At 45.0% G+C, this 120,020-nt stretch overlaps 2 protein-coding genes across 2 annotated transcripts; one reads left to right on the forward strand and one right to left on the reverse strand.

Annotated features, from left to right (window-relative positions):
* Positions 1-420: 420 nt before the first annotated feature.
* On the reverse strand, positions 421-119,694 carry PSMD1 (proteasome 26S subunit, non-ATPase 1). Its single transcript, XM_066619004.1, has 25 exons — positions 119,602-119,694; positions 116,254-116,297; positions 115,055-115,128; positions 113,593-113,762; positions 112,117-112,322; positions 110,031-110,174; positions 107,436-107,662; positions 102,992-103,055; positions 100,243-100,371; positions 98,092-98,180; positions 96,779-96,857; positions 95,996-96,169; positions 95,041-95,152; positions 93,145-93,341; positions 91,647-91,742; positions 90,901-90,965; positions 49,601-49,715; positions 44,741-44,857; positions 25,963-26,065; positions 18,037-18,206; positions 9,460-9,552; positions 7,672-7,764; positions 3,820-3,966; positions 2,708-2,863; positions 421-625 (listed from the first exon to the last, which is right to left on the reverse strand). Exons 1-24 carry the CDS (start codon positions 119,615-119,617, stop codon positions 2,717-2,719), a joined length of 2,871 nt encoding a protein of 956 aa, XP_066475101.1. The 5' UTR covers positions 119,618-119,694; the 3' UTR covers positions 421-625; positions 2,708-2,716.
* Positions 57,159-72,980, forward strand: HTR2B (5-hydroxytryptamine receptor 2B). The gene is made up of 3 exons (XM_066621720.1): positions 57,159-57,459; positions 68,416-68,616; positions 71,943-72,980. The coding sequence occupies exons 1-3, from the start codon at positions 57,159-57,161 to the stop codon at positions 72,833-72,835; spliced, it is 1,395 nt and encodes a 464-aa protein (XP_066477817.1). The 3' UTR covers positions 72,836-72,980.
* Positions 119,695-120,020: the final 326 nt, after the last annotated feature.

The raw sequence follows: 120,020 nt of genomic DNA on the forward strand, positions 1-120,020 counted from the left end.
GGCATAGTTTCTCCTTTCTGTCCAATGCTTAGAATTTGCTTTTGGTAGCCACCCCCTGTCTTCTGGCAGTGCTCTTGTGGCTTTAATGGTCACACAAGGGGCAAATATTCAGTAGGGGCACTCCCCATAAACTCTCCACCCCTGAATCAGCTTGCAACATTTGAGAGCTGCTTGTGAAAGGAAGTACCCAGCATGGAAAGCAGTGCACTTCAAACAACGGCAAGCTGCTTTTGGGCCAAATGGCTTCCTCAGACCAACAGTTCTCAGGTGTGAAAATGGAACCTCCGAGCACTCCTTCCCTAAGCTCTCCTGCAGGTGCACGCAAGTGTCCTTGAGCAACTTGCTTCTGCTGGACGGAGACCAAAGCATTTCTACTGGACAATGGGGGGGGGGGGGGAAGAAACAGCACCAAAGTTGCCATTGAAGTTTTAAAATGTGTTTATTTCCAAATCTGGCTTTCTGTGAAAGGGTACACGGAAGAGCATATATTTCCTTGGTCAACCATAAAACGTGGACTGCCTGTTGGCCAGTACGGAGGTGACATGGCATGCACTGCACTGCAGGCTGCAGCAGGAGCTTCCTTCTGGCCTGTTTCCACCATCAGACCTAAAGCCGAGCTGTGGCCCTGGGAGGAGAGAAGGACACAGGAGGTGAGAGAGGCAGAGAGCTTGTGACATTGATACCTGCTGCTCTCCTCCACAGAGTGCTGAGGGGCAGCTTCTCAGGCTCAGCCTCAGAGACCAGATGACAGCTGGCACCCGCAGGCCCTTCTCCAGAGTGCACTGGTGGTCAGAGGAACTAGCCTGCTCATCAGAAAGGGGGCCGAGACCAACACATCTCCACCTTCAGCTGGCCACTCCTGTGAATCACTTCCAGCTCTCTCTCCTTGCTTCTCAACTCTTCCAAATGCACAGGTTTCCTTTTGAAAGCCAAACCCTCCAACTTCTCAGTCATGAGCTTCCATTTTATTCCCAGCTCCACAATGTCATGGATTCAAGGGAAGTGAAACCAGGTCACTGAAAAGGGGAGGGGGGAATAGAAAGAGATACAGCTTGCGGGCCCCCTGCCCCTCCTGCGCCAAAGATTGATGACTAGCTGGCATGAGCACAAGTGCTGAATTACCAGCTTTGCAGGGAGCCTGCAGCTTCAGTTTTAGTAGCTTCAACAGATATGAAAGTCGACCCCCCACTCCAAGCAATTTCAGTCCAGTGGCAGCTTGGACACCAGAGGGCTCAGCAGCAGCCCAGTCATCCAGAGCCTGCCTCCTGTTCCACACCCCCACGGAACAAAAGTCTGAATGCTGATAACGCTGTATGCCAAATGTCCTCCCAAATGACTAATGAGTGGATGCATTCTAGAAAGTGGGAGCAGGTTGCGACAGACCTCCTGTAGGCCAACCCACAGGCAAGTGGTATGTGGATGGCTAAAGCTAGGGCTTGGGCTTGGGCTGTGCTCAACCTGTGCTAAAAACATAGTATGTTCTGTGCTCAAGCAATCCCAATTCCGTACCAAGAAGAGGAATTCTCCGACCTACTTAAATTATGCAAATTGAGCATAATAATAATAATAATAATAATAATAATAATAATGTTTTTCATTATTCTGATTGTGGGAGAGGCAACACCACTGATGCCACAACCAAGGAAAAGCCCTTTTCAGTCCTCTCCAGTTTTATGACATAGCAGCAAGTGCAGCCCAAACACTGTCAAGCATATTTCTGCAGGCACGGGGTAGAAGCAGGACCTTCTTACAATGAAAACCACAGGCTGGGCACATTTTTCTGCTCTTCTGTGATGCTGCAGCACACACACGTGGCCTTGGCCAATGCCCAGAAGTGCCTGTGGGAATGAACTTTCTCAGGAATGGTGAGGCTGTGTAGGGCTAACTAACTAGCAGGCAGGACTGGGCATTTGGCATCTACCCAGCCAGCTCAGTTCTCCATAGCTGCTAAAGGATGTTCAAGTTGTGTTCAATTATGTAACAAGAAATCGGACCTGCAGACTTTCGGTGGAGCCCTTAAGCCTCTCAAGCCCCTGCACACAGCTATGAGAGATAGCACTGACTGGGAGGTGATTCATAAGAAGAGCCCTGCTGGATCTGGCCAAGGGCCCATCTAATCCAGATTCCTGCATCTCACAATGGCCACCAGATGCTTCTGAGAGCACACAAGAGACCTGCATCGTGTTGCCACTGCCTTGCACGTGAGAGAGAGAGAGAGAGAGAGAGAGAGAGAGAGAGAGAGAAGCTACCTCTAAAATCCAGAGGCTGCATGCAGTCATCATGGCCTATAACCTGTGGTGGACTTTTCCTCCATAAATTTGTCTAACCCCTCTTTTAAAAGCACTTAGGCCAGGTCACACTCAGGGATTTGTCTTCTGTCAGCACATGACTAACAAAGGCAAATGCAGCATCCATCAGGATACCTTATTTTCTAAATAATACACTGGGGAATTCACAGAGGACAGATACACAGGCAGGTTACCAGCCTCAATGAGCAGGAATAAGAGTAGGAATAACCCTCATGGCTTGGTGGAGGAATGCCTCCAAGTACAGGATGGCTGATCCCAGTGTCAAGGGTGGCCACTTCCCGTCATGCTCTGCTTTCAAGTGTCCCACAGGCACCTAGCCAGTCACTACTGGGGAGCAAGTGCTGAAGCTGGCTGGCCTCTCAACCCAGCCGATCAGGAAGACCTTTGCACCGACGTACCTGCGCATCCTAGTCGTCAATGTACTCAAACGGTTCTGGAGGCTCTGGCTCTTGCTCCTCCTCTTCGATCTTGGGCCCATGAGCTGCCACGGGCTCCACCAGCTCCTCTGTGTCCTCACTGGTGTCTCTCAAGACAATGATGCCACCAATGGAAAGCTAGAGAAACGCAGAAGCACAAGGTCAGTCACTGGTGCCTTTCAACGCTTCCTCCTCAGGCGGCGTCAGGAACAGCAGCGCTGTCCAGGGAAGTCACACGAAATCAGGCGCTTACACTGTGAGCTGGCAAATCCAGGGCCAAGCAGCCGGCAAGGAGAGCTGTCTGTTTGCGCCTCTTCATTTAATTATTGTTGCAGCAGATAGGTTTAGCTAGCTGAATTAAACACAAAACCCAAGTTCAGCTTGCTGCTGGCAGAGGGACGCTGCAGGGAGACCAAGAGTTTTGCTGGGCGCCTTTGTAGCTGTTCCACAGGTTATATGTGAGCAGTAGGGCAGACTGGATGCAGCTCACTGACCATCAGCTGCAAAGTCAGCTTCAGTGCATAAACTAAGAGGGGAGGACATGTGGCAAGGTTTAATTAAATCCACATGCCACATTGGTAGAAAAACCGAGGGGGGTGATTTGACATCATAACACTTTAGCCTTCTTTCAAAACAACAACACAGCAGTTGGGGGGCAAGCCACTCATGCAGTCTGAGCCCTGGGCACCAATGTCACGAGGTGAGGTGGCCTGACCTCCAGCAACAGGTTTTTGGTGCAACGAATGGTGGCAGACCTGCCCCTGTGGGTGCAGAACCTAGGGGCACCCTCTGACGCAAACCCTGCTGAAGGAAGCAAGAGAGCAGCAGTGCTGGCTTATCTCAGTGGGGCTGGAACTTCCAAAGGGACCGGATCCCCGTTTCAAGAGGGAGGGAAGGTTTGGGTGTTGGCTGCAAGCCTCCCCGTGTCTTGCGCCAACCCTACCGGCTGGTGATACCATCACCACTACCCCCACACACTTTCTACCAGCAAGCCCCAACATCCCACAGGACTGCAAGGGCTGTCCCTGAAGGGAAGCTGAATGCTGGAGCAGGAGGGAGGTGCGCATCTTGGCCAAAAAGGAAGCCAGACTCACAGGCTTGAACGGCTGGTATCGGCAGCTCTCTGGCATGGTGAGGACCTTCAGCTGGGCAGGCATCACCCGGGCTGGGTTGTCGAGGAGCTGGAAGGCTGGCTCGGGTTCCTTCTTCTTCTCCTTCTCCTCCTTCTTCTCAGTTTCATCCTGTAAGGGGTTTGGGGTGGGGATGTGGGGGGGAGGAAGCCAAACAAGCCACATACATTTAAGGGGCAGCACACCATTTTCCCATCAACAAAGCTTGGGGTCAGTTCCTCCATGATGACGCCTGGGTTGCAGTCTTCTTCGTGGCACCTTTCTTGTGCCAAATACTAAGAAGGATGCATAGAGAAGGCACGGCAGGCATTCAGCTGTCGACTGCATGAGGTCAGTTGAGCCTTTCCCTCCACCATAAGGAGAGTCCAGTTGAACCAGACCAAAAGCTCATCAAGCGTCCAGTTTCCCCAACAGCGATCAACCTGATTACGCTGATAAGCTCCCCCCCCCCACTCCCGCTGGTCCCCAGCCAATGGCACACAGTGGCTCATCAACTCTGGCCCCAGACGCACCACCTTACTATGATAATGCAGTCACTAACAGACACGCTTCATGTTCCCCAATCTCCACCTATTTCCCCCTCCCCTCTGCCTTTTTCTGTGCTACATGGTGGTTGCGGAGGGGTCAGAGCTCAGTGGCAGAGACCCTCCTTTAACACACACAAGACCCTGGCCCAATCCCTGGCAGCATCTCCAGGAACAGCAGAGAAAAATTCCTCTCAAACCTAGAGTGCACTGCTGCTGCCAGCCAATGTTGAGAATGCTGATCAGGGGGGGCCAAGGGACTGATTCAGCATAAGGCAGCTTCCAATGGGGGCATTCTGGTGTTGGCCTTGGTGCCACTGCACATACATGGCAGCCAGGTCTCTAGTACTAGCAGCCACTGCTGGTGGACACAGGGGTCCTTAGGTCTTCAGATCATGAGGCTGGTTTGCTGTTTCTCTACCAGCACCACATTGCCAGGATTTTCTTTCTTTTTAGCTCAGTGGCCCTAAGAGTTAAGGAAGGGCCTAAGAGGGCCAGGAAATCTTGATGGCTTTTGTTTTAACACAGAACTTTACCCTTTTTCCATTCCAAACTCAACAAGGATATTTTGTTCTGAGCTATCAAGCTGTCCTGTAAAATGGCAGCAGTGAGAAATCAGCTGGGAGGGACCACCCTTTGGAGTCCACGGTATTTCCTTCTGCTTCTCTTGCACACTTTATGGATCAAGGGTCTGTTTGAAAGCATTTTGCAGCCTCATTAAAACTGCCTGTAGGCATGTTTTCCCCTCTCTCCTTCAGGTACATTGCTTGGTCATGTGTTTTGACAATATGGGAGGAGGCCTTTTAATTCCCAGAAAGTTGGAAGAAAACAGTTGCCTGGACAAAGTGGAAACCCAGGAGCCAAGACAACAGGCTTACCCAGAGTGCTTGGGCTAAGACACCAGCCAAGAAGTCTATTCAAAACTTGCCTAGTTCAAAGCCATGAACCTGGCTGGTGATCTTGGTGGCTTCCTCATCTCGCCAACCCATTAATATGGGGATTATGATCAGACCTTTGGAGGGTGCTGCAAGCAAGGATGCAGGTGAAGCCCTTTCAACTCTAGACAGTCTGTAAATTCCAAGTGTCATGACTGCTCAGGCTCAACATCCCTGCTCCAAAGCAAGATTCTGCGCCTCTCAGCTCCCTCCTGCAGAGTGACCCAAAGCAGAGACAAATGGTGCACTATCCCATGAAGCCTGCAAAGCAGACCACTCAAACCAGATGCTATAAGGAAAGGTGGGAAGACAACCCAGGGGCTGGGGGGGGGGGTTTCCTTCTTCAACCCAAACACGAGAATGCAACAGCAGCGCTGCTGGATCAGACCCAAATGGGTCTACCTCATGCAACATTCTGCCTTTAATGATCTCCAACCAGATCCTTGCAGCAAGGCCACAGGCAGGTCTCAATGCAACAGCTTCCCTCCCCTGCCCCAGAACCTGGTCTTGAGAGAAGTGCTGAATCTGCTCCCAAAGGTTCTACTTAGATGTAGCTGCTGAGCAGCCCATCTTTCTCCAGAAATTCATCTAATCCTCTTTGTAAGCCGTTCAAGTCAGTGGTCATCACCACTTCTTGTGACAGCAAAGTTCAGAAGTTAATTAAGCAAGTATCACAATCAATTTAAAGGGAGGTACTTCTGGCAACATCTCACCCTCTTGGGGAAATCAGTATCCTGGGTCAATCCTACCAGAAGAAAAAGATATCCAAACAACATCCAAAAAAGAGACCTTCAGCTTGACCCAGAAGAGGGCCGCTGTCTTGCTTTCCGCTGGGACACTTTTCCAACTCCACGCCAGCTGGCTATAAGGCAAGCAAGGCTTCCTCCTCATCAGATGTGGGAGTCCTGCCCCTCTTCCGTGGACTGGGAATGGCACTGCTGTCCACCCTACTGCCAGGATCACTTCAGCCCTCTTCCCTGACACTGCATAACAGGATTTCCTCGGGTCCCCCCAAAAGAACAGAATGTTTCCAAACAGAATGTTTGGAAGAGGATGGGATGAGCAACTGTGGGCCAGGAGCACAGAGGAGGGCATTTCCCACCCTGACTGCCCAGTCCTTTCTCTGTCTCCTTCTCCATGCTTGATGGATTCCAGACACTACAGTCTCAGCATCAGATGGTTTCCTTTGCAGGGTGTGCAAAGCACAGCAGTTCTTTGGACAGGCTTGTTTAAGTCTGATTCCACCACGTGGTCACTGCAAAAGCCACTGAGATACGAGGGGGAACCAGACTGATTGACTGCATTTCTGAGATGACTGAATTTAGTGTGCGGCTAAAGTTTTGCTGACACGCGACAGCACTGGGCCGCTTTTTATGTACTCTGTTGCTGTTTTTAGTGCAATTAGTTTCTGCAGTGTTTATTCTGTTGTAAATTATTTCATTCTTCTTTGCGAGCTGCCTTGGAAGTCTTTGGCGGAAACTTGGACCAAAAATCCTTTAAATATAAGTAAGACAAAAAGAAAAATTATGCTAAGGTTATTGGCCCAAGTTCCAGAATTTTTTGCTCCTCCCTTTCTAAGCAGAATGAATTATGTTCACTCCTAGCTGTTTATTGGCAAATGGGTAATAGGTCCGGACCTCAGGCTGAGCTTCATTTTTTTTAAAAAAGAACTAAACAAATAGTTAAAGCAAAGATTTGTCAAAGCATTGGCTTTTGACTGGCTGTCCTTACAAAAAACTGCATTTACCAGAGTAATTACCTACAAGATGACAGACTGATCAACTATGAAAGAAACAGCTCATTCATACACAGCACTGGCGTGGAGAAGCATCCTGGAAGAGCAGCCAATGGATAGACCCCAGCCTGTCTGCTACCCCCTCCAGGCTGCTGCTCCACTGGCAGTTCTGATCCTCTGCTGATGTGCTAAGCGCATCCAGAACCCTGGAAATCTGCCAGGCAGCACAGAAAATGCTGACCTAATTGGACCAAGGGTTGGAGTTGGGACTAGACAGCTTCGTATGTTCAGAATACCTGTGAACTTCTAGAAGGAAATTCTCCTTTGGATGGCTTATAAGGTCTGCAATGAGATACCATCTTGGTGTCTTTCCTGCATAACTGCAGCATTGATCTGCCTAATGTTTTTCACCTCAGATTAAAGTAGAAACAGAGGGGAAGGTCATTGCTGCTGCCTAAAAAAGACACTACGAGACCTGAGCAACTGTCTTGCAGGAATGTGTTAAACTGAGAGAACCTGCCTGTTGCCAGACGCTGCTCAAGTTCCCCCTGAAGGTCTTTCCTCTCAACATCCCATCCCTGCACTCCTAAAAAACACTTCCGGCTTTAGAGGCTGTACCCACCACCTCCATCTTCTCCTCCTCCTTCTTCTCCTTCTCCTTCTCTTTCTCCTTCTTCTTGGCTTTTGCAGTGATGGACAGCACAGCAGTAGAAACCTGAGCATAGTGACAAAAAAAAGCTTTCAGAAAAACCAGCCATTAACTGCTAACAGCACTCCAACTAAACCAGGAATACAAACGAAGACTAGTCATGTCCCTAAGAAGCTCTGTGATGACTGCGCCCCCTGCTCCCAATGTTTTACCCACACGTTCCTCTTAAGGTGAGTCTTGATGCAAGATTCAATGGGAAAGTGGCTTCACAGAGGCCTCTTGAAATCTGTGCCCCTGCAGAAAGGCCACCTGGCCAGGTACAGAGGGCGTTTTGTGAACTGCTTGCCTTTATTTTCTGGAAGGACAGATGATGCAGGAACAACAGGTCCTTGCCAGCTCACTTGCTCAGGTTGGAGGGTACCCATATGGGCATAAAAATATAACTGAACAGGGCAATGATCTCACTGAGCCTTGGTTAGTTAAGGTCAAACCCAAGAATGCTTGTATGTTCTCTGATCTGGTTCTCCTGGTTGGATCTGTGCATAGCCAGTTCCATTCGCCTTCCTGGGAGTAGAGAGGTAAAATGACATCTGGAAACCGGAAGCCTTGAGTGATTCCCATTAGGGATCAGTGAGTTTAACCCTGTGAAGGAATTTCTTTAACATTTGCCTGCAACTGTCTGCTTGAAGATTTCCTAAGAGCTCTATCTCGGACTCTTTTGCCACCCAAGCCATTTCCACAAGCCCACTGAGTATTTTCTTTATGCCCTTGTGTCTTCCTACCCCTTCCTGCTCCACTGTATTTTTCATACATTTTTTCATGTTTAAATCTGCACCTGTCATCTAGTTGTTGCCATCTGAACTTCATCAGGGCTTTGCCCTAGTCCTCCTGGACCAGAGGCTACATACTATCAACTAGTTTGGGGGAATCTTGACATAATTGGGAGGGAAGCCCTTCCGGGACAGTCTCTGCTTAAGCTTTGTGCTAACAATGGAGTCTCCTGTTTTGGACCTGGGCAGAGAGGCAGATCCGAGGGAAGGAGACAAACACCGGCACCAAGTGGCTAACTAGATAAGGGTGTACCTCCAGATCTGAAGGAGGCATGCAGAAATAACAAGCAGTCTCTTGGGGTGGCAGGTAATGTTCTTTCTTCAGGACAAACAAATCAAACTCAGCACAGTAAGGGGCCAGTTTGCTCATGATGTGGAGTAAAACTGGTTACCTCAGGCAGCAGGAATTCGCCTGGCTCCTGGCAAAGCAAATCCTGCTCTAAAGCACAGTATAAATGCTGAATATTCTTAATGCTCCTGCACCCTCTGTAAATGAGCATGAAGGATACAGAACCACTGAGGAAGTGTACTGACACATACCAAATTGCACACACTCCAGATTTTGCTTTAAGAGTCAATTTACACATTGCATTTTAAAATCAATTCTAAGACAAAAAATGCCATACAAATGAGGGAAACACATGTTTGGCACATGTCAGAGAGACCGGGTTGGCCAAAGCAACCCTGCCATACGCACACTCATGTTACAAACTCAGATCCATTGCTACATAATATGAGCAGAGGCTCAGAACAGAGCTGTGTTAATATCAGCTTCACTCTCAGGATAGGAAGGGCTCCAGTTATGTGGACAGGCCCCTGTGTTCATGATTCAGACTGTCCACCAAGTTCAAGTTGCTGAGGATTTTCTTTCTGGCCACTTTCACTGGGCAACCCATGAAGCCAATCCCAGGCCTTGACAGGGCACACAAACCTTTTCTTTCTCCTTCTCCTTTGGAACCTCCAAAGGCGCTGGGTAGGCAAAAGTTGAGGGCTTGACATTCGATCTGTACTGCACTTTTGGCATCTGTAAAAAAAGAACGAATTGGGAGGGTGTTGTTAGAGGCAAGAGAGATGTTGGAGGCACAAACTAGAGAGCAAATCAGTTGCCTCGTGTTGCAAGGAAGCTCGCATAGCACAAAATGCCTCCCTTGACAGTCTCCGGAAGTTTCAAGGCCATCAGCAGGCACATGTTCCACTCAAACATCATTATTCCATTAAAATGCAATTTAGCCTCAGTGAGGGAGGCATTTTCATTTTCTTCAGCTACTGCATTGTACAGTGTATTTTTGGTTTCCTGCTTTTACATTTCAGTTACACTTGACCAAGTCAAGTTTAAGGCAGAGCTGTGTATATGCACAGCATGGGCTTTGTCACTGGGCGCAAAACAGAGCATCCAGAAACTCTTTACTTTCTAAAGAACTAAGCAAATGTCTGGTCCGATGACTGTGGACAGAACTTCCTGCCCAGTCCTGCTACCTGTCACAGTCTCCACTTTCTCCCTCATACCCTTTCAACTGTGCTATTTTGCAACAGGGGTCAAATGCCTGACCCTGCACATGCAAGAAATTTTCAATACGCCGTTACCACACTTGATACAGTAAACAAATTCCTAGGATACACACATACCCAGCCGTCTTGGATCATTCAAGATCTCACATGATCCAAGATGGTGGCACCCGGGAGAGTTGGGAAGAAGAGGCCACCACTCAAAGAAGGATGCTATGGGGCTAGATAGATCAATAGCTGGACTCTGTGCCGGGAAGCGCCATACAGTCATACTTTTATACAGTGAGGGGCCGCAGCTTAGTGACAGACTACATGCTTGGCAGGCAGACGGTTCCAAGTTCAACTCCTGGCATATCTGTTGCTGGGAAAAATCTCCACCAGATACTTAAGAACAGCCCCACTGGATCAGGCCATAGGCCCATCTAGTCCAGCTTCCCGTATCTCACAGCGGCCCACCAAATGCCCCAGGGAGCACACCAGATAACAAGAGACCTCATCCTGGTGCCCTCCCTTGCATCTGGCATTCTGACACAGCCCATTTCTAAAATCAGGAGGTTGCACATGCACATCATGGCTTGTAACCCATAATGGATTTTTCCTCCAGAAACTTGTCCAATCCCCTTTAAAAGGCATCCAGGCCAGATGCTGTCACCACATCCTGTGGCAAGGACTTCCACAGACCAACCACACGTCGAGTAAAGGAATGTGTTGTTGTTTTTCTGTCCTAACTCTCCCAACACTCAATTTTAGTGGATGTTCCCTGGTTCTGGTGTTATGTGAGAAGGTAAAGAGCATCTCTCTATCCACTTTATCCTTCCCATGCATAATTTTGTATGTCTCAATCATGTCCCCCCTCAGGCGTCTCTTTTCTAGGCTGAAGAGGCCCAAACGCCATAGCCTTTCCTCATAAGGAGGGTGCCCCAGCACCGTAATTATGTTACTTGCCCTCTTTTGCACCTTTTCCATTTCCACTATGTCCTTTTCGAGATGTGGCGACCAGAACTGGACACAATACTCCAGGTGTGGCCTTACCATCGATTTGTACAACGGCATTATAATATTAGCTGTTTTGTTCTCAATACCTTTTCTAATGATCCCAAGCATAGAATTGGCCTTCTTTACTGCCGCCGCACACTGGGTCGACACTTTCATCGACCTGTCCATCCCCCCAAGATCTCTCTCCTGATCTGTCACAGACAACTCCGAACCCATCATCCTATATGTGAAGTTTTGATTTGACCAGATAAAAGCCCTCAAAATTAAAAGTGAAGAATACAAGTTACAAGCATTTACAGACAATCTAGTATTTACTGTTGAAGATCCACTTAACTCCATAGAATTTTTGATGGAAGATCTAAAAGAATATGAAGTGGCAGGTTTAAAAATAAATTATCAAAAGAACAAAAATTACTTAAAAATATAAAAAAGAATGATATAGAAAGATTGAAATAATTTGGATTACAAATAAAAATAAAATATTAGGAATTATAATTACTAAAAAGACAAGAACATTAATGGAACATAACTACATCAAAGTATTGAAAGAAATACAAAAGGATCTCAAGAAATATAATAAATTACAATTCTCCCTATTGGGAAGAATAGCTTTATTAATGATGAAAATACTACCAAAATTAATGTTTCTATTCCAGGCTATTCCGATGATTTTAAAAAGAGTTTTTTTTTCAATGAACTGAATAAAATTACCACAAAATTCTTTTGGCAAGGCAAAAAACCGAGAATAAGACTGAGTAGCAGCCCTAAACTGATAAAAGACTGGGGAACCATGCTGAACTCAAAATATTAATATTAGAAGCACATGACTTACAAATAGGCTGGCATGCGTTCCTGTTTTATGATAGTCAAAAAGCATGGATATTTTAGACAACATATTTTAAGAAGATCATTAATTTGGACCTGGGAACAGATAAAATACAAAATATATTCTAAACTACCCAGATGGATAAAACCACTCGAAATTGCAACAAATCCAAATTGGATCCAAAAAGATCAAAATAGAACATACAACAAGTTACTAAATACTAAAGGAGAGCTCTTAAGTAAAAATGAGCTGGAAGAGAAATGAATAAATTTGGACTGGTGGAATGAATTGCAAATAAGATCAAGAATACGAGAAGACCATAACATAGGTCTCTGTGAAAAAGATGTAAGTTTTGACAAGGTATTTTTGACTGATGACGGAAAATATATTAAGAGAATGTACAACTTTCTCCTTGAGATGAGAATGGAGAATGAGATAGTGAAAGACTCAATGGTGCTCTGGGCAAAATTTTTTGGATATAATATACCGATTGGAAACAAATTTGGAATATAAATATTAAGATAACGAAAGCAGTATCTTTTAAAGAGAATTTATATAAAATGTTTTATAGATGGCATTTGACTCCAGAGAAAATAGCAAAAATGTATTCAGGTTCAACAAATAAGTGCTGGAAAAGTAAAGAGATTGAGGGGACTTTTAACCATACGAGGTGGACATGTGAGAAAGCAAAGAAATACTGGAAAATGATACATAAAATGTTACAAGAAAAACTGAATTGTGTAATACCATTTAAACCGGAAATATTCCTCCTAAATTTGACATCAGAAATTAAAGACCAACACAAGAAACACCTTACTCTACATATTAGTACAGTGGCAAGAATATTATATGCGCAAATGTGGAAATCTATAGACATTCCAAATAGAGAAAAACTAATAGATAAGGTTTATGAAATCAAAGAAATGGATGTCTTAACAGAAAGAATGAAAGAGAGATTTAGGTAAAATAAGATATTAGAAGCCTTTTTATGACTGCATAGACAATTTTAGATAAACAATATTGATTGTTTAGATTGATCAGTAAATATTATAACAAATGAAGTAACATCTGCATGGATAATTTTTTTTTTCTAGCCATTGTTTTAAAATTTTTTTTTAAAGAATGCATGTTGTAACCAAAGGCCATTACACTGATGTGTGACCTGTGTAGTCCTATCCCTAAGTCTATCCCATTTCCCTGTCCTGTATCTGTAATAAATAAACATTAAAAAAAAATTACAGATCCTGTAGCCATGTGGACCAGAAAATTCAAAACTGGGTTTAAGCATTTTTATTTCAGTCATTAACACACACTTTAGCCTCTTTCCAATCTGAAAAGTGGAAAACAGTATGACTAAGCCCAGAGCTGTGTAGATTCTGTCTTAAAAAATAAATAAATCTAAATTTTTATTTTCTTACTAAATCTGCACTGTGAATAAATTATTCCAATTAAGTCAGTTCTCTCATGCACACTTATTTTAGTGAGCATGAATGCATATTTCAATCTGCTACTGGCAGAAAGCTCTGGGTTTTGACTAGGCACTATTTACACATTCATCACTGTAGCCATCAGGGTGCGAAAACATTTTTTGCTTTGTTTAAGGAAAACAGATTTGCAGAATGCTAAAGATGATTCGAGATGCAGTCACAAGTACAGTGAAGGGAAGTTCTTGCTGACTCTGCCTCTTGCAAGGATGAAAAGCAGAGGACTGTATCCAAGGGTCGCATTAAAAGTTATGCAAATTAACAGGCAGCTGTATCTATAACAAACCCCTCTCTACTCTCCAAACTGGCAAGTCATTTTCCTCATCTAGCACCAACAAGATAAATCAGCTACTGTTCAGGAGGTGGTGAAGAATGAAACTACACTCTCTCACAGTTCGGTTTGTTTCTTTTTCTCCTGATGGAAAGAGGCGAACTTCAAGCCTACTCACAACTCTGAATCCCACAGAAGCTTCAGGAGCCTGTTCATTTACAATCACGTAGTCAAATGAGGCTCACTTTATCTCAAACTGAACATGCTTTCCACAGTGGAATGAGCAGGGGGGAAATCCTCGCTGAAGAAAAATCTTGAAAACTTAACTTTTCCAAGCACTAATGGGATGCTGCGCTTTCCTTTGCCCACAAGTCTCAACTCACATTTCAATGTAAGGAAGCAGAGTAAGATGAACCTCTACAAACTTCTACCAGAAAGTGTAACACAGAAGGGGAGGGAGGAGTTGTTCAGTTTAAGGAGGCTCATGCATACAAGAGCTACAAAAGGGGACATTGAAAATTTAGGCTGGGCATTAAACAAGAAAAAATAATCCCGGAAGTGTCTACCTAAAAATGTTGAAGGAGCCATTGAAAATCCATTTTTCAAACAGATCTAACACACAAACACACAGCTGGAAAAATGAATTTGTGTGCAGGAATGGCACAGCTTACAAGTTGCACTGGGTATGTGCAACCTCTTGATTTTAGAAGTAGGCTACCTCAGAATGCCAAATGCAAGGGAGGGTACCAGGATGCAGGTCTCTTGTTGTCTTGTGTGCTCCCTGAGGCATTTGGTGGACCACTGTGAGATACAGGAGGCTGGACTAGAGGGGCTTTTGGCCTGATCCAGCTGGGCTTTTCTTCTTAGCTATGCAGTTCAGCAGGAAAAGGTGCAAACCTTTAACAAGGGTTTACTGTGGGGATACTTAACAAAATGGAGGAATCAAAACATACAACAGTGTCTAGCTATGCCTACCCACTCACCACCATTAACTAGACCGAGCAACAACTATTTTGGCCACTTACTTGCTGCTGAACCTTCAGTGAAAGAAGTCATTAGGAATAGAAGATACTAAGGAAAAAGAAAACGCCCCATTATGCTGGGGGTGAGGTAGGCAGTGGGCCTGGCCAACCCATGGCCACCAGGGCAGCATGGTGGTTGGCCCAGGGGAGGACGCCGGAGGCTCCAGCCCCTGCAGTTCTGGGGTGGCTGGTTGCAGGCAGGAGTGCTGGAGTTTGCAGTGTCGACTGCAGCAAGCCACAGCCAATGTCTGTACTCCCTGTTGGCTGCAGTTAAGAACATAAGAACAGCCCCACTGGATCAGGCCATAGGCCCATCTAGCCCAGCTTCCTGAATCTCACAGCGGCCCACCAAATGCCCCAGGGAGCACACCAGATAACAAGAGACCTCATCCTGGTGCCCTCCCTTGCATCTGGCATTCTGACATAACCCATTTCTAAAATCAGGAGGTTGTACATGCAGATCATGGCTTGTAACCCATAATGGATTTTTCCTCCAGAAACTTGTCCAATCCCCTTTTAAAGGCATCTGGGCCAGATGCCATCATCACACCCTGTGGCAAGGAGTTCCACAGACCAACCACACTCTGAGTAAAGAAATATTTTCGTTTGTCTGTCCTAACTCTCCCAACACTCAATTTTAGTGGATGTCCCCTGGTTATGGTGTTATGTGAGAGTGTAAAGAGCTTCTCTCTATTCACTTTATCCTTCCCATGTATAATTTTGTATGTCTCAATCATGTCCTCCCTCAGGCATCTCTTTTCTAGGCTGAAGAGGCCCAAACGCCTTAGCCTTTCCTCATAAGGAAGGTGCCCCAGCCCAGTAATCATCTTAGTCTCTCTTATTTGAACCTTTTCCATTTCCACTATGTCCTTTTTGAAATGTGGCGACCAGAACTGGACACAATACTCCAGGTGTGGCCTTACCATCGATTTGTACATCGGCATTATAATATTAGCTGTTTTGTTCTCAATACCTTTTCTAATGATCCCAAGCATAGAATTGGCCTTCTTTACTGCTGCCACACATTGGGTCGACACTTTCATTGACCTGTCCACCACCACCCCAAGATCCCTCTCCTGATCTGTCACAGACAGCTCAGAACCCATCAGCCTAGATGTGAAGTTTTGATTTTTTGCCCCAATGTGCATGACTTTACACTTACTGACATTGAAGCGCATCTGCCATTTTGCTGCCCATTCTGCCAGTCTGGAGAGATCTTTCTGGAGCTCCTCACAATCACTTCTGGTCTTCACCACTAGGAAAAGTTTGGTGTCGTCTGCAAACTTAGCCACTTCACTGCTCAACCCTGTCTCCAGGTCATTTATGAAGAGGTTGAAAAGCACCGGTCCCAGGACAGATCCTTGGGCCACACCGCTTTTCACTTTTCTCCATTGTGAAAACTGCCCATTGACACCCACTCTCTGCTTCCTGGCCTCCAACCAGTTCTCAATCCAGGAGAGGACCTGTCCTCTAATTCCCTGACTGTGGATTTTTTTCAGTAGCCTTTGGTGAGGGACCGTGTCAAACGCCTTCTGAAAGTCAAGATATATAATGTCCACGGGTTCTCCCGCATCCACATGCCTGTTGACCTTTTCAAAGAATTCTATAAGGTTCGTGAGGCAAGACTTACCCTTACAGAAGCTATGCCGACTCTCCCTCAGCAAGGCCTGTTCGTCTATGTGTTTTGAGATTCTATCTTTGATGAGGCATTCCACCATCTTACCCGCCATAGTTGTTAGGCTGACCAGCCTATAGTTTCCCGGGTCCCCCCTCTTTCCCTTTTTAAAGATCGGCGTGACATTTGCTATCCTCCAATCTTCTGGCACCGTGGCCGTTTTGAGGGACAAGTTGCATATCTTAGTCAAGAGATCTGCAACTTCATTCTTCAATTCCTTAATAACCCTTGGGTGTATGCCATCAGGGCCCGGTGACTTATTGACCTTTAATTTATCAATGAGGTCTGAAACATCTTCTCTTTTAACCTCTATCTGACTTAACTCCTCGGTCAGGAGGGGCCGTTCGGGCAGCAGTATCTGCCCGAGGTCTTCTGCCGTGAAGACAGATGCAAAGAACTCATTTAATTTCTCTGCCATCTCTAAGTCTCCTTTTATCTCCCCTTTCCCTCCCTCAGCATCCAGAGGGCCAACCGCTTCTCTGGTGGGTTTCCTGCTTCTAACATATTTGAAGAAGCTTTTATTATTCCCCTTAATGTTGCTGGCCATGCGTTCCTCATAGTCTCACTTGGCCTCCCGTATCACCTTCTTACATTTCTTTTGCCACAGTTTATGTTCCTTTTTATTCTCCTCATTAGGGCAAGACTTCCATTTACGGAAGGAAACTTCCTTGCCCTTTATGGCCTCTCTAACTTGGCTGGTTAGCCATGCGGGCACCCTCCTGGACTTAGTGGAGCCCTTCTTCCTTTGCGGTATACACTTCCGCTGGGCCTCTATTACTGTTGATTTGAGCAACCTCCTTGCTCTCTGTAGAGACAGGACTCTTTTTACTTTCCCTTTCAACCTCCTTCTAACCAGCCTCCTCATTTGAGGGAAGTCCGCCCGTTGGAAGTCAAGGCTTTTTGTGAGAGATTTGCCCGGTATTCTTCCCCCGACGTGTATGTCGAAACGGATTGCAGCATGAGCACTGTTCCCCAATGGCTCAGCGACACTGACATCTCTAACCAGGTCCTGAGTACTGCACATTATTAAATCCAGAGTCACCTGTCCTCTGGTGGGCTCCATGACTAGCTGCTCTAAGGCACAGTCATTTAGCATGTCAAGGAATCCGGTCTCCTTTTTGTGACCAGAACACAAACTGACCCAGTCTATATGAGGATAATTGAAGTTTCTCCAGCACTGAGGCAATCACTCACCGTAGCCAGTCCCTCTCTGTGACTGCTTAACTACATTTGAAGCTGGCAGCTGTGGCAGCCAGTTCCACCCCTTCCTGGTCACTGAAGTCTTGCCCAGGATCGCCCAGTCCTCACAAGTGTGCCAGCACTGTCCCAGAAGACCAGAAGGCAATGGCGGTTGTCCACTACCACACATCATGGCCAGACTGCTGTAGTTCAAGTTTTGCTCCAAGGTCCTGGGCCCCTGAGAGCTTTTCAGTTGGAGACACTGCCAGGGACTGAACCTGGGTGACTGGCATGTAGCTATAGCCCCTCCCTAGGCACGTACACTGGCTAGTTATGAAATCACAATGACTTAAACAGAAACATCAAGTACAAGGTAAGCAAAATATTATGTATTGAATCCACTTCTGTGTATGCAGAATTGCAGAACACCAAACACAGAACTCTTCATCAGGCAAGGTAAGACACACTACTCAAGCATATATTATACACACAGCAGTTAGAGTCCAGTTCAGGTCTCCACACTACCATCAGAGCCCCTGCAGCACAAACCTTGAGGTCCTTGTTAAGGCCGATGACGCAGGTTGGGGTGAAAGCCAGTGACAGGAAGTGTGAAAGAGGAAACCAGAACCAGAACTGGGTGAAGACCAGGACTCCCACCACCGACGGCATGTGCGTGTGCCCAGTCCTTGATTGCAGAGAAATCGTTACGTTGTGGCCACCTAGAAAGATAACAGAAAGCACAAGTTTGAGGTGCTGCGTAGCTGAATTCACAGCCCCACCTGTTCCAAGGTGGACTGATGGTAATGCCAGTGATGCAACAGGACCCAGCTTCCACACTGGGCTTGGAAAGGAGAGAAGGGGGCTGGACAGTGGAAAGGCTGAAGTTCAGTCTCCTCTGTCAGGGTTAGAACATAACCCAGGTGAAATTTGCAGGCCTGAATAAGGTAGAGCCTAATGTATGTGAAGTGTGTAAAGTGAGCTAGCTGATGAGTGATGCATCAGGAGACAGGGTGTGGTAGGAGGAGGAGACACCACCCATCCTGATTCGTGCACAGAGCTTTATAAGAGACTGTGAAAGCCCTCATTTGTGTGGGTTGTTGGTGGTCATGTGAAATTGCTGTCTCCTCTCCTCTCCGCTTTGCTATGCTGTTGCTACTGTTGTAAATTTGTAAATACAGACTGAAATGGTGATGGATTTCCTCGTGTCTGTGCACTCTCTACGTTGTGGGTTGTGTCCTTGAAGCTGCATTCCGCAGGACAACCAGATAAGGAGCTACTCCCTTCTTGACATCGTCACTCCCAACTCATGTGGTCATTAGAATCCACGCCTGGCCCACTCTAAGAGGGTAGAGTCAACTGTTTACCATGCACAATCCTACTGCAGTGAGCACACATTGTATTGGCAACCTTCAGTCTCGAAAGACTATGGTATCGCGCTCTGAAAGGTGGTTCTGGCACAGCGTCTAGTGTGGCTGAAAAGGCCAATCCGGGAGTGACAATCCCTTCCACACCGGGAGCAAGTGCAGTCTGTCCCTAGTCTGTCTCCCTGGCTATGGGCCTTCCTTCTTTGCCTCTTTGCCTCAGACTGTTGGCAAAGTGTCTCTTCAAACTGGGAAAGGCCATGCTGCACAGCCTGCCTCCAAGCGGGCCGCTCAGAGGCCACGGTTTTCCACTTGTTGAGGTCCATCCTCAACAAGGTCCATCCTGTGTGCAAGTGAGCACACAGGCACTCTGAAAATTGGTCAATGAACCTGCTGAGTGATAACGAGAGTTTTACCATGTAGGTGCATCCGGTGAAAGCAGTCCTGTTGGACCAGACCAAGGTTCCATCTAGTCCAGCATCTTGTTTCCAACGGTGACCAGCCAGATGCTTCTGAGAAGCCCACAAGCAGGGCATGAAGGCAGCCACCCTCTTCCGCTTGCCCTCAGACCAGCATCTGGTACTCAGAGGTGCTTTGCCTCTGAGCAGAGGTTTTATTTTGCTCTTCTGCATATATATATAGCAAAATATATGGATGCCTATGTCCATGGCTTGCTGCTCTGCTCCACCTCCTAGTCTTCTTATACTGTTCAAACACCATCCTTATTTTGTTTTCACCCTTTACACCAGGGGTGAAAGCAAAATTATTTTTCTCTCTCCTCCACCGCACCCAAGTCAGATCTTCCCACAATACTGGATAAATCCTCTATGAAGAGAGGAAAAGTCCTGAAGAGTTCACAATGCTCCACCCAAGAAGCTACTTCAGGATCTGCTTCCTTCTTCCTAAGGGTTATAAATCTTGGCAGTAAAATTAATCCTGCCAGATAACCAAACCCTTTGATTTCTTCCCTTGCAAAGCAGAGATCAGAGCAGCTCATCAAGTTGAGCCAAAGCAGGAACATTCAGTTAGAAGACGGACAGAAGGTTATGCTCACAGAGAGACTGGGAAGGTGTTAATCTGATTTACAGCACTCCAACCCGTTTGTCAGGAGGATCTGAAGGCAGCAAGAGGCAGAATGATTTACCACAAGAGACGGGGGGGGGGAGCGGGCCTCTTCTAATTAAGATCCAAGCAAGGAAGAGGCCATGTCTGTGCAAGCCCTCAAAAGCATTCTTCTGCCATAAAAAAGCTACCACAGACCTACTTCACAGGTGCCATTACAGAGTTGACAACAGTCTCGCTTTTGCAGGAAGAGCCTTAAGTCACGGTTGATCCAACAAAAATCCTTTTTAGAGTTTACTGGACTCCTAAACATTTGTTTAATAAGGGATTTATCAAGGAATCAAGTTGTTGGCAATGTGGTGAGCATAATGCATCATTTCAACATAGGTTTTGGTCTTGCACTATTATACAAGTTTTTTTGGATAGAGCTCATTAGTAGCATCAATTAGGTTTTGGAGCTATCACTGTTCTTTACATATCTATTTAGATGTATATCTATAAAGATCTATAAAGATCATATCTATATTCTTCTTTTGAATTATATTCTGACCTTATGGAAACTTTCTGAAAGACAACAAAAATGGACTCTCTGTGCCCTCACAATTGCAAAAAGACTTATACTTAAATCCTGGACGGACAAATGCTCACCCAATGGAGGGAAGATCTCCTGGCACTATCTACAATTGAATCTGCTGCACATAGAAGACAATTTTGTGTTGATAAAATTTTTTATATTTGGAAACCCTTTTTAGATATTTTTGAATACAGGCTGAGCCCCGTTATTCGTGGGGGTTCCATTCCCAGAACTCACCAGGATGGCAAAAATCACACTAAAGCAAATCCATTTAAAAAACAATGTCCCTTTGCTGGGCAATTTAAAAACAGCCTTGCTGGCATTTGTGGTGTAAGACAGAGTCATTAGGCAGACAATTCATTGATCAGCCTCTCTCCAGGCACTTAGAAAGGCTTCACTCTGAGCCAGTGACTCCTCCCTTCACCAATGCAAAGTGATTACCTTCCTTTCACATGCTCAGGGGGGAAGGGAGGGGTGGCTTGCCTTGGAGAGAAGCTATTCTAAGTGCCTGGAGAGAGAATGATTGATGGATTGTCAGCCGGCTTCCCTCTCTTGCATTAACAAGCCCAATGTTAAACAGTTTTCCTTTAACGTAAAGGACCCTTCTCACGCTGAGATAAAACCATGGGTGAAAAATCTGTGGATAATTAGGTTATACATGTAGTTGTTTTTTTTCCGGTCACTTTTCTTATTTTTTTCTCACTTGTGTTGTTTCACTTTTTTCTTTCCTTACAGACATTATTATGCACTAAAATCTTTTGTATCACGTTATTTACTAACAAAAGGAAAACAAACATTGCAGGAAGAAAGGCACTGAAAGTCACCATCCCGAAAAATTATCAATTTCTATCGTGCAGTACACAAAGAAGTGGGCATGCTGTGGTCGAGCACTAGAGAAACTCTCAATTCTTGAAGATGGTGTGCTCTCTGCCCACTAGCGACAAGATCAACTGATCGCTTGGTCCCGCTCACACACAGCTCCTTCAGGCTGTGTTCAGATGTCAAGTGCCAACACTGTGACTTAAGTGTATACAACTCTGGAATTTCGTTTTCCAAAGCTCCTCAGCTGTTAGATTGGCTATAGTCTGGCAGTTCTTTATGGCTGCCTTTATCCCTGAAATGTATTGTTTTTGTTCTCTGCACATTACACCTCAGCTTTCTCTTGACTTATTCTCCTCTGGGCTTGCCAGGAAGCAGGATCTTGTTCTTCTGCGCATCTTAGAATTAGGGCACAATCCTAACCTGTGCTGGAACAGGCAGGCCAACACACCTGTGCTGTATCCAGTGCAGGTTTGGTGTGGCCCGGGGCGCAACTTGGAGCAAGGGGACATTAGTCCCCTTACCCCAGGCAATTGCCACAGGCAATGCCACAGTAGCCTATGGGGCTACTTGGATATGCACCCATGATTTCGCAGGTACAAATCCAAGGGGCTCAAGTGATGACGCTCAGGCCAGACATGGGTTTGGGATCTGGCCTGCACCATTGTGGTTGGCCTCCCCACCTCCTGTGACCACTTCGCCCCTTGCATCGCCCTCCCCACTTGCATTCTTCCCTTCCTTTGCCCTCTCCCACCTGTCATGGTTGAATGTGATGGAAATTACCTATATCTCTGCTGCCACCAGCCCAGGCTTCCCCCAGATCTTCCAAAAGGCCCCCTGGGCAGAGACCTTTAACCTTTCAATAAAGTTTATAAACTAGGAGGGTTATCACCCAGTAATGCAAACAAGGAAAAAGATAAATAGAAGTTTAGTACTACAGCAAAGGAACAGAGGGAACGAAACTCCAACTCCCCAATAACTACAACTAAATTGGCAGAGCAAACTTACTTTTACAAAGTAAAACACAATTGCCCAAATAAACATCAAAAGGCTATACACTTCCCCAGCTTTAAACCATCAATACAGTATAACCACATGTGACCTAAGAATGACTGGTAAAAGACAAGCTTAGGTCACAATTAAAATCCTATACTCCTTTGACTGGTGAGCTCCTCCATATCCTAAACCACCACTCCTTCTGAATCCTCCACACCCACTATCCAGAACAGCAGCAGAACATTCAACATTCCTAAGTATTTAGATGGAACCCACTCCACTTCCTAAATGGATAATGCCGATTTCCTATCTTTTCTTCTTCATCTAAAGTGAACCCTCCCATTTTACTCTCTCACAAAAGCAACATACAAAGGAGAACACACACAATTTCACCACACCACCCCCTGCACATCAGTGTGCTGGCCCATGCTTTACAGCATGTTTGCAGCACTTGGGAGCCGGCACAAGGGACTTGTGCTTACTCAGGGCATCTAACATACGCAAGTTAGAGGGAGAAGGTTGACAGGTGGCAAATAAGCGATTTAAACATCAAGGTTGTTAGCAGTCTTCCTACTCGAGCTCAGTCTGTACCTAACTGGCAAGCAGGGACTGTTCTGGACTCAAAATTCACCCTCTGAACAACCACATTTTGCAAGTTTGCTGCCTTTCATTTTCTTGCATATACCACTAAGTCTGGGACATACGGTCTGGCCTAAGAAATCATGTCACACTGTGCTCGAGAAGAACAAAGTGCAGATGAAGTTGCTTATTTGCTCTCTCCTTTGCTCACCTCATGATGGCTTTATAAAGGGGATCTGACAAACTCACAGAGGTCAGGTCAAGCAGTATGTCACTGAATACCAGCTGCAGGGTATGTGAAAGTAGTATGTCTTTCTCTCCTGCTTGTGGGCTTCCCAGTACAGCTAGTAGGTCACTGAGGAAAATGGGACACTGGATTAGATGGACCTTTGGCTTGGTTCAGCAAGGCTCTTCTTAAATGGCCTTCAGTAGCAACTATGGTGGTGCAGTTCTTTACAGGTGCCAAGAAACAAGTCACCCAAAACCAGAGCTGAGTATCTCACTTCATTCTCCAACAGAGACATGTTCTCATCAGTGGAGAATGCAAATAATTCCGCCTACCACAGTATAAGGGCAGCCTGAGTGATGCATCCCGAAAAGAAAGCCCTACATCCAGACAACCATCAAATCTGGGACAGGCTTGGTTTCAGGATCTGCCAGTCTAATGATTAATGTATGCAATACAATCTGAAAGGCAGGGTGTCATCTGGCTGTCTGGATTACTAATGTACTATCAGTGCAATATTTTTTAAGAACTCAAGCTACTAATGAAGAGCCTGATTTTCAGTGGAGACAGAAAACGGGGCATGCAGAGGTTGTATTGTATGCTACAGTCAGTACAGGAGTTTTAGTGCAACCCTGAAGAGGTCTCAGAGATTCTCACGTGTAGATTCAGAAAACAGGAAAGCTTGAAACTGCCAAGAATTTACTAGGGTAGCCTTAGACAGGTCCCTCTCTCCCAGCCTCAATGATAGGAGGACAATAATGATCTACCTTACAAGACAGTTGTAAACATTACGGAGCTACTGTATGTGGAGCCCTCTCCTACTACCACCACTCCTGCCAAATTCTAGGATCCACTCCAGCAGCATTCCTCTTCATGAACATCACAAATTCAGTAATTTGTGGAATCAGACCTCCCCCTCAACACTCTGACCTCTGGTAGTGGGAAATGACATGTGCCTGCCAGGAACACAGAAGCTCCACCGCAGAGTGTGATTACACCAGAGCACACAATGACTCACTTAACTATGTCAGCCCTGACACATGAGGCTAGTTGAATCTTTGCAGCAGCACTGACTGAAGCCTTCATGGCTCATTCCCACAGACAATGATTCTGCACAAAGCTGTGGCAGTAAAGGAAACAGAGGGATTCATGGAACATCTTAAGAGCTTCCAGGAGAAGCAGTCGCAGTCACAGCATGCGGTTATGAACTTGCAGGTTCGCTGAAGGCTTTAGCAGCACAGCCAGTTCTTTCTGCCCACAACGAACGGGCAGGGGGCTTGCTGAGACCCTGAGTGGCTTTGAATGCTGTGGAGGGAGAATCAGAATGCCTGGGTTATTTGCTGTCATTTACACCACTACTTGTGCAAGAATCCAAGCAGGCACAGTAGGAATGTACATCCGAATAATGAGCAGGGAGGGGACCTGGCTCAGAGGTCGATCGCATGGTTGCAGGCAGAAGGCCCCAGATTCAAATTCGGGCATGGTCATAATTGTTCAAGTTCTGGTAGCAGATGCTGGGAACAAGAGCTGGTGCTCATCATTAGGTCACTAGAAAGTCACTCTGTAATAGGTGACTTTGTGCCTGTGCGCATTTGACTATGCCTCTCTGCTTCTGAACAGAGGGACTGCCTGCTACATGTCTCAGAATGCATAGTAAGAACAATACAAAGTGGTCACTATACTGTCTGTCTGACAACTGAACCCAGTGGACAGACACATGACAATGAGGACACACACACACAAATGCTTCAGTGACATATACTTAAGTTATGGGAGGGAACAGGGCAGGGAACTTGGGGATGCTCGCAAAGGAGTCACAGCAAAGGAGGCTGTAAGAAGGGCTTTGACAGAACACCTTGTAGGTGTTCCAAGAGACACTTCCAAGCCCATGGGGCAGCAAGGGAGAATGGGCAGAATTACCCAAGAAGGCAGGACACCTTCAGACAGCTAAGAGCGGTGGAGAGGGAGGAGCAAGTGAACACATACAGGAGAGTAGCATGACTGGAAGCTGAAAGGTAGGGAGGGGGCAAGATTATGGAGGGCTTTGAAAGAAAGGAAAAGGGGCTTCCGCTTGGTTTGGGAGCAGGCAGGGAGTCAGGGATGGAACTTAAGGATGGGTGAGAAATGGCTTTCGTGAGGAGTTAAAAAAAATGACCTTAGCAACCAAGTGCTAGATGGGATAAGGGGACTAAGATGAGCCAATGAGAGACATGTGAGAGAAGGAGGCTGCAGTACTCAAGAAAAGAGACAACCAGGGTGTGAAGTAGCACCTTTGCAGAGGGAACAGAGAGGGAGGGTCAGATTCTTGCTTCCTCTTGGGAAGGGAGTGATACAATTTGGTGACAAACCGAATGTGGAAGTTAAAGGGGGGGAGGGACAGAGAAGACAAAGGTAAAGCCAACATTTCAGTACTTTTTCTGCAAGGTGGATAGCAGCACTGCTACTGGGTTTGAAGAGTATACAGGGAGAGGGTGACTTGCAGGAAAAGACAACAGCAATAATCTAAAGTAACTCTTACGTGCTTCTGTTTGCCAGGCTCTTATATGATATATGGCAATTTGTTAGAAGGTGCAAACACTTCCCCTCTTCAGCTACTGGCTGGATTGCTGTGATGTCATGATATGTGAAAGACATTCAAGTAGTCAGAGAAGAACAGAGAAAAACTCAAATACGGCAGAGTGCAGGTTCTGAGCAGGTAGCAAAAAATAAACCTAGTTTCAAAAAACCTTTGACAGTCTGTTGCACAAGTTGGGTCATTCAGCAAATCTGCTAAGAATGTTGAACAGCACTGTCAATGAATTGACATTTTTAAAAGGAAGTAACTGAACCTAACAACTCATTGCGGCCACAGTACATACCTGCATCCAAAATGCCTTGAGCAAGAATGGCCCCAAACTTGGCCATCACATCATCATGTTTATCATTGATGACTTTGGAATAGAGCTGTCTGAACTGGCTGACCTGAGAGAGAGAGAGAGAAAAAAAAAACCCAAGGTTTAAACACATCTATCCAAACAAGTGTTGTTTGAGGACAGCACAGCACAGCACAGCCTGGGAAGACCACACAGAGGGAACAGTTTATCAGTCAACAAATGGGTTTACATGCAACTATCTAAGCAGTTTAGGAAGGGTGTGTGCAGACAGTAAAAAAAAAAAAAAATACATATGGCCTGCTATGCTAATTGCCTTGTGCTTCTCTAAATCTTAAATGCTGGGTGTAGCCACCTGACCAAGTACTCCGTCTGGACTGGATGACACCCATCAGTGGAGATGATAGCAGCATAATATCTTTACAGGCAGCAGCAATGACCACCATTTCTCTCTTGCTTTCTACACAAAGGAAAGGTGGTTCAGCTGCGACCAATGAAGTCAAACAGTACATTTCTGCACAAGGACAGAAAGTATGTTCCAAAAGGCAGGATGTGATTCCTCTCGTGACTCAATTTTCCTTATAAATCAAACCAAATTATGGAAGCCGCTAATATGATTCCTTCCTAAGCCAATTCCTCTGCATATTCAGAATTACTTTAGAATAACAAACAGAGCAGCATTTCCGTAAAAGCCAACGATGAAAGAAAACATGTCATCCTACACGCACAAAGCATTTACTGTGCTGGATGCAACTGAATTCATTTAGAAAAATCTGTAAAAAAAAAACTTACAGTGAGAACTTTAAGCGCTTCAACTCCCAGTTAACCCCTGGTGTATGTTTGGACAGGGCCTAGTTCCACTATCTTGTCCTCAACAAAAACTGAATCACAACGTAGATTCAGGAAAATGCACTGGTGCCTTTTGCAAACAGTATAGTTTTTTTATGCTTGGTAGCACCAATCTTAAGAAACCGAAAACAACTGTCCTAGAGGTCACTGCTCACCAGGGAAACAACATATCCTCCAGCTGGTTTGTGAAACCCAGAGAGACTGACTCCAGCATCATCCAGCTGGAGTCCCAAAGCAACCAGCTTCAAGGTTAGATTCCAGATTGGGTGTGCTGGTACCTGGGACCAAAGGATAGGCTTTGGGAGCTCGAGTATGCATGACTCAGATTTTTTTCCCCTTCTCTGATTACACAGCCTGTCTGAAGGAAGGTTGGTATTCACCATAAGTCAGCTCCACCCAGGCAGAACAGTTATCACCAACAGCAGAGAAAGATGTAGAGGCAGTGACAATGAGAGGATAAGCCACTCAAAGACCAGGAAGGCTTGGTAGGTTTGATGCAATTCAGCAATGATAAAGTAACTGAAAACTGGTCAGCCGTAGTATACATTGATATGTCCAAGTCCCTCCCCCTCCATACACACTCACAAGGGCCAGAAAATTTTATTTTAAAAGTAATTCAATTCTTCCCGTCTCTTCCCAAAGACTTGGGCATGAGTTAACAACAAAACAAAAACATATACAAAACAACCATTTAAATTACAGTTGCCCCCCTCTCTGTTCAACGACAGCCCAATGAGGCAAGTTTTACAATCATCTCAAAAACCAGTGCTCTCAGGGTAACACACACAGAAATCTGAACCAAGCAGGCTGTGGTGCTTAACTGCTTAAAGCACTTTTGCAAGAAAGCAAAAGGTGCTGCAGCAAGTTGACGAATGATTAAAACCAGGTTTGCCTTTTGTGTGGGGTGCTCCCACCTCATTCCTGAGGCTTCAAGCTATGGACTTGCAAGTTCAAATTGTTTATAAGACCATGACAGTTGGTATAAACTCTGAAAATAAAAAAAAGTTGCTAGCCACATGGGCCATGATCTGGAATTCACACCGTAATCAAATCTTCAGAGAAACAGATCGCGGACAAAGCTGGGAGACATTCCACAGATCTGCTAATGTTCATACTGGCGTCTACAGTCTGACAGCAAAAGGCCTCTGTGTATGATGGGGGCAGAGACCCAGCAGAGCCTTTGCAACACAATGAGTGGGGATGTGCCTTGTTTGCACATGGAGCCCCAAGACTATCAGGCACACCTGTATGAAAAGCATCTGATGCCAGGACTAAAATCAGGATTTCCCAAATTTCAGAGTGCTTAAACTTACATACAATTTGAATTAAAACTAAAGGTACCCCTTCATTATGCTGAAAAAATTTCCTTTTATTATGTGAACCATTTCAGAGGAGTCTAACCCTGTGTGTCTGGGTGAGTCACTGAAGATCTCCTAACTGGAAGGGAAAAGTCTAAAAGTAACTCATGCAGAGATACAACAGATGGGTTCCTCTGAGAACTGGTAAATTTTGCTTGTTTCTCTGCATCAGAAGAGTCTGATGGGTCCAATCACTCTAAGTGAAGAAATGCACTGAATTTATCGGCATGATGCTATACCACCAGGTGGTCTGAAAGATGGCAAGGTCAAATCATACAGACACACAGGCAGCAGCACTTTTTACAGCAGGTGCTTTGGATTCAGAGTACTGATTTAATACATTTATCATAGTGCATGGTTAGGAATACTTGACCTCAAGCCACCTGTGGATGGAATTATTTTCACCAAAGAGGACAAATCAGAGCTTATTCCAATATATCTGAAACCCAGTTTGGCAAAGGAGAATTCAACAGCACTTGCAATGGTCAAAAGGAGCAACTTCTGAGTCTCTACTCCTTCAAGGCCTGAAACTCCCTTCTCCTCCGTATGTGACCTCATTTCTTGCTTTACAAAACACAAGCAGATCTGAATGCTGTGAAAGCTGGTCTGGGAAATTAAACAATCAAGGGCATGCAAAAATGCTTCCATAAATACAATATTCTGAGACCTATGCACAACAAGTCTGGTCACATAATTATAAATCTGGATTCCACAATGAACATATAGCCACCTCCCCTTCTCCAACAGCCCACCACACTTTTGTTGGGGTAGCTGATGCATGCACAAGGGTCCTCCTCTATTCTGGATTTGGGTTCTGAAGGCCTATGTGCAAGTCTGGTCCTGTAAAGTGCCAAGGAAGAGACTCTAAATCTATATTCCCTCTAAGGAGTCTACAACCGGTGCATGGACCACTTCTTCTTCTTGGGTGTGGTGTCATGACTGTGTCGCACTGATGCTTGGTGATGAGGTTGTGTCACCACCAAACTTTCAGATAGCCGAGCCTTAAGCTGTGTGAGATTCACAATACATACAGGGACAAAGTTCAACAAAAAGTCTCCTGCACAAGCCTCACCCAAGAGCACCCCCCCCAAATGAGGCCCCCCTCCCAGTTACTTCCATTGTCTTCAGTGCCAGACACCCTTCCAAACGCTAAATATGCCAGACCAAAACTGGAAGATGCTGCATATTATTTTTAGAACAAGAACAAAACCTGTGGGCTCCACCTCTTCCATCCTCAACAGAATTTAATGGCTCTCTGAAGTTTTACAGCCTTGGAAAATGCTGGCTGGGATTCATTTGGGCAACATCCAGGGTGGCACATCAGTGCACAGGCAGTGGTTCACTTCACCTACTTTACCATCTTTGCTTTACCGTCTTATTCTTGACCATCTTATTCACCATCTTGACCATCTTTGCTTTAACATCTAGGTTAGAACTTTTCAACTCCCAATTTTCAAGAAGTAGAAATGTTGAATTCAGCACTGCCATATTGCTAAAGGCACTTGCTGTGGCAGAACAACTGAAACCAGAACTAGTCTATTACCATTGTTCTAAACAGCCTCCACACACTCTGGAGAGACTGGACTCTTTATTTTCCCTTTCAACTTCTTTCTAACTAGTCTTCCCGTCTGGGGGAAGCCCACCATTCGGAAGTCAAGGGTTTTTGTGTTGGATTTGCTTGGCACTCTTCCCCTGACATGCATAGTGAAACGGATCGCAGCATGGTCACTGTTCCCCAATGGCTTAAGTAACATTTACATCTCTAACCAAGTCCCAAGTACCACACAATATTAAATCCAGAGTCATCTGTTCTCTGGTGGGCTCCATGACTAGCTGGTCTAAGGTACAGTCATTTAGCATGTCATAAGAACCTAAGAACAGCCCCGCTGGATCAGGCCATAGGCCCATCTAGTCCAGCTTCCTGTATCTCACAGTGGCCCACCAAATGCCCCAGGGAGCACATCAGATAACAAGAGACCTGCATCCTGGTGCACTCTGTCAAGAAATCTGGTCTCTCTTTCGTGGATAACTAAAGTCCTCCATGATTTCCAGGATAACTGAAGTCCCCCATGACTACAAACCTATCTCTCCTGAACATCTCCCTGATCTGTTTCCTCATTTCAAGGTCCCCTTCAGGTTTCTGGTCCAGAAGACAATAGCATGCTCACAGTATTACATCACTCCTCAAGCCTGGTAATTTAAACCACAGTGATTCTATGGTGGAGTTGGACTCTTGCTAAAGGAGAAACAGCATAGCTTTTGTAAGGGTTAGTTTTGCCTCACAAACCTTTCAGAATTCTTTGAAAAGGTCAACAGACATGTGGATATGGGAGAACCTGAGGATATTATATATCAGGATTTTCAGAAGGTGTTTGACATGGTCCCTCACCAAAGGCTGCTGAGAAAACTCCACAGCCAGGGAATTAGAGGGCAGGTCCTCTCATGGATTAGGAACTAGTTGAAGACCAGGAAACAGAGAGTGGGAGTCAATGGACAATTTTCACAATGGAGATAGGTGAAAAGTGATGTGCCCCAAGGATCTGTTCTGGGACTGGTGCTTTTCAACCTGTTCATAAATGACCTGGAGACAGGGTTAAGCAGTGAGGTGACCAAGTTTGGGATCGATACCAACTTTTTGGAGTGGTGAAGACCAGAAGAGATGGTAAGGAACTCCAGAAGGATCTCTCCAAACTGGGAGAATGCGTAGCAAAATGGCAGGTGCATTTCAATGTAAGTAAGTGTAAAGTCATGCACACTGGGGCAAAAAAAATCTAAACTTCAGATACAGGCTGATGGGTTCTGAGCTGTCTGTGACACATCAGGAGAGGGATCCTAGGATGCTGGTAGACAGCTCGAAGAGAGTGTCAACCCAATGTGCGGTGGCAGTGAAGGTGGCTAATTCTATGCATGGGATAAATAGAAAAGGTATTGAGAATTAAGCTGGTACCTTTGGGGAGAAAGGCGGGGTATAAATAAAGTAAATAAAAATAGTGGCTAATATTAGTGGCTCTCTCTCTCTCTGCAATCCTCCATTAGCCCCATCCCTGCTTCCTCTCTCTCTGCAATCGTCTATTAGCCCCATCTCTGCTCCCTCTCTCTGCAATCGTCCATTAGCCCCAACCTTGCTCCCTCTCTCTCTCTCTGCAATCCCCCATTAGCTCCACCCCTGCTTCCTCTCTGTCTGCAATCCTCCATTAGCCCCACCCCTGCTCCCTCTCGCTCTGCAATCGTCCATTAGCCCCATCCCTGCCCCCTCTCTCTCTGCAACCCTCCATCAGCCCCATCCCTGCTTCCACAATCTTCCTTTCTGCCCCTCCACTCCTGCGGCATCCCCCAGGGGCTGGGGATAAGAACAGGCCCTCAGTTTGGCTGTACGTGCCGTAAGAGGCGACTAAACAGCCACCGGGTAGATGGGACTGGTCAGCCTGGAAGGCAGCTCATCTGAGAGAAGGAAAACTCTGATCCCAAACCTCCACTGCCTTGTGGCTACATCCAGTTATGGAAAAGGCTTCAGGAGTCAACCTCGAGGCAAAATCCGGAGCCGGAGTCCCTGAGGCAGTTCATGGCTGAACACAGTCACGTTCTGGCAACTCCTGCGACGCCGCTGGAACCAACCGTATTGGCTTCTGCCTTTCCATTGGACCATTCCAGCGACGTGGAGAGGGGGGATTTGCTGCATGGGTAACAGCATATCCTCCATACCTTCTTTACCCAGGCTTCGCGCACTGGAGAGGACACTCCAACTTCCCCATACGGCGTCGGCACAACACAGGAAGCAGCAGTTTACCGGTTATAAGTCTTCGCTTGATTGGCGTAGAGCGTGATGCCAGGGGCTGCTTCCGACGGTGGGAGAGATCATTGCATCTCATTGGGCAGCTACTGCCCGCCTTAAGCTGGGCAGTCCCCAGCCAGTAAGGTGTTGCCTCGCCACGGTCCGTTAACCTCATGGGGTGCATGGGGTTTAGGGTGAAAACCGACAAGCGGATCGACAACTCTGCACCATGCAACAGAAAACAGAAAACTCCTGCCCTAAAACTGGGCACTTGGAACATAAGGACAATGACACCCAACTTCTCTGATGACCTGCAAGAAATACACGACGCACGCAAAACAGCTGTCATCGACATGGAGCTGAGCAGACTGCAGATGGACATCGTCGCCCTTCAGGAGACAAGGCTGCCAGATTCCGGATCTGTCAAGGAGAGAAATTTCTCATTTTTCTGGCAGGGAAAACCACCAAACGAAACCAGGGAACATGGCGTTGGCTTTGCGGTCAGAAATACCCTGCTGGAATCCATCATCCCACCTACTGTGGGAAGTGAAAGAATTTTGTCTCTGCAGCTCCAGTCATCAGCAGGACCTGTCACACTCATCAGTGCTTATGCACCAACTCTGTCGTCTCCAGCAGAAGCCAAAGACAAATTCTACGATTTTTACGACCTGGCCACCACTATCAAGAAAATCCCTGTAAAAGAGCTATTGTTCATCCTCGGCGATTTTAATGCTAGAGTTGGTGCTGATCACAGTTCGTGGCCCACTTGCTTAGGTCAGTTTGGCACTGGGAAGATGAATGAAAATGGCCAACGCCTGCTAGAGTTTTGCTGTCATCACGGTCTCTGTGTCAGCAACACGTTCTTCAAAACAAAGCCCCAACATAGAGTCTCTTGGAGACACCCAAGATCAAAGCATTGGCACCAGCTCGACCTGATTCTCACCAGACGCTCCAGTCTTCCCAGCATCAAGATCACACGCAGTTATCACGGTGCTGCCTGCGACACTGACCACTCCCTGGTGTGCAGCAGAGTGAAACTGCAAGCAAAGCGACTGTATCACACGAAAAAGGAAGGAAGACCTCGCATTGATACCAGCAAAATCCGGGATCAGAGGAAAGTGGAGAAATTTGCATGAGCACTTGAGGAATCTCTTCCAGGCCTGGCCGATGCAAACACATCCAACAGATGGAAACATTTCAAGAATACCGTTTACAACACCGCCTTGTCCATATTTGGCAAGAAGACCAACAAGACGGCAGACTGGTTTGAAGCTCACTCTGAGGAGTGGACACCAGTCATTGAGGAAAAGAGGAGAGCTCAAGCATTATACAAGGCCTGTCCCAGTGAGCGCAACCTGCAGGTCCTCCGAGCTGCTCGCAGCAAAGTCCAGCAGACTGCCAGGAGATAAGCTAACGACTACTGGCTCCACCTCTGCTCCCAGATACAGATAGCAGCTGACACGGGCAACATCAAGGGGATGTATGACAGTATCAAACAGGCCCTAGGACCAACACAGAAGAAAACTGCCCCTCTGAAGTCTGCAGCAGGCGAGGTCATCCAGGATGGGCGCAGGAGATGGAACGCTGGGTGCAGCACTACTCTGAGCTATATTCCAGAGAAAATGTAGTCACCGAAGAAGCATTGAAAAACATTGAGTGCCTGCCTGTGTTGGAGGAGCTTGACAGTGAACCAACCCTAGAAGAACTTCACGTGGCCCTGGACTCCCTTGCCTTTGGCAAGGCACCTGGAAAAGACAGCATCCCTGCTGAAGTCCTAAAATGCTGCAAAGACATCATCGTCACTGAACTGCATGAAATCCTCTGTCTCTGCTGGAGAGAAGGCGGAGTACCTCAAGACATGAGGGATGCAAACATCATCACGCTGTACAAGAACAAAGGCGACAAAGGTGACTGCAACAACTACCGCGGCATCTCTCTCCTTAGCGTAGTAGGAAAGCTGTTTGCCCGAGTTGCACTAAAGAGGCTTCAGGCTTCAGACGCAGAGAGCGTCTATCCAGAATCACAGTGCGGATTCCGAGCCAACAGGTCCACCACTGATATGGTATTCTCCCTTAGACAACTGCAGGAGAAATGCAGGGAACAATGACAGCCACTCTTTATAGCCTTCATAGATCTCACAAAGGCTTTCGACCTGGTTAGCAGGGATGGCCTCTTCAAGATTCTCCCCAAGACTGGATGTCCACCCAGGCTCCTCAGCATCATCAGATCTTTCCACAAGGACATGAAGGGCACTGTTGTCTTCGATGGCTCCATATCAGACCCCTTTGACATCCGAAGCGGAGTGAAGCAAGGCTGTGTTCTTGCGCCAACCTTGTTTGGGATTTTCTTCGCTGTCCTGCTGAAGCATGCCTTTGGAACTGCAACAGAAGGCATCTATCTCCGGACCAGATCAGATGGAAAGCTCTTCAGCCTCTCCAGACTGAGAGCAAAGTCCAAAGTTCAGCTGAAATGTCTGCGTGACTTCCTCTTTGCTGATGATGCAGCTGTCACTACCCACTCTGCCAAAGATCTCCAGCAGCTCATGGATCGTTTTAGCAAGGCCTGCCAAGATTTTGGACTGACGATCAGCCTGAAGAAAACACAGGTCATGGTTCAGGATGTGGACTCACCTCCCTGCATTACAATCTCTGCGCATGAACTGGAGGTTGTCCATCACTTTGTGTACCTTGGCTCAACGATCTCCGACACTCTTTCTCTCAATACCGAGTTAAACAAACGCATCGGTAAAGCAGCTACCACAAAGCAGCTACTCACAAAGAGAGTCTGGTCCAACAAGAAGCTGACGGAACATACCAAGATCCAAGTCTACAGAGCTTGCGTCCTGAGTACACTTCTGTACTGCAGCGAGTCATGGACTCTTCGCTCACAACAGGAGAGGAAACTGAACGCATTCCACATGCGCTGCCTCCGACGCATCCTCGGCATCACCCGGCAGGACAAAGTTCCAAACAACACAGTCCTGGAACGAGCTGGAATCCCTAGCATGTATGCACTGCTGAAACAGAGACGCCTGCGTTGGCTCAGTCATGTCGTGAGAATGGATGATGGCCGGATCCCAAAGGATCTCCTCTATGGAGAACTTGCGCCCTACAGGTAGACCACAGCTGCGATACAAGGACATCTGCAAGAGGGATCTGAAGGCCTTAGGAGTGGACCTCAACAGGTGGGAAACCCTGGCCTCTAAACGGCCCGCTTGGAGGCAGGCTGTGCAGCATGGCCTTTCCCAGTTTGAAGAGACACTTGGCTAACAGACTGAGGCAAAGAGGCAAAGAAGGAAGGCCCATAGCCAGGGAGACAGACCAGGGACACACTACACTTGCTCCGAGTGTGGACGGGATTGTCACTCCCGAATCGGCCTTTTCAGCCACACTAGACGCTGTGCCAGAACCACTTTTCAGAGTGTGATACCATAGTCTTTCGAGACTGAAGGCTGCCAACAACATTGTACAAATTGATGGTAACACCACACCTGGAGTATTGCGTTCAGTTCTGGTCTCAACATCTCAAAAAGGATATAGTGGAAATGGAAATAGTTCTGAAGAGAGCGACCAAAATGATTACAGTGCTAAAGCACCTCCATTAGGAGGAAAGGCTATAGCTTTTGGGACTCTTCAGTCAAGAAAAAAGATGCCTGAGGGGAAACAAGATACAGGCATACAAAATTGTGCAGAGGATGGATAGAGTGAATAGAGAGATGTTCTTTTCCCTCTCACACAACATCAAGCCAGGGGACATCCACTAAAATGGAGTGTTGGGAGAGTTAGGACAGACAGAAGAAAATATTTCTTTACCTAGCTTGTCATTAGTCTGTAGAACTCCATGCCACAGGAAGCGGTGATGGCATCTGGCCTGGATGCCTTTAAGAGAGGATTGAACAAATTTCTGGATGACAAGACCATCTCAGGTTACAAGCCATGATGGGTATGTGCACCCTGCTAATTTTAGAAGTAGGCTACCTTAGAATGACAGATGCAAGGGAGGGCACCAGGATGCAGGTCTCCTGTTGTCTTGTGTGCTCCCGGAAGCATTTTGTAGGCTACTGTGAGATACAGGAAGCTGGACTAGATGGCCCTATGGCCTGATCCAGTGGAGCTCTTCTAATGTTCTTAACAACTGTCTCCTTCTCCTGAGCTCACCAAGTGGCATGCAAGACAGGGCCTTTGGGATCAAAGGAATTCATTATCGAGGGGTTAAATCAACAGACTTGAAGAGGACTGAACAGTACCCAAGTCCAGTCATCATATCTGGGGGTTGCTGACCTGTAACTATAGTTCTTAAAGTGGCAATTTGTGCAAATGTAGTGAAGTTATGCACACATCCAGAGCCAATCTCAGAAGCTTCCAGAGCTTTGTTGACCATTTTGTGTCCGATCTTGAGTGGGTGAAATCCTGCATTCACCATAAGTGTGCTATAGGTATAGGTAAGCAACCTTTCCCATTCTTCTTTGGACTCCTGTGCAGTCAATACAAATGTTTAGGGCACTTTCTCATTCTCTCAAAGAAACAGCTCCTTAACATAAGGCTGAATATTTAATGCAGAGCAGCGAGTTCTGAAACTAGCAGAAAAACTTGGGAAACAGGTTGCTACCTCTCTTTCCCACATCTGAATTTTGAGAACAAGTTAAAGCTGGGTTTTGTTCAGGTCTCCTGGGAAGCTTCACTAATACTAATCTGGTCTGAGCTGCCCAACCAATGCAACAGCAGCTGCTTCACTACCAACAGTCTTTATGCCCAACTTGCCACTTGAGATGTTAAAGGAAGATCAAGCCAAAACACGCCACAAAGTGCTCATGCTGTCCAGTCACACGATTCAGTCACACGAATCAGTCACACGATTCAGACAAAGGCTCACACGACAAAGTCACACAAGTCACACGACAAAGTCATACGAGTCACACATGACAAAAGTCACACAAAGTCACACGATTCAGTCACACGATTCAGACAAAGGCTCAGGGATCTATAGGGCAAAACCATTTTTATCAGTACAGAAAATGCGGTTTTTGGTTTATTATTATATTAAGATAGCTCCCAATTCACATACCAATGATTGAGAATTCTGGAGCTCGGCATTCTTGGCACTGATTCTCGGCATTCTTGTCAATGACATCACCACCAGGTGGTCCAGAGCCACCCCCACTCAGCCACTGTAGGGCTTCACGCATTCCCTGAAAAAATAACAGGGAACACTGCTGCCCAGTTCCACTTGAACAGCCTCCCCACCCTCAGGTGTGGTGAACTTGCCTCCCAGGTGGTTCTGTCAGCAATGTCTAGCAATTCTTACTTCATTTGCCCTGACTGTTAACAGACATCAAACAACGTGCAGGGCAGGCCCAGTAAAACGTGCACATTTTAGGGATGTGCATAAAAAACATCTGCAGAATACAGGCTGTGACGACACACATACTGAATTGGAGACCTTGCTGCCCTTAAAGCTGCCTTGCTCCCAAATTTGGCCTCATTTGCTCAGGAATGTTATACTTTTATTAGTCAATGAAATCTAAAGATGCTTTTATTTCTTTGCTTGAAGCAGAACACAGAGCGTTTTACTTTATGTGGAGGACGTATATCAAGCAGACCTTGTTGCCCAAATAAAACCCCAAGGAACACTACCAAAACAGTGCCAGCAAATGACACACCACAAGCTTATACATAGTTGGCAACCTTCAGTCTCAAAAGACTATGATATCGCGCTCTGGATGGTGGTTCTGGAACAGCGTCTAGTGTGGCTGAAAAGGCCAATCCAGGAGTGACAATCCCTTCCACACCGGGAGCAAGTGTAGTGTGTCCCTGGTCTGTCTCCCTGGCTATGGGCCTTTCTTCTTGGACTCTTAGCCTCAGTCTGTTAGCCAAGTGTCTCTTCAAACTGGGAACGGCCATGCTGCACAGCCTGCCTCCAAGCGGGCCGCTCAGAGGCCAGGGTTTCCCACCTGTTGAGGTCCACTCCTAAGGCCTTCAGATCCCTCTTGCAGATGTCCTTGTATCGCAGCTGTGGTCTACCTGTAGGGCGTTTTCCTTGCACGAGTTCTCCATAGAGGAGATCCTTTGAGATCCGAACATTATCCATTCTCACAACATGACCAAGCCAACGCAGGCGTCTCTGTTTCAGCAGTGCATACATGCTAGGGATTCCAGCACGTTCCAGGACTGTGTTGTTGGAACTTTGTCCTGCCAGGTGATGCCGAGGATGCGTCGGAAGCAGCGCATGTGGAAAGCGTTCTGTTTCCTCTCCTGTTGTGAGCGAAGAGTCCATGACTCGCTGCAGTACAGAAGTGTACTCAGGACGCAAGCTCTGTAGACTTGGATCTTGGTATGTTCCGTCAGCTTCTTGTTGGACCAGACTCTCTTTGTGAGTCTGGAAAACGTGGTAGCTGCTTTACTGATGCGTTTGTTTAGCTCGGTATCGAGAGAAAGAGTATTGGAGATCGTTGAGCCAAGGTACACAAAGTGATGGACAACCTCCAGTTCATGCGCAGAGATTGTAATGCAGGGAGGTGAGTCCACATCCTGAACCATGACCTGTGTTTTCTTCAGGCTGATCGTCAGTCCAAAATCTTGGCAGGCCTTGCTAAAACGATCCATAAGCTGCTGGAGATCTTTGGCAGAGTGGGTAGTGACAGCTGCATCGTCGGCAAAGAGGAAGTCATGCAGACATTTTAGCTGGACTTTGGACTTTGCTCTCAGTCTGGAGAGGTTGAAGAGCTTTCCATCTGATCTGGTCCGGAGATAGATGCCTTCTGTTGCAGTTCCAAAGGCATGCTTCAGCAGGACAGCGAAGAAAATCCCAAACAAGGTTGGTGCAAGAACACAGCCCTGCTTCACGCCGCTTCGGATGTCAAAGGGGTCTGATGTGGAGCCATCGAAGACAACAGTGCCCTTCATGTCCTTGTGGAAGGATCCAATGATGCTGAGGAGCCTGGGTGGACATCCAATCTTGGAGAGAATCTTGAAGAGGCCGTCCCAGCTGACCAGGTCGAAAGCCTTTGTGAGATCTATGAAGGCTATAAAGAGTGGCTGTCATTGTTCCCTGCATCTCTCCTGCAGTTGTCTAAGGGAGAATACCATATCAGTGGTGGACCTGTTGGCTCGGAATTCGCACTGTGATTCTGGATAAACGCTCTCTGCAAGTACCTGGAGCCTCTTTAGTGCAACTCGGACAAACAACTTTCCTACAACACTAAGGAGACAGATGCCACGGTAGTTGTTGCAGTCACCCCTGTCGCATTTGTTCTTGTACAGCGTGATTATGTTTGCATCCCTCATGTCTTGAGGTACTCCACCTTCTCTCCAGGAGAGACAGAGGATTTCATGCAGCTCAGTGATGATGATCTCTTTGCAGCACTTTAGGACTTCAGCAGGGATGCTGTCTTTTCCAGGTGCCTTGCCAAAGGCAAGGGAGTCCAGGGCCACGTGAAGTTCTTCTAGGGTTGGTTCACTGTCAAGCTCCTCCAGCACAGGCAGGCACTCAATGTTGTTCAGCGCTTCTTCGGTGTCTACATTTTCTCTGGAATATAGCTCAGAGTAGTGCTGCACCCAGCGTTCCATCTGCTGTGCCCGATCCTGGATGACCTCGCCTGTAGCAGACTTCAGAGGGGCAATTTTCTTCTGCGTTGGACTGAGGGCCTGCTTGATACTGTCATACATCCCCTTGATGTTGCTTGTGTCAGCTGCTATCTGTATCTGGGAGCAGAGCTGGAGCCAGTAGTCGTTAGCACATCTCCTGGCAGACTGCTGAAGTTTTTCTGGCAGGGAAAACCACCAAACGAAACCAGGGAACATGGTGTTGGCTTTGCGGTCAGAAATACCCTGCTGAAATCCATCATCCTACCTACTGTGGGAAGTGAAAGAATTTTGTCTCTGCAGCTCCAGTCATCAGCAGGACCTGTCACTCTCATCAGTGCTTATGCACCAACTCTGTCGTCTCCAGCAGAAGTCAAAGACAAATTCTATGATGACCTGGCCACCACTATCAAGAAGATCCCCGTAAAAGAGCCATTGTTCATCCTCGGCGATTTCAATACTAGAGCTGGTGCTGACGACAGTTCATGGCCCACTTGCTTAGGTCAGTTTGGCACTGGGAGGATGAACGAAAATGGCCAACGCCTGCTAGAACTTTGCTGTCATCATGGTCTCTGTGTCAGCAACACCTTCTTCAACATGAAGCCCCAACATCGAGTCTCTTGGAGACACCCAAGATCAAAGCACTGGCACCAGCTCAACCTGATTCTCTCCAGACGCTCCAGCCTTCCCAGTATCAAGATCACATGCAGTTATCAGGGTGCTGCCTGCGACACTGACCACTCCCTGGTGCGCAGCAGAGTGAAACTGCAAGCAAAGCGACTGTATCACACGAAAAAGGAAGGAAGACCTTGCATTGATACCAGCAAGACCCGGGATCAGAGAAAAGTGGAGGAATTTGCATGAGCGCTTGAGGAATCTCTTCCAGGCCCAGCCGACGCAAATGCATCCAACAGATGGGAACATTTCAAGAATACCGTTTACAACACCGCCTTGTCCATATTCAGCAAGAGGACCAACAAGGCGGCAGACTGGTTTGAAGCCCACTCTGAGGAGTTGACACCAGTCATTGAGGAAAAGAGGAGAGCTCAAGCAGCATACAAGGCCTGTCCCAGTGAGCGCAACCTGCAGGTGCTTCGAGCTGCTCGCAGCAGGTTGTGCATATGATTTTGAAATTTATTCAGTATAGTCTGGTACAGAAGGAGGTCCATCTTGAGGGTGACATAATAAACACTTGTACCAGGTGAACGCAAACTGTAGTGACGAGAACATAAGAACAGCCCCACTGGATCAGGCCACAGGCCCATCTAGTCCAGCTTCCTGTATCTCACAATGGCCCACCCAATGTCTCAGGGAGCACACAAGAAAACAAGAGACCCTCATCCTGGTGCCATTCCTTGCATCTGGCATTCTGAGGTAACCCACTTCTAAAATCAGGAGGTTGCACATACAAATCATGGCTTGTAACCTGTAATGGACTTTTTCTCCAGAAATTGGTCCAATCCCCTTTTAAAGGCATCTATGCCAGATGCCATCACCACATCCTGTGGCAAGGAATTCCACAGAATAACTACATGCTAAGTAAAGAAATATTTTCTTTTGATGTCTCTGAACTGACTATAAAGTGAAAGGAATAAAAAGCTGATATTGCTGACAACTGATGTCCAAAGTCACTGACATTACACGTGCAGGAGATCTGGAAGAACCCAGGATGCTGCTGGCCAAGGCCTCATGCTTCAAGTTTCTTACTTGGTGCTTCCATATAAACAGGAAAGTTCCCGACAGTCATGTGTACTGTTTTAAGTCGTAACAACTCCCAGGGGGCAAAAAAATGCTAGTTTTAGAAATAATTTTATCCTTTAAGTTGAAGCAACGATGTAACACAAGTCTTTCCCAGAGAATTCAATACTTTGCCTTGAAGGCAAAATACTTGAAGGGCAAAATACTATTTTAAAGAAGGTTTTAAGTTGCTTGAACACATTAGAAATCTGTTCTAGGAAAGCAACATGACTTTCTGTGAGAGAAGATTTCAAAACCTTCACACTAGAGACAAAAAGAATGCTCACCATAAGCACAAGCAATCTCATTTCATTACATCCCTACCTTTCTCACAGATTTCCAGACTTCTTGTAACAAATGAAGCAAAACACCCCTCAAATATGCACCTTAAAAATGTGGGAAAACATCCTAGATGACATTTCTGAGAAAGTTTAAGTACATGGCATTCAGACATATGAGTCATTAATGAGATGCTCAGCAGAAGCCATCACTCAGAGAACTTGGAAGTCAAACTAGAAGTTGCAATGTACAAAACTCCCTGGATATCGTGAGGTTTACTTCATGCCCCAGACCACACTGTTAGGCTACAGCGCACAATCTGCATTCACCATGTGTCAAATTTCCTGGTTCCCTTTGCTTGCTTGCTCTCTCTCCTCAATCCCATCCTGTCTCAACCCCATCTTCTTCACACATGGTCAGTTTTCAAACGTACTGGTTGAATTTGGGTTTGGAGTCACTGTTTTGCAGTGGTCCTGCTCCCTCTCAGCTGAAAGGTCTGAGAAGATGGTGCTGGGAGATGTCTGTTGACACATGGAATGCCTGAGGGCTTGGTTTTGTTTAACATCTACATTATACCATTTGGAGAATCTATCTGGGGATTTGGAGTAGGTTGTCACCAGTATGACACTCAGCATGCTCTTTCTCTATCCCTCCCCCTCCAATACTGTGGGGGCTGTCAAGGTTCAGGAACGCTGCCAGGAACTGGATGGGAACTGAATGTGGGAGCTGAAATTAAATCTGGACAAAATAGAGATCCTCCTAGTCCAGAAATCCATGATGTGGGTGTTAGATCACTGAACCGAAGGGGTTGCATTCCATCTGTGCAGGACAAGGTACACAGCTTGGGACTTCTCCTGGATCCACAGCTACTCATGAATTACCAGGATAGCTTTCGCCCAGCTTTGTCTGATGAACCAGCTGTAGCTGTATCAGAGTTGGTTAGACCTGGCCACAGTGATCCATGCCTTTGGTGATGTCTCAGTTGAACTACTGTAACATACTCTATGAGGGGCTGCTGTTGAAAACACTCTGGAAACTGATTAGTGCAGAATGCAGCAGCTCACAGTTCCAGGGACTCAGCGGTTTGATTCCACTGGGACAGACCTCAAGTCTGTCATTATAGGGAGAGGTGGTCATTTGAAATGACATCAAAGATTTTTTAAAGTCAAATATTCTTCCCTCTCCTTTAAAAAAATCCACAGTGTATTTGCATTCTCTCACTGGTTTATCAGATCCGTACCAGTCAGTCTCCACGTACTCCCAATGGTGTGTAATCAAACATTCCAGGACTTCATATGAATCCAAGTTCTGTTCACTAGCCCCTGAGAGGAAAGGCATTCCAATGTGTATGCACAACAAAACTTAGCCAAGCAAAGAACTGGAATTTGCAGGGCCAAGAATTCTATGCTACAAAACTGTCAAACAGGAAAATTCAAACAGGACAAATAATTGGAACACATTAGGAAAATAAGATGCATTTGTGCATGTGTACTTGGTTAGCTATCAGGCAAATCAACAGCCAGCAAGATACCACTGAAGAGACAGCTCTCATTAGATCTGGTCTACTACTAGTATTCTGTGTTGTTTTTAATTAGAAAGAACACCGAGCTGAAACTAAGTATAAGCCTAACAGCACCTAACAAAAAAACGAAATGTAGAAAATTCCTTAAATTAGGTAGCTTATATATCACTGTTTGCTTGTTGTGCTTTAATTTTAATTGACATTATGCTGATTTTATTGTAAATTGCCTTGCACAGTTTTTAACTGGAAAGGTGGAGCAGGTAGGTAGGTATGAATGAATTGAGTAATCACAGACAAATCCAATACGCTGCAATTTATTATTGAGTTTACATTTGTTCTCTGCCTTACAAGGGGCTCATGAGGTCCTAATAGAGTTGACTGATCCAAGTAAAAATGGGGTGACTCGATTCTGTGGTAACCCTTGCGCCGCTGTAGAATCAAGAGCCTCCGTGTAGGACCCACGGCCCAACACGGAGGCTCTGGTTGCGGAGGAGCAGAGCTCCTCCGGTCCAGCCTCCCTCCTGGCCTGCTCCCTCCCTCCAGCATGCCTCCTTCCTTCCTTCCTTCCCACCCACCCACCCACCCACTTATTTATTTATTGGATTTGTATTCTGCCTTTCTCCCCGAAGGGCACCCAAGGCGGCTAACAATCAAGTTAAAAAATACATAGACATTAAAAATACAAAACAGTTAAAAACAATTAAAACCAGATAAAATACATAGCAGCAGACTGAAGCACACAGTCTGCCCTCTCCCTGCCTTCCCTGCCCTCTCCCTGCAGCATTCCTCTTCCCTGCCCTCTTCCTGCCTCCCCCCCATGCCCCCATCTACCTCTCTGCCACCCGGCAGTTTGGGCGACCATGGAGTGGCGGAGGTCCACTGGCACTAGCCCTGCGCCGGCCAGTGCTAAGCTAGCACCGGTGCTGAGGGCTGCAGAAGTGCCTTATGGCACATTTGTGAGCTGGCGATAAGCCGGCGTGCACTGTTCAGGATTGGGCTCTAAGTCTCCAATAGCACCACAACAATTATTCAATATATTTTATCCCAAAGAACGTGACAGATTTTGTGATAAATCCATAGTTAGGGGGGGTTCTAAGTAGCAACAGTTGATCACTTCATACTATGACCTGTAAGTTCTACTCATGAACATAAGTAAGTTCTACTTATGAGCCCATCCTCCATAAAGTGGAATTTAACTATTCAGTTGCTGAACAGCTACAGTTTGAGCCTCAGACTACTGAGGAATATCTGGCACAAAAAAACCTTCCCAGCCTGAGTCTGCTAGAATAGAGTCCTAAGCTTGCTAAAAGCACAGAGGCTACATTCTGCTGCAAAAGTGCTGTCACTGCAAAGCCAAGGTTCCATGTCCTTTGAAAAAGATGAAGAAGTTGATGCTATGGGAGATGGGACTTCAGGGCAAACTTGCTAAACTGATACTAGATGATCTGGCGACAAACTTCCTGTTTCTTAATGAACTCAAACCACTGTTTAAAAAAAAGTCTCAAAATGATGATGCTTTGCAAGTTTATCAGCAAGTGCTCCTTGAATGAAATCACGTGCTAAGACAACTACTGTTGACCAACTGAAGCAACAGGGTGCACAGACTTTGCCTTCTTCAGTCAAATACCATTTCTCTCGCATACTCCGTGGTTGAAGGTCCATCACTCACCTTTGGACAGAGGATTTCTGTCTGCTGGATCATGATAAGGGCAGATGCAATCAGAGCGCCTTGACGCACGTAGTTCACAGGATCATTTGTCATTGGCTCCAGCAAATTAATTGCTTCCTGGGGGTGGGGAAGAGAAATAGTGCACAGCATATTAACCTCATTACTTTTCAAAAGCCAGGCTTTCATCAGGTTTATCAAATTAGGCATTTCAGGCAGTCCAGGGAACAGAGCTTTGCTCGTGTGTTTACATGTTTCGCCTACACTTTGATAACAGGGTAAAGAGCATGAAAACCATGAATTAATTATTGTAGAGGGTTTCAAAGCATGCACTCCATTTACACTCTGAGTTCAAGAACCAAAACAACATGAAGATGGAACATGGTGTTTAACAAAGTATGTATTTCTTGGAAACAGAAGTGTGCAAAGTCTTAAAGAAGCAATTTATTTAATATTATAACCTATGCATATATTAGGCATCAAGAAGTTTTAAAAAACGATTGGAGCAGATTAGTGAGAGAATGCAGATGAACTAGTAGAGCATTCCAACGCCAAAATCTTATTAAGCAGTGCTGAGAGTAGGCTTTTGTGGAGAAAGACAGTGTGTAGCTGAAATATGCAGCACTTGAACCATTAAGGGGTTCTCCACCTGGAGTACGTGTGCTCCCGGGGATATGCACCAGGATATTTAGGAGTGAGGGGGAAAAAATCGAATACATGCAAAAAAGGGTATATCTGTCAACCATGTAAGACAAGATACAAATTTAACAGTTGTGAAATTAATTCAACATTATGACTAGTGGCAGTTTGCTTTGTTATTTAACCTAGAGAAAAGACCACGTTCCCTTGTTTTGTTATTCTGACAAATGGTGGGGAGACCCTCCCTAAACAGTGTGTTGCGAACCTGCCACTGCAGCATGCATGCTCAGTGGTACACCCCTTCACAGGCCCAGCTCTCATTTTTGTCTGCTTTGCAAACATTCAAGTGTCATTGCACATATAAGCGGGAACCTCAGTCCAGTGAGCAGTGCTCAACAAGCAAGTTCTTCTGAGTCTTCGTACGGTATGTTTTGCATCGTTCAAAGTTAAGTTTTAAATTAATCTTTCATTTTGGGTAATATCAGATAAGGATCAGTGGTTGAAAACTGGCTTTTTAATCCCCTTTTTGGGTCATTTACTTATAGTTACAACATATACATTTGAAATAACTGCAACTATATTAATTATGGCACAATTTATGGAAATGGGCTGCCAAGTGATATGTAAGTGAAAAAAGGTTGAGAACCACTGCTTTAGAGCAGGGGTGTCCAAACATTTTGACAGGAGAGCCACATCATCTCTTTGACACTGTGTCAAAAAAAAAGAATTAACTTACATTTCAAATTTGAATAAATTTACATAAATGAATTTATTAGCAATGGAACTTACATGAATGAATGAAGGTCAAGGCTTATAAAAAGTCTTGCACAAAGCAAGACTGGCCTTTCATTCACTGCTGCTGCTGCATCACAGACAAGAAACAGCAAGTAGTGGAAGGAGTCCTCGTCCCAGAGCTCAGGTGAGAGGTTGAACAGTCATCTTCATGCTGAGAGCAGTTGCATCAGGCCAGCATGGGCTCCAGCAAGTCTTTGGAGGGCCAGAGGCTCTTTGGAGACCGGAGGCTCCCCGAGGGCCAGGTTGGGAGCCCACAAGGGCCGCAAGTGTCCCCCAGGCCGGGGTTTGGGCACCCCTGCTTTAGAGGTAAAAACGTGTGGCACACGACCAAAGCCTCCCTTATGGGGATAACAAAAAGTTGGTATTTGAGACACCAACACCCACACACAATGTGTAACAAGTTTATTTCTCAATAAAGGAAAGGATTTGAAGCCCAAAATAAGCAGAACCACACGTAAGGTGGAATGTTGGGATAAGGGACAACCTTTCTCACCTGAGGTGAGAGGATTTCCAGCAGCAGACAGGAAATGTGGATTTTATGCTGGCAACATGCAAGCTGAATTTCCTAGTACAGCACTTTCTGATTACAGAACAACTCATCTTAGGGTTGGACTAGATAACCCATTTGATGAAGCCAAAGCAATGTTTTAAATAAAGGGGAGGCTGAAGCCAAATGCAGCTCAAGTTATTTTATTATGGCTCCTTTTCCTTTTTTTATAGCACAAGCTTTCAAAAAACGTTCATCCTCATTATGCAAAGTACCCTTTTACAAGGACAAGTTGTATTTTTGTGCATTTATTGGTCCAGGCCTAATTCACCATGCTGTGTGAGCTCATGGCTATTTATAAAGGACTTGGGATTGAAGTGCCTCTTTGGTCTAACTAAGAGCTTAACTTCATTTCCATCCTCCCAAGTTCTAACATACAACGCGGCCTTTAAAATATGCTGAAGCAAGCCCCAGAAGACACACTGATCTAAACAGATGCCCAAGATCCTTTATTCTAGAAATAAACAATAAAAAGGACAGAACTATAGCCAGGCAGGTTCTATTCTGCCTATACAAATTATTGAGAAATAAAACAGACTCAGATAGCACATTAAACAGCTGTCTTAGACGGATGTTGGAAATAAGCAGGGGGAAAAGTTGTGTATTCTAGCCCTCTACACCACTGGTTGTGCTGCAGGAATTCCTTGTTCCACTGCGGGAGAGTCTAAAAGATGTAAAATGACTTGTAAAAAGGAAGCTAAGAGGAGAAGTCAAAAGGGTCAAGACTCTTCAGATGCATGGAGCTTACTTAAAACTACAAAAATGGAAACACTAATGTATAGCACTAAGGAAGAAAGTCAGTACCAGGTTCAAAGAGGTTAATGAGGGAGAATGAAAGGAGACATGAACTCTGGCCAAAGCAATGTAGGCAGACGATAAAGGACATGAAAAGAGAATATGACAGTATACAGGGTGACCCAAAAGTAGGTGGACAGTAAGTGGAATAAATGTTATCATTTACTGTCCAACTACTTTTGGGTCACCCTGTATAACTAAAAATAGCAACACAAACAATAAAACGTCTTCAAATACATCCAAAGCAGGAAAACTGCCAGAAAGATGGTTGGGCCATTAGATAAGAAGGGAATAAAAGGGAAGCTTAAAGAGGGCGGAGAGGCTGCAAAGAAGCTGAACAAATTCTTCGCATCTGTCTTCACTACAGAAGGCATGTGGCAGATTCTTGTGCCTGAACTGACCTTATCAGTGAGGGGTGCTGATGGACTGATTCAAACAGGAGAAAAAGGATGGAGTTCTACAGCATACTGACAAACTAAACATTAACAAATCACTGAATCCAGATGTCAGGGGTTTTTTTCCCCTCTGTGCTATTCATCTTCTATTTAAAAAGTTGGGGGAGAGACTGTCCAGGTGTCTGGAGTATAATGCCAACAGCATGCTAATGACAGCCAACTGTACCTCTCCTTTCCGTCTAGTACCAGCGAGGTTGTGCTCCCAAGCACTGAATTGGTGCTTGGCAACTGCAAAAGACTAGGTGTGGGCTACTCAACTAAAATGTAATCCTAGCAGGATGAGGCTGTGGTCGGTCAGTGGGAAAGTTGATTCTGGGTTGGGCTGACAACCTGTTCTGGATGAGGTTGTGTCCCCTCCCCCTTGAAGGAACAGGTTTGTGGTCAAGGAATGCTCTTGGAGATGTAGATGGCAGTTGTGACTAGGAGTGCCATTACCCGGCTTTGCTGGCATGCCCACCTGCACCTCTTCCTGAAGAAACCAGATCTGGGTACAGAGATCCATGTCTACTTGCTTCTTGATTAGACTACTGTAATGTGTTCTATTTGGGAATGCTTTTGAAAACTGTTCAGAAACTGCAAATGGTTGTGACCTGAAAGCAACCAGGATCCTTTCAGTTGTCTATTGGTTGGAGCATATTACACCAGTGCTCCAGGAACTGATTTTGCTCCCAATGTGTTTTCTGGAACAATTCAAGATGCTGGTTATTACATATAAAAGCCCTACACAACTCAGGACTAGGAGACCTGAAGGACTGTCTCCTCCCACATCAATCTGCCCATGTACCGCCTTCGCTATCATGAGGTCCTTCATGCCTGTTGCCATTTGAGGGATGACTGTTGGGGATGAGGAGTAGGGCCTTCTCAGTGGCAGCCTGGCTGCTCCCCTGGAGGGATAATCTGAGGCAGGCACTGAAAGTCTTTTTGGTTCAGTCAGCTTCCTCTTGAGTTTTTAGTTCTTTTGCTTGCTCGTGTGTATTTTGTTGCTTACCACTCTGTTGTATTATTTAGACCAGTGCTTCCTAAAGCTTTTAGTACCGCAGCCCACTTTTTAAAATGACTATTGAGACCCACCTAGCTTTACGAGACAAAACAAGAGGTCTAGAAAGAAATAATACATTTATGTATAAATAATTGTTGAGAATGAGCCTATTTTGCATGGTTTTTTCTTGAGTAAAGACAGCTAGCAGCTTTTGGTGACAGACTTTTCCTGAGCCTCTGCTCGGATGTCTTTGCCCTGTTCCGGGTGTCACCTTTAGCCACTCTGCCACTCTGGAAGTTCACTATCCAGGCTCTTTTTCACCATCAATCCTACAGTTCTATTGTTAATTATTATTATTATTATTAACAGTATTTATATACCGCTTTTCAACTAAAAGTTCACAAAGCGGTTTACAGAGAAAAATCAAACAACTAATGGCTCCGTGTCCCAAAAGGGCTCACAATCTAAAAAGATGCAAAAAGAACACCAGCAGACAGCCACTAGAAAAGACACTGCTGGGGTGAGGTGGGCCAGTTACTCTCCCCCTGCTAAAAAGAGGAGCACCCACTTGAAAAAGTGCCTCTTACCCAATTAGCAATTCTAGGAGCTTGACTGAAGAAAAAGGGCAGCAAACTGGGTATTTTGAACCTTACCTTATTTCCTGTACCAGCACAGCAAATTCCCAGGGCCATGGCTGCTCCATAACGGACATGGGGGTTATAACTTTCTGACAACAAGGAAACAACACTTGGACATTGTTCAGGAGTCCTGAAGGAGGAGAGGAAAAACAAAAAATAGAATAGAGTCATCAGATTTTACTGACTGGTAAAGCCCACTCCACTTTCTAAGGTGGAACCATGCTCCTGCAACAGAAGGAAGGGAACCTACATTTCTTTAAACATAGGGCAATTTATTTCCTAATATCCTGCATTACTAATTCAATGCCAAAGTATATAGTCTTTCCATAATACATTGATTATTAGTATTATTATTAGTATTATTATTAATACTTAGAGCATTCCAGTGAAGAATTATACCAATAGTGCAGGTTGCAGAACCATTCCTCCCAAACAGGACCCAACATTTATTTCTGTTAAATAGCTTGGATTTGTTGCTGCCTCCCAGATGCAACTTTGACTAATAATGTAAATAAGGTGGTAAAGAGACTGGAGGGTCAAATCCAAGTCAAGCTATTCCAGGCCTTGCCTGAGAAGTTCACAACAGATGTGAGGACATAAAACTGAATCACAGATAAAGCTACTTGTCGCCTTGCTCTCAAACAACAGCTCCAAAGTTGGCAAAAAATGAGCTGCTGCGGAAATGAGGTATGACAAGGCTTTGAATACGTGGACTCCAACACTCAGAAAGAAGGCAGCTGGAAGCCAGGACTCTGACACCTCTGCCTCAGCAGTCACTCAACAGGCAACATCCTGGCATAACAGCAAGAACACTCCAAAGAAGCAGTCATGAAATTCTCTAGCACCAATACCCAGATGCATTAATCCAACTCCCTTTATTTTCTGAACATGTCTTTAAGGACAAAATACCCCCAGATAGAAGGCTTTCAAACACACTGCATGACCTGGGACTATTCCCAGACCATTAACTGCAGTCGGATCTCTAGGCAAACCTGTGGTTTCTAATATCCATTTGAAAAGTTAATTATTAAAGCAGCTGAACCCTATATCAAAAGGGTGGTCTTAAAATAAAAACAATAGAAGGAGCAAGAGAATGGATTGTAAAGTTTGGCATTTCGAAAGCATTCGAATAGAAAAATGAAAGGCTGCAGTATGAGTGACAATGAACATTCAAGTCAAAAGTGTTATGTCAACGAGAATGTCTGGCAAAGCAAAGTCCCCATCCCAATGCATTATCCGTGAATTGCAACTCACACAAGTCCCTGAATCAACAAACATACTTGCAAGCAACAAACCCTTTACTATGCAGCTAGGCAATAACCACACCTACCCTAGACGGTTCTCAGTCCAAACTAATCTCCTGGGCTATTATGGCTCAAGACTCTCTTACAAACAGCCATCCATGGTTGTCTATAGCCCTTCTGCTCCACACGAAGCCACTTTGTGCCAGGACAGACTCAGCTCGCTTTAGCCCCAGCAGGGCTTTCCCCAGCATCTGCTACCCGACACATTTAACTAGACTGAACCAAGGACTGAACCCTTGCACAGCAAGTACACCAGCACTGACCTATGGGCCCCCCCCCCGGTCATATTCCAATACAAAGTCATCATCCACATTGCACAAACTCAGTATTTCCTTCAGAATTCTACTGTCAAGGTTTGATGTTGAGGAGTGAGTGGGCACCCGCCCACTATAGCTGCGCTGGGCACACATGTCCAACCCTGTCCTGCTGCACCTCCCAATTCAGCTGACAACGACTGTCTATTAAGCCTCCCGCCGACATGCAAAGATTTTCTTCAGCTCTTTGCTTCTGAGAAAATTAGAGACGTCAACATCCCTCAGCGAAAGAGCTACCATTTCAACAGGGATAAAAGGAAGGGAATCCACATGCACTATGATAACCAAGTATAGGAGCCAATTCCAACTTGTAAGAGGCAACCACAGATCTTCAAGCAGGGCGCAAACATTTAATTTTCACCCTGGCCAGGAATCAAGCCACACTGCACATGCCCCAAATAGCTATTCCTCAGAGGCACAAGACGGATAATGGAAATTTCCCAAAAATCAAACGTGTTTGCAAAAATCCACCTCCAGCATACTCACTCTTCACAGAAGGAAGTGTGGGTTTCCTGCTGTCAGAATTTTGCCTGTATCACTTAATTTCTATTTTGTAAAGCCCTCGTGTCGTTTTAATGGCAGCAGTACCTAACCTGTGGCACAACACAGAATTTAGAAAGTTGCTATATTTAAAAATATTTCTTTAACCAATGGTGTTCTGGATCAAGTGTATAAGAAGTGTTGTATTCTGATACAATTCTGATAAAATTACTGCATTCTGATGCAAACACAGTTATTTTATATTCAATTTGAGAGACCCGTGCTTTCAAGCTTTCTACTGTCAGAAAAGTCCTCTCGTTAGCAGACAAACTCAGCTGTGGAGGACCAATGAACAAGACCCTCTTGATTCTTCTGGATCTCTCAATAGCTTTCAACACTACTGACCATGAGATCATACCAGGCAGCCATGCAGGGCTGGAACTAGTATTGGCAACCTTCAGTCTCGAAAGACTATGGTATCGCGCTCTGAAAGGTGGTTCTGGCACAGCGTCTAGTGTGGCTGAAAAGGTCAATCCGGGAGTGACGATCCCTTCCACACCGGGAGCAAGTGCAGTCTGTCCCTGGTCTGTCTCCCTGGCTATGGGCCTTCCTTCTTTGCCTCTTTGCCTCAGACTGCTGGCAAAGTGTCTCTTCAAACTGGGAAAGGTCATGCTGCACAGCCTGCCTCCAAGAGGACCGCTCAGAGGCCAGGGTTTCCCACTTGTTGAGGTCCATCCCTAAGGCCTTCAGATCCCTCTTGCAGATGTCCTTGTATCGCAGCTGTGGTCTACCTGTAGGGCGCTTTCCTTGCACGAGTTCTCCATAGAGGAGATCCTTTGGGATCCGGCCATCATCCATTCTCACGACATGACTGAGCCAACACAGGCGTCTCTGTTTCAGCAGTGCATACATGCTAGGGATTCCAGCATGTTCCAGGACTGTGTTGTTAGGAACTTTGTCCTGCCAGGTGATGCCGAGGATGCGTCGGAGGCAGCGCATGTGAAAAGCGTTCTGTTTCCTCTCCTGTTGTGAGCGGAGAGTCCATGACTCGCTGCAGTACAGAAGTGTACTCAGGACGCAAGCTCTGTAGACCTGGATCTTGGTATGTTCTGTCAGCTTCTTGTTGGACCAGACTCTCTAGGTCCAACTCTAGGGCTGGAACTAAGAAGCACTGAATTATAGTGGCTTGTGTTCTGGAAAGTTGATCCAGAAGATTTGCTCTACCCACTGGCTTATGGGATTCCTTAGGACTCTATCCTGTCCCCAGTGCTATTTAACAACTACATTAAACTTCTGGGAGAGGTCACCTGGAAGTTTTGGGGTGCAGTGTTGGCATCAGTATTGCTGATAATGTCCAGCTCTACCTCTCACTTCCACCAACCAATTCTACAGGGGCAGGAGAAGCTCTGAAGTGGTGTATATAGGCTGTTGACTAGAACAATGCTCTTCAACCAGTAGGTCAGTGGTTCTCAAACTCTCTGGGAGAGCTGAGAGCTACTGAGTCTTTGCTGCAGGCAGCGGGGGCAGGGGGGAGGCAGAGACATGATGCTCAGCATCGCGCATCTGATCTGGGCGCAGGGGCGCGCTGCCCCTCACCCCTGCCTGCAGAAGCCTCTTGGGGGTTGGGGGAGCCCGGCACCAGCCTCAGCAGGGCTCCCCACACAGCGCAGACCCTCCAGAAGATTATCACAACCACTGCCGGTCCATCGCAAAACCGGAAGTGGTCACGATCGTGTTCTGGAGGGCTTTGTGCTGTGTGGGGAGCCCTGCTGAGGCTGGTGCCGGTCTCCCCCAACCCCTGGGATGCTGCTGCAGGCAGGGGTGAGTCGCAGCACGCCCCTGCGCCCAGATCAGACGCTGAGCATCACGTCTCTGCCTTCCCCCACCCCTCCCCTTAAGGGAGAACTACTGAGGGCTCTCAGGTTGGGGCGTCACGACACCCCAGTCTGAAAACCACTGCTGTAGGTCATGACCCCAATGGAGTTACAAAGTCTTTTGGGGGGCTGTGTTGTAGGAACTTTCCAAAGCTTGTGCAAGACAGGGATTGGATCTAATCCAATAATGGTAACCTTATTAGAACTGAATTCTTGATATAATCCTTCACAGCCTCTTCTCATTGCCTTGCCCCACAGTTCCTAAGGCTGGCCCTGCTCAGGCTGCTACTCCACAGGGTGGTTCTGAAGACAAAGAGGTAGGGAAAAACAGGGTGGGCGCACTGGGTCCCAGGAGAGAGAGTAGGATCAGCAGTGGGTCCCCAGTCTCAAACTTTATATATTGGGGTTGTAGTACGAAAGATGTTGAAGGCCACTGGACTGGAAGAATGAAGCTTAATCCTGAGGAGAAAGAAGTGCTCTAGGGTGAGGCTGCTCTTTCACTGAAGGACCATATCCATAGCTTGCATATGCCCTTGGATACAGCACCGTCTGGGCATGGCCAAATGATGTCAGTTGCCAAGAGTGCCTTCCAGCAGCTTTAATTAATGTATTAACTGTGACCTTATCTAGGAAAGGCAGAACTGACTTCAGTCACATATGCATCTGCTACATCCAGAAAGAACAAATTACAGTAGTTGTCTAATCTGATGGCTACCTTTGAAAACAGTTCCGAACGTGTAGTGATACACAATGCCACAGACTCACACAGGATCATGGCAGCATGATAGTGCAGCACCACGGGATTAATTTGGATCAAACAATGTGTTTTGGGCACCTAGTGGAATCTAACTTGTTCCTTCTGAGTTACCAGCCTTCGACATGTCAAATGGATATTATGAACTTTGAAGAAAGTTTGAAAAACAGTTTGTGATACAGTAAGGAGACCTGACACTCAACAGAAAGAAGCTGATTGCACTGGGCACCTCTTTGGATTCAAGCCCAATTCTATATCAGCTGCATTAGTTACCAGCTGTTTTCAGGACCAATTCAAGAGTGTTGGTTTTGACGTTTAAAGCCCTACACAATCTGGAGCTGGGGTTTCTTAAGGACTGTCTATGCCTAGTTGTGCTTTATGATCAACCTCACAAGCTCTGCTCCACCATGATGAGTGGTGGTGACCAAGGACAGGGCTTTTACTGTCATGATGCTGCTGCAGCTGCAGAGCTCTTCCTGGGGAGAGTTATCAAGCTGCCTCTTCAGCTGCTTTGTTGTAAAAGCTTTTTTGGTTCCTAATGCTTTAAATTGACTTTGGTTTTAGCTTCTTTTTTATAATTAATGGTTTATAATCTTGTACATTAAAATTAATCTTTGTTTTATTATTGTGTTTTACTGGATTTTAGTTGCCTTGCGAGAATATTTGTCAGAAAGATAGGACAAAATCTTTACATTAATAATAATCGTCAGGTTGTAAGTCTAAGCTAACCAACTGGCTTCCTGTCCTTTGCAGAATCCTACACCAGCTTCCTGTCCTTACCTTTAGAAACTTGTATCACCCTGACAGCCCCCACCTGTCTTTTCTTTCTTTATAAAGTACCATGTAGAGAGCTGGCACAACCCAACATCTAGGAACTTTCCAATTCTAAAATTATTTCTTGATTCTGTTTCTTATCAGTAAACTGATGTCCAACACACAAGGTTGCTGGGAAAATGCGTTAAGCTGGGATTGCCGATCTTGTGTATGAGAAGCACTAAAAGGACTACACAGAACACAGATCAAGCTATACAACTTTGCTATTACTGAGAATATTTATATACCTCTTTTCAACAAAATGTAGTTCACAAGCAGTTTCCACAGCAAAAATAAATGACTCACAGTGACTCCCTATATTTATGGAAAGCTTAAATTGGTGTAAGTAACACTGGAGAACCTTGCACCTCAACCCATCTGTACTTGGAAGGTACTGGGAATTCTTACATGCTCCACTGAGAAAAAGGGTCATTCGCTGGATTAGCCCACCTAAAGTTGGGGATAAGGGATATGTGCTCTCAGTTTTGGAACAAAGGATGGAAAAAAAAATGGAAATAACCTTCCATGGCTCTCTTCCAGGTGCAAAAAGGCAGGGGAGGGGGAAGCTCTGCTCATTTCTAACTTTGCCTGCAAGCACTGGGACTGGATGCGCTGGAATGAGTCAATCAACAGATGATACCAGCAGGCTGTTAAGCTCAGCTAAGGAACACAGAGGATTCTGTCCAGAGAGTGAGAGGCAGAGGAAGGGCTGGGGAGCGCTCAAGGGACCCATTAAGTTTGTAAAAATCACTGAAAGAAGCGACAGCAGGACAGAGAGAGGGAAGCATTGTCTCAAGCCTGCTCCTTCTCCTCCACTCCACAACTTAAAAAAAAAAAATCAAGGACTTAATCACAAAATGAAGCCAACGGAGTTGGAAAATTTAATTGCATGAGCCTGCTGCTGTTTTTCAAGAAAGCAATACAACGAGATGAAGACATTCATGAAAAGAAATCAGCATGCAGCAAATAAGGGGGAAAACACATTTTGAAAAAGAAACACATTCAGCTCAAACAACATGAGAATTCCAGTACAACCCAGAGGGAGAAAAATCAAACCAAGGTAAGGCATTTGTTATGCTAAATTGTTAAAACCATCACAGTGAGAGTACAAGGCAAGAACTGTAACATGCTTTGCATAGTAAGAAGTGGTACAGTAATATTCAAGAGCGAATATAGCAATATAAATCTAAAGGGCAGAGTAAGTACGTATGCAAGAAAAATAATGGGTAAATGTCTCCAGGTTCAGTGCTAGTAGACTTAAATCTTACCAAATGTTTAAGAATTCACAATCTATAAACCTAGTTCAGGGATCGTTTTGATACTATTTGCCCTTCTGCCTGAAAAATGAGCATAGACCTAATGAAAGGAATCCATAACAATTTCCAGATACAATTCCCATGAAGAGGTGGTATAAAATGGAATTCTTTGAAAAGGAATTACAGAGAATTTTTCTCCTATGATCTCATTATTGTGGACTGGTCATTTAGGAATAGCACCAACACAGTACAGAAGAGTATATTGAGCTCTTTTCTTACAGTTTGAGTTTTTACAAAATTACAAGCTGTACTTATAAAAATGAGGATGAACCAATGTAAGTATTCAAAATGTAAATTAACCTGCCACCCCTCAAGGTACTGTGTAACAATTTCAGCATGACAATTTAAATTTTGATTAAAGGTGCAATTTGTATGTTTGGTTATCTAGAGAGAAATCTACAACATAACAGGATGTGTGAAAACACAAGGAGCCCATTCATCACTCAACCCTTCAACAGCTACTGAATTATGTTTTTAAGATTTTCTATTTAGAGAACAGTTCAGCCATTGGGATCTAACACAATTAGAAATGGATTCAAGATAGCATGATCATTTTTAAGCTCTCTTTGCATGTATCCAAGTAAGGACCAAACTGATTCTGGATACGTGCGACCCGAGAAGAATCTCTTGCAGCAGCAGATGAGTGGTTTACAATGCTGATCTTTCATCAGGAGCATCCTGGGCTGGAGAGGAAAACCAAGTTCCTAGACTTTATAAAATGCCTGACGAAGAGACAATGCCTGAACAAATTCTACTGGGCACCACGATGCCCTTGCCTTTAAATACATCTGGATCTGGCAATGAATCCACGCGAGAAGATCACACATTGCGCTGGGCGGCTCTGCTCGTTCTGATGGTCATCATCCCCACCATTGGGGGAAATATTCTTGTCATACTAGCTGTATCCCTGGAGAAAAAGTTGCAGTATGCCACCAACTACTTCCTCATGTCTTTGGCAGTGGCCGATTTGCTGGTTGGTTTATTTGTGATGCCGATAGCCCTTCTTACTATAATGTTTGGTAAGTATTACACTTTAAAAGAAATGTTTTCAGGGAAATTCCTTGCATTTGCACCTCTAAAAACGCTTTCCAATTTAAGAGTTTTCTGATGCCTTCTGCCACTTTGCAAAAAAGCACAAGCTTAAAAGCAACCCATAAACCTCTCCCTCCTTTTAGCCAAGACAACAGCAGTCTCACGAAAGAGAATTAATTACTGAACATCACAAAAGCTGTCCACTTGGCAAAAGATCATGACTCTTGCCACACACAGCTATGACTTGTTAGCGTTTAAATGAAAACATACAGTTCCTATAAAGTTACGTTGACAAGGAGTTTGTAATTTACACAAGCTAGATACACATTCACTCTGATAGTTACTGATGGGCACTATTCCACTGGCTTCAGTTTTACATAAACTAGTTTTAATCTCCCATAAACACTACGATTCATAATGCAGAGCATCTGTAGAATGCAAGAGATTGTCTGACAATTCAAGGGAATAAAGTTTATTTTAGTGTAATTGTATTATGGTTTGCCATTTTCTTATGTTTACGATAACTAGACAAAATGGCCTTCAAGGTTAAGCAAGGTACTATTCTCATTATTTTTGTAGAATTCAGTTAATATTTTAGAAGGACTGCCTGACCCCCTCCCCCCCCAAAAAATTATGCTAGTTCTAAAATGATGTATCTAGAAACTTTAAGTGGCTAAAGTCAAGTCACAAAGCACATAATTTGAACAGAATCAGGCTATGGACTCTAGATCTTGTAGCTGTCACTGAACCCTGAGAATTTTAAGGCATGTTCACGTGAGTAGGTGAGGTGATCAAGTCACAATAGGGTATTTCTAACTTTGATATCAATGCGTTTGAATGCTTTAACATGTCACAGACCAATGGCAAAATTACAGATTACTGGTTTCTGGTACTACTCGGGAAAATGGGAAGCTGAAATCTATTCTTGCACCCATCCAGGTCTTTGCAGCATGCACATGAACTTCATTGGTAGCTTCACCATTTCTGTCATTCCCACTGCTGCTCATCTGAACAGTCCTAAACCTCATGTGACAACCAGCATGACAAAAATTCCAAATTATTTCCAATATACGCTCTTTGTCCTAATTATGAAGTTTATTCCAAACACAGAACTGATTTTTTTTCCTGGCCAAACAATACAGGATTTTCAATTAAAATTCTGATTCTCCTGCAAGTATATATTGATTCAACATCCTGCTTTTCCACAACTGCACTCGAGGGTTCACAACGCATCTGCCAGATGCCATGTACTACTTACCCATAACAAAAGTGAACAAGAGGTCCAGATTGCTACATAAAATCTCTGAACATTGCCACTAGCAGCAGGTCTAATGCGGGAAGTGTATGAGGTGCATACAGTTACTGGCTTCTCATTTCTTCTCCACCACTACACACTGCACACACCATAATCACATTCCAAGTATTTTAACCTGCAAAGCTATGGGATGAAACCTCACTGAATGTATAATCAAGTTCACTGAATCACTGTTCAAAGAAACAGGGACATGTTTTAACTCAATGATCAACCACGATGCACAGTTTTTCAAGTACGGAACAGATAATCAAGGGCGCTCGATGAGGAGCCTCAAACTATTTGTGTAAGTGTGAGTGTGAAACTGTAAAAAAGACCCTTTGCTAGCATGAGGTTCCCTCCCGGTACAACTAAGACAAAACAAAGATAGATTAGCTGGCAAAGTTCGGTCCATGTCCTGGGACAAATGGAGGCGGAAAATAAAGTAGCTCCAGAGCACTTTGCAGAGTTCAAAGCACTTTGCATACATGAGCTCATTTTAATTCTTACAACAACTTGGTAAGATAGGCCAGGTGGGCAACCGAGCTTGAGAGAAAGTGGCTTCCCTTAAGGCCACCTCACAAGTTCTTGGCGCCACCTGAGCCACAGACTTCTCAATGGACAGTTCATCCTCTTAGCCTCCATTCATGAGGGAGAAGAAGAGAAAAAACTACTGCTAGCTTCTGGCACATCTGAGGAAATAGGTCCAATGAAGTAACACAATTACAGTGCAGCATAAATAAGCAGCTACCCTTAGTCCTTCCACAGCTACCAGTACATTGAATGATACTGGCTAAGATCACAACAAACAGGCCTTTACTCTCTCTTCCAACCAAGGCATGAATAAAAGTGAGTGTGTGAAGAAAGTGGCATTCCACATAGGACCTCCCCTCTTAGGGGGGAGCGCGCACCAGTTACTTGGGTCTAGAATGTTAGGAAACTGGCTCTGCGCAAGTGTGGCTCCTTTATGTGGGACTGCACAGAGAAGAACTTAGTCCAGTCCTAGCAACTGCTGTCACTTCCACAGGTAGGCTTGTGAGCCCTAAACATAAACAAGATTTTTTTTAGGGGATGCAGACTAAGACTGGGGTTGTAATGGCAACAATGAATGCCTATGGCTACAGAGATCCTCCTATTTTGATCAAAATTCTAAGTGACATTATAGACCAAAAGTTGCAAAGTAAAACACACAATCTAAAAAGCAAGCTTTTAAGAAAGAAGTTGTCATTATTTATCAGCTGCAAAATAATAAAGGAGAATAAATCCTTTAATTGACATTACTAAGCTTCCTTGAATTTTTGCCTTTTTAGTCCCTCTCAGTTTCTTTTATTATTGCTACTTAATCCCATACTAAATCCCATACTAAAGCTGTTAAAGCAAGGTTAAAAACTTGCAAGGAATCTCAATTTAGAAGCCAACAAAAGCATTTTTTAAGTTGTGGGAAGTTTAAATGGGAAAGAAGGTAGAAATCATAATGAAAACGGGTGTGATGAAGATATTTGCAGGTCCTTTCAGAACACAGCAGGCCTAAAGCTAAGTTGGCTTTTATAAAATATCTACTTGGCAGCAAAAGTAATTTTTTTCAGCCTCCTCTGCAAGTGGGGAAAGAGGCAAAGTATTTACAGAAAGTTCATATCTGGGGTTGGTGAACTGAAGCTGGGAGAGCTCCCTAGAAGGCTAGTAATCATTTAGAAATTCATTAGCCAGATAACTGTTTCAAGTATCATCAGCAGGAGACACAGACAATTTGGCCCATCCCTTCCTGCTTTTGAGACTTTAATGTTTTACAATCATAGAGAAGCTTGACACAGAACACAAATATTATTCCTTTGATTTCTGACAGATATTTATGTGGAGGAGCCAAGAGAGGAAATGTGTGAACTGTCCAAATCAAGGCCCCATTAGGCATTTCATTCCTCTGGGTCTTGCAGATTGTTCCTGGGGTTTCATTGCAAGCTTATCAGGGTTTCTCAGTGAGAAGAGGTCAGTAATGGTGGACATGCTCTCCTGCCACTACCAGTCTCCATGAGAATGACTGATGTGCTTAGGCGATACACTCTAAAGTTCATACAGGACAACTGTGAGGCCTACTCTGTCTTGTCAGCGCTAAGTGAACTGTGTTCATCCTAAAAACCTCTGCAAGGTACAGTGAGTGGGGGAGGGGGGCTTGACAAATAGTTTGAAGTGAAAAGGGTATGTTCTGAGCCACAGACAGCTGCAACTTAAGCAGCTCATTGTAGCAACTCTTAATGTACATTAAGAAACTCTTAATGTAAACTCTATTGCCCTAAAAATTCTCAACACACCCCACTGAATTAGTTGCAAAGGAGTTTCTTCACATTTTGGTTCCCAAACAGAAATTCACCGTAGCCTGAATTTAAAATAGGCTCTTCTCTCTAAAGGCACTGTCCTGAATTCTGAAGGCATGCAAAGAAGGAAACAAATTAATTGCTGAGCAAAAGTGGATTCCCCCTGCCCATAATTTGTGGGTATTACCCGTTATAATGTGTACTGCACACACCACACTGAGAGTCAGCTGCTCTATTCGTTGTTTGGAAGTATCACTTGATTATTTTTAATTTCACTAATTCAAACAAATGTTCAAGTATTAGCAAATTCTCATCCAAACCTTCACGATTCCAAAAATTCACAGAAAGAAATGAAACAGAATAACAAAAACCAATGCAGTTCATACTGAAAAGGAAAAATTGCTGAGAAAAATACACAAGGAATTTTTATGGCAGTGGTTCCCAAACTTTTTAGCACTGGGAACTACTTTTTAAAATGACACTCTATTGGGACCCACCCAGCTCCACATGTAGTTTATCAAATCAGGATCATTCTGGTGGCCTTGTTTTGCCCTTTGCCTGGCCTTCCATAAGATCCAAGTTATGGTCACCTACTCATAAGTAAATGCACATATATGGCTCAGTATTACTTTCCATGGGGCTGAATACATTTTCCTTGTGAGCTGAGGAGGGGGGAGAAGACTTCCTTCTGGAGACTTTATTGGGGCCTGTATCCATTGAATTGGGCCCATTCTGGTGGCATGGCATTCCCCTAGACCTGCCCTTTGAAATGGACCGAGGCATGGTCACCAACTCATGAGAAAACATGCACATGCTGCTCAGTTTCAGTTTCCACAGGATTAAATACATCTTCCTTGTAAGCGATTAGCTTGCCAGTTTTGCAACCCATCAAAAATTATGTCGTGACCTGCAGGTAGGTCCCAAATCACAGTTTGGGAACCGCTGCTTTATGGTCTTAATCGCAGTATCCTCCATTAGTAACAACAAAAAAGAGAAGTCACTCAGCACAGTTTCAGCCAGGACCGAGCATCACTTTTTCCCTATTAAAAAAGGACACACTATCCTAATTAATCAATCAATCAATCCTATAAAAATGTGAAAAATAAAATAATAATTTTGAGATACAAGCCCTGAAGGCCAACATTTCCAACACAAAGGGCTCAAGGTGGCCTGGGTCAAACAAGCAAGCAAGCAAGCAAACAAACAAACAATTGCTAGTTCAGAAATTTTATAGCAAAAAGACTCCTTGTCATTTCATAAAGATTTATATGGTATTCAGAGCCCTTCACAAACATCTTGGTACTGTTTATAGCTTTCTTGTCAAGGAGGATTGTATTGTGTCTGTATTGCCAATGGGAGTTCTGGGGCCGAAGGCCACCGATTATGTTCATCGGAAGTGATAGCTGAATCAAGAGCTTCCCAATTCAAACATCCATAGTGCTACAACAGCTCCCTCATCCTCCTATGGAAGAATCCCTTATTGCCATTTTACAGAGGGGAAAGGACTGATATTATTAGACAGGAACATGCACTATTCAACAGCTGAGCTGTTCTGCACTAAACAGAGTTCAACACTTTATTTCCTGGGCCACAAGTCATCTACATTTAAGTGTTATGAGATTACACTCAAAACCCACTTCTCTTTGAACACTCCCCCCAAAAATTATACTCAAAGAAAGGAGAAGCAGAACTTCAGCTGTGAAGATGCTAAATTTTCTACGCTGAAGGAGCATGAAAAAGTATATTTTCCTGCAGTGCAAAAATTCTCTCTCAAAAAATGGATAGAAACAGATCAGCATAAAGGAGAGGAAACATGGAATCCTTCATTGGAAATCTAACTAGTTATCATCCTTTTTAGATGTAAAACACAGCTTTACAACTAAAAGACCACACACTACTTTGTTGCGACATTACTTTAAGGCACAGAAAAACATTCAAGCTTTGGTAGACAGAAAGCGAGGTGGGGAAAGAAAGGTCCCAAAGACACCAATGAATCCTTTATGTCTTGAAGCCTTGATGTCTGCACCCTGGAAACAAGAGATTTTAAAAACCAAATGATAAAAAGTTAGCTTAAAATAATGTTGGCCATTTCATGATCTGTTGAACTGCATGATCTGCTTCCAACTTAACTGAAAATAAATTCTTCTTAAAAGCAGTTCCAGCATTTTTGACTGATACTCCCAAAATCACACAACTGGCATACTAAAAAGCAAACTTTTCCCTTTACAAATGTTGCCGCATGTTAAAGACTTCATTCCACAAAATCAAAGTCCAACACAGAGATGACTATTAACACATGCTGTTCCATCAACACTGACTTCCATGTAGGAATACTGTGTGTAGACCTGAGAAATGTCTGCCGTTCCCAAAGGAAACTGCTGACCTTGAGATTCCAGGGAACACCACAAATTAGAACAACAGGAAAAGCAGGACAGGTTGGAAACCTGTATCTGGACTGTATCACTTCAGAATGCAGGTGGGCATGAATGTTTCCACATGTGGGGGGAAAATGCCTTGTATGTGGAACACTTCTCCCTGCCACCCGACTTGCTATGTGCATGGAATTTGATTGTAAGAGGCAACTTTCAACTATGTGACACCCACATGCATGGTACAGTCCAGAAAGACTTCCCTCCTTATCCCAGACCAGCCATTGGGTGGCCATTTTTCACTGTCTGTCAAGCTGCTTCAAAGCACAATTCAAAGTGCTAGCACTTATCTTTAAAGTCCTATACAGCTTAGGACCTGGGTGTCTGAAGTACCCTCTCTTCAGAAGTACTGACTTCAAGTCAGGCAGGTGGCAACAGGAAGAATGGTCTTTTTCTTCTGTCATGCCCCAATTAAACAACATTCTCAGGAGAGGCCCACCTGGTGCCTCACATCCTTTCTGTGCCAGGCAAACTCATATATGCACCAGATCTCTTAAAATATCATTTGAATTATTTTAACCTGCTCCTGCTGGTGTTATGTTTTCCTACTGCTTTTCTTACTCTTTTCTTTTCTCCAATGCTATCCTGAGAGCATGTCCTGAAGAACAGGGTAGAAATCTTTTAAATAAAAAAGCAAGCAAGGTATGTATGTTAGCAGAAATCCAAACAGGGTAGAATTTTAAAATAAAGTTCTTTCTGCAGAGATACAGGAAATAAGATTTCCCCAATAGTTTATAACATGCACACTTCTTATATATGCAATCTTTTACCTAGACATCACTCTGCCACAGACACATTAGGACTAAAGCTTGTTGTATTATAGCTCAGACACACGTACAACACCTGTCCGGTACATGGAGCTCCCAATACTATCTGGACATCTTGTGCACTGTAACAATATGGGTAAGTCGAACAATCTTAATGTATCTCAAAAGCACATCTTGAAATCTATCGACCACGGCACTCATTACCAGCGTTCTAAAAAGGAAAAAGGTGACTTGACCCTGGCAGGGATGCTTTTAGGGACAGCCTCTCCTATCTTAGGGCAAAGAGCTGAGCAGGAGCATGCACTGGGTCTGTTCCAGTTCTAGGAAGCCAAGACATTCTACAGCATTTTCTAGAAATGTCATCATCAAATCCTTTGATTTATAAGTCAGAGAGATCAGCATGAGAGCTTAGCTGTTCATAGCTATTTTTAGCACATTTGTATTCATAGAAATGCTATTACCTGCCTGCACCTCAGGAAGAAATTTAAATAACGGAGAACTAAAATTCACAAGTTTATTAAATGCTAAGAGCAATGGGTTGACCACGATTTCCTTTGCATCAGGAAAACTGTTCACAACCCCCTTGCTAGCCTGGACCAAATATGGTCCCCTGAGAAATGTCACCAAATCCATCAGAAAAAAAACAGGCATGCGAAGGGAGGACTGACGGCAGCAATTAGACTTACCAGAAGTCACCCATACATGACCCAACTCCTACTGCAAAACATGAGTGACCAAAATACAGTGGTGCCTTGCATAACGAAATTAATCCGTTCCGCGAGTACTTTCGTTATGTGAGTTTTTCGTTTTGCGAAGTGCGTTTTCCCATAGGAATGCATTGAAATTTAATTAATGCGTTCCTGTGGGCAAGAAAAGTCAGAACAAAGTCAAATTTGGTTTACAAAGTGTTTATTAAGTGCTCTTTAAAGGCATACATACTGTACAGAGGATTTCAAAAACGGGGGGGGGGATGCTGAGTGGGGAGCTTGAAGGCTGTAATCCTGTGCACACTTTCCTGGGAGCAAGCACAATGGGACTTACTTCTGAGGAGACATGCACAGCTGGGGAGGACAGAGCAGCTGCACTCAATTACTTGCTTTTGCCGTGATCATGGGGGGAAACGTGAAGGAAATGGGGCAGTGAGAGGGTGAATGAGTGATGGGGGGATGCTGAGTGGGGAGTTTGAAGGCTGTAATCCTGTGCACACTTTCCTGGGAGCAAGCACAATGGGACTTACTTACATAAACTGACATGAAGATCCTCCCCTTACTAGGGTGGACGGGATCATAAAGTGACATGAAGATCTGCCCCTTACTAGGGTGAACAGGATCATGAATTGACATGAAGATCCTCCCCTTACTAGGGTGGACAGGATCATAAACTGACATGAAGATCCTCCCCTTAAAACAAACCAAAGCAAAACAAAAAAAAATTCGTCCTGCGAAGCACGGGTCATAAAAATTTGTTGTGCGAGTTACCAAACTTCGCAAAACGCTTTCGTTATGCGAGTTTTTCGCTGCGAGGGGCATTTGTTATGCGAGGTACCACTGTACTTGCAACTGTATCTGGCTTTGCTTCATTTTGACTGAAGAAGCTACAGGGGCTTTGTCTACCCTTGCCCCAGCAGAAACTAGTCCAAGAGTCAACTAGCATAAAATTTGTCTTAACTTCAGTAAAGCAAGAGTGCTGGTAGCAAGGGCTGGAAACACAGCAAGTGAAACACCATTTGACTGAGCTCTCCAATTTCAAGATTTGGCATTTAGGTTCACAATAAAAATATAAACACACACACAATTTTTTCCTTAGGCCTGTTGAAGAATATTTTTGAAAACTTGCCTTTAAAGACACATATGCACACACTGAATACCACCAACTGGCCCAAGAAGAGAAGACATTATAACCCTCAGAAACGCCACCAATTCATGATAAGGCCTGATAGAGATGTGAAAACCAAGCCTGACTTGACATAAAGCAACAGATGGATAGGAAGGGATGTGCGGTGGGTGCTTTGCACATGGGTTGAGTGAGCGTGAGCACCTCACATGGTGGCAGCAGCACTTAGTGGATAGGATAGCTAGAGCAACACTTCCCAAACCAGAAACAGATTATGCTGGCCAAAAAAATTGCATTAGTCAATGAATCTTTCTCTATAATATATTTAGTATAGTATAAATTGCAATTATATTATTATGACAAAACTATTTCAAAAATCTAATAAAAAGGAACAGTGATATTGAAAGACAACTTGAAAAGGAACAACAAACAAAGCAGCTGCTGTGTTTTCATTGCTTAAGAACATAAGAACAGCCCCACTGGATCAGGCCATAGGCCCATCTAGTCCAGCTTCCCGTATCTCACAGCGGCCCTGCCAAGTGCCCCAGGGAGCACACCTGATAACAAGAGACCTCGTCCTGGTGCCCTCCCTTGCATCTGGCATTCTGACATAGCCCATTTCTAAAATCAAGAGGTTGCACATACACATCATGGTTTGTAACCCATAATGGATTTTTCCTCTAGAAACTTGTCCAATCCCCTTTTAAAGGCATCCAGGGCAGATGCCGTCACCACATCCTGCGGGAAGGAGTTCCACAGACCAACCACACGCTGAGTAAAGAAATATTTTCTTTTGTCTGTCATAACTCTTCCAACACTCAATTTTAGTGGATGTCCCCTGGTTCTGGTGTTATGTGAGAGTGTAAAGAGCATCTCTCTATCCACTCTGTCCATCCCCTGCATAATTTTGTATGTCTCAATCATGTCCACCCTCAAGCATCTCTTTTCCAGGCTGAAGAGGCCCAAACGCTATAGCCTTTCCTCATAAGGAAGGTGCCCCAGCCCAATAATCATCTTAGTCGCTCTCTTTTGCACCTTTTCCATTTCCACTACGTCCTTTTTGAGATGTGGCAACCAGAACTGGACACAAAACTCCAGGTGTGGCCTTACCATCGATTTGTACAACGGCATTATAATATTAGCCGTTTTATTCTCAATACCTTTTTTAATTATCCCAAGCATAGAACTGGCCTTCTTTACTGCCGTAAAGTGTCGACATTGGGTCGACACTTTCATTGACCCGTCCACCACCACACCAAGATCTCTCACCTGATCTGTCACAGACAGCTCAGAACCCATCATCCTATATGTGAAGTTTTGATTTTTTGCCCCAATGTGCAACAACAACAACAACAACAACAACAACAACAGAGGGGATACCGCTTTTCAACAAAAAGTTCACAAAGCGGTTTACAGAGAAAATCAAATATCTAATGGCTCCCTGTCCCAAAAGGGCTCACAATCTAAAAAGATGCAACACCAGCAGATAGCCACTAGAAAAGACACTGCTGGGGTGATGTGGGCCAGTTACTCTCCCCCTGCTAAATAAAAGAGGAGCACCCACTTGAAAAAGTGCCTCTTAACCAGTTAGCAGGGGTAATGCATGACATTACACTTACTTACATTGAAATGCATCTGCCATTTTGCTGCCCATTCTGCCAGTTTGGAGAGATCCTTCTGGAGCTCCTCACAATCACTTCTGGTCTTCACCACTCAGAAAAGTTTGGTGTCATCTGCAAACTTAGCCATCTCACTGTTCACCCCTTCCTTCAGGTCATTTATGAAGAGCTTGAAAAGCACCGGTCCCAGGACAGATCCTTGGGGCACACCGCTTTTCACTTCTCTCCATTGTGAAAATTGCCCATTGACACCCACTCTCTGTTTCCTGGTCTTCAACCAGGTCTCAATCCATGAGAGGACCTGTCCTCTAATTCCCTGACTGTGGAGTTTTTTCAGTAGCCTTTGGTAAGGGACCATGTCAAATGCCTTCTGAAAGTCCAGATATATGTCTATGGGTTCTCCCGCATCCACATGCCTGCTGACCTCTTCAAAGCATTCTGAAAGGTTTGTGAGGCAAGACTTACCCTTACAGAAGCCATGCTGGTTCTCCCTCGGCAAGACCTGTTCGTCTATGCTCCACTGTTTTAATTTGAAATGCTGCTTTAAAAAAAGTGATTGTTTTAATACTATTTAATTCACACTAGGAGTAGGCACTCTGAAGGGTGGGATACAGCCTCTTAAGTGCTATGCATAAATATACTGGTTTAAATCCTAATTCCCACAAAGACACTAATCCTTCTCTGCTCTCTTTCAGAGATCGCGTGGCCTCTTCCTCGAGACCTGTGCCCCATCTGGTTGTTTCTCGATGTCCTCTTTTCTACAGCATCCATCATGCACCTTTGCGCCATTTCACTGGACCGTTACATTGCCATAAAAAAGCCAATACAAGCAAGTCAGTACAACTCACGGGCGACAACACTCATCAAAATAGCCGTGGTTTGGTTGATCTCAATAGGTATGTGGGAAACCCCAGCAAAGGAAAAGTCAGGTTTTGATTTGTAAATAATGGGCAGGAATGCACAGGAAGCTAGCAATACTGTGCCAATAAAGCAGTCTAGCAAGCATGAGCCAGCCTCTCCAATTCTTCAAACTGAGGCCTGAGTCAGGACAGCATTGTGGGCAGACCTGGAGCCTTAAATAAAAGCAGGCAGCAATCACTGTTCTGTTGTCAGGGAAAGAGTGGGAGGTCACACACCCAATATTTATACCAGGCTTTACCAACCTAGAGGTTTCATGCTGCCTGTCTCTCCGCTGCTGATATTTCTTAGCCCTGTTCTATTCTGTTCTTAGAGAGCTTGGAGCATCCACAGTCTCTAGGCCAGGTCTTGGCCCAAGAGGTTCCCAGTACAAACCCCTAAGTCCTGACAACTTAAATGCCACACATTAAAGCAAGGGTGTCCAAGGTTTTTGGCAGGAGGGCCACATCGTCTCTCTAACACTGTGTCGGGGGCTGGGGGGGGGAAAAGAATTAATTTACATTTAAAATTTGAATAAATTTACAAGAGTTTACATAAATGAATATAAGATAAACTTATATGAATGAATGAAGGTCTTGCAATAGCTCAAGGCCTATAAAAGGCCTTGCACAAAGCAAGGCTGGCCTTTCCTTTGCTGCTGCTACTGCATCACAGACATGAAACAACAAGCAGTGGAGGGAGTCCTCATCCCACAGCTCATGCGAGAGGTCAAACAGTTGCCCTCACGCTGAGAGCAGTTGCATCGGGCTAGTGTGGACTCCAACAAATCTCCGGAGGGCCAGAGGCTCATTGGAGACTGGGGGCTCCCTGAGGGCCGCATTGAGAGGCCCCGAGGGCCACAAGTGGCCCCAGGGCCGGGGTTTGGGCACCCCTGCATTAAAGAACAGAAACTAAATTCATATAATTTACTTCCTATTCCTACTGCATAAGATGGGTTTCTAGTTCTTCTAGGAAGCCTGCATGAGGCTTCCCATGAAGCTGCTACACCCCACAAATACTGGTTTCTAGGAGCCTGACTAATACTGCCACCAACTAATTTAAAAATTGATAGCCACCCCATAGAAAGAGGGGCAACTTTATTGTTAAATTGTAGAGGAGTGTTAGAAACTGTGAGGTGTGTTATCAAAAAACATTACGCATCAAAAGACATTAAGATTCAGAAATAAACAAGGTGCAGACAAAATGGTTTATGCTACTATGTGCTTGGAATTCTCTGCAGAAGGCACAATGCCCTCTGCATTAACATCCAGTGCATTTATCCCCAAAAGGTAAGTTTCAAATAGCAGCAAAACTAGGATGGGAGAGGAACTCAATCAATTCTTCCAAACTACTGGCTAGTAATGTCTGTGAAACACAGGAAGCAGATAAAGCAGATAAATCACACAGCAAGAACTACTGCAGAGTTCATCCAAAACAGTGTCAAGAATAAAAATGACTTAAGATTAGCTTCACTGCAGAGAATGGAGGAGATTACCACTCTTTAGACCAATGACTACATCAATGACTACAATGACTACATATATAAAGGCTATTTCCTACATGAGCATAAATTCAAGAGAGCCTCTTTGGCATTCAGTGGAAACAATAGGCGTATTTCAAGATGAAAAAGGAAGTGGTTACAAAGGCAAAACGCTCTGAAATGGACCTTTAATATTTTGATGTTGTGGTATTAATCACGTACAGCACTTATGTCTTGCCACTCTTATTGTAGTATGCTCTGCTAAACTGCACTTTTTCAGCAGCTTAGAATAGTATCGAAATAAATTGGAGAAGTGTATTAGCCATGATAACTGCAAGGATGCTCCCAGTTTAAGGTGGTGCAATCTGAGCACCAAATGCTGGGAACAAACTATGAGGGAGGGCTGTTCTCACATGTATTTATTTATTAAAAGATTTATACTCTCTGCTCAAGGTAGCTTTCAAAAAACACCAGTTAAAACAGCTTGAAGCATAAACACACAACACAATCATAATTTTAAACACACATACCACAACTACTAGTGGGCATCCCAGAACATTTGGCTGGTCACTGCTGGATACAGGATACTGAACTAGATGGATTCTTTGTTTGATTCAAAAAGGCTCTTTTATGTTCTTATAATAGCAGAATCTTGAGGTCTGTCACATCATTTAATTAAGCAAGAGATCAACAGCACATGAAAGATGGCTAATCTCTCCACTTGCAACTTTTATAGAAAATACTGCTAGACACGAGGAGATAGAAAAGGGCACAGTAAATCCCTAAGCCTTATAAAGAAGCACTGGCAGTGTAACATTACAGAGTCAAAGCTCTGTTGATTACTCACAGTGCGTCAGGGTCCAAGACACTAATTCTGCATGACACCACAAGCAGCCCTCCAGAAACCACAAGCATGATCAGCAACATAATTCAACAGCAATAAGATTCACTAAGTTAAGGATCTCTAAGCAATCTGTGTTCACACCTGCCCTTCAGCAAGGCAACACAAAGAAAAAATTAAATGCAACAAACATTTTCAAAGCTGGGCACCCACACTCCTGCAAGCAACCTACATTCTGTAGATGCTCTTCTTATGGGGACATAATATTGCACATCAAGGGCCCAAGTAAAGTACAGGGACATTGCTTACTTTCATCCTTGCCCTTAAGTGGGTCACAACACATTTTGAGTGTGTGCTTTACATTTTCAAAGGTAGGATCCAAAAGGAATGCTGTCTTAATCTTTGCCCAAAGAGCAGAGCAATACCAGCTATATGCAGGGAGAGTATGGCACAGCCACAGAACTGCCTATGTTGCCCAAAACACTGGGCTGGGAAGAGTAAATTTAAAAAAAATGCACCTTCCTGTGAATGCCTGGCCCTCAGAACTCTAGCACCAGGCAAGAGACATGCAAATAGCACTGATTCCAAGTCACAAGTGTTTACAGACATTCAACACCCCAAATGCGAGAACAATTCCAGAGCATTATTTCTAGGAGTTAGCTGACTTTTTAGCCTGTTGGGCTTTGGAGTCATCTTTAGCTCAAGATATTTCTTCAATGTTGGGTTTGCAAGAGTATGCAGGGGAGGACACCAGGACGCAGGTTGTGTCTGTGTATTCAATGAAGCACTTGGTGGGCCACTGTGAGATACAGGAAGCTGGACTAGATGGGCCTTTGACCTGATTCAGTGGGGCTGTTCTTATCTTCTTAGTACTATGAAGTTACTTCTAGGACTTGTACTGTTGTTAGTAATAACCAACATCAGGATAACCTGCTACTGCACATTCTGAGTCTTTGAAGGCCATGGCAAGGTTGACGCTTAATGGATTTTTGCTTTCCTTACAGGCATTGCTATTCCAATCCCTATCCGTGGCATAGAAGAAAGTGAAGAAAACTTCACTAACTTCACTTGTGTTCTAAAACCAGAACATTTTGGAGACTTCATGCTATATGGTTCAGTAGCTGCCTTTTTTGTCCCCCTGGCCATCATGGTGGTCACTTACTTTCTCACCATCCGAGTGCTGCGCAAGAAGGCCTACTTGATAAACAAACTGCCTCAGCGCTTGACTTGGAGTACTGTGTCCACAGTATTCCAGAGGGATGTGGCACCTGGGTCATCACCAGAAAAGGTGGCCATGTTGGATGGCTCTAAGAAGGACAGGCCTTTGTCTAATGGACACGAAGAACTGCTACTGCGCAGGATGTCCACCGTTGGAAAAAAGTCGGTTCAGACCATCACCAATGAACAACGGGCTTCCAAAGTCTTAGGGATTGTATTCTTCCTCTTCTTGTTGATGTGGTGCCCATTCTTCATAACCAACATCACCTCTGTTCTGTGCAAATCCTGCAGTAAGGAATTTATCCAAACACTTATGGAGATATTTGTCTGGATAGGGTATGTTTCATCAGGGGTGAACCCACTGGTCTACACTCTTTTTAATAAGACGTTCAGGGAGGCCTTCAGCAGATACATCACTTGCAATTACCAGAGCTCAATGCCTGGAAAGGCTCTTCGGAAATGCTCAAGCAGGCTCTCGTTCAGAAATTCCATGACAGAGAACTCCAAACTTTTTATGATGCACCATGGAATGAGAAACGGGATTAATCCAGTAATGTATCAAAGCCCTATGAGGCTTTGCAGCTCACCAATCCAGTCGTCATCAGCCATCTTGCTGGACACATTGCTACTTACCGAGAATGAAGTTGATAAAACAGAAGAACAAATCAGCTACGTGTAGCTGAATGAAAAGAAGACAAGCCATACCCTAATCCCATTGACAAATGGCAGTATGTATAAAGATGGTTTTCTTCTGCTATTTATACAGACTCTACTGATACTTCTAGCAATGCCTCTCCTTTCCCCAGACCACCTCAATTTAACAATTTGACCTGTTACCAAAAAAAGTATCCGAACGTTGTAGTTGACAAAAATAGAGGGAGGTTCCAATAAATACAGCTATGGCAAGTTTCGTGTCTCAGCCACTGGATTCCGCCTCCGCATTTCTTCTAAGAGGTCCCTATATAATCACCACCTTAATCCCTCAGAGCAGATGAGGCCATCATATGTGTCAGTGTTTTACATACAGGGGAAGACCTACACTTTCAAAACCAAAATGCACACAAGCATTCTATCACAGTACACTTCAGCTTAGTAGTGAAGAGTGTACAACTTACAAACATTTGAGGGTGCTTCTCAATGTTTAAACAACTATAAACTTATTAACATGGGGCTAGTTCCAAATGAACAGCTGCAAAACCTTTCCTTCTGCTACTGTTGTCAAAGACATGCCTCCCTCCCTCAAAGAGCCAGTTATATCCATTTGCAATCTGAATTCTGCAAATGAAGCAACTCTGCACATACCGTATTTTTCGCTCCATAAGACGCACCTGACCATAAGACGCACCTAGTTTTTAGAGGAGAAAAACAAGGAAAAAAATATTCTGAACCAAATAGTGTAATAAAATATTTAATAAACTATAACAGAATAACATTTGAACCATGTAAAGTGAACAGCAGTCAACAGTGGCATTAAGAACCATTATCACTGTCATTAACAAATGGAGAGACTTAAAGGTTTGAGCACTCTAGTTTTCTGGAAACACCAAGAACTCATCATCGCTAGAGTCAGAATTTATGAAGCTCACAAAAGCAGGTGCACTCAAATAGGGGATCACATTATCTTTCTGCTACAATGATGTTCTGCCAAATTCCAATCCACTGGGCCTCATGCCCGCTTAAGGCTGATCAGTCCCCCTTGTGCAACTCACCAGTGCAGCAAGCAAAAACGAGTCCAGTTCCAGTCCACAGATGCCAAGTAAATCAGTCCCATCATTCAGAGTTACCAAATCAGAGTCCAGAACCAATAAGCCAAATTACAGTCCAAGGTCAGGTTCCAGGTAGGTCAGTTAAATCCATCAGGGTATCCAAGTCCAGTCACAATCCACAGTCAGATTCCAAATTCAATAAACCCAGTCAGTCTCCTCCCCTACCTCCAACCTGCACTCCTTCAAAACCCACAAACCCTTTCTGCCTCTGGTACTCCTTATATCCCTGAGGGCCCTATTGCCTTCCAGTGGCTGCAGCTGTGCAGCACACTCTGCTGGATGCCCAGGCCTTACCCTTAAAGGGGCCACTGCTGACACCACATCTACCTCCTCACCAGATCTTCCTGGATTCCAATACAGGGGGGGGGGAGCAGATCTCTATACAGACCAGTGCAAAAACAGGGGAAAGGTGTGGGGGAGGTAAGATCTTTGTATAGGCATCACAGCAAGACCATTGCAAAACCTCTTGCACACAGAACCAACAGATGAAGTGGGGGGGGGGGCGCAGATCTCCATACATAGCAGTGCAAAAGCAGGGGAAAAGTGTGGGGCAGGTAAGATCTCTGTATAGGCATCACAGCAAGACCATTGCAAAACCTCTTGCACACAGAACCAACAGATGAAGTGGGGGGGGGCGCAGATCTCCATACATAGCAGTGCAAAAGCAGGGGAAAAGTGTGGGGCAGGTAAGATCTCTGTATAGGCATCACAGCAAGACCATTGCAAAACCTCTTGCACACAGAACCAACAGATGAAGTGGGGGGGGGGCGCAGATCTCCATACATAGCAGTGCAAAAGCAGAGGAAAAGTGTGGGGCAGGTAAGATCTCTGTATAGACAACACAGCAAGACCATTGCAAAACCTCTTGCACACAGAACCAACAGATGAAGTGGGGGGGGTGCAGATCTCCATACATAGCAGTGCAAAAGCAGGGGAAAAGTGTGGGGCAGGTAAGATCTCTGTATAGGCATCACAGCAAGACCATTGCAAAACCCCTTGCACACAGAACCAACAGATGGAAGTGGGGGGGGGGTGCAGATCTCCATACATAGCAGTGCAAAAGCAGGGGAAAAGTGTGGGGCAGGTAAGATCTCTGTATAGACATCACAGCAGGACCATTGCAAAACCCCTTGCACACAGAACCAACAGATGGAAGTGGGGGGGGTGCAGATCTCCATACATACCAGTGCAAAAGCAGGGGAAAGGTAAGTCAGCCCCAGTAGAGCCAATGGGGCTCACTCCCAGGGATGAGTGGACGGGAGAAAAGCCTGCCAGCGCCTCCTCTCCCAGGGAGGAGCCCGTCTCAGTTGACTCATTTCGCCTGGAGATGGACTGGTAGCTCGAGGATCGACATAATGAGCACCCCTGCTCTAGGGGCTTGCTCAGCAAGACTGCCATCCCACCCACGCTTTCCTGGGAGTGAGCCCCAGTGACTCTGAGACTTACTTCTGAGTAGACACATGGGCTTTCTCAGCGAGCCTGCCATTCCCCCCCTTTCCTGGGAGTGAGCCCCAGTGACTCTGAGACTTACTTCTGAGTAGACACATGGGCTTTCGCAGCGAGCCTGCCACCCCACCCACTCCGCTTTCCTGGGAAGCGGAGCCGAGCAGAGAGGGCAGGGGGCGGGGCCAGGGGCGGAGTTTTTTTTTTTTTTTTTTTTTTTTTTTTTTGCAGTATTCGCTCCATAAGACGCACACACTTTTCCCCCCACTTTTTGGGGGGGAAAAAGTGCGTCTTATAGAGCGAAAAATACGGTAATTTATTCAGTTTCTTTGTCCCTTCAGAGTGGTGAAGACCAGAAGTGATTGTGAGGAGCTCCAGAAGGATCTCTCCAGACTGGCAGAATGGGCAGTAAAATGGCAAATGCATTTCAATTTAAGTAAGTGTAAAGTCATGCACATTGGGGCAAAAAATCAAAACTTTAGATATAGGCTAATGGGTTCTGAGCTGTCGGTGACAGATGAAGAGAGAGATCTTGGGGTGGTGGTGGACAGGTCGATGAAAGTGTCGACCTAATGTGTGGCGGCAGTAAAGAAGGCCAATTCTATGCTTGGGATCATTGGAAAAGGTATTGAGAACAAAACAAATAATATAATGCTGTTGTACAAATCGATGTAAGGCCACACCTGGAGTACTGTGTCCAGTTCTGGTCGCCACATCTCAAAAAGGACATAGTGGAAATGGAAAAGGTGCAAAAGAGGGCAACTGAGATGATTACGGGGCTGGGGCACCTTCCTTATGAGGAAAGGCTACGGCGTTTGGGCCTCTTCAGCCTAGAAAAGAGACGCCTGAGGGGGGACATGATTGAGACATACAAAATTATGCAGGGGATGGACAGAGTGGATAGAGAGATGCTCTTTACACTCTCACATAACACCAGAACCAGGAGACAGCCACTAAAATGGAGTGTTGGGAGAGTTAGAACAGACAAAAGAAAATATTTCTTTACTCAGCGTGTGGTTGGTCTGTGGAGCTCCTTGCCGCAGGATGCGGTGACGGCATCTGGCTTGGGCGTTTTTAAAAGGGGATTGGACAAGTTTCTGGAGGAAAAATCCATTACGGGTTACAAGCCATGATGTGAACGTGCAACCTCCTGATTTTAGAAATGGGCTATGTCAGATGCAAAGGAGGGAACCAGGATGCAGGTCTCTTGTTATTTGGTGTGCTCCCTGGGGCATTTGGTGGGCCGCTGTGAGATACAGGAAGCTGGACTAGATGGGCCTATGGCCTGATCCAGTGGAACTGTTCTTATGTTCTTAAGTAAGTGAAAGCACTCACTCATATGGACACAATCCTGGGAAACACTTCTCTACCCTTGCCCCTCCCCTGCAAAGACTTACTAAGGGAGTAAAACTCCCTCAAAGTTTAAGAACCACTGTTATAGTAAGCTATTTTGCCAGTTCTCTTTTGTTATATGACGAGTGCTGAGGACTTTCATGTCATGGTCCCCCTGGCACTGCCACCACAAGCATCCTCAGGCCAGCCACTCTCTGAACTCTCGCCCCAGTTTGGCTGCCTATCCCTTTATTCCTGCCAGCACACGTGCACCATCCTATTGTGTGCATGTGTGTTTGTGCACAGCCAGCTCACACCATTTCATATGCACATGCAGCACCCCCCCCCCCACACACACACGCAGAGCACTCATCTGACACAATCACACATGGAGAACTCATGCGCCACTGCTACTTTTTGTGAGGTGACTCTGTGCAGAGAATGCTGGGGGTGGAACTTCACTGCTCCCAGTATGCTCTCCAGAAGCCACTGTACAGGACACAGCTTCTCTTGGAGGTTGGAGACGGATGAGGAGATCAGCCCTCCCCACTCTCCTCATGCATTCAGGGGGCAGACAAGAAGAAAATGGAGCTATTGGACAGGCAGCATGCACAGAATTCAGGGCACCACCCTGCATCTGCTTGTCACCTGTCCCAGCCAGCTGGCTGAGGTAAAGTGTTCTACTGGCCTTATGGCTGTTCTGGCCCTGTCCACGCTTCAGCCAGACCCTGACACTGGGCTGGAGATGAGGCCATCAGCCAAGAGCCCCAGCAAAAATCTGCAGCCCCTCAGCCTCAGTGGTGTAGCTAAGGCATCTGGCAGCTGGGGGCACAAAATTTTTGAACACCCATACCCCCATCACACACCCCAAAAATTTTTGACCCCCCCCCCAATATGACATCTGGGTGGCAAACAAACATACGAGTTACTTCACCTCTGGCCAATTCCCCCCAGTCTCTGAGGTTGGCCTTGGGTCCAGTTGCTTCTAGGTTCCTTCAGTGGAGGCTCCAGATTTCCAGGTGCTCCAAATGAGGCACCCTCAGATTCAATTGGCAAGGTGGATGATTCAGTCACAGGGTCTTCCTCCCCTGCCACGGTTGCCTTTCATGGTGCTCCTTTATGAAAGGTGGCACTTTGGTTTGCCTCCCCGAGACCCACTCACTTTGAGGCCTCTTAAAAACCACTTCCAGTTTTTGCAGAAAACCAGAAGTGCCTTTGGGGGGCCTCTAAGACATGCCCTCAAGCCATGGTACCTGGGGCACTGTACCACCCCAAACCATCTTAGCTACACCATTGCTTAAGCGTGACTCCCCTCAGCTACGAGCCCCAGCAGAATCTGCAGCACCCAAGCTTGACTTCCCTAGAAAATTAACCCACTCTATACCCAGAACACTGCACCCTCCTTTGCCTTCTTGCCAATGCTGGCAGTGAGCTAGGAGGTAGTTGTTGGAGAGGAAGGAGAAGCACACTGCTCCAAGCCAGAGGGCTGGTCTTTTAAGGTGTTTCTGCATTCAGGTGTGTGTGTGTGGGGGGGGAATCTGGGTTTCTGATCTCTGGATCCCCTCAAAGCCAAATGTTCTCTTGGGAAGCTCTCCATGCTTCTGTCTCTCTGGCCTTGTTTCTCCTCCTCTTGGAGTCCCCGTTGGCAGTGGGGTTGGACATCTCTACAGAAGAGAACTAGAGGAGATCCCTACATGACATTGATGTTTGCTGTCCTTGTGCTGGGAAAACTTAGAACAATTTTTCAGTGTTTATCTGGTGGCCTTTGTTCAGATTAATACAGAAATGAGTTTAAAGATCAAGAACCCAAAATGGGTTGCATGAAGAGAAAAAGTGTGTGTGTTCAGTGGCCTTGCTTTTCATGCGAAGGCTTTGCCAACTGAAGAGGTCGTGCACCCAAGCGATCAGCGACTGCTGCTGCTTCAGAAGACATGGAACATGACTCAGTACCCACTGAAAACCGACTGTTTGTTTCAGGACCATGCTGGGCAATAAACATTTATAGGATATGTAAACCTGGGCCTAAGCTAGTTACGCGGCCTCATTTTGTAGCATTCCACAAGTGTGTTAGGCATGGTAAGAGCACTGAATAACAGATGCTCAGGATGGATCACCTCTTCATATTCTGGCCCTTGCCTCCATGTGCAAGGGGAGTCGGGTCCAACTATGAAGCTGAAGCTTGATCAGCCTTGGGTTAGTTATGGTGAGAGACATTAAGCCAGGAATTAACTGATGTTTTGTAAACTAACACATTGTTGTGGGGGAGGGGGGCATTTCAGTGTAAATAATCAAATGTTCAAAAAAATCGAACTTCGGAGTATCAATAGTTTTGCTGTACAAATATTTCAAGCCATTTCAGCTGCTAGTGTGGTCTGATAACTATTCCTTTCACCTCTTCTAAAGGTGGAATGTGATCCATTAACCAGCAGGATCCAAAGCACTGCTACTTTTGTGAGCCCGGGGAGGGGGGGAGCTTTCAGCTTTTTTTTTTTTTCCAGTGCTGGAAAGCATAAGAACATAAGAACAGCCCACACTGGATCAGGCCAAAGGCCAATGTGTAGGCCCATGTCCACCTTCCTGTATCTCACAGCGGCCCACCAAATGCCCCAGGGAGCACACCAGATAACAAGAGACCTCATTCTGGTGCCCTCCCTTGCATCTGACACAGCCCATTTCTAAAATCAGGAGGTGGCACATACACATCATGGCCTGCATCCCATAATGAATTCTTCCTCCAGAAACTTGTCCAATCCCCTTTTAAAGGCGTCTAGGCCAGACGCCAGCACCACATCCTGTGGCAAGGAGTTCCACAGACCGACCACACGCTGAGTAAAGAAATATTTTCTATTGTCTGTCCTAACCCGCCCAACACTCAATTTTAGTGGATGTCCCCTGGTTCTGGTATTATTGTGAAAGTGTAAAGAGCATCTCCCTATCCACTCTGTCCATCCCCTGCATAATTTTGTATGTCTCAATCATGTCCTCCCGAGACGCCTCTTTTCTAGGCTGAAGAGGCCCAAACGCCGTAACCTTTCCTCATAAGGAAGGTGCCCCAGCCCCGTAATCATCTTAGTCGCTCTCTTTTGCACCTTTTCCATTTCCACTATGTCTTTTTTGAGATGTGGCGACCAGAAATGCTCCAGGTGTGGCCTTACCATAGATTTGTACAACTGCATTATAATACTAGCCGTTTTGTTCTCAATACCCTTCCTAAAGATCCCAAGCATAGAATTGGCCTTCTTCACTGCTGCCGCACATCGGGTCGACACTTTCATCGACCTGTCCACCACCACCCCAAGATCTCTCTCCTGATCTGTCACAGACAGCTCAGAACCCATCAGCCTATATCTAAAGTTTTGATTTTTTGCCCCAATGTGCATGACTTTACACTTATTGACAATGAATTCCTGCCCTCTAATTCCCTGACTGTGGAGTTTTCTCAGTAGCCTTTGGTGAGGGACCGTGTTGAACACCTTCTGAAAGTCCAGATATATAATGTCCACGGGTTCTCCCGCATCCACATGCCTGTTGACCTTTTCAAAGAATTCTAAAAGGTTCGTGAGGCAAGACTTACCCTTACAGAAGCCATGCTGATTCTCCCTCAGCAAGGCCTGTTCGTCTATGTGTTTTGAGATTATATCTTTGATGAGGCATTCTACCATCTTACCCGGTATACTGGTCTCACTGAGGGCTGCTGGAGGTGCAGAGAGCCCAGAGCAGCACTCTGCAGGGCTCCCCAAGGCTTGGAATCTTGAAACGGAGCAACCTCAAAGTGTTTCCTGGGGATCGCTTTCCTGCCTATCCTCTTCTCCCGCCGCTTAAAGGGACAGGGGAAGCTTTATACAAATTGGTGGGTCGCAACCCACCAGTCTGAGAACCACTTTACTATAAGATCCTTCACATTTACAGGGCAGAGCCCCCCCCCCAATAAAGTTCCCCTGAATACACACAGTTCAAGAAAAGAAATACAGGCATTGCCAGGTATCCACAGAGCCTGTTACATGCAGCCCCCCCCCCGCACCCCATTACTTTTGTTTAGTTTCATTACATTCGCGCAAAGTGAGAACATGTCTTTTTTGAACAAATGCTGTAAGCAGAAAGCTTATAGCAAGACAAGCTGGCAATCGGCCTGTAGCCAAGAAGGGAGACTAAGAGTGAATAGGAAGCAGGAGGTTAACGTTTGCTTTTAGTATCCCTTCTAGGCTGCAGACTGCTTGCCTTGCTATAAGCTTTCTGCTTACAGCATTTGTTCAAGACACATTCCTACTTCAGGGAAACGTAATGAAGCTGAACAAAGGTAATAGGGCACGGGGGGACTGCATCGAGATAGGTTCCCCCTCATCCATGATTTCCAGTATTGGGGGGGGGGAATGGAAGCAATGTATTCCCTGTGGATACCAGGGGACGACTGTAGCTACTTTTCTTTAAAGGACCACTTCAAAGTAGAATTTGCCCATCCCCAACTCCACTTTCAATAAGACGTTTGGTGAGGCTGTTACGTCAAAATAAAGTGCTTGCAGTGTATGGTTCCAAAGCTGTGCACCCCAAAACTCCAACTCCACCCTCAGGGATAGTGGACAATATGACCAGAAGAGCGATAATCCATTGATCAACCAAAATGGCTCTTCTAAAAAAGTTACAATTAAACATAAAATAACCAAAATAAAATCCTATACGATTTTAAAAGGAAGCACTAATATGATTTTAAAATAGCAATTTGAAAGCAAAATCCTTTCAAATGTAGAAGGACTGAGCCTCAGGCCTTCTGCATGCAAAGCACTTATTCTCAACTGAACTAGAGACCACAATTAGATTTATTGCCAACATTTTACCTGCCATCCTGAGGAAGTAAGCATTCTTGAAGTTAAACCATCCCATTGCATGGGCAAAACTGAACTTTGAAACAAAGCTGTTGTAGTTCTTTAATTTGGACGATGTTGTAAATATAATTCTAGCCATAATTCTAGACGCACACATCAACTCTATCTCTGTTATTGCTTCCTGCACAGCACTAAACATGTCCATTGGGGAGAATAATGGAGTCATTAGCGTATTTAAAAATTCATTAATCGGAGGAAGAAATCATTATGACATCCACAAGGACACTGCCTTTAAAATGCCTTTGTTTATCTATGGAAGAGGACACCAATATCTTGAGTATATTGCAAGAGGTTACATCATCTTAATGTTACAAGTGAGCAGCAGTAATGTTATAAGTCCCAAGGGAAGCCAACAAACCAATAGCAGTCACAACATCCAAGGAATAAGGAAGGGGAAAAGGAAGCTGGAAATCAGCATCTCAAGTGATCTTTGCATTGTAGGCCTAGTTCAGATTCCAATTTCATATCTGGGTTTGTAAACCATAGTTCTTGGGTTTGGGGAAAAAAGGGGAGGGGTAACAGTTCAACCAACCAGGATTCCTCAATTACAGCTCCATGTCAGAGGCAAGAGGGAAGCACAGAGCTCCTCAGGCTCACATCAGCAAACCCTTAATTATGAAATCTAGCCACCTCTATACAGTCAGGGGAAACGGGCTGCTCTTCACAATATTATCCAACAAAGCTAAAATCAAACTGAGGAGAATCAAGAAGCCAGATTATCCTCTTCAGGCAGCATCCTTCAACTGGGCCCTTGGGTTTTTGTTTTTCTTCATTGAGACAGAAAGTAGTTTAAGCACACATTAGTTGAACACTTCTGTTGTCATCCTGGGTACCTAAACTGCGAAAAGAAAACCCCACCTATGACTAATAGCAGGTCTGTTAGTTCCAACAGCTTGCAAACATGGAGGGGGGGGGGAAACCAGGGATGTAATTCCCTTTAAATTAGCCAGCCAGAAGGCCAAATTTTAGTTCCTATTAAGAAACAGATGCCAAACCGATCTGGGATATTTTGGTGTCAGCACTTCCATGGTGACTTGAGATACTGCACAGAGGACACGCCCCCCCCTTGACACAGGTACAAGAGTTTGGGGAAGTGTCGCTTATTCACATCAGTCTGTTATTTTCTAACTTGTCTTTAATCCCAAAATACTGCTTTCTTCAGCTTCCAGTATTTTGCTAACTCCAAGTGGCCATGTAACTTTTGACTCTCTTCCCAACCCTGCATATTGTTTATATCTTCATTCCCAATAGAGCCCAGTTTTACCCAGTGCCTATCTGGTATTGAGAGCAACAGTGGCTTTCCCCTTGCTCTTCCCAGCAGCAGCAGCAGCAGCATCTAGGAAAACCAGGTCCTCCACAGCTAAGCAGTAAGCCTTGAGAGGTAGCCTGTACCCCAGAACCTCAGGTGGCTGTGAAAACTTCCATCAAAGGGGAAACTGAAGCACAGAGTTGGGTGCCCTATCTTACCCCCTGCCTAATTTCTGTGTACATTTTGGGAGATATGACAGTTGTGAGTGGCTGTAGTTCCCCCAACTGACACAGCTACTCTTCCAAAATGAGGCACGTTTTACAGAACTCAATTACAGTTGATAAATGTACCTAAGAACATAAGAACAGCCCCACTGGATCAGGCCACAGGCCCATCTAGTCCAGCTTCCTGTATAAACAGAAGGGGATTTACAAAGATTTATATTTAGAATCATTCCCCAGGATAAGGTCCAGGTGTTTCTTGGTCTCCTTGTGTAATATAAAAAGAAAGATCCACACAACAAGGAAGATGCAAGTATCAAGGTCCATAAGAGTAACAGGAAACTGAAACAAAACAGGTGGGGAGAAGCACCTTGCACGAATCAATTCTGCATTTACCCTTTGACAAAGAGCAGTTTCAGACACCATTCTGAATCAGAGGTATAGGAAGTATAAGTGCCTTCCACTCAAGGCTCAAACAAAACCTAATTTTAGCACTGCCTCCCCATAACCACGCCGCCCTTACATGGAGCTAGTGCATATATTGTCACACAGAAATCAGAATGAGGTTTCTTGCATGAGATTGCCATTTAGAAAGGGGGGGAGGGGGCTTTAAGGCACAATGAAACAAATTAACAGCAGAGGATGGGTTAACCAATAGCTAACAGTCACAAGGTCTCTATGCAAATATCACGTTCAGAAATAGTGCCATGAACTGCCAATCGGAGGAAGGCAAACAAAGGCCAAGGGCTGCTTCCTGGCCACTAGAAGAACCTCTGGTCTGATTGAATGGAACTCTTCTTCTGCAAGATTCTTGCCCTTAAAAAATACAGGTCAAGTGCTGCCATGAAGTTCTTGAGACCTGTTTGATTTTACAGGGTCATGTGAACAATCCAACTTCTCTGACTGATTAGGACCAGCAGTGCAATAGTTTATTTTAAGAGAAAGTCATTCCTTAAAAAAAATCCAGGCTCCAAAATCCAAAAAGTCAATAAATATATGACAAGCTAGGTCAGAAGTGGGGTGGGGGGAAGGCATCAAACACTCCAGTCCTCTTGTATGTGTTCATTATAGCATTCTTTTCATTCTGTTGGGCTTATAAACTCTTAACTTTAAAGTTACTTGAGAGTTCAGAGTCTAAAAGCAAGAACCCTGTAACAGTTTGGCCTTGAAGAAGATGCTGAAGATTTATCTTCAGCCCCCAGAGGAAGATATCAGCATTTCATCGCCTCACAAGAATATCTGTAAACAGAGCCTCTAAATGACAGCTGTTTTAACTAACTGTCTGGTGCAAAAAGTAAGCTATCATCAGAGCTCTGATGTTTGAAATGTCTCCAAGGAAGATCACTAGGTCTTTTCCACATGGAAGCAATGAACTTGGGCCAGTGCTTCAGAGAGGATGCCGCTTTGCCTGCATGTGAAAATCCAGAACAAGCAACCCATCGATAAACTGGTGAGTTGTTTGTGATGAGGAAACCATTTCCAAAGCCCAGGCAGAGCTTCTAATATATGGAACAAGAGCCTTGCTGCCTCCAACCTGGTCACACTCTTCTTCCCAGGAAGAAACTGCAGTTAGTTCTTTGTCTCTGGAATCGGGGGCAGACAGAATGTCCACGTCTGGGGTTACTCTGCTGAAAAAGCTAAAATTCTCCTCCTAGATCAAGGGTGTCAAACTCATTTCATGCAGTGGGTTGAATAGCATTCATGGCACCTGGTAAGGGCCAAAAGTGACATTACTAAGCAGGAAGTCATGTCATTAAGCAGATGGCCAGAAATAAGCACTTTGTTTTCACACAGAAACTCATTGGCTGGAAATGACAGAAGAGAAAATGTGCAAATCTTGTTCATAATTTCAAGATATGAGAGAGTCCAATTATAACAGGGGTCAGAAACACTGCTTCTGGAGGCCGCATCTGGCCCCTGGGCCTTAAGTTTGACAGATAATCCTGTCCTAAATCATCCAAATTCTGCTCCACCTTTGTAACCCGGCAACCTGATCAGTAAGGTGCCCAACCTCCACACACTAGCATAATTTCTCTTTATTTATTCTCCACATTTTATTTTATATTCTTCAATTTACACTACTTGGTTCTGCCAGGTGGGAAGACTTTCTCCTTAGGGGCCTCGCCCGAGGGAAGTCCATCTTGCTTCCTCCTTCTGGCTTTCCTTAAGAAGTCACAAGACTTCCAAGGTGGCTTGGAATAATAAACATCATTACTGATTGTTTTCCAATTCTGCTGCCCCCCATGCCTTCTTGCTCCTTAGGCATGCTGTTTGTATATTGTCTGCTGGTTTTGTTGTGCGATTCTTATTGTAATTTTAAATGTTTGCTGTAAGTTGCTTTGCTTTGTAGGGAAAGGTGGAATACAAATGTTTTTAAAATTTGTAGGAGGCAGGAGGTCTGGTCTAGAGGGTTGAGCCTCCATTTGCCTGAAGATAACATCCAAAGGTCGCCAGTTCGAGGCCACCAGCACCGTGCGACCTTGAAGCAGCTGACAAGCGAAGCTATTCCATCTGCTCTGAGCGTGGGAAGATGGAGGCCAGAATGTGCGGCCAGATCAAGAAAGAAACACCTGAATGTTGTGGTTTCTTGAAAGATAGAAACCTTCTTTCAAATTGTAAAAATCCCTACAGGGATTTAAAAATTGCCTGCCTATGTAAACCACCTTGAATAAAGTCTAAGGAGAAATCTGAGGACCAAGAAAGGCGGTATAGAAATACCTGTATTATTATCATTATTATTATGATTATTAAAATACATTTGCTAGCCAAGGAGAGCAACAAGGGAAATTAAGTCCTGCCCTCAAACACTAGAAAACGTACCCTGCTGTCCCAATACCTACCAGTCATTTCCACATATTTTCAAGTGTATATTTACAGCCACAAGAACTTGACGTTTGATTGATTTATTAAAGTGGAGATGTTCAGAAAACCTGATTTCTGAACTTAAAACCATAGCGTGTGGTTCTCCCCACTTCACACAACTGTGGCACACACAGTTCCAAGGACATGGCTTCTAGTTTTAGACTACCTTTAACACACATCTTGAAATCCACTTCTACCAAAGCCTAAAGTGTCACAGCATTACATTTCTGCAATGCCCACCAACCTATACCATTCTTGCTGATCCTTAAAAAAGAGAGGTTTTGGTGAACTGTCTATTTTGTTTGTCTCAGAAAACTCAAAGTAGCTCACAACTTTACTAGATATAATGTTGAATCTCTTTTTTAAACAATCATTGAGCAAAAATAATATACAAACCAGGGACTTCCTGATCTGTAGCTCAGGCTCTCAGCTGTGATGAATCAGTCCATAAAACAGTGCTTGTATTACAAAGAATCTCTACTACAGTTCCTTCTTAAACTGATAAGTCGTGCTCTTGCAGATCTTTCTATAGAGGGAACTCTACCAATATTGGAGACTACAGGCGGCCTAAACTGGGTGATGGAACCTGAAATAGAGCGACCTCAACAGACCTTTGCAACCAGAAGTGCTCATGTCAGAAATGATATTCCTTAAGATAAGTAGATGCCAGGCTGGAAAAAGATGTTCCATCATGGGAAAAAAGTCTCCAGTTTGAATTTCACCTCACCATGCGCAAGGGGCTTATCTGGCCAAAGAAGTAGAGAGAGTGTGTTAACAAAAGATGTGTGTTGTGGCAATGTGCACTTTGAAAATAGGGGTTGTAGTTTTGATGATGAATGCACAGAGTAGAACAGGATTGAGACTAGGTGCTGTTTTGGGGATCCTTGTTCAAGAAAAAGTCCTGCTTTTAAAAAAACAAAATGCAGAGTTTATTATCTCCCTAAAACAGCAGCTGCTGGCTTATAAGGCTACACTCAATTCAAAGTTTCAGTATCACAGCTTCACTCTGGGCAAAGGCAACATAGGTGTAAATGATTACAATTTGACAGGTGACGTCAAGCTCCCGAGACAGAGAACACACTTCAGAGTATTTACTTTGCTTGTGCTGCAGGACCTTCTGTTTCACCAAAGCTACTGTTAAGATTCATCACCACCCTGGGGAGTATAAATCTGACAGGGGAACCTTCGTTTGCCTCTCACAATAGTACCATCCAGAACGACTTGTTTTACAGGGTATTTTCTTTGACCACAAAATCATCCCCACTCTGGTTTGTCCTCTTATACAGTGACAGATTACCCAGAGTCACAATGAACCAACTCCCACTTCAACTAAGTGCAACTTCCATCACTGATGCAACCCCGATGGCTATAAGCCTCCCTGACTCCAGGTTCCACCCAGTTCAAGCAAAGATGAACGCCCACCTCACTCCAACTAAACACCTATCACAACCTCCTTCAAATTAACTATTTTCTCTATTGTGCCCCTCCCCCCAACTCAGGCCAGATGCCATCACCACATCCTGCGGGAAGGAGCTCCACAGACCAACCACACGCTGAGTAAAGAAATATTTTCTTTTGTCTGTTCTAACTCTCCCAACACTCCATTTTAGTGGCTGTCTCCTGGTTCTGGTGTTATGTGAGAGTGTAAAGAGCATCTCTCTATCCACTCTGTCCATCCCCTGCATAAATTTGTATGTCTCAATCATGTCCCCCCTCAGGCGTCTCTTTTCTAGGCTGAAGAGGCCCAAACACCATAGCCTTTCCTCATAAGGAAGGTGCCCCAGCCCCGTAATCATTTCAGTTGCCCTCTTTTGCACCTTTTCCATTTCCACTATGTCCTTTTTGAGATGTGGCGACCAGAACTGGACACAATACTCCAGGTGTCCAGGAGTCGATTTGTACAACATCATTATATTATTTGTTTTGTTCTCAATACCTTTTCCAATGATCCCAAGCATAGAATTGGCCTTTTTTACTGCCGCCACACATTGGGTCGACACTTTCATTGACCTGTCCACCACCACCCCAAGATCTCTCTCTTCATCTGTCACAGACAGCTCAGAACCCATCAGACTATATCTAAAGTTTTGATTTTTTGCCCGAACGTGCATGACCTTACACTTACTGACATTGAAGCGCATCTGCCATTTTGCTGCCCATTCTGACAGTCTGGAGAGATCCTTCTGGAGCTCCTCACAATCACTTCTGGTCTTCACCATTCAGAAAAGTTCCTCTAAGCTGAACAGCTGTACATCTCTAATGAAAATCCCACGGTACGTTCACAGTAGTGTCTTTATTTACTCTTTATTACTCTTTTAGTAGTGTCACAGCTTCCCTTTATTGTTCTAAACCCTGGTGATTGGGATGACTTCATCATGAAGCACTATGAAGCTACCCTGCGCAGCCATCGGAGGATGCCACATACTTGAGGGTGAAGGTTGAAGGAACACTGGTTGTGTCATACCCAGGAAAGGCACCACTAAATAAACAGGACCAGAATATGGACTGGCAGGAAGCTTTCAAATTCAAAATATGATTTTGTACTTGAGAAAAGGGAAAACAGTGAAATCAGCACAAAAATGTTCCTTCAGTACATGTTTATAGGGAAAAACTGAAAACTAAAAAAAACTTGAGAAACACATACATAACCACCACACAAAGGAAAGCAAAATCATATGATTAAACCAGTGTTTAATATAAAAAAGTCTGCGTATGTCTTTGAAAAGAACATGTCTTTGAAAGAAGTCAGGTTCTACCAGCCTCTTCAAGGAAAGCTTTCTGCAGCTGGGTTGCCACTACCAAGAGAGGCCTACATGCATGTATTAGTGCATTTTAGTGCTTGCATAGATAGTGGCATATACAGCAGAACTTCTGCTCCTGATTCCAACAATCGGAAAGGGTTGCATGGAGCCTAACAGGAGAAAACTGTTAGAGACTGGAACCTGAAGCAGGAGCCTCTAGGCCCGAAGCCAAGATTAAGGTTGCATGATTGTGTGTGCTTGAGCCCCCAAGTCCTTTGGTTATAAAAAGGAATTCAGGTATGAAACATTGGCTCCTGTGATGGGACACTGAAGACTCTGGACTGGTCAAGTGTAACAGAAATACAAAAAGCCTGGTATATTTCAAGCTCCAGCTTCAGGAAGTCTGAGCTGCACTATAGACCTTCTAGGCAGGCCCAACCCAACCATGAGGCCATCTGAAATGCTAGCGTGGAGTGGTACCCTTGGGCACCTTTAAAGGGCAGCAAATGGATGAGTTCCCAGCCCATCTGTCCACTGCCTAATAAGGGACTATTTCTAGTGCGGCTTATCTAGGGAGTTAATTTTGTTTTGTTTGCTCTTTTTACCTCAAGCCAGCCTGCAAATTTCACTGGTTTATCCATGGCAAGGCAGTTTACCAATGCTATAAGAGGTACTGATTGGGCAGAGGGTGTGGATGAGCTGCCAGTACTGCCTGAAGAGCTAAGCAGGAGAATCCATGGTCCTGTTTCTGCATGGGAGACAGAATGCCAGGCTGTGACAAGCTGCTGTACCTGTCCTGGAAGGACAGAGTTGCTAATGAGTTGATTACTACAAGTGTGGGAACTGTGCGAGGGCCAGCCAGCAAGAACAGAAACACCCTTGAGGATCTGTCCAGGGTTATGATCTATGAATCCTGCTGAAGCTCAATAAGGCACAGCCAGAAAAGATAACCATGCTGTGAAGGCAACATCTGGTGACTGAGGAGTCTGTGAATCTTCACAGAATATACTGTAAAAACTCCATTGAAAAATAGTGGTTTAGACTAGCCTGTCCACGTAAGCTGCCTTGGATGCTGTCTAAAAAACAGAGAAAGGCGGTATATAAATACCTACATATGTACATATGCAAGATTTCCTGTAGACTCATTTAAAAAGTATACAGCTAAAAGAATAGCAGCAATTTATTTTTCCTTAAAAGTTACTAGTATTCCGTGCTTGAACACTATCCATCCTTTATCCACTACTTCCCAGATACTTAAGTCATGTCATCTTAACAGGATTTCACATCGTTAATTCCACTTTTGGCAATTCCTTGTGGAAAGTGTCAGTAATAATTCTACTGAAGTTGTGCAGAAGAGTCCCGTATATCGAAGTCTCTCAGAAACACACTCAAATCCAACATTCTCCCGCTTTGTTATGCAAAGGCTACATATTAATCGGTAAAGCCAAGACTCTTCAGAATACTTCACACTTCCCTGAATGCTTTCTTCACTAGGTTAAAGGTAATTTGCCCTAAAACCCCAGGAAAAATCAGGTTTCACTGAAGCACCCAGTTTTCTACTACACAAAACCAGTAAGCTCAGCCATCACCAACTTCAAGAGCCAGCATTCTATACCAAGTACAAAGCAACAATCTTTACTATCTGATGCATCTCTCACAGCTGCATGAAACAAACAAGTGGTTTTCATGTTAAGTTTGTTCAGGGAACCTGAGGATCCAGCAAGAAACTTGCCAGGGCTTCCCCAATGAGAAAACGGCCAGCCCAGCCTCAAAGTCATAGAAGATAGCTAGCCTAGGAAAGTGAGTGGCATGTTCCAAGTTAGACACATGGTTCTCATGGGAAATGGCAAGTCCATAACACTCGTGTGAACACTCTAGAATTCTCTGCAACATGTTGTAATTCTTTTGCATATGAGCCAAAACCAAAAGGGTTTTCTAAAGATATAAAATTTGAAACCCCTGGATAGACAGTTATAGTATTATGTCCCATTCATCTTTTTAGTGGAAACACTATTCTCAAAAGCCCACAGCCTACATAAAAACCAAAACAGCCAATTAATCCAATGAGATGCATTTTTCTGGATGATCTATAGTTGATAATCTGATAATTCTGCTATTTTTTTTTTTTTTGCAGAGACTAAGCACTCAGCTGAGACCAAGTCAGTATATAGAAGATGAAGCACATATTAATACTTAATGTCAGATAAATCTTACTGGAGATTGCACAATAGATCAACAGAGAAATTGTACCTGAACAAAATGAAACCCAATGACTCAACTGCTGCCCGTCTCACATCATCATTGACATCGCTCACCTATTTAAAGAGAAAAACCAAGATATTAAAGTCAGGAAAAATAGTTGGACATGGACATTTAACATTCAAGCAATTTTTTCAGTGATAGAAAAATGTTTTGAGAACCTGGGCTACCACTGGTGGAAGCAAGACTGGTGGCCATGAGAAGGAAGTAGGAGTTCCATATCACACCATAGAATAAGTTTACAAGTCAAGCTCTTTATGCAAGAGTGGCTGCAAATTAATACATAAGAAGAGCCTTGCTGGATCAGGCCAAAGGCCCGTTTAGTCCAGCTTCCTGTATCTCACAGTGGCCCACCAGATGCCTCAGGAAGTACACAAGACAAGAGACCTGCATCCTGATGCCATCCCTTGCACCTGGCATTCTGATGTAACCCACTTCTAAAATCAGGAGGCTCCACATACACATCATGGCTTGCAATCTAGGATGGACTTTTCCTCCAGAAATTTGTCCAATTCCTCTTTTAATAAGAACATATTAAAAGGGGATTGGACAAATTTCTGGAGGAAAAGCAGCTGTGATCCAAGGCTTGCCTGCTGTACATATGGATACTCAAACCATAGCTTGCCCCCAAACAATGGTTAGCATAAACCATGGCTGGCATGATTACATCTGTACTGATTTGCCCTACAATGATCTACAAGTGAACTTACAACAGTCCTATCAACTACAGTACTCACAGCAACATGCAACAGGCGTCTGATTGCCTTGTTGTTTCCTGAGCCACAGTAAGCCATTGCAACAGTATACATTCCTGAACGACGAAGGATTGGATCCTGAAAAAGAGTGTGCAGATTTTAAGAAAATACTAAAAAGTAGGTTATGCCTCCAGCATCATTTATTCAAAAGTAACCGAACAGCCAATTCACATAGGCAGATTCTCAATAGAAAATAGGCAGATTCTTAGTCTCTCAAAAGAGTCTTAGAAACAGCAAAACCTTTATTTGCCTAGTAAATAAAAGGCTGGGTCAGAGAGTTATGGGGTCAGTGACCATTTTTTTATTTGGACAAATTTATACCCTACTTCCTTCATAAAGAGACTTAAGATGGCTAGCATTTTAAACACACAAAGTATTTAAAAACAAGTTTTAAAGAAAAATAAAATCACAAGAGCAAAACCAAAAACTAGACATTACCTGGAAAAGCCTAAACACATAGGTGTCTTCAGAAAGTGACTAACAAAAAGGAGATAATGAACCTCTCAGGGGAGTAGGTTCATAGAGAGGGGACACCAACAAAAAAGCCCTCCTATAAAACCCTCAGTTGTAAACCTGGACAAATGTGGGGTGTGCCAAAGCACCCCTGCGGCAGACCGTACAGGTAGATTCATACAGAGGAAGGCAGCCAGGTACCCCCCAGTCTCAAGCCTTTTAGGGCTTTAAAGGTCATAACCTGTACTTGAATTTACCTGCAAACAAACTACTAACCAATGCAGCTTAAAGAGTAGACACATAACATGGGTGCAAATATCATGCCCCCTCCCCCCACATTAACAGTAAAGTTCAATGGCAAGTAACTGCAGACAAAACAGTCCCTCAAGCTATGGTTAGTTAATTTACTCAAGCACTGAGCAGGAACAATGGTTTCAAATCACTGTCATTGTCCCCAAACTAGAATCAAACTGTGGTTCGATATTCTGATTTGTAGAAATCACTCAGACCAGCTTTCCAGTTTGGCTTCCATAGGAAACGGGTTTAACAAACTGAGAGGGGGGCAGATGAAGAACATGGGGCAAATGGCTTGTTTCGAGGACACTCTCAGCAATCATAAGACTTTATAGCATTTGTATAGTCCAAATGTTCAGTAAGAAGTGCTTCAGGTGTATCATCTTGATTTAGTTCTTACACCAACCTTGTAAAGCATATTATCTACATACTACAGCTGAGACTGCCCAAGTTCATGTAGCAAGATCATGGCATGGACAGAATTCAAAACATGAACTCACTAGGTGACCTGCAATTCATGTGCATATTAGCCTTAGCCACACTACTTACAATACTGAGATAGTAACAACACTGACCTACTTTTAGCATTGCCATCAAGATTACCGAGGAGTCTGGGAAGTGCTTTAAATCACTCTTATTAAGACATCCCATGTAAAAAGCAGACTCTCTCTAAAAGGGGAGGGTGGATGGGAAAGCTGAAGCCAGGGTGACATTTCCCAGGAAGTACACTCACCTTATCTCTGCAGAGACTCTCTATGAGGGCATCTGCCTCCTCCATCCTCCCATACATCACCAAAGCAATGCCAACAGCCAGGCCCCGCAATATCTTCTCATGCTGGGTTTCTTGCGCATAGCCCACCATGTCCTCAATTGCCTGAGCATTTTTGGATCCCAGCATTACTAGCCCCAGAGCCAGGCCAGCTGCTTCACCTTGAGAACAGAAAAGAAACACAACTACTACAGATGGAACACCCACATCACAACACCATTCCTGCCTCCCAAGCATGCAGCAACAGAGGGCTCAGGATGGAATGCAATCAGCATCCAAAAATAATGAAGGAACACAATAAGTTGGAGGTTCTCAAACTGTGATCCTCTGCACTTCCAAGTGGCTCCCTAGACCACAACGAAAACAGAGGTATACTGAACGCCTTTTCCAGACCAAACCATGAAGAAGACAAACACGTTCTCAGCTTCTTGCTGTGCCCTCCAAAGCTGCTGAACTGAACTGTGTTCAGTACAGTAGCACTGGAGAGCAGAAAGAACTAAGATTTGATTTGGAAGCTTTTCTCATGTGGCAGTTATTCTCTAAGAAAATGTGGTAATCTGTAAAGGAAAACCAAATCAGAAACTCTCACGTTGCCCACTCACACAAAGCTAGAGAATGGAGAAACACAGCAGGCAGGTGACATCATTGCTGAGCACCAGCCGGCTAAATACAGCAACCAGTAAAGGGAAAAGCAGGAGAAGCTCCAGCTGAAGCTGTCTGGGGCAGGGAGGAATTGAGTTATTGGTAAGAAGAGCAAGTAGGACAGAGGAGGGACAAGAAGACAGGCAAGGGGAAGGAGGAAAAGCCGAGAGTAAGACACCATCAGGAGGGACCTGACCAAAGACCAGAAGGAGGTGGATCAGGAGCAAGGAGAAGAGAGAGGGGGTCAGAAGAGGAAAAGGCAAAGAGGACATATAGGGCTGCAAACAAAGGGTCAGAAGGAGCCCTTAGGACCAGCAAAAGGGCTTACAGTAGACCCCAAATTCTCAATTGGCAGGACTCTGCCACAAGGGATCCAGGACTCCTCTTTCAACACTAGCTAGGCTGGGCCCTGAATTACCCCCCCCACACATACACACACAAACTAACCCACCCCTGCCATGTTTGGGACAATAAGTATCAAACCTCACAGGGAAACAGGGCCAGGTTGGACAAAACCAACAAGTAAAAAAAATTCCACACAGTACAAGTTACCCCACGTCCTACTTTAAGCTCTGTTTGTTTAACCGCAGCCACAATAAACAGTTAACTCACCTTCCCAGAGGCCTGGCACCTCATATATCAGACAACACCTTTTGCCAATCTACAGGACACTGAATCACCCTCTTGTGGGAGGACAGGGATGCCACCATGGTGACATATGGGCCACAGTTCTAGTTCAGAAGTGGTTGCTACAGTCAATGCAAATGTTTTTTTAATGCACTCACTATAGAACAACTTCTAAATCCAAGGCCGAAGCCACGACACAGAATCCTCTCCCTTGTTACCCAGTCCACCTAGCTAATTCCACAAAGGGTTGTGACAACCCCAACCTACCTGTCTCCCAATCACTGTGTATACGGAAGCTAGATTCTCACTGAAGCAGTCACCCTGCGTCTGGGCTAGACCAGTTCAGTGGAGTATCAAAGAACTTTAGTGCTCTTCCATTTAAAAACAAAACCCTGCAACGGATACAGGATGTCAGGAAGAAGGGTTCTCCCAGACACGCTAGTTTTCTAGGCAGAGGAATAATTTTTTATGGGGCATTCCAGCACAAAAGTCCTCACCCGTACTCTGAAATGCACAGCACAACTTTACATCCTCAGACAGACCTACGGCATGTACCCTCACACCATTATAATGGTAGAAGCAGCATCTTACCTGTCACTGCATCATCCTGGTATAAGTTTGTTTTCAGAAGGTCATAGACATCCTGTCTTGCAGTTCCCATGGCGGCTAAACCAAGTCCCAGGCTACCCCCATGTCGGACAATCTAAAAAAATTCAAGAGAACTATTTGCACTCCCCAAAGTTTCTGTATTCAGTTTTTCAGGTGGATCAGATCAAACTATTAGGGATCAGACAGAAAAACCTATCAAAAGCCCATGTGCTTCAGCATTTTGCAAAGTTGCTCTTATTCCACAACGCAAACATTTGTCAAGTGTTCGTTTTATAGTCAGAGAAACTTTTATTTTCATTCACTCTTCTTTTGTTGCAATGTGTTTACTTAAGAAACTTATATCCTGTCTTCCCATCACTGATTGTTGTTGGCAACCTTCAGTCTCGAAAGACTATGGTATCGCGCTCTGGATGGTGGTTCTGGCACAGCGTCTAGTGCGGCTGAAAAGGCCGATTTGGGAGTGACAATCCCTTCCATACTGGGAGCAAGTGTAGTGTGTCCCTGGTCTGTCTCCCTGGCTATGGGCCTTCCTTCTTTGCCTCTTAGCCTCAGCCTGTTGGCCAAGTGTCTCTTCAAACTGGGAAAGGCCATGCTGCACAGCCTGCCTCCAAGCGGGCCGCTCAGAGGCCAGGGTTTCCCACCTGTTGAGGTCCACTCCTAAGGCCTTCAGATCCCTCTTGCAGATGTCCTTGCAATACAAGGACATCTGCAAGAGGGATCCATCACTGAAGTGATGATAATAATAATATAGAACACAGCACAACAATAAGTTACTTATAAATTACTTATCTTAAAAACATGGGGGGTGAACAGTTGAAACAGCTCAATTTTTATTCTACATATGAAATGGGGAACCAAGTTAATTTTGCCTTGTGCTAAGAAAAGCCCAAACCATCCCACTTCACCTCTTCCACCCACTATATGAGATGGTACATACATCATTGCTAGCATTCTTCAGCTGGTTCAGCAGGTAGTCTATGATATCACCCCCATGATTGGCATGGATAAGTCCCAATGCGTAGAGCCCCCCGCCTTCCTGGTAGGCTGACCCTGGAGACGTGTCTTTGGGCAGGTACGTTGCCATTAACTGAAGAGCTTCCTTCTCATGACCCTGGAAATTAATCACAATGAGTGTATATGAAGAACTTGGAGGAAGAGACCAAAGATCCATCTAGTGTTGCAACCTGCTTCCCACAGGGGAAGCCCACTAGCATGACATGAAAACAACAGACGACTCCCCCTCCCCATTGTTATCCAAGCAACTGGTATTCAGAAGCATTCTGGCTCTGAATCTGGAGATGCTACAGAGCCATCACAAAATATAGCACATTTCCTACATACAATTACATGTGTATACCTTGAGATCTGGCCCAGGGTTGTGGCCAGCAACTGAAATTTCTCATGCCCTTTTAAACCTTTGTGATTATAAGAAAGAAATACCATGTTTGACCTCTGCAGATTAAAATATAACACTGCCTCCAAATAAAGCAGGTTAAATAACCATTAATGCTCCACAAGTAGTACTATATCTGTGGATGCATATCTGAGGATGTAAGGACAAAAGCCACATCTCTCTAAAAGCTGAGCTAGAATTTGCAGAGTGGTCAGAAGGGTCTTGATATATTCCCAGAAGAACAGCCTATATATCGTCCAGAGGTAACCTTCTCAACACTTCAGACATTTATTTCTACACACCATGCAACAATTAATTTGGTCGTACCTTATGTATGACACCGAGGCTGGCTGTAGCAGTAAACTTTGCCCAATTGGTTGCTCGAGCAAGCCACTCCAAATTATCTCTGCAAAAAGAAACATCAGATATTGACCCAAATCTCACAGTTGTTCAACCTTCGAGTCACATAAAGAAAGAATGTTTGCAAGTTAACCCGTCAATGACAGCAATTCCCTGTGCTCCTTTTGCTCTGGCTCTAAACTAGTTGGGCTCAATGCAAGCATCTTGTAACCAAGAACATTTATATTCCAAGCTGGTCTCAGACTTATTCCAAGCTGCTTCCTTTCAAAAGATATGCACCATCTACATGAGGCAGAAGCAATGTACTTACTTAGACTGCTTTCTTGCTGTAACTCAGGAGCTAAAAGTCCTAACATCCTAACAAAAGCCTGTGTAACAGCTTAGTGTAAGAGTGACATTTCCCCCAAGGCAAGAGATGCTTTATGGTTGACCTTGTATCTAACCCCAGTGGTTGGACATCCACTAAAATTGAGTGTTGGGGGGGTTAGGACAGACAAAAGAAAATATTTCTTTACTCAGCGTGTGGTCGGTCTGTGGAACTCCATGCCACAGGATGTGGTGATGGCGTCTGGCCTGGACATCTTTAAAAGGGGATTGGACAAGTTTCTGGAGGAAAAATCCATTATGGGTTACAAGCCATGATGTGTATGCGCAACCTCCTGATTTTAGAAATGAGCTATGTCAGAATGCCAGATGCAAGGGAGGACACCAGGATGCAGGTCTCTTGTTACCTGGTGTGCTCCCTGGGGCATCTGGTGGGCCGCTTTGAGGTACAGGAAGCTGGACTAGATGGGCCTATGGCCTGATCCAGTGGGGCTGTTCTTATGTCCCACAAGTCAAATTCAATACATGTAGGAGTTTGCACAACATAAGGAGGAGAAAGACAACATGCCCTCAGGGATGTACAAAAAACCAAAGTTCCCACCAGTAGGTATTAAGGTCTTTTGCAGACACTGTATGAATATCTTCAAATGCACTGCCACAACTGTACAGATTCTACCCAGCCCACGATAACTATTCCCAACAGCTGAGGCTCTCCAGTAACGATCTAGCCCACCTACAAGAGAGTCTTTCAAGTAACAATATCAAGGACTGAATGCAGAATCTTTCACATGGAAAACAGATGCTCTACCAGACCATTGGTCACTTTTGGAAAGGCATAGCTCAAAGCTACTCTCCCTTAAACTCTAATCAGGGATTCGTTTAACAACTCATTGGCTTTAAACTCTAACATCAGAAAGCTTAAAGGTCGCTAATTCTCCCCTACCAAAAGCTTTTACCTAAGAAACTGGTCGCTGGTTGTTCCACAGTGCATAAAGGAGTTTGCTATAACCGTTGCTGTGTGACAGACAGAGTTCCGTACTGCATCCTGAAGAAACATATTAGCAGAGAGTCACCAAAAAGCACAAGGAATACAAATAAGTCAGAAAATCTAATTGTAGCAATGCATTCCAGGCTGGGCACCGGAGATTGACATGAATACTGACAATCTCAAAAACAATTTGGAAGAAAGGAGCAAAGGTTATCAGGCTATAGAAAACAAAATGTTAGAAAAGGCTGAGGAAAGGATGATGTTGAACAGAGGAAGGTTAAAGATAAAATCCACACTTCACAAATGTGTGAAATGGGACAATAACTAATCACCCTTTCTACAGATGACATGGTAAGAAGCAGTGTTCCTAAGCCTCCGGACGATAAATTCAAGGCTCAAGAGTAGGAATAACTTTTGTTGCTAATTCCATGAGCCAAAGAGCTCTGGAAGATTTACAAACTTCATAATGCTTTGCCGCACAGCACTGGGGGGAGCAGAGTTGCTATTTCAGAAATCAAGTACAGGACACTCTTGTGCACACAGAACAAGTTGCTTAAAAAGGGGACTACAGAATATTTTTTTCTGGTAAGTTTCAAAGCAAAGGCTGGCCTGGCATCTTTCACAGATGCTTTAGATATCCTGTTGTAGCACAAGGGGAGGACCAGACAATTAACTGACAACTCACTGGAATCCCTTCCAGCAAAATTACAGAATTCTAAGACCTTGTCTGAAAACAAGTTGCTTTGCAATGATCTAGATTTGCCCTTGTCTGCATGGTGCTAAGAAGGGCAAGTACAAATGACAGGGATCAGCAATGGAGGGCTCTGAGCCCAGGATCTAATTGAAAGGTTTAGATCCCACATGTTCTCCCACTGGGGCACTCAAAGTGGCTTATAATTTAAAAAAATCAGCACAAATACATTTTTTTAAAAAGCTAATAGAAGCAGCAACATATTTTAACCAAAGCAAACAGAATCAAAGCAGAAGAGGCAGCAATAAAAGTCAAGAGAATCTGAGGGTCACATTAGGATGCAGTAGAATTAGCAAAGAGAAACTCAAGCACACATTAAGGGGCAAGGAGTTCTAAAGAGCAAGGGCCACTGCCAAGAAGGTTCACTCATCCATCACCACCACCCTAGCCTCAGAAGGCAACAGAACAGAGAGGAAAGCCTCCTTTGTAGATTTAACAGACCAGCAGATACACATGGAGGAAGGCAGTATTCTGAGTCTAAGCCATCAGGGGTTTAAAGGCAGTAACCAACACCTTGAGCCACACTCAGAAACAAACTGATAGGCAGAGCAGCTAGAATAGAGATGAAACGTGATCCTGATTTCTCACCCTTGTCAACACCCAGTTGACTGCAATTTGTACCAGTTGTGGCTTCCGAATAGTCTCCAAGGACAGCCCCACATAGAGCATGTTGCAGAAATTCAAACAAGAGGTGACTAATTGACTAACCCAAGCCAGTTCTGTCTGAGTCAGAAACTAGTACAGCCGGTTCATTAGCCGAAGATGGGCAAAAGCATCCCAGGTCACAGCCATTACCTGGACACCTGGGAGCAAGGCTGGGTCCAGAAGTAACGCAAAACTGTGAACCTGTCCCTTCAAGGGAAGTACACCTATCCACAACAGCTGGATCACTGTTACCAAGTCAGCAAGAGAACCTCTGTTTTGTCTGGATTTAATTTCAGTTTGTTCTTCTCTATTTAGCCCTTCACTGACAGCAAACACTGTTTCAGAACTTCCACACCTTTCTCAGCTGGGGAAGGCACATATATAGAGAGGTGGGTGTCATCTGCTTATTGATAACAGCCAATGGCAAACCCCAGATGACCACTCAGCAGTTTTGTGTAGATGTTGAAAAGCAGAGGGAACAAGATGGGACCCTGTGGAAGCCATTGGCTAACAACCAAGAAGAAGTTCCCCAGCACCACATTCTGGGACATACCCCCCAGGAAAGGCCATAGCCAGAGCAAAGAGGTGCCCATCAACCCCATTCCAGCAAGGCAATCCAGGAAGATACCACGGACAGCGGTGTCTGCCATCACTAACTGCTTCACTAAATATGTCCTAACAATTCTAGATTGAGAAGGAGAAAAAGTGTTATGCATGCCTTACCTTTGTGTTTTTTAGAATCATAAGGTCTGTGTTGTTGTTTCGTATTAAGAACTGCAGGTGTAATTCAATGGCCATTTCACCACTTAAAATTTTAATCATTTTGGGGATTTGGTCTTTGGACTCCAGATTCTTCACACAAATCGTATGCGGAGGAGAAAGGCACAAAAAGAAGACTGTCGATCAAAATCACATCATTTGAAACATTTGTTCATACAATAATATCTGATAAGAGGTCTTAGCCCTTCAAGACATTCTCAAATCCTATGAACATGCATCTTACAATGAAGGGTTCAGTTCATATCGTTGACCCAAACAGATCCTTCAGGTAACTGATGTAACTAGCAATTCTGCTAACTGCTATAGTCATCCACAGGGAGCGTCCTCCGGCACCACAATCTATCCGTTGACTTCCCATAATGAGTAGCAACAGAAGAAAGTAACAAAGTGGGCAGCAGCAACGAGAGCATACGCTGAAAGGACTCTCTCTTCTTGGAGAACTATAGCAGCCCAAGAACTACCAGACACTAAGGTCATCCAGATGCTTCTCACCACACAGAAGCTGTATAGGATTTTTATGTGAACTATCATGTTCTCTTATGAAAGAGGATGAGCTGCAATGTGGACAGTGGCCATGAGGAACAGAAGAGCTTAGTTTTTATAAAAGCTCCAGAGTCCCCTTTATATTTTGACTAGTAACTGGACAAGTTTCCAATTCTGTACAACCACAATCAGCCCCCACAAAACCAGGCTAGCTTGGCCATCTTCCCAACAGCAGGGAAATAACGTCTTCGTTGCAGCATTCCACCCATGAGATTAAAACCACCACTAGGATTATCCCATAAACTAATCCCTTTCCAGCTGGCATCCCAGGCTAGTGGGTTGGAGGACTGAGTTCAGGAACGCTCTGGGCTTCCGTAATAAGTTCTGTGTAATAAGTTCTCTTGGCGAGGCTAATTTTTCACCAGGGTAATTACAGAACCTCTCACTTGCAGGCAGAAGGTCTCAGGTTGTATCTTCAGGTAAGGCTAGAAAGACCCTCATCTGAAGCACCAGACAACTACTGCCACTTAGTGTTCATTAGGCTAAGCTAGATGGACAACTGGTCTGACTCAGGAGAAGGTTCCTTCATGTATATTCATATATGCTCAAATGTAAATAAGCTGTTATTGTAAAAAGAAAATGAAATGAACTTCCAGAGAACACTTAAACTCGGCTGTTTAAAAGTGGAGGAATTTCCTCTGGTTCCTGCAGCAAAGCATGGTGGAATCAGAGCAGTCCTACACTGATGACTGCTGATGTCTGCAGTTCTAGCAGGTGGCCAGTAGGAGCACCTTTGCTATGCTGCTAAACTTGACCACCCCCCTGGGGGCTGGGGATAAGAATAGGCCCTCAGTTTGGCTGTACTTGTCGTAAGAGGCGACTGAACAGCCACCGGGTAGATGGGACTCGTCAGCCTGGGAAGGCAGCTCATCCGAGAGAAGGAAAACTCTGATTCCAAACCTCCACTGCCTTGTGGCTACATCCAGTTATGGAAAAGGCTTCAGGAGTCAACCTCGAGGCAAGATCCGGAGCCGGAGTCCCTGAGGCAGTTCATGGCTGAACACAGTCACGTTCTGGCAACTCCTGCGATGCCGCTGGAACCAACCATATTGGCTTCTGCCTTTCCACTGGACCATTTCAGTGACGTGGAGAGGGGGGATTTGCTGCATGGGTAATAGCCTATCCTCCATACCTACTTTATCCAGGCTTCGCGCACTGGAGAGGACACTCTGTTCCAGAGCCACCATTCAGAGCGTGACACCATGGTCTTCCGAGACTGAAGGATGCCAACATGTAAACTTGACCATGTGCACAGGACTAGGGGGCAAGTGGTCCCAATTCCTGCCCTTACTAACCAAATGAACAAATTTAAAAGGTAAGCATCTGCACACTGGCATTCTTGGCTTCAAGAAATATTTGACAACAATCAAATAACAGGCTGTCAATTGACAGTATTTGACCAGTCAATTGACCAGGCTGCCAACTGTGGTACTGGGTCCACTGAATAGTCTGGGACCATTATGCTCGAGCATTGCTAAAGCCAAGCAAATGTAGACTTGATCACTGCCTGGGTAGAAAAAACTGGGGAGCCCCAGGTAGTTTCTGAGTTTTCTAGGAGCAGCAGCAGGACATAAGTAGGATAAACATTTAAAAACTACTTATGCTGAGCAGGTTCTTATTTAGCCCTACTCTATTTAGTAATTCTTTTTTAAGCCTGGCATGCAGCTATAAAGTGTAACAAATATTTTCAATTGCAGACAACGGCTAAGTAAGGCATTATTTTGTTTCCTGGCTTAATGGGCAAAACGTATAAGCCACATTAACTGCTCTAGTCAATAAAATAGCAATAAATCTTTGCATCACCTTCACAAGCTGGTCCTGACTTTCTCTTGGAGACATGCACAACTTATTAGCTAACCATTCTGTTTCAAAGGGATACAAAATTAGCAACTTTCATCTGATCCCCCAAGCAAAGGCTTTTAGGCAAGAATGACCTGTTGCACAGGTTCCAAAGACTGTAAAATCACTGCAGAACAAGGTCAGGATGATCTGGGACTATACCTGAAATGATATACTCTATGGAGGAAAATGTGCATGATGCTACAAAGTGTTTCAAGTTGTAAAGTTTGAGATAAATTGTTTATGCAACAAAGACAGTCCCACCCTCCCTCAACCCCCAATAACTGCAAAACAAGGTGATTTTACTCACAATTTGGGCAGACTTCGCTGTAGCAACTGGACTGCTTGCCTTTTCTTCTGTTTCCATGGTATCACTGCAAAACAAACAGGGCCTCTGTCAGAACTGTACTGTTCTGAGGAGCAATCAGGAGATGAACTGGAACTTTACAGTCCCAACTTTCCTACAAGCCTTCGCTGCTCTTGAAAGAAAAAGGCAATTTCATTTTACATGGGTAAGCAATGGGGGGGGGGGAGCTGTTGATGCAGAAACAAAGAATGAAACTTTTCCTGAATTGTGTCACTTTAGGCTACAGCTGTGGGGCTGCATATCTGAATGCCCCCATAGTTGATGAAACATACACAAGCAGCCAAACTTGCACACAGTTGTTAGTTGGCAACCTTCAGTCTCAAAAAACTATGGTATTGCGCTCTGAATGGTGGTTTTGGAATAGCGTCTAGTGTGGCCGATCTGAATGCCCCAATAGTTGATGAAACATATACACAAGAAGCCAAACTTGCACACAGAAACATCAGATATCAGAAAAAGAGGCTAGGCTGTACCCCTTACAAGCTAATTTTCTACAAATGAGATGTTTCTGCTTTTTTCTTTGAATAGGTAAGTGTTCAAACATGCTCCACACTCACATGAGCTGGTATAGTTCTATCACTTAATTCTGCTGATCAGGAATCGGCAAGACTTGCCTAAGGCAAGACCGAGACCACCTGGTAATAAGGGCTTATGGCAGGGATTTTTCCAATTGCTCATCCTATTGTGACTGCAAAAGAAAGAAAACAGGAAAGCAGCAAGTGCATTCCCCACCCACCCCCAGTAACTCTGGCACTCTCTAAAACTTCCCACAAGTGAGGCAAGACTCTGCTTCTAGGAGAGCACAGTAGGGCCTTTTCATTTGCAGAATGCTGGATAAAGAGCTTCTGTGGGTCGCATCCAGTCCCCAGGCCTTATGTTTGACACCTCTGCTTTAGAGGATAACAGACACTAGGGGAAATGCTTGCCCATTTCTTGTTTGGGATAAGACTCTTTAGGAAGAGCTGGAAGACTGGATTCCAATTTTCTCTGCTCTGTACTACAGCACAAATTAGAGAAATTATTTGCCTCTTCTGCACATGCAAAAGAGAGGAAGGATAGCTGGTGAGGACAGATAGGGCCTTGCACTAGTTGACCAAACCGATCTATAGAACCTGCTGCTGATTGTTCAGTCTGGCCCTTTGTGGAGGGACAACAAGAACAAATTGAACATAAGAACATAAGAACAGCCCCACTGGATCAGGCCATAGGCCCATCTAGTCCAGCTTCCTGTATCTCACAGCGGCCCACCAAATGCCCCAGGGAGCACACCAGATAACAAGAGACCTCATCCTGGTGCTCTCCCCTACATCTGGCATTCTGACTTAACCCATTCCTAAAATCAGGAGGTTGCGCATACACATCATGGCTTGTACCCCATAATGGATTTTTCCTCCAGAAACTCGTCCAATCCCCTTTTAAAGGCGTCTAGGCTAGACGCCAGCACCACATCCTGTGGCAAGGAGTTCCACAGACCGACCACACGCTGAGTAAAGAAATATTTTCTTTTGTCTGTCCTAACCCGCCCAACACTCAATTTTAGTGGATGTCCCCTGGTTCTGGTATTATGTGAGAGTGTAAAGAGCATCTCCCTATCCACTCTGTCCATCCCCTGCATAATTTTGTATGTCTCAATCATGTCCCCCCTCAAGCGTCTCTTTTCTAGGCTGAAGAGGCCCAAACGCCGTAGCCTTTCCTCATAAGGAAGGTGCCCCAGCCCCGTAATCATCTGAAAAAAACACAATTGCTGATAGTTACTGTGACGATTCCCCTGAGGGCTGGGGATAAGAATAGGCCCTCAGTTTGGCTGTACTTGTCGTAAGAGGCGACTAAACAGCCACCGGGTAGATGGGACTCGTCAGCCTGGGAAGGCAGCTCATCCGAGAGAAGGAAAACTCTGACCTCAAACCTCCACTGCCTTGTGGCTACATCCAGTTATGGAAAAGGCTTCAGGAGTCAACTTCGAGGCAAGATCCGGAGCCGGAGTCCCTGAGGCAGTTCATGGCTGAACACAGTCATGTTCTGGCAACTCCTGCAACGCCGCTGGAACCAACCGTATTGGCCTCTGCCTTTCCATTGGACCATTCCAGCGACGTGGAGAGGGGGGATTTGCTGCATGGGTAACAGCCTATCCTCCATACCTACTTTACCCAGGCTTCGCGCACTGGAGAGGACACTGTTCCAGAACCACCATTCAGAGCGCGACACCATGGTCTTCCGAGACTGAAGGATGCCAACAACAACAACTGTGACGAACTGAAAGGAAGACTATGTGAAGAATACGTATGCTCATTTAAGAGAACTGAAGTATCCCCAAGTAATGGTCAATACAATCTCAGGAAGAACTCCTTTCTGACAGAGAATCATCTTCTCATTCCTTCTTGCTACATATATCACTTTGAGAACATTTTTGTTGAAAGGTGGAAAATAACCTAAGGTTGTAATTCTAAGCACACTTTGGTTCCTCAGCAGTGCTCCAAACATTTCCTGAAAAGAAATGAAAAGGGAAAAAAGAAAAAAAAAAGCATGGACAAACAAATATCCCTACAACAGGGCAAACCCTAAAGTAACCTCTGTCATATTCATCAGTGAGGTTTGCATAGCACAAGAAAATCAGGACACAACTCAATACTCTGATATTTGTCTCAAGCCACATAAGAACATAGGAACAGCCCCACTGGATCAGGCCATAGGCCCATCTAGTCCAGCTTCCTATATCTCACAGCGGCCCACTAAATGCCCCAGGGAGCACACCAGATAACCTCATCCTGGTGCCCTCCCTTGCATCTGGCATTCTGACATAACCCATTTCTAAAATCAGGAGGTTGCACATACACATCATGGCTTGTAACCCATAATGGATTTTTCCTCCAGAAACTTGTTCAATCCCCTTTTAAAGACATCCAGGCCAGACGCCATCACCACATCCTGCGGCAAGGAGTTCCACAGACCAACCACACACTGAGTAAAGAAATATTTTCTTTTGTCTGTTCTAACTCTCCCAACACTCAATTTTAGTGAATGTCTCCTGGTTCTGGTGTTATGTGAGAGCGTAAAGAGCATCTCCCTATCCACTCTGTCCATCCCCTGCATAATTTTGTATGTCTCAATCATGTCCCCCCTGAGGTGCCTCTTTTCTAGGCTGAAGAGGCCCAAACGCCATAACCTTTCCTCATAAGGAAGGTGCCCCAGCCCAGTAATCATCTTACTCGCTCTCTTTTGCAACTTTTCCATTTCCACTATGTCTTTTTTGAGATGCGGCGACCAGAAATAGACACAACATTCCAGATGTAGCCTTACCACTGATTTGCACAACGGCATTATAATATTAGCCGTTCTGCTCTCAATACCTTTTCTAATGATCCCAAGCATAGAATTGACCTTCTTTACTGCCGCCGCACATTGGGTCGACACTTTCATCGACCTGTCCACCACCACTCCAAGATCTCTCTCCTGATCTGTCTCAGACAGCTCAGAACCCATCAGCCTATATGTAAAGCTTTGATTTTTTGCCCTGATGTGCATGACCGTACACTTACTGCCATTTTGCTGCCCATTCTGCCAGTCTGGAGAGATCCTTCTGGAGCGCCTCACAATCACTTCTGATCTTCACCATTTGGAAAAGTTTGGTGTCATCTGCAAACTTTGCCACCTCACTGCTCACCCCTGTCTCCAGGTCATTTATGAAGAGGTTGAAAAGCACCGGTCCCAGGACAGATCCTTGGGGCACACCGCTTTTCACCTCTCTCCATTGTGAAAATTGCCCATTGACACCCACTCTCTGTTTCCTGGTCTTCAACCAGTTCTCAATCCAGGAGAGGACCTGTCCTCTAATTCCCTGACTGTGGAGTTTTTTTAGTAGCCTTTGGTGAGGGACTGTGTCGAACACCTTCTGAAAGTCCAGATATATAATGTCTACGGGTTCTCCCGCATCCACATGCCTGTTGACCTTTTCAAAGAATTCTATAAGGTTTGTGAGGCAACACTTACCCTTACAGAAGCCATGCTGATTCTCCCTCAGCAAGGCCTGTTCATCTATGTGTTTTGAGATTCTATCTTTGGTAAGGCATTCCAACATCTTACCAAGTATAGATGTTAGGCTGACCGGCCTATAGTTTCCCGGGTCCCCCCTCTGACCCTTTTTAAAGATAGGCGTGACATTTGCTATCTTCTGGCACTGTGGCCGTTTTGAGGGACAAGTTGCATATCTTAGTCAACAGATCAGCAACTTCATTCTTCAATTCCTTAATAACTCTTGGGTGGATGCCATCAGGGCCCGGTGACTTATTGATCTTTAATTTATCAATGAGGTCTTCTCTTTTAACCTCTATCTGACTTAATTCCTCCACAGATCCTCCTATCTACATACTTCTTCAACAAACCGCCTTACCCTTCTTTCTCTGATCCAGGGACAGTCCCTGTGTTGGTTGATCCAGGCACAGAAGCAATAGGGGTCCCAACAGTGCAGAGGTTCTGAATCACAGAAGAGAGAAACTGCTGGCTGGCACTTTCATACAAGTCAAAACAAATCTGATAAGCCATGAGAAGGTTGTCCTCTTTCACCAGCTTCTCCAGGATGTCACTCACAGCCTGTGGGTCATCCAAGAAAATGAGGCACTACAGGAGGGAGTGAAAAGAGAAAAAACAAATGAATTATGAGCTTAATGAGGACTCTAACTCTGCCCAACGATTTCTTACTTGAATTGTTCCCAAAAATATCAACTGGAAAAAAATCTTTCACAAACTGAATCTATCAATGAGGTTTCATTTCTTACATGGACCTCATGGTGGTTTAGGTCTTGAGCAATCTCTTACCCAGCAACAGAACTGATACAATAAACTTCAGCAAGGTTGCTGCTTCACGTGCCTGCAGACCATGCCCATGATAGCACTAATATAAGCCTCGTGAACTGATCATATCGGTACTCTGCTCTTCCTCCAAGCTCAGAGTAATTTGCCTGCTATTTCTGTGCCTATTTTAACTTTCACAACCACCCTAAGAAGTTGATAGAGTGTGGGTGGGCAAACATTTTGGCAAGAGAGACACATCATCTCTCTGACACTGTGTCAGGCGGCGTGAAAGAAGAAGTAATTTACATTTCAAATTTGAATAAATTTACATAAATGAATATATTAGAGATGGAACATATGAATGAATGAATTTTACTGAGTTTATTTATAATACACATGAGAACTATAATACAGGCATGTAGAAACACATGAAAACTATGAACTGTTTGCCACACACCTCTTGCACAGTGAAAACATACATATCAAGCCAGAAACACATGGAGACATAAGCTGTTCAGGGGCAATGGGGGGAGGGGTTAAAATAAAATAATAAAAGCAGAAAACACATGGAGACTATAAAAGACCTTGCTGTAACTCGGCCCACAGTTTGTCTCACAGTTTGTCACGGTGGTCGTGGCCAGCAGTCATGGGCCAGCACAGGCTCCAACAGTCTCCAATGGGCCAGAGGCTCATTGGAGACTAAGGGCTCCCTACAGGGATCCCGAGGGCTGCAAATGGCCCCTGGGCTGGGGTTTGCCTACCCCTGAGCTAAACTAAAATACTGGGTGGTTTAGGGTCACCCAGTGGATGACATGGTCGAGCAGAACTTGCAGAACAGATCTCCCAGGCCTGAGTTCAAAATTCTACCCACACCACCATACTAGTTATTCTTAATCTTGCACACATTAGGTGTGCAAAAGTAAATGATGTGTTAAACCAGCTATCTCAAACATCAGATGTGTTCATTAAGCACCCAGCACAGCAAGTGCTATACAGTGGCTGGGTCATTTTAAGTGTCTGCTCCTGGTTCTTCTTGAAATACAGTCTTGGAAGAAGAGCCATATGAAGCAACTGTACTTCTACAAGTTCTGCATTTGTTTCCTAACTGAACAACACACCACCTCTATCGAACTATCAAGAATGCAGCCACTGTAGTATTGTTGCCCCAGTGGAAGGGTCAGAAAATGAATGATAAATACTAATCATTCAGGTTGCTATATTACAATATTTAAATTTTCAGGGTCCAGGCCAGAGACTTTAAGCTGACGATGGAAATAAACTGGCACTCTACAGGGGCATTCTGCAATAGTATCATAAGAAGGCACTCCTTCCTCACATCACCAACTACCACTGCAACAGAGGGAAAGTCATCTGAAGTGCCAACAGGTCACCAAACTAGAAACTCCCACATGACAGAGGGTGGACAATGAAGCCATTCCACATGCAGCCTGATGCCTAAATGGAGAGGTCAGTACAAGTGAACCACATTGTATGCCATGTCATCAGTTTTTGATGCCAAGCTGTAAGAGAAAGTCCACTGGGATGGGCAGGAGCCAGGGCCTCAAGATCTTGACTGGGCCCACTCCATGCACCATTGCCAGACTCTGGTCCACACAATTCCTAACACGCACACCCTTTCCTGCTATTACAAGTGTAATTGGCATGTGGGTCACAGCTGTGGGTTAAGTGGACACCAAAAATCTGATCATGTCAAAAATCAAAAATCTGATCACCAAAAATCTGCCCTGATCTGATCTGGGCAGGAGGCCTGGTCTAGAGGTAGAGCCTCTGTTAGCCTGAAGATAACCTTCTGATGTTAGCATCAGAAGGTCGCCAGTTCGAGGACACCGGCAGCTCCCTGAATGGCTGAGAATGGCAAGACCTTGAAGCAGCTGACAAGCCCTGCTGAGTGATTCTACCTGCTCTTGGTGTGAGCAAGAAGCATCTTGGCTGCCCTCCATGTGAGAGATGGAGCTGCTTGTCAGACTGCATAGGAGAACTGGAGGCCAGAAGTGAGACCAAACCAGGAAGATCCATTCTGAAATGTTGTTGCTTCTTGAAAGAGAGAATCCCCTTGAGGGATTTAGAAACGCCTGCCTATGTAAACCGCCTTGACTAAAATCAGAGGAGTAATCCGATGACCAGAAAAGCAGTATATAAATACTAGTTATTATTATTATACTTATTATGTTACCTGGCACACATTGATAAAATCAGGTTTTTCCAGGTTCATGTAGATTTTAACCAGAACTCTTAGGACCTGGTTGCGGAATTGCTTATTTTGCATCAGAGACATACAGAGTTTTAAGCTGTAGGCCAGCATTCCGGGAACATCATTCTGCAAAGAAATTTTCAACATGTTAATACTAATAGGCACATCTGAGCCCACTACCACTATGAACACAAAAAGGGCCATTCATAGTCAACATCATGGTTTCTGCATACTTGAGACACTCCCAAGGTAAGCAGAAGTAGGTAATAATAATATAATAATAAACTTTATTTCTATCCCGCCCTTCTCCCTAAAGGGACCCAGGGCGGCTTACAACATATTAAAAACAGATTAAAACATAATTTAACAAACAAATAAAAACATATTAAAAACACAACTAACAGAAACCATAAAAACAGTAGTCAGATAAAAGTCAGAATAAAAAAGAGCATAAAACAGCAGTTCATGGAGGAATCAGGCCTGTAAAAAGCAACTAAAAGATGTTAAAAAGATGTTAAAAAGGCCATGAAGTCAGAAGGCTTGTTTAAACAAAAGGGTCTTCAGGCCTCGCCGAAAAGTATCAAGAGAGGAAGCCATTCTCAAGTCAAGGGGAAGGGAGTTCCATAACATTGGTGCCACTACTGAGAAGGCCCTGTTTCTTGCTGCTGCCCCATGTACCTCCTTAGGCGGCAGCACTTGTAAAAAGGCCTTCTCTGATGACCTGAGAGGACGAGCCGGATTGTACGGGAGTAGGCGATCTCTAAGATAGCCTGGCCTAGAGCAGTATAGGGCTTTAAAGGTCAAAACCAGCACCTTGAATTGGGCCCTGAAACGAATGGGCAGCCAATGTAGCCCCCGGAGAAGCGGACTGACAGAGTCAAACCGCCTAGCTCCAGTGACCACACGGGCCGCCGCATTCTGCACTAAATTGCAGTTTCGAACCGTCTTCAGGGGCAGCCCCACATACAGCGCGTTACAATAATCTAACCTCGATGTCACCGTAGGTAAGTTTGCACACTTTAAAAAAGGGCATCCCCACCCTCTAAAAACACATTCTGATGCAGACTCAGTGCTCTCCCCACTAAAAGCCATGGAATGTTGTGGAAACACAACAGTAGTATGAGAGGGGGGAGAGAATTGGATATCTTGAGTCAATAGGGCATTATGGTTGAAAAATCTACAATAAATTCCATATATATGCATCATTCCAGAGGTTTGTATGGAAGTAGGAACATATGTTGGTTAAAACAGTCAGTTCCTGCCAGTCCAGAGCTATCACACTTGCACAAAAGCACCTCCAAGGATTACTCTGCCTGCGCAAAAGCACCAGTGCAGCCGCCCATAATTCAGACATCTCTAACTTGGGTAGCCAATGTACTGCTTAAAAATTATGCTTTTGGGGTTTAGCAGTTTTTATGAAATGTGTTTTCAGATACATCGTGTAATACTTTCTTAATTTCTTCCAAACCTCAATTTGGAAGGATACAATTTTTAAAAATAAAATACACGTGTGATCCAATCTACTAATATTTATAACTCAGTCTATCCTAAAGACAGGGGATGGTTAACATTCTGAAAGCTACTGCAGCACATCAGCTAAGAATGCGAGTCAGGAAGCCTGCCATTCAAATGTCCCTTGTCCGCTTCTGAATGTAACACCAGCTCCTGACCTTCAGAGTCTGCCATGGCCTTGCCCCTCCCTATCTCTCAGATTTCCTATCCCATAATATTCATGCCTGTGACCTTCACTTCTACATCAACCTCAACTTTTGTACCACTTTCCAGGGACACAGGCCAGTGCACGGACGTGCGCCAGCCTCTCTGCGCCAACGCAGGCCCCGGAGGACAGGTGAGCTGTGTCAGCCAAGCTTGGCTAACACAGGGGTCTGGGGGGCGGGCAGGGAGGAGGCGGGAGGGAGGCGTCTCAGGGCGGGAGGTGGCGGGCAGAGAGCAGGAGGCAGGCCAGGACCCAGCAGTGTTGCAACCTGAAACTCCCCAGAAGTTTCCTTGCTAAACTTGGGGGAAAACAAAGAGGGTGTCAGACACCACGTTCTGTGTTTCAACCTACCGATTCTAAAATTGTTTTCTCAAAGATATCCAGTCTGCGTGTCTCCAAGGCAATCCCAATGGCTTGTTTATACTTGTGATCGTCTAAACAGCGCTGGAACATCTTGTTCACAATCCCTTCCAGCCGCGGATCAACTGCCCTCTTTGCTCCCTCAGGTAGCTCTGCATTTTCCACACATTGCTTGGTATAGTGGTCAATGCACTTTGCTGGAAAAAGAAACATACACACATCCGTTAAGCTTCCCCAAGCCTCCCAGCATCAACCTGTCAGTATAACCTCTGCATGGAACAAAAGCAAACTGTTCCACTTTGCCATCTCTAAGCCACAACTCTCATGCTGTGATTCCAAATTCAAGCTTACACTGTAAAATCATAGCATCTTGAAATCTATGATTAATTTAAAAGACTCAAACAATGTTTGGCCTTGCTTAAACATAAGAAAACACTAAAGACACCACCACAAAGTTATAAACACTGATAAGCATCAGTGTTTCCCTCCTATGCAAACTTTTGCCTGAAGTTCTGGTACCTGGCATAAAGTTGAAATTCCTGGCCATCTCAGCTTTCATTATTTAAAAAAAGCCAAGTGGCTAGCTCTCAAAAGGGTGCATTAGTAGAAAGTTCAAAACAATAAGCACTGCTTTTCTCAGCTATCTATACTCATCCCTCATGTTCTTAAGAGCAATCTTATGTTAGCTTTGTTTACAATACATCAGGCATGTCCAAACTTTTTCCCAGGAGGGCCACATCATCTCTCTGACACTTGTCAGGGACCAGGGAAAAAAAGAATTCACATTTAAAATTTGAATAAATTTACATAAATGAATATATTAAAGATGGAACTTATCTGAATAAATGAAGGTTTTGCAGTAGCTCAAGGCCTATAAAAGGCCTTGCACAAAGCAAGGCCAGTCTTTCCTTCACTGCCACTGCTGCATCACAGACGCAAAACACCAAGTAGTGCAGGGAGCTCTTGTCCTACAGCTCAAGTGAGAGGTCAAACAGTCGCCCTCATGCTGAGAGCAATTGCGTTGGGCCAACACGTGCTCCAGCAAGTCTTTGGAGGGCCAGAAGCTCATTGGAGACTGGGGACACCCTGAGGGCTGCAAGTGGCCCCCGGGCCAGGGTTTGAGCACCCCTGCAATGCACTGTTACCGTTCCTCACAGAAGAATGAGCCTCTTCCTAGTAATACTCTGCCCCTTCTCTCAAATCTTGCCAAAACCAAGATCCTGGATCTAAAGTCAGGCAAGCAAACAGGGTAGATGATGCATTTCTGATTTCCAGAATTTGAAACAGAACTTTACACAGTAATAATAATAAACTTTATTTGTATCCCGCCCTTCTCCCTAAAAGGGACCCAGTATAACACCTCGGTGTTTAAAGGACCTTTACACAGAACATTTAGTAAATGTTCAACTTTTGGCAACACAGCTTGGCAACACAGAACACTTTTCAGTTCACGGCACAAGGTCTTACCAATGATGGTCTCCACATATTCGGAATTGTCATTGACATTGAATAGGTTGCCTGCTCCCAGGGCATAATTCAGAGATTCTTCAAAAGCTCCTAGGTGATAAAATACCTTTGAAGCCACCAAAGCAGCAAACTCACGGCTCCGAAAGCCCACATCTTCATAGAGGATTTCACTGCAGAGAAGGACAAGGGAGGAAAGAGGAAGCAACAGGAGTCTATTACTACTCATCAAGTTTCACATTTCAACACAAGTAACTGGCCAGTAATGGACTCTCAATACCCAATTCCCACACTATGAGAGCTGCAGAGGCATGCATTCCATCAATCTGAGAGATGTTTTTCACCCAGACTCAATAACTAGGCCACAAATAGGGCTGTGGAACTGGAGTCAGAAAAAATGAACCTACTCCCTCCATGATATAAAATCAATTATACCACTTTAACACTTTCGCTACTGTGTGAGTCACTGGCGGCCTCACTCAATCTCGCTGGCGGGAGACTCAATGATGCGTTGAGCCAAGCGGGGTGGGAATAATGCTTTGTAAGTTTGACTCCAGTACCTTAAGAATACAAACTGTCTTCCCATCAACCAATTTCTACGAGGACGTCGGTGTGTCATGCAACCTTCCATCTAAATTTTGTCCCCACTGTGTGGAATACTTAATGACCCAAGAAGTTTATTACCACTGTAGTCCTAAAATGGGCAATGGCCAGACTGACCAGGAGGCTGTAAGTGAGGTACTGCTGGGGAACCACAAGTAAGAGGAGGTTGAGCCATGTTTACCAGACAAAAAATAATTATGTAATCAGTACACTGTTAGCTTTTCTTAATGAAACATACTAAAATAAAAGTTTTAAATCTAAAAAGTAGCCTGAGGTTATGGAATTTATCATTTTAGTAGGCTTCCCATTAACATATACAGGTTGAGCCTACTTATCCACAGATTTTGGATCCACAGATTTGGTTCAATGTGGGTCCTCTGGAAACCTGTTGAGCCAGTTTTGGCCCAACATGAAACCTCAGGAGGCGACCAGCCTCCACGGGCCTTAGAAAGACCCCAGAAAGCCTCCGGAGGCTCTTCCGAGGCCTGGGGAGGCTGCATGCAGTCTGCACGGACCTCGGAATGCCCTCCAGAGGTCCTGGAAGGGCATTTCTGGTTTTTAGTCAAAAACGCCATTCTGGACGCCATTCTGAGGCCCCTAGAGGCTGTGCGCGGCCTCCACAGGCCTCAGAATAGATTCAGACGCAAGGCTCTGGTCGCATTCGGAGCTAGGTAGTGTCCAAAATTCGCGTGACTTGGTTTCACGCAAAATTCAATAACCACGAAGGGTTCAGGAACAGAACCCTCGAAGGTAACACCTGTACTGAGCCTTTCTGAAGGAATTAGAGATTTAAGATTGAGGAGTCAGACGTTTTGTGTACTGACCCCACAGCCCTGGCCACAGCTAAGGTCAGATTACTTACATTTTGTCCACTGACTCAGAAATCTCAGCCCAGAAGTCATTGACAACAGCATTCAGTTTGTGAAGAGCAAATTCCTACCAAAAAGGACAAGAACCAATTTACTAAAGAGCGTTACATCTAGAATGAGACACATAGTGTTATGGAATGGAGTTAGAAACACGAACATGTCTAGCTTGAATCCAAATAGCAGCATCCTGACATGCCTTTGCCTGAAAGAAGGTCTACGTCACTAGGGGTGCAATCCTAAACAACTTTCCAGCAATGGCATAGCTGTGGTATTGGGGAATGTGCTGCATCCTGCAGTTAGGGGGCAGTCATGGAGGCCTCCTCAAGGTAAGGCAATGTTTGTTCCCTTACCTCAGAGTTGCACTGTCTTTACCTTGGTGCTGGAAAGTTGGTTGGGACTGCACCCTAGGTTATTCAATAACACTTGCCCAGGAAGTCATAGTTCACAAAATATAAAGTAAGCCGCACTAAAGAAATACAGTCAATTATCAGGGACATTTAAAAGTGACATTGACAGAGCTCAGGTGTCACCAAACTTGCTTAACAAACAAGAGCCACACAAACTTCAGATGCCTGCAAGGCTGGCCATGGAAGCTGGTCACCTCCTGATGTTTGAGAGCCACAATATTTAAGATGCATTTAAATTTTTAAATATATTTACTTCCCATGTTTGTTTCCAGTGAGTAAAATAGGATTACAGCCCAAGTCTTAATGAACACAGTGGGCTTACTTCTGAGTAAAATAAATAACACTATTTTCAAACACCTCTACACATGAACACTAAACTTGCATTTTAATCCAGTGGATTCTCCGTTTATACCTGGTAAGTAATCATAAAGCTTGAAATTTTTTTATTTGCCTTTTATATTAATGTGAGACAGAAAGGAGCTCAGTCAACAAATTTCTGGGAACTGCACATTATGTGTCAAAGAGACACATCTGGCTCATGAGCTGCAGTTTGGTCACCCCAATATAGATGTTAAGATACAGGTCTTGCCATGGCAATCAAAACTGCAGTAATCTTTAAAACAAGGGATCTAAGCAAACCCCAGCCTCATGCAAGACCCCGTTCTCTGGGAATAGGTACTCAGTTGCCAGTCCTGGGGAAAATTTAGAGTTCAAATCCTCAACCACAGTACTCTTATAACTGATTGTTCTTAATTAAATACCATACAAACAAAACTTGATCCTACCTTAAGTTCTGGCTCTTCCTCATCCAGAAGTGAAATAATTCCAGCTATAAAAGAAAAGTCTTATCAGCTAGTACAAAAGTTAATCCATTAACGCAGTGGTATTCAAACTGGGGCGTCACAATGCCCCAGCCTGAGGGTCCTCGTCCCTTTCCCCTTAAGGGGTGGAGGCAGCGACGCGATCCCCAGGATCGCGCCGCTCAGGGGGGCTGCAGGGGCTTGGTGCACTTGCTCAAGCCCCCTGCAGCCCCCCGGGGGTGAGGGGAGCCCTGCGCGACCTTTGGCAGGGTTCCCCGGGTCAGGGAAGGTGATCACGGAGCGATCACGCCCCACTCTGCTAAACTGAAAGCGGTGCACAATCACCCCACTTCCCCTTTTGACCGGGCTGCAGGGACTGGCTGCCTGGCTGACTGCAAGGACTATGGCAAGTACGCCTACTTGTGAGTAAACGCGAGATATGGCTCACTTTCACTTTCCATAGGGCTCCAGGCATTTTTTCCTTCCGGTGTTTTGGCCATAACTTTTGAACAAAAGGAGCTATTGCAATTCTGTTTTTTGCATTGCACTCCGCTGGCCATTCAGCATCCAACGCTGTATGGTATGACGGGGTAGCCCCTAATGCCGCGATGTTAGCACGTCCTCCCCCAGGGCACGTCACCCCCTGGCGTGTCACCCGGTGCAGCCCGCACCCCCCGCGCGACACCAGTGCAAATGTACAATACCACCAAAAGGAAACCAGCATTTCCCATGGATGTAGTGAATATTTGGATGCAAGTGAGTTTTCCCATTGAATGATCCAAATAATAATAATAATAATAATAATAATAAAGTATTTATATACCGCCTTTCTGGTCATAGGATTACTCCTCTGACTTTATTCAAGGCAGCTTACACAGGCAGGCGTTTCTAAATCCCTCAGGGGGATTTTTACAATCATGGAGGTTCTCTCTTTCAAGAACCAACAACATTTCAGAATGGATCTTCCTGGTTTGGTCTCACTTCTGGCCAAGTACCTTTTATATTTTTTAAGCTGCAAGATTGGAGTCTGCCACATGGGTTTTGAATATCTGGTTGGAAAATTCTCATGGCTGTCCAGTATCTGCCAATTTGAGTCCTTAGATGAGACAGGACTATCCTCCCTGGGCCAAAGCTTGTCCTCCCCTCATTTTCAGTTTAAAAGGTAACCATCTTCTCCCCACTTCTTGTGGGAATTATGAAAGACAAGAACTAAAGTGGCTTTGGTTTAATTTTTTGCTCTATAAATCTGGTAGGAATCTCTGGGAAGGGGAAGCCCCTATCCCTTCTCTTCCCTTTAGGTCAGCTAAAAGTGAGAGAGATAGGATTAGGATAGAGGAAGCCTCTTTTGCACTGCGTGGTGCCTTGGAGGGGGCACCAAATTAATGGGAATACCTCTCCTCCAACCTGCCACTAACAGAGTGCCTCTTGTGAACACTTCGACATAACCACAGCATCTTTCTCCCTCCCCTTAGTGGGTGGAAGAGTAACCCCTTCTCAATCTTAGCAGTTCTAGGGATGGGAGCTCCCCCTCCCCCAGATTCCAACTAGATTCACAGAACAAGAGAGGGGCAAGGAGGTGTTAACAGTGGTACCCACAACATGACTTTCCCCAAGCTGGAAGATGTGCCTTTACATTCAAAACATTTAGTGACAAAAACCTATACAAATCTACTTAGAACTATGCCTCAGTGTGTTCAATGGGGCTTATTCTCACAAAAGTATACATAGGATGTGAATAAAGTTAAGTAAAAAGTGGACTAGCCATGGGTTGAAAAAGAGCAGAAAAGCAGAATACTGACAGGTAATATGGCCCTCCAGCACTTTGAAAAGTCAAATTAATCACAGTCCTAAGTCTATCTGTCCAGAAGCTAGCCCCTAGGAGGGACTGGGGCTTACTCGAACACAAGTGGGTCAGTCCTCAGTGCAAGCTTCATACAGCTGGGGAGGGGCTGACCAGGAATCATTCAGCAATCCTGAGAACACTTACAGACATACAAATCTGTAATCAAGAATGACTTGAATGGCTACAAGCATACTGAAGGCTGCAGCCCAAATGCCTGGTGCATGCTGGTTCTGGTCTTGTATGAAAGGGAAAAGAATAACCCTCTAGCCACTCCATCCATTCCCTGCATAATTTTGTATGACTCAACCATGTCCCCCCTCAGGTGCCTCTTTTCTAGTCTGAAGGCCACCAAGTGCTGCAGCTTTTCCTCTTAAGGGAGCTACCCCAGTCCAGTAATCGTTTTGGCCACTCCCTGCACCTTTTCCATTTCCACTATGTCCTTTTGAGATGTGGTGACCAGAACTGGACACATTACTCCAGGTGTGGCCTTACCATCAATTTATACAATGGCATTACTGTATAATATTACCTTTTTTATTCTCAATGCCTTTTTAATTACCTCAATATGGGGTTGGTGAAAAAATGGCCATCCATCCATGGCCAAATTCGATGACAGAAAAGAATTTCCTACCTGGCTCTCATGTTAGGCAACCAGCTAATCTCAAACTGTACATACCCATCACGCCTTGTAACCTGTGATGGACTTTTCCTCCAGACTTTTGTCCAAACCCCTTTTAAAGGCATCCAGGCCAGATGCCGCCACCACATCCTGCGGCAAGGAGTTTCACAGACTAATTACATACTAGGTAAAGAAATATTTTGTGTGCCCTAACACTTTCAACACTCAATTTTAGTGGATGTCCCCTGGTTCTGGTGTTGTGTGAGAGGGAAAAGAGCACCCGCCTATCCACTCTATCTACCACCATGTTCTGTGGCAAGGAGTTCCACAGACAATCCATTTCAGCAAATGCCCCCTGGTTCTGGTGTTGTGTGAGAGGGGGAAAAGAGCACCCCCCTAATCCACTCTATCACTACGTCCTGTGGCAAGGAGTTCCACTGACAGTGGTGCTGTGTGAGAGGGGAAAGAGCATCTGGTTATCCACTATGCCCTGTGGCAAGGAGTTCTACAGGCGTTGTGTGAGATGAAAAAGAGTGGCCCTATCAACGTGCCCTGTGGCAAGGAGTTCCATAGACACTCCACTCCAGCAGCTGGCCCCTGGTTCTGGTGTTGCGTGAGAGGGAAAAGAGTACCCCCTCCCTATCACCATGTCTAGTGGCAGGGAGTTCCACAGACCCTCTTTGCCAAAGGGAAGAGAGCAGCCCTCCGCCCACTCCACCCATTCACCCCCGGGGGCCTTCGGGAGCCCGTCGCAGAGGGGGGCCGGAGCGCCACGGACGCTGCCTGGGAGGGAGCGGAGGAGAGAAGCGAAGGCGCGGGGGGGCTGGGCTGGGCTGGGGGGGTCTCCTCCTCCCCGGACGTCGCCCCTCACCGGCGGAGGTGATCATGGTGTGGTCGGGCTGCGGCCAGGCGAGGAACGGAGCAGCAGCACTTCCCTGCAGCCGGCGCCCGTGACCAAGCGTCTTCTTCTCCGGAAGTGACGTCACGGGCGCGCCGGAGACGCTGCCCCCGCAGGACCCCGCCTGGCCACGCCCCCACCGCGGAGCTGTCTTGCGCAGCGCCTGACTGGAGGGGGCCTGCAGGGGGCGGGCCTGGGCCTGGCTCTATCACAGGGAGGGGGAGAGCCTCCCACTGGAGTCCTTCGGAAAGCAGCGGCCCTGGGGGAGGCGGGGGCGAGGCAGAGCCTCCCCAGCGTGGTCCTTTGGAAACCCTGTGAGGTGCTTAAGCACACTCAAACCATGCGCCTGGCCGTGGGGAGGCTTTGCCTCACCTTACACTGAGCACTCCGCT

Source organism: Tiliqua scincoides, chromosome 3 (genome assembly GCF_035046505.1).
Source record: "Tiliqua scincoides isolate rTilSci1 chromosome 3, rTilSci1.hap2, whole genome shotgun sequence".
NCBI lineage: Eukaryota > Metazoa > Chordata > Lepidosauria > Squamata > Scincidae > Tiliqua > Tiliqua scincoides.

What these genes read in the sequence shown, in the direction of transcription:
- HTR2B (XM_066621720.1), top strand. Translation starts at nt 57,159, where the DNA reads ATGCCTGACGAAGAGACAATGCCTGAACAAATTCTACTGGGCACCACG. An exon ending in CCTTCTTACTATAATGTTTG is followed by an intron (nt 57,460 to 68,415) that starts GTAAGTATTACA and finishes GCTCTCTTTCAG; the next exon opens with AGATCGCGTGGCCTCTTCCT. An exon ending in GGTTTGGTTGATCTCAATAG is followed by an intron (nt 68,617 to 71,942) that starts GTATGTGGGAAA and finishes CTTTCCTTACAG; the next exon opens with GCATTGCTATTCCAATCCCT.
- PSMD1 (XM_066619004.1), bottom strand. An exon ending in ATTTTATCAATGTGTGCCAG is followed by an intron (nt 107,663 to 110,030) that starts GTAACATAATAA and finishes TCCCTCCTGTAG; the next exon opens with TGCCTCATTTTCTTGGATGA. An exon ending in ACCAGCGACCAGTTTCTTAG is followed by an intron (nt 96,858 to 98,091) that starts GTAAAAGCTTTT and finishes TTCTTTTTGCAG; the next exon opens with AGATAATTTGGAGTGGCTTG.